Raw genomic sequence first — 144,179 nt, forward strand, 5'->3', positions numbered from 1 at the left:
TGGAATTAAGTGCCTTGCCCAGGTCAGCCGATTTATCCTCATGCTGCTTTTTCAGGAGCTCATACCGGTCAGCGACATTTTTTAACTCGATAGCCATTTTGGCTACCTTTTCCTCGCTTCGGCGATGAGCAGCCTGTTCGGCTCTCAATTCCTCGGCCGCCTTTAGGGCAGCCGCATGGCTCACCCGAGCCTGCTCCTTGGCTAGAGCAAGTTCTGCCCTCAGGGCCTCAACGGCAGCAGCACCATCTGCAGTCTGAACATATTACATTACTATGTGCCACCTTAAATACTTCCCTATGTGGGAAAGACAGGACACATACCTTGTGATTTATCCAGCCGCTCATTCATCAGAGTGATATCGGCATCAATCGAACCAATTTGCCTCGTCAGCTCGGCCACTTCAATGGACGAGCCGGCGGCTGGACCCACAGGTACCTGCACATATTTACAACATAAATCTTCGGTTTATGATCCCCCATTTGCCGCCTAAAGTGGGCAACCAGAGTCTCAGGGGCTACTGACTATATGGAGCACACCTAGCGCGTGCCTCACAATTAAAGAAACAATGGATTCTCCATTACATACCTCAAAGCCTCTGAGCAGGCTTGTGAATGCTTCATTCAAACCACTCGTAGCGGATGAAATCTTCTTAAGCACCGCGCTCATTAATGAGCAGTGCTCCTTTGAGAGCGCAGCTCGCTCCAGCAAGCCCGTTAGTACGTCCGGCCGGACTCTTCCCATCACCCCCCATTGTAGCCAAGTGCTCTGGGTGTAGGGCGGCTGGCGAATTGACTGCCGGATTCGGCAGATCCGGACTCCTCCGTGACGACACCTCGGTGTCGCCTGCTTCATGAGTCAGAGAAGGGGGTGGGGTCTCGCTCTCCATCATCTCCGGAGGAAGGTCCCCCGAAGACGAACCCTGTTGAGAGGAGCTGCTGGCCGGACTGCAAAAATTTGAATCCTGGTTACTGACCGAGAAGAAACGCAGTACCTTCGGATCGTAGATTGACTTACATCTCGATGGAGGGCTGGCCCGTTGGAGGGCATGGTGCGGTGAGGGTGCCTGTCGCGGCAAGGCCCCCTGGGGATGCCTTTTTCCTCAATTTGGGCATCTCTGCCTCCAAATCTTCGGAGGCGGCCCTCTTCTTCCCGCGCAGGGAGGAGGTCTCAACCTCTCCTTCCCGACTATCCTCCTTGGGGGAAGTAGCAACTCCCCCGGTTCGGATGCGTAGCGTGTGGGGTTCGGATTTTTCATCCCTCCCCTCGCCTTTCTCTGAGGTCATCCTGCTGAGTACTCGGTCAAGCATCTTGGCCATGGTGGGAGCGGGCAAGCCTTCGGGAAGTGGCACCGGACATCTGATTCTCTCTGCCTTGCTAAGCCATTCCTGGACGCGGATGATTTTCAGAATAAACAATCATGATAAATACAAAACGGGGTGTTCGGTATCAAGGCTAATTACTCGAGTGTCTAGGCGATTGTAGCTTAGGCCCGCATCCTCGGTGATGTCCGGACACATTACTTTCTGTCCGAAGAATAATTTGCACATCTCTTCGAGCTTTAGGCCGAAGAAGTGCTTGACGGTCCGCAGACCCTCTAGATTGAACTCCCACATCCGCAGAGGCCGGCGTTGACACGGCAACATCCGCTGGATCAACTTGCATTATGCTGACAAGATTAACGTCCCTTGCAAGGAGCTCCCGGATGCGATTCTGCAGTACTGGTATATCACCAGCGGGTCCCCAATTCCGCCCTACGTATATCCAAGACGCCAACTGTGATGGAGGGCCCGAGCGAAACTCGGGGGCAGCCACCCACTTTGTGCCTCTGGGAGCCGTGACATAAAACCACCTCCGTTGCCATACATCGGATACTTCTGGGAAAGAACCCTCCGGCCATGGGGCATCGGCGTTTCTGCTTATTACGGCACCTCCTCACTCCACATGTCGCCCCCCGATCATCTTCGGCTTCACATTAAAGGTCTTGAGCCATAAGCCGAAGTGCGGGGTGATGTGGAGAAAAGCCTCACACACGATAATGAACGACGAGATATGGAGGATAGCGTCCGGAGCCAGATCATGAAAATCCAACCCATAATAGAACATGAGCCCCCTCACGAAAGGATCGAGGGTGAAACCCAAACCGCGGAGGAAGTGTGGGACAAAAACAACACACTCATTGGGCTCCGGCGTGGGGATGACCTGCCCTGGAGCAAGAATCCTGTGCTGGATATCTGCGGTTAGGTATCGGACCTCCCTAAGCTTTGCAATGTCCTTCTCCTCAATCGAGGAGGTGACCCACCGGCCTTGAGGGTCAGATCCGGACATATTGGAGGATTCCGGAGGGGTGGAGCTTAGGTTTTGGGTGTTAGAACTCGAGGTGCGAGAAGACGCGATGAAGGTGAAAAAGAGGCGTAGGTCTCAACCCCTTTATAAAGAGGGTGAATATCAAGAGTCCCCGGTGTGACCGTTTGAGGCTTATCTAAAAACACACAGGGTAATACCAACAGCCATCGTGGGGTCACGCCCACTCATATTGATGGAAAATCCCGTAATAAAAGGGACACGATCTCTGCCTCAACGGGACGTGCCAATAAAATCGCCTCGTAACACGAGTCGTTGTGGTGTAGGAAACATCGGTTCGCGTTGGACCGAGCCACGATGCAAGGGCACGACCCATGAAGATTGCCAGCAAATCAGATCTGTACCATACGAAGATCATCTTGCAGGTCCGGACATGATTTGAGTGTTCGATAATTGCTTTGGAGTATTCGGAGAAGGAACCCGCCTTGCAATGCCGAAGACAATACTGCACGCCGGACTCATCGTCATTGAAGCCTGGTTCAGGGGCTACTGAGGGAGTCCTGGATTAGGGGGTATCCGGACAGCCGGACTGTGTACAACGTCCGGACAATTGAAGCGTGAAGATACAAGACTCGAGACTTCGACCCGTGTCCGGATGGGACTTTCCTTGGCGTGGAAGGCAACCTTGGCGATCCGGATATTATATTTCCTTCCTTGTAACCGACTCCATGTAAACCCTAGCCCTCTCCGGTGTCTATATAAACCGGAGAGGTTGGTCCTTAGAAGGATGATCACAATTACAATCATACCATCATAGGCTAGCTCCTAGGGTTTAGCCTCTACGATCTCGTGGTAGATCTACTCTTGTACTACCCATATCATCAATATTAATCAAGAAGGAAGTAGGGTTTTACCTTCATCGAGAGGACCCGAACCTGGGTAAACATCTGTGTCCCTTACTTCTTGTTACCATCAGCCTTGACGCACAGATCGGGACCCCCTACCCAAGATCCGCCGGTTTTGACACCGACAGCCGTGTTATGTTTACTTGCAACTTAAAATGCCGGGTCATAAAGGCACCATCATGGTGCATGGTAATAGGAAGATTGCTTTGGACTGTGAAGAGGGTGATGCTGCTTATGCTGAGTCGGCTTGTGCCACTGAGGAGTTAAAGTTTTAAAAAGACAATGTTGACCTGGAGGATATGACACCTTTGAAGAAGCCAACTACAGAGAATGACCCCCTGTTGAAGTTTAAATCGGAAGATGAATCTAAGATGGTTGACTTTGTTCCTGGTGGCCCATCCAAGTAGTTCAGAATCAGTGCTAATATGGATCCGAAATAGGAAAACGCGCTCATCGAGTTCATCCATGAGAACCGAGACATCTTTGCATGGAAACCTTCTGACATGCCAGGTGTACCGAGAGAACTCGCTGAGCACACCCTTAATGTGGATCCAAAGTTTAAGCCGGTTAAGAAGTTTCTCCGTCATTTTAATGAAGAGAGGCGCAAGGCAATTGGTAAAGAGGTGGCCCGACTCTTGGTGGCAGGGTTCATCATTGAAGTTTTTCATCCTGAGTGGCTGGCTAACCCGGTGCTAGTACTTCAGAAAAACAGCACTTGGCGTATGTGTGTGAATTATACAGACCTTAATAAGGCCTGTCCGGCTAACCCTTTTGCTCTCCCTCATATTGATCAGATTATTGATGCTACGGCGGGTTGTGAGCGTTTGATCTTTTTGGATGCTTATTCTGGTTATCATCAGATCAAGATGGCAGTTAAGGACCAGGAGAAGACAACTTTCATCACTCCCTTTGGAGCCTTCTTCTATGTGTCTATGCCCTTTGGGCTCAAGAGTGCTCAGGCGACTTACCAGCGGTGTGTTCAGAATTGCCTTCATGGCTAGACTGGGCGCAATGTTCATGCCTATGTGGATGATATTGTTGTGAAGTCCAGGAAGAAGGAGACTTTGATAGACGATTTGAAAAAGACCTTTGACAATCTCTAGGTCTATAAAATGATGCTTAACCCGGCCAAGTGTGTCTTCGGCGTGCCAGCAGGCAAGTTATTGGGTTTCCTGGTTTCTGAGAGGGGCATTGAAGCTAACCCAGAGAAAATCAAAGCTATCACTTCTTTGGCTAAACCGGCGTGTACCAATGACGTCTAGTCTTTGGCGGGTCGTATTGCGGCCTTGAGATGGTTTATAAGCCGCCTAGGAGAGATGGTTATCCCTTTGTATCAAATGATGAAGAAGACAAATGGTTTTGTCTGGAGTGATCTATCTATCTATCTATCTATATCTACCTATACTAATTACAGACTCCCAATAAATTCTCATGTTAATTAGATTTTACGGGCCGTTAATCTGGTGGGGCCGAATTATAATGGTGTAGATCAACCTAAAAACTTCAAAGCCGAAAAAACAGTTGGAAGAAGAAAAAGAAACTAACTTAATCTATCTACAACTCCATGTCTCTTATAACGGTTCTAGAAACAGAAGGATAAAAAGTCCCAGGTCAATCTCAATCTTTCTAATGCTCCACGGCATCTTCTCCCATTAGAAAAAAAACTAATTTAATATATCTACAACTCTATGCCTCTTTTAACGGGTCTAGAAACAGAAGAAAAAAAAAGTCCCAACATGTACGACTCTTCCTATATTTGAAGCCCTCACGTTCATTTGTAGAGAGGTAGCTGGTTTTGCCGTGTCCCCAACGACGTGGAGTCATAGACGCGCACACCTCCTTCCTTTCCTCGAGCCCTTCTCGCCTTCTCCGATCCATTGCCAATTGAATCTAGCAGCCGCCGTGTTTTCCTCTTTTGTTGCCTGCGCAGCACCTAGGGTTTGACATCTACCTTATTTTTCATCTATTCTCTACCTGAGGCCCAACCAATACGCTATCCTACTAACAATCAGGCTCTCCATGCCAGCAAGAATAACGAGGTGTGGCCTCACAGATCGGGCGTCAATGCAATAATTCTTCGTCCCCCCTTGATCCATGGCTGATTCGCCCAAACTTTCACCGTTCTCTGTTTATCAGTCTCCTAAGGACCTATTTGATATGAACTCCAAGAGTTAAAGAGGTTCTTTCTTCTTATAATTGTGTGCCATACAGATCGACTATCAGGGTATCTTGCCATTGGTGTGTATTTTTCTACCTTTCCTTCTCTCTTAATTACTTTCTACTTGCTTTTCGTCAAATATAGTTGCCATCGCATATGCAGATGAACTGGGCGGATCTGTTAAACCAATCCAGTAATACCTTTTAATGCAACAATTTGGTGATACGGAAATTGATTTGCACAAAAGATTCCACAGTTCCCGTGGAGATGAGGTGCCTATGTATCACTAAATTTCTATATGCACCGAGCCTGAACAAAACTCCTTGGTTGATGATGTGTGCGCTTAGCTTATTATTTTCTTGGAACACTTGTGTGCGATGCGCTTCCATTTGATTTTGGTTTGATGCAAACCTATGTATATAATTTAACAAGCTAATAGCAAGTCTATGTGCCATGATATACAATTTATGTTTGTAGCTGCTCTATTTTATGACCTTTATCTAATTAAAAATTTATTGAAATAGAGCCAATTGAGGTGTAACTTATAGATTCTTTTCCTTGTCTGCAGGTTAAATCTAACAAATCATCTTTGGTCAAAAATATAACACGTTATCTATTCATTATGACACTATCCTAACTGCAATGAGGAATCACTTCACAAGATTCATATTTTCATTTTGATGAGCTATACAAATAGGTACATGACAATGGTTGTGTGCTGGAATCAGAAATTCACACACTAGCAAAGATATGGTCTTTGATTCTAAGCTTGCATGTCGTATATTCACAAAAATTAAGTCTACCTCGCTGTCTGCACTTCTATACTGATCCTCGCCCCATGCCTGATGCTTGCTCGCAATAGCCAGATGCCACATATACCCCATATTCCCACACATATCTCACCGTCTACATAGCCTCTGGTCTGGATAACTTGCCTTGCTCAAGAATTGTTTTTGTTTTAACAAGAATTAGCCTGGAAGTTGTTGTTTCCAATGTCTATTTTGTAGGTTAGCATGGATCAAATCAAGATACAATTATTGCATGCCTATCTTAGTTACTTGTGCTGTTATGCTTGGGAACAAATAAAAAACAACTAAATTCCTCAGCACATCAAGGCAGGTATAGCTCCTAAATTTTATCTATATATACTTACTACATTGACAGTAGGAGGCAGCAGGATATTGATCGAGGCGTTACGTTACCTTCTCATATGTGGATACACCGCCCCTAAGTTATTTTTGGTGCGGAGATCTTCCACAAAATCGATGGTCCCATATTGCACTACTTCTTTTCTAACAAAAATTCAGGTGGTCCTTTGATATATATAGGTCTTGGAGCTCCATTATTAAAAGACAATAAAAATCAGTTCTTGAGTGGGGTTAAGTTGGAGCCCAATACTCTTTCGATCAAACGAGGATCAATTGGTCCAGAGAATAAGAGAATTTATACCATGGTCAAATATGGCTAGATAATTTCTGTCAACTTTGTTAAGCCTTCGTGACATCACCACAGCACACATCACCATGGGCGTGCCCCTGTCGCCACCATGATGTGGTGCCAATCTCAATGACATGACTGTCATGTAGCATCGTCTTCACCACCAAGACCCATCATTCTGCATGCGCAAGTTCTCAGAGAAGGAAGGGCACCATGGTCGTGTCATGTATGTCGAGCGAAGCACACCATGGCGTCCAATATCCAGGTTAGCAAACCCACAACATGTTTGGCTCTGCGTTCTATACATCAGCAATGGACAAGAACAGTGCTAGAGTCGCAAGAACACCCCATAAATAAATGTGCGTGCAGACTGTGCTATTCACATTCAAGGGGAAACAGCTTTGCCAAATGAGATTAATTAAAGACTGGTGCTCAAGATGTTACGAGATGTTTCACTTCTCATGCATGTTGATATTCTCCTTTTCCTGAGTTTTCTTTTTTTCGCTGAGTTTTCTTAAAGGTGCAGTATTCTGTTTTATTTGTTAACCTACCACACTATATTTGGTACACAGGCATGTAATTCCTTGGAAACCTACCATTTGTGAATTGGTACAGAGGCAGGGGCGGAGCTGGAGCAAATGTTACCCGATGCACCACTTTAACAAGGCATAAAATTTTCAAGCAAGGATGTATTGACTAACGGTGTGTGGCATAGGTTCTAGCACACATTATTGGATATAATAGAAGGCGATTTGTAAAAATAAAAAGGTAGCCATCAAATGTTTACTATAATGATAAAACAATGGACACAATTACTTGAAAAGGACATGCATTTCCAAATTCCAAAATACAGCGTTGGACTACATGGTTCAGAAGAACATAATAAAATGCCCAAATGAAAGTACTTAGATGGCAATTACCTTTAGTAGGTTCTATTCCTCCAAGCCATGAAATACTCAACCACTTAAGTATTGGTGACCTTTTTCATTTCTTCCTTCTCCACATAAAAATAACATCATCACTCAAACTATCATCATTGAGGTGATTGCCCGGATCATATTGAACCTCCTCTTCCCAATTTATGTCTTCTGGGACATATTGCTGCTTTTCTTTTGAGAGAAACTTAGGCATGGTATTGTATTTGACAAATACAAATTACAAATGAGACATGAAGACTTCTATAGACAAAAAATATAATCTAATTAAAAGTTATAACCCTAGAAAATGCCCCATGTTTTTGCTATAACATAGTCATTTATTGTATTTGCTACAAATTTATACATGATTGTTGCAGTTTGTAAACAAAATTAGGAAAAGCAAGACAAAGGCGCAACCACAATTGTGGCCTTTTGTAATATATCCTATATGGACGCACACAGAGACAAAGATTCAAGATTGGAATTTGGAAAGGATGCGAAAATTACCGAGAGCCGGACCGGCCGATGGCTTGCAGCGTCGCTCGCGTGCCTCGCGTCGTCACCGTGTGAGGACCCAGCCTGTGTGGCGTCTGGCCGCCGGCGCGCTGCCGCTGCCGATCTCCCGCATGTGTACGGGATGGCGATACGCAGGGGGCGTATGGTGTATGGTACGCGTCCACATAAATCCATCATGGATCGATTAGTCTTGTTAGTGGGAAAAAAAAGGTGGATCTATTAGGCTTGCGTAAGTCACTACGTGAAGAGATCTTTTTTTCCAGAGAAAACTACTGGAGTACGTGAGAGAGATGGATCCGCAAGCGAACCGGCGTGCGTACAGGCCCGCACGTGTGTCCTCCTGCGTTGGGCCAGTGCGGCGGCCTGGCTGAAACGGGCTGACCCTGATGCACAGCTCTTGGGCCACCCTGATGCACTGGGCCTTATTACTTAATAGGTACTGCTAGCGATTTTTTCACCCGTATTCCTGTGCATACGGGTCGGCCCACTGGGCTCCGCCCCTGTACAGAGGCATGTAATTCCTTGGAAACCTACCACACTATATTTGGATCCAAATTCAATTGTACTATGTCGATTAATACTCCCTCTGTTCACTTTTATAAGGCCTTGAAGACATTTCAGACAAACTGCAAATTAGCTCATTTTCGGTTGTCTGAAATGACTTATAAAAGTGAACGGAGGGAGTATATTAACTGTATAATATTAATCTCTTTGTCTTAACGTGCGGTGTCACCTTTCAGTTTATTTACTGTAGAGCACTATTGATCTTGATTCAAGTCAAACTAAAATAGTGCAAGCAAAGGATATTGTTTTATGGAAAGCAGTAGGAGAGTGTTCAAATTTTATTAATATATTAAAATAAAGTATAGTACTATATAAGATATTTGTAAGAATAGAAATTAAAGGAAAACATAAGGAAGGAAATAAGCTATAAGTTGATTCCAGAAATTGAACTAATTGAGGTGTTCGTTCTTGAATCGACCTGGTCAGAATGTATTTAAGCCCCCACTTCCACTTCTGTATCTAAGGCCTTTCATCCTCAGAGGTCTTCCCATTCATGTTATACACCATATATTGGAGCACCTCAAATTAATAATCCCCTCTGCAATTGTTTGCCAGATGTTATCACGGGGTAAGACCACTTCGACAAAGACTGATATACATCTATGCCAATCCCGGATGAATTCTTAGCAACATTCTACAGCAAAAGAATTGTCTTATCTGAGCATACAATATATAAGTAGATGAGAAGTGGAAGGATTTCCTCTGCAGCAGATTCCAACGGGCATTTTGAAATATAATTTCTTTTTTTTGCAAGGAGCTTTACATATATTTTAGATGATTGGTTATTAGTCTACGCATTCTGGAGTTCTGTTTTCTATTTAATTTCCGACTCTATTCTCATTTGATGCATTCTTCAATTGCCATCAATCATTGGTGCTGATGACATTGTTGGTGATCTTGATTAATTATATTCTACATGGTTAGTTCCGTGGTTCATTTTAATTTGTTATCTCATAGTTTGTGTCCAATAAGCATTTTCTATTCAAACTATGTCAACAAATCAAACTATTGGATAGGTACGTGACATAGCAAGATTCATATACTAATTTTCACCTAATACTAGCCCGTGCAAGTGCACGGGTTGACGACTAGTGTTGCTAATGAGGCGTTTGAGGCACTCAAGAGACAGCTGGCTGAGCCGCCGGTTCTTGCAGCTCATATTGAGAAGGAGCCCTTGCTCTTATATGTGGCTGCAGACAACAGAGCTGTCAGTGTGGCAGTTGTGGTTGAAAGAAAGGAGTCAGGCAAGGAGTATCCAATTCAAAGCCCGGTTTATTATGTTAGTGAGGTGCTCATTGAGTCTAAACAGAGATATCCACATTGGCAGAAATTGGTGTACAGCGTGTTCATGGCAAGCCGCAAGTTGAAGCAATATTTCCTTGGTTATCCCATCACTGTGGTTAGTTCTACTCCCTTGGGGGATATTATTCAAAATAGAGAAGCCACAGGTCGGGTAGCTAAGTGGGCCATTGAGCTTGGACCCCATGGCTGGAAGTATATGTCTCAAACGGCTATAAAATCTCAGGCACTTGTGGACTTCATCAATGATTGGACAGAGCTGCAGATGCCTGAGGATAAGCCGGATAATACATATTGGACTATTCATTTTGATGGGTCCAGGCAATTGGAAGGCTCGGGGGATGGAGTTATATTGACTTCCCCACGAGGTGATAAATTTTGTTATCTTTTAAGGTTGATGTTCCCTTGTACTAACAATGCAGCTGAGTATGAAGCCTTACTCCATGGTCTTAAGATGGCTAAAGATATGAATCTAAGCCGGGTAAGGTGCTTTGGCGACTAAGATTTGGTGGCTCAACAAGTGTCAGGAACTTGGGATTCAAAGGATCCACTCATGGCGGCTTATCGTCGAGAGGTTGATGCTATTGCTGGTCATTTCAAAGGTTATCAAGTGGAGCATGTTGATCACAGGAAAAATGAAGTTGCTGATGCTTTAAGCCGACTGGGGTCTCAGCGTAAGCCGGTACCTCCTAATGTTTTCCTTGATGTTTTGCATAACCCATCAATTAAGTTGCCTACGGAGGAGGAGTTGGTAGTTCCTGACCCGGAGGCACAGCTAGTGGCGGCTCTCCATGTTATTCTTGATTGGACTGTTCCATATTTTTCTTATATGACCTGGGGCGAGTTACCTGAAGATGAAACTTTGGCCAGGCAAATAACCCGGAGGTCTAAGTCCATGACTATTGTCAATGGTGAGCTACACAGATGCAGTGTTACAAGAGTGTTTCAACGATGCATTTCTCCTAACGAGGGCCGTGAAATTCTAAGGGAGATTCATGAAGGGGATTGCGGTCATCATGCCGGCTCTAAGTTTCTCGTTGCTAAAGCTTTTCATCATGAGTTTTATTGGCTGACGGCGCATCCTGATGCTGAAGATCTAGTTAATAAATGTGATGGTTGTCAGAAATTTTTACGACGAGCTCATGTGTCGGCTCAAGAATTGCAGATGATTCCAATTACTTGGCCATTTGTAGTATGGGGGCTGGATATGGTTGGGCCTTTTAAAAGGTCCAAGGACAAAAAGACTCATCTTCTGGTAGCTGTTGACAAGTTGACAAAGTGGGTTGAAGCTGAGCCAGTCAAGCGGCAGCAAATGTGATGCAGCAACGATGGTTCAGTTCATCAAAAAGGTGATCTTTCATTTTGGATACCCTCATAGTATCATCACTGATAATGGTACTAATCTATCTAAGGGTGCAATGAAAGAGTTCTGTCAACAAGAGCATATCCGGCTTGATGTATTGTTGGTGGCTCACCCCCAGTCTAATGGTCAAGCTGAAAGAGCCAATCAAGAAATCTTGAGAGGTATAAAACCCCGGCTTATGGTCCCTGAGGGTGTCCTGGATTAGGGGGTGTCCGGATGGCCGAACTATGACATTTGGCCGGACTCCCGGACTATGAAGATACAAGATTGAAGATTTCGTCCCGTGTCCGGATAGGGACTTTCCTTGGCGTGGAAGGCAAGCTTGGCGATACGATATGAAGATCTCCTCCCATTGTAACTGACTCTGTGTAACCCTAGCCCTCTCCGGTGTCTATATAAACCGGAGAGTTTTAGTCCGTAGGACGAACAACAATCATACCATAGGCTAGCTCCTAGGGTTTAGCCTCTCTGATCTCGTGGTAGATCAACTCTTGTACTACCCATATCATCAATATTAATCAAGCAGGAGTAGGGTTTTACCTCCACCGAGAGGGCCCGAACCTGGGTAAAAACATTGTGTCCCTTGTCTCCTGTTACCATCCGCCTAGACGCACAGTTCGGGACCCCCTACCCGAGATTCGCCGGTTTTGACACCGATATTGGTGCTTTCATTGAGAGTTCCTCTGTGTCGTCACCTTCAGGCCCGATGGCTTCTTCGATCGTCAACCACGACGCGGTCCAGGGTGAGACTTTTCTCCCCGGACAGATCTTCGTATTCGGCGGCTTCGCACTGCGGGCCAACTTGCTTGGCCATCTGGAGCAGATCGAAAGTTACGCCCCTGGCCGTCAGGTCAGGTTTGGAAGCTTGAACTACACGGCCGACATCCGCGGGGACTTGATCTTCGACGGATTCGAGCCACGACCGAGCGTGCCGCACTGTCTCGATGGGCATGATCTAGCTCTGCCGCCGGACAGCCCCCAGAGTGCCGCTCAGGTGTCCGCTCCGACCATTAGCTCGGATCCGACTGCGCTAGCCAGGGACGGACCGTTGGACGCTGCCCCAGGAGCCGCAATCTCTACGGCGATAGAGCCGAATACCAGCCTAGTCCTTTGTAAGGCCCGTGACTCCAAGGTGCCGGACTCTGTTCCGGACTCTGAATATTCCACACCCCTTCCGATTGAACCCGATTGGGCTCCAATCATGGAGTTCACCGCCACGGACGTCTTTCAGCACTCGCCCTTTGGCGATATCCTGGATTCACTAAAGTCTCTCTCTTTGTCAGGAGAGCCCTGGCCGGACTATGGTCAGCAGGGTTGGGACGCGGACGACGAAGAAATTCGAAACCCACCCACCACCTAGTTGATAGCCACTGTCGATGATCTAACCGACATGCTCGACTACGACTCCGAAGACATCGACGGTATGGACGCCGATGGAGGAGACGACCAAGAACCAGCACCTATAGGGCACTGGAAAGCCACCTCATCATACGATGTATACATGGTGGACACACCTAAAAGAAATGATAACGAGGATCAAAAGGGCGCAACCAGGGATCGCTCCCTCGAAAAACAATCAAAGCGGCGACGTAAGCGCCACGCCAAGCCCCACCTCGACAAAGACCCAGCCATGGAGCAGGGTGAATCAACAGAAGACGAACATGCCATCAAGCAACCGTCCAAACAGGGTGGACAATCCGAACAACCAATCCCCAGGAAAGATAATAGTTTGGATGACCTCACGCCGGACAAATTGCTGGAACATCAGAACCTCCACCAAAGGCTCGTTGCCACTGCACGTAGCCTGAAAAAGCAGAAGCGGAGGCTCGAAATAGCGGAAGATGCACTCAGAATCAGATGGGGCAAAGTACTCAATACCGCACACAAGTACGGCAATAGTCGTCACACAAAGAGCTATCCGAAGCGGAAACTACTACCGGAATTTGATGAAGAGGCCGTAAAGCCCCCACAGTCAAAAAATAAGGAAGCCACCAGGTCGGATAGACGACTCCACGATCAGTCTCAAGCGACAAAGGGCGCCGCACTCAATACAACGCGCGATCCGCCTAAGGATTCACATCAAAAAACTGGCCCAACTAGATCCATATATGGGACAAGAAAGCAAGCTCCAGCGAGCAATGCAATGCAAAAAATATCCGAACATCGTGGCACACCTACATACAGGGTGTCGCACATCCCCTATGTTTTACCGATGAGGTGCTGGATCATGAATTTCCAGCGGGATTCAAGCCCGTGAATATAGAAGCATACGACGGAACAACAGACCCCGGAGTCTGGATCGAGGATTATATCCTCCACATACACATGGCCAGAGGAGATGACCTTCACGTCATAAAATACTTACCCCTTAAGCTCAAAGGGCTAGCCCGGCATTGGCTTAAAAGCCTTCCCGAAAACACCATGGGAAGTTGGGAAGTGCTCGAGGACGCTTTCCGGGCAAACTTTCAAGGGGCCTATGTCCGACCTCCGGATGCAGATGATCTGAGTCATATAACTCAGCAGCCCGGAGAGTCAGCCCGGAAACTCTGGAACATATTACTTACTAAAAAGAATCAGACAGTCGACTGTCCGGACGCCGAGGCCCTAGCAGCTTTCAAACATAGCATCCGAGACGAATGGCTCGCCAGACACCTCGGCCAAGAAAAGCCAAGAACAATGGCCGCAATAACAAGCCTCATGACCCGCTTTTGCGAAGGAGAGGATAGCTGGTTGGCAAGAAGCAACACCAGCTACCCGAGTACATCCGAACTCATAGATGGAAACGGGAAACCGCGCCGTAACAAAGAACAGCGCCGGATCAAGGATAATAGCCTGATGAGCACGGCAGTCAACGCCGAATTCAAAAGCTCTCGGCAAAATCAGAAAAAACCGCCACTCAAAGATGACAGGGACGAGCTGTCTAACCCCAACAAAATCCTGGACAAAACATGTCAATTCCACAGTACCCCCGGGAGACCTGCAAATCATACCCACAGAGATTGTTGGGTCTTCAAACAGTCCGGTAAACTCAACACCGAACACAAGGGGCTCGGCACACCAAGCGAGGATGACGACGCACCCCACAAGCAGAACACTGGAGAACAAAAGAAGTTCCCACAAGAAGTCAAAACAGTAAATGCACTTTAGATGACAAAAGGGAAAACAGAACGGCGCTCGCAAAGACACGCGCCACACGGCCAGCCCCAGAGGAGCACCGCCACTGGTTGTTACAACCAATCACCTTTGATTATCAGGATTACTCCAGAGGGGCCCGGAACGCAGGCTGGACTGCCTTGGTCTTGAATCCGGTTATTGACGGACTACAATTTACACGAGTCCTTATGGACGGCGGCAGTGACTTAAACCTGTTATATCAGGTCACAATCCGCAAACTAGGGGTAAACCCAGCTATAATCCGCCATGGAAACACTTCCTTTCAAGGAGTCACGCCGGGCCCAGATACCCAGAGTATGGGTTCCCTTTCGTTAGAAGTCATGTTCGGCTCACCCGACAACTTCCGAAGCGAAAAGCTGACCTTCCACATCGCCCCATTCGTAAGTCGCTATCAAGCGCTACTGGGACGTGAAGCTTTCGCCCGCTTTAACGCAATACCGCATTATGCATCCCTTACACTTAAAATGCCCGGCCCACGAGGCATCATCTCATTACAGGGGAATATCAATCGACCCCCAAAGTACAGGTAATGGTGCAGCCGCCTGGACAGCCGCACACTAATCCAGCCCTACTATCCCGGACATGGCTCGACGAGTCTGGCGTCAACATACATGGGCTTAATAGTCGCATAACCCTGTACAAGGGGCTCCACATGTTCACGCCAGGAGACAATACGGCTCACTTCTTGCCCCAACTATATTTTGTTTATTCCAATATAGATTTCTCGCACGTTTATTTTTTTTTACTAAAGTTCCTCTTTTTCGCAGACGAACACCGTGCTACGCCTGTCCAGGATACGGCACAACGGAGACACAGGCGCAGACGTGCAGTAGTGACCCGTTTCAAGGATTCTTTTCAGATTAAGACCCTGCGTAAACCTTTTTTACTGTCTCTTGTTGACAACATCCCCCGGTTTTCGCTATAACCAAGGAGGAGGCTGGCGTCTTGGCATGTGGCCTCGCCAGAATTTTGCGCGTACCTGGACACCAGGGGCTTTTTTTACCAAGGGCTCTGTTTCGGCCCGTCTTCATAAAGACCGAATACCTTAGGGAGTGTTCGGCGTCGCGAGTTTGGCCTTATATGCATCAGCTCCGAATCATGTCTTTGGTCAAATGTTGGGTTTGCCCAGCTCCTGTGTTTTGCTGCCTTACGTTCCGTTATATCGGCTAACGCAGCACCAGGAGAACTACTGCGATTGTGCCCCGGTTCGGCCAGGCGAGCACCTCAGTAGAGAAAGCCGAAAACTGACTGTCATGATATAGCGAGAGACTGGTCAACCACTCGATGACTCTCAGAATCTTTAGGATCCCTCCGCATCAACGAAGGACCGCTTCCCGGTCAGGCACACACGCGCCCTGAATTCGGGCGAGCGCGGTGCCTCCAGGGGCTATTAAGTAGCCCCAATGTCAAACTCCTATGGCTAAGTGAAAGTGATAAAGCATTATAGTCCGGTTGCCTAGTTTGCCGTGCTATCTCCTCCTTTCTAGGACCAAGACGTTGGATTAAGTGTGAAAAGGCGCCTTTTTGCGAACACCCCCGCATTATATGCGTGGGGGCTGAAGCCAACGACTGCCATCTTTCAGGTTATATACACATATACATTAACAGCCGCACAGGAGGTATTATAATTCTTGCAAAGCACAAGTATAAAAAGTTTTTATATTCTATCAAAATATTTCTTTTACAATAGCACATGCTATTCGAACACAACATCCTTCGAGCACTGAGCTTCTATTAAACGAGCGCCCGGAAGAACTTCCTCAAAATAGTGCCTGGCAGGTACCCAGCCTTCGTCCAAATCCCGGGATGCGACAACACTGGCCTTCATATCCGCCCAGTATGTCTTGACACGGGCAAGAGCCATTTGTGCACCCTCTATGCACGCTGACCCCTTCATCGCATCAACATGCGGCACAGAACCAAGGAACTGCTGGACCAATCCAAAACAACTCTTTGGCTCTGGCTCCCCCGGCCACAAACGACTTGCAACATACTTCATGGCAAGTCCGGATAACCTGTTCAGCTCCGCAAAGGCGGCCAAACGGTCGGATACCGAAAGTGGGCGCTCTGGATTGTGGAACTGTGACCAAAAAAGTTCTTCCAATTTATGGTCACCTCGACCTCGGAAGTGTTCGGTTACGTCCGCTGCACTCGCTGCCACATCCAGATAAGTGTTTTCCGCACTCCACTACCGGTCTAACGAAGCATACCTAGGATCCCCGAACTTCATCCGCAGCATATAGGGCTTTCCAGCCGTGATATCTCCGGCCTGACGCAGCTCCTCCTTCATAGCTCTCATTGCAGAGCGAGCATCCTTGGCCTCAGCAGTGATCTTCTCAAGGTCCTTCTGAGCCGCCCTTTCTTCTTGTTCGAGAAATTTACAGCGGTCGGCAGCATAGTTCAATTTTATAGCCATCTCGGTTATTACCTTCTTACTCTGGCAGTGAGCAGCCTGTTCGGCTTTCAGCTCTTCAGCCGCCTTAACGGCAGCCGCATCACTTTTCCTTGCTTGCTCCTTGGCTCGGGCAAGTTCCGCCCGCAGGTTCTCCACGGCAGCAGCACTATCTGCAATAAGCACATATATTGTAAGGCACGAGCATCAAACTCCTCTTATCAGATATCTATGGAGCATACCTTGTGCCTTGTCTAGCTGCTTATTTATAAGCGCGATGTCGGCATCCGCCATGTCAAGTTGCCGCTTTAGCTCGGCAGATTCATCAATCCGGCTAGCCACTGAACGCCTCGCCGCCTTCATAAAAAGGTAACATTTTATACCTGGGGTTTTGATCCTCTGTGCGCCATCATTCTTGACGACACACAGAGTCTGAGGGGCTACTATTTATACAGGGCGCATTCTATGCGGCTCTACCAAAAGGTATGCCTTTTCACGTACCTCAAAGCCTGTCAGTAAACTCCTGGTGGCCTCGTACAACCCGCTTTCCGCGGATGAAATCCTTCCTATCACCGTGTTCATCAACATACGGTGTTCTTCTGAGACGGACGCTCGCCCGAGCAGATCCCTCAGCCTCTCCGACCGCGCACCAGAGGGCACCGGACTAGCCCGACGACCTTTTTCGGGATCCGGACTTGGAGAAACCCGCCGGGACGACACCTCGGGGTCGCCTGCCTTGTAAGTCGGTGCAGCTTGGGGAGGCGTTTCGCTCTCCATCATCTCCGGACGAAGATCCCTTAAAGACGAGCTCTGCTAAGAAGGGTTGAGGTCCGAACTGCAAGGTAATATTTTGGTTATCTTCCTCAGAAATAAAATAAGGATGCCACTAATTTTTGAACCCCTCTCTTTACTTACGGCTCGGAGGAAAGCTGATCCCCTTGAGGGCGCAATGCGGCCGGGGCAGTCTCCGGCGCCGGATCCTCTCACAAAGATTTCTTCCCCCGTTTCGAGGTCATCCCCTCCGGGTCTTTAGAGGCACTCCTTTTCTTTCCTAGGTTGGGGGAATTCTCGATTCCTCCCTTCCTGATAGTCTCCTCCGTGGAGGCGGTAGCTCCTTGGTTCCCCTCTTCGCCCTCTGCCGAAAGCGTAATCTCCAGCATCCTAGTTAACACAGGATCCAACGCGGTCTCGGGGAGGGGGGCCGGACACCTGATAAGCTTTGCCTTCACTGTCCACTCCTGTTCAAAGGATAGCTCTGTTAAAGGGCAACTTTATGATGAAAATACAGATGGTGTGTCCAAATACGGGGCTACTTACCTTAGCCTCCTGGCGATTGCAGCTTAGACCTGCGTCCTCGGACAAGTCCGGACACCTTGCTTGTGGTCCGAAGAACAATTTGTACATCTCCACGGGCGTCGCGCTCATAAAGTGTTGGAGGACTCGTGGTCCCTCCAGATTAAATTCCCACAGGCGGAGAGGGCGGCGTTTGCAGGGCAGTGTGCGGCGAATCAGCATAATTTGCGCCACCACGGTCAAGTTAATATCTCTTTCTAGGAGATCTCGAATGCGGTCCTGCAGGAGGGGCACGTCTTTGGACGGCCCCCAGATAAGCCCTTCATTGACCCATGACGCTCGCCGTGGTGGGGGACCCGAGTGAAAAGCAGGCGGCGCCACCCATGTGGTGCCCCTGGGGGCGGTGATGTAAAACCAGTCCCGTTGCCATAAGCCGAACTCTTCTTGGAAAGTGCCCTCGGGCCATGGAGCGCCGGCTATCTTGCTTATGATAGCTCCTCCGTACTCAGCGTGCTGCCCCTCGATCATCTTCGGCTCCACCTTGAAGGTTCTAAGCCACAATCCGAAGTGAGGGGTGATATGGAGGAAGGCTTCACACACAACAATGAATGATGAAATTTGGAGGATGGACTCCGGAGCTAGGTCGTGGAATTCCAGCCCATAATAGAACATCAGCCCTCTCATGAAGGGATCAATCGGGAAGCCTAGCCCCCGAAGGAAGTGAGATATGAACACCACGCTCTCACCGGGCTGGGGAGAAGGAATGGCCTGCCCTTGAGCAGGCAGCCTATGCGAGATTTCGCCGGTTAGATACCTGGCATCTCTCAGCTTTCACACGTCTTCTTCCGTAATGGAGGAAGGCACCCACCGGCCTTGAAGGTCGGAACCAGACATCGTCAAAAGTCCGAAGCACCTAAAACTAGAAGCTTTGGGTGTTGGAACTCAAGGCAAGGGGCGGATTTGATTGGATTGAAAGAGAAGGGAGTCGAGCCTTGGTCTCTTTATAAAGGAGTTGAATACCAAGAGCCCTCCCCATAACCGTTTGGGACTTGCTTTCAATTAGAGAGTCATACCAAAAGGCACGGTTGGGTTACCCATGCCCGTATTGATGAGAATCCCGGAATAAGGGTACACGATCTCTGCTTCGACAAGACGTGCCAAGGAAACCGCCTCGCTAAACGCGCTGAGGTGGAACAGTAAAACAATTCAAATAAAGGCTTGACTGTGGCATGATGTCACATTGCGGAATACGTCAGCAGATTAGATTTGTGCAGATATTATTCTCTCTACGGTGGTACGTGGAACTTATTTTTGCAGAGCCTGACACTATCCTTGTGTTCAACACGTTCTATGAAGTATTCGGAGGAGGAACCCACCTTGCAATGCCGAAGAAAATTTGCACGCCGGACTCGTCGTCATTGAAGCCAGGTTCAGGGGCTACTGAGGGAGTCCTGGATTAGGGGGTGTCCGGATGGCCGGACTATGACCTTTGGCCGGACTCCCAGACTATGAAGATACAAGATTGAAGACTTCGTCCCGTGTCCGGATAGGGACTTTCCTTGGCGTGGAAGGCAAGCTTGGCGATACGATATGAAGATCTCCTCCCATTGTAACCGACTCTGTGTAACCCTAGCCCTCTCCGGTGTCTATATAAACCGGAGAGTTTTAGTCCGTAGGACGAACAACAATCATACCATAGGCTAGCTTCTAGGGTTTAGCCTCTCTGATCTCGTGGTAGATCAACTCTTGTACTACCCATATCATCAATATTAATCAAGCAAGAGTAGGGTTTTACCTCCACCGAGAGGGCCCGAACCTGGGTAAAAACATCATGTCCCTTGTCTCCTGTTACCATCCGCCTAGACGCACAGTTCGGGACCCCCTACCCGAGATCCGCCGGTTTTGACACCGACAGTCCCTTTGTAGAGGACACTGGGTTGTTGGGTGGAAGAGTTTCCCTCAGTGCTTTGGAGTACTTTGGAGTATCAATACCACCCCAACAGATCTACGGGTTACACGCCTTTCTTCATGGTTTATGGAGCAGAGGCGGTTCTCCCTAGTGACATACGTCACGATTCGCCTCGTGTGGCGGCTTATGTTGAAGCAGATAATGATAAAGCATGTTAGGATGCTATTGACCTGTTGGATGAAGAGCGTGACCTTGCGGCGGCTCGTTCAGTGATTTACCAGCAAGATCTGCATCGTTATCACAGCCACCGGGTTAAAACCAGGACCTTTCAAGAAGGAGATTTGGTGCTCCAGCTCATACAAGATCAAACTGACATGCACAAGTTATCCCCACCTTGGGAAGGGCCTTTTGTGGTCAGCAAAAATCTGAACAACGGGTCATACTACCTTATCGATGTTCGAGACCATAAGGACTCACGCACGTCGGAGGAGGAGACCCACCGGCCGTGGAATATTGCTCATCTTCGGCCTTATTACACCTGAGCCACCGGCTCTTCTGATGTACATACTTTGTCATTGTATATATTATGATTAGTTTAATAAAGTTGGCATCCCTGATGATTCATGGCCTCTGTCGTTTCATTTCCGAGAATCTGAGTCTTTATTGTTACTTCATAAGGTCACTTGGGGGCTTCATGCTCATTGAGCATAGCTATGATTACCCTTTTGATCCGGCGTGTATGCCTTGATTGCAAAAAACTTGGGGGCTTGCTGCTCATTGAGCATAGCTATGACTACCCTACTAGTCCGTCTTGTACGCCGGATTGAAATATTACTTGGGGGCTTCTTGTTAAATGAACAAAAGCTTTGTTGTCCCTCGTAATAGGCTTGGACGCCAGTTGTATTCACCAAAAATCCAAATTATCCTACCTTTGTATGCTTGCCACTCCGACCAGGTAATCCTGGAATGACTCGCCGTACTCTTGACAATTAGTCTTTTAAAAGACACTGAACTTGTCAAAGTTAAAACGACGATTGGTCATGTGAGCCTGGCTTACATTTATGAATTAAGGAGTAACTCAGTGGCTGTGCAGCCCTTGAATAACACTTGATGTTGAGGCTTGGCAACCTTTGAACGCCTTGGTCTTCTATTTTCTATTGCCTTTGAGTTTTTTGGTGATTTCTGTTTGTACCATATCGTTATATGGTTAAAATTTGATTCAAGCCATGATGCTTGGATCTTTATTTCATAACATCTGGTGTTTTGTTAACCCGGCCTAGCTTTGGACGTTAAGTCGCCAGTGTATGATGATCATATGTTTGGAGTCCTATACTCTCAAATTTTGGGGGCTGTTACCCTTTGCTATCTAAGGCGTTGTAAGCCGGCAGTATGAATAAATTACACAGAATGTTGCGCTCTGTGTTGGGACTATTGCCCTTATTGCATATGGCCTGGTAAGCCGGCAATACACATAAGTATCACAGGTATGATATTTATTTTGTTATAATTATAGGAGGTTTTGATAAACCGGCCCTGGTTATGGACGTTACAGTCACCAGTGGCTTGTTATATGGGTCTTTTTGACCCGCCTTGGGGTAAATCGCCAAGGCACTTGTGCTCTGTTTATATGCAGGGTTTATGACAATGAGCTTAGGAAAAGTTGATAATGAGTATGAGCATAAAAATTGGATCGTCAAAGAAGATCAAAACAGCTCATTAGTGGTATGCGGATCAACATACGCGATGGCATGACAGATAATTGTTTTAAAGCTAGCCTATTACAAGGCAATAGACGACCCAAAAGAATAAGTGTTTTGCAAAGTATCACAGCTGGCAGATGCTAAGCCGGCCTGTGGCTTACTGGTCTTGGCCTTGGCGAGTTGAGGGTTGTGGGTCATCTAGCACCGGTTCATCCTCCTCCTCTTCACCCATTGGCTGGAAGTCAGAGGTTGCTCAGTTGATCCCAGTCAAAGCCTTGAATACATCCTCGTCACTAATAAGTGTGGATGGGTCAATGTCAGGGGCAAATATGTGCTTACGAATTAGAGGGGTAAGGTCCTGGGATTCATGGATTGGCACCTCGACCTTCTTGTTATCAGCATCATAAACCACCTGATAATGGGACAGGTCGGTATCTTCAGCTAATTTGCTTGCTAAAGGACGCATCTCCTTTGCTATTGAAGCAAAGTCTTCTGCGCTGAAGGGAGACCCGTCCTCTTTCATGCTGGGGCAGCCGTTAGCCAAATCTTCCGGGTCAAGATCTTCTTGCCATGTTTTAGCCCAGGTTAGCGCAATGAGTGCACCGGCTCTTGCAGCTGATTTCTTAAGCTCCTCGGTCCTTTGGGGCAGTGTCGGTGTCAAAACCGGCGGATCTCAGGTAGGGGGTCCCGAACTATGCGTCTAGGCGGATGGTAACAGGAGACAAGGGATACGATGTTTTTACCCAGGTTCGGGCCCTCTCGGTGGAGGTAAAACCCTACTCTTGCTTGATTAATATTGATGGTATGGGTATTACAAGAGTAGATCTACCACGAGATCAGAGAGGCTAAACCCTAGAAGCTAGCCTATGGTATGATTGTTGTTCGTCCTACGGACTAAAACTCTCCGGTTTATATAGACACCGGAGAGGGCTAGGGTTACACAGAGTCGGTTACAATGGGAGGAGATCTTCATATCGTATCGCCAAGCTTGCCTCCCACGCCAAGGAAAGTCCCTATCTGGACACGGGACGAAGTCTTCAATCTTGTATCTTCATAGTCTGGGAGTCCGGCCAAAGGTCATAGTCCGGCCATCCGGACACCCCCTAATCCAGGACTCCCTCAGTAGCCCCTGAACCAGGCTTCAATGACGACGAGTCCGGTGCGCAAATTGTCTTCGGCATTGCAAAGCGGGTTCCTCCTCCGAATACTTCATAGAAGATGTTGAACACCAGGACAGTGTCCGGCTTTGCAAAATAATTTCCACATGCCACTGTAGAGAGAATAATATTTACACAAATCTAATCTGCTGATGTATTCCATGGCGTGACATCATGCCTCGGCCTAGCCTTTATTCATTTTGCCGTTCCACCTCAGCACGCTTAGCGAGGCGGTTTCCTTGGCACGTCTTGTCAAAGCAGAGACCGTGTCCCCTTTTTCCGGGATTCTCATCAATACGGGCGTGGGTAACCCAACCGTGCCATTAACCGCAGCGCTTGGGAGATAAGCGAGTTTTATTAGGCCGGTGGGGGCTCGTAGTTTTGGCCGCCCATATAAGGGGATAAGCATCTACCCTTTCCATTCACGCCTTCTTCCTCCTTTTCTTATTCGTCCTTGTGCACTCGAGCTCCAACGCCCAAGCCCGCACATCTCGCCTCGACCTACTCCGACCATGTCCGGAGCGGGAGGCAAGTGGATGGCCTCCTCCGTCACGGAGGGGCACATCAAAAGGTTGCGGAAAGCCGGATACCTGCACAACGACATTGCGCACCGGCTTCCAGATGAGGGGCAGCTCATCCCCACCCCTGGGCCCCATGAGAGGGTCGTATTTCTTCCCCATTTCCTCCGTGGAGTGGGCTTTCCTCTTCACCCATTCGTCCCGGGGCTCATGTTCTATTACGGCCTGGACTTCCACGATCTGGCCCTGAACTTCATCCTCAACATCTCGGCGTTTATCGTCGTGTGCGAGGCCTTCCTCCGCATCGAGCCCCACTTTGGCCTATGGCTGAAGATTTTCAGCATTAAGCCGAAGGTCCTGGGCGGACGCCAAGCGGAGTGTGGAGGCGCCATGGTGGGCAAGATGCCCAACGTCACATGGCTCGAGGGCGCCTTCGTAGAGACCATTAAAGGGTGGCAATCGGGGTGGTTCTACATCACCGAGCCGCGTGACCCTGAATGGGCAGCGGCCCCCGAATTCCAGTCTGGCATTCCCACAAAGCTCACGTCTTGGAAAGAGACGGGCCTGTCATGGGGTAATTCGGCAGAAGTGACCACACTTCAAACCTGCCTCAAAGACCTGATTAGCAGGAAGGTTAAACTTGTCACCGTAGTCCAGGTCATGCTCTTCCACCGAATTCTCCCGTGTCAACGACGGGCTTTCAACTTGTGGGAGTTCGACCCGGCCCAGCACCAGACTCTGTCCCGGCTCTTTGACACAAAGCACGAGGATGCATGGAAGGTGCTATTCAAGAGCTCCGAGGTCCCGCCTCCTGTCACCGAGGATCACGGATTCTGCGCCAAGCGCCAAGCCAGCGCGGTGAGCTAATTTTCCCATTACGGGGTATCTGTTTTACATAGATTTGATTTTATGCGGGATCTAAACCCCCATCCCTTTGCTAGGACTGGCAGAAGAGGGCCGGACTGATCAGCTGTTCGGCTCCTTTGCCCGAAAACCCAGTGGACGCTCGTTTAACGAAGCTGCTGGTTCTGGCACCTCATGTGGTGCCGGAGAAGAAGGCCAAGAAGAAGGCCACGAGGACTCGAAAGAGCTCCCGGCGCCTGGTGGTGTCGGATTCATCGCCCGACGACCCAGACGCACCCTCCGCCTCGGAAGACGAGGAGGAGGAAGATGAAGAAGAAGCCTCTCCCCCTCCAACGGGGGGAGGAAAGAAAAGGAAGGCTGCCCCAACTGGGGAGGCCGAGGGGGCCAAGAAGGGGAAGACCCTTCTGCCGGACTATGCCTCCAATGCCAAAGACGGCGGGGAGGAATGGCCATCCAGGGTCAAGCCCCTGGCAAAATCGTAAGTGTCCGGCTACCCGAATGACTCATGGCACCCCTCTATTATTTGATAGCTTCTGATGACAAATTTTAATTATGCAGTCCACCCAGAGTTCAGCTCGGCGATTCGTCGAGCGGCTCTCTGAATTCGTCAGATGTGAATAGCGCTTCACTTCCGACGGCTTCCTCCCCGCTCCCTGCGGACGACGCCGAGGCGGAGTCCCAAAAGGGACCGAACCAGGAGGATGTGGTCCTGGAGGCGCCCCAAGGCGACCTCCCGGACTCCAGGCCCAAAGGGGGCAAAGCCCCGGAGGGATCTAAGTCCGGCCCAGGGCCGGACACTGCTCCGGAACCACCAACGGTTCCAGAGTCCGACAGGCGACGCATTCATAAGAAGGGTGAGCCTACGCCGCCGGCGACCTCCATCCACCCGGAGGCGCCGGACAATTTGCTGGAGGCGCTTAACGGCGCCTCCATCGACGAGGAACACCGGACTGTTATGAGTGCGATGATTCAAAAGGTTCAGTCTGCCAAGAGCGGGCTGACAGAAGCCTGCACAATCTGTTAACAGGCTTCGAGGTATGTGTTTAAAACATATAAAAATGTTACCGCATAGACAGTAGCCCCTGATGCTCGGTTCGGCGTTCGGAAAAGAAAAGCCGAGCTGAGGATCTAAAAATATATACGCCTGAGTCTAATACAAATATGTCGATATGGGAATGCAGGCTGCGCTGCTGACCTCTACCGCACTGACTGCGGAGGTCAATGCATTGAAGGGAAGCCTCGAGCGGTCCGAGAGCGAGCTCGGCCGTGCCAAGAAGCAGCTCGAGGACAAGGAGGGTATGTAATACCGTATATAAATGTATATAAAAATACTTGGTTGCAAATAATGACAGGACCAACTTAAATGTTGCAGGGGCGACGGCCGAGGTGGCGGCCCTGAAGGAGTCGGTCTCCAAGGCCAAAAACAGTGCAGCCCTGGAGCGCGCCGAGCGAGAGAATCAGGAGGCACGGGTGGCGGAGGTGCGGCAAGAGCTCCAGGCTCTTGTGGAAAAACACGAGAGTTTGGAGCGCGACTCGAAGACTCGTGAGTCCGAGCTCGCCTTGGCTCTTGAGAGTGCCAAAACCGCTAAGGCCGAAGCCGAGAAGGCCCTCCAGGAGATCGATGCGATGAAGAAGATAGCGGCGGGTAAGGCATTCTTTATGCAAAGCAAGAATATAAAAGTAAATTATCTGTTGCTTACCCGGATCCGGAGCTCTCCAGGAGCGTTCGCCGATCTGCCCCGTAGTGTGTCTGATGCCGCCGCGTACTACCGAGCCGAAGAGGGGAGCTCGACGGAAAAGGTGTTCTGGTCTCAGTATGCTGAGGCCGAACATCTGGTGCCCCTGAGCGACCAGCTGAAGCAGCTGGTCGAGCTCCACAAGGTGGCCGAACAAGCCATGAAGGGCCTCATAGCTCGGCTGTGGCCTGGAGAAGCCATGCCTGGGAGCTACTTCGGTCTGGTGCGGCGGCTGGTGGACGCGTGTCCGTGGATTGAAGTTGTCAAGCGCTCCGTCTGTATCGAAGGTGCCCGTCGGGCTCTTGCCCGTGCTAAAGTGCACTGGGGCAAGCTGGACGCTGAGAAGCTTTTGACGGACGCGCCACCCCCGGGCAAGGAGTATCGCACGCCCGAGATGTATTATAAGGGCGTCCTGAAGGGTGCTCGCCGTATAGCGAACGAGTGCACTAAAGATGTAATTTTTGAGTAGTCTCGCATCTGTTATCCTGTACGCTGAAAACTTTGTTCATATGTGTTAAGCAATGCTTATTAATTTAAAATATTACCTTCTGTGCGGCCGTTTATCAAATCTGAGAGATGCAAGTCGTCGGCTTCGACCCCCATGCCACGAGTGCTGGGGTATACGGGATAAATCTGAGCGCTCTTGTTCCCATTCTTGGGTCCATCTAGGGAGGCGCTCAGCACAACGAACCAGGTCGTCGGACTTATAATGCTTTATCACTCTCACTTAGCCATAGAATTCTATAATTTTAAATTTCGACGAAGCCCCTAGTATTCGGAAGACCGAGTTCCGGGCGCTATCCACGCCTAGGCCGGATAAGTCCAGTTCCTCGCTCTAAGCGGCATAAGTCTTTAAGGACTCGAAAAAACCTCACGAACAGCGACCGATCTCTCGCACTATCATGACGGTCAGTTTTAGCTTTCTCTACTGAGGTGTTAACCCAACTCAACTGGGGCACAATCGCAGTAGTTCTCCCAGCGCTACCTTAGCCAACATTGCGGAACGTAAGGTACCAAAACATGGGAGCCGGGCAAACCCAACTATTGACCAAAGACATGATTCGGAGCCGATGCATATAGTGTTATAAGTTCGGGGTGCCGCACTCGTGAGAGTGTTTGGTCTTCTCACACCATGTTATGGGGTGCTTAAGCCCCTGGTGTATTGGCCGTACCAAAGTGTACGGTTGCATAATGTCATGATTGAACATATTTGTATAAGAATAGATGAATACAATAATAGATAAGAGCTATGTATTGTTTATTAAAAAAGAGCTGCTATGAAAGCGGAATGATACAAATAGTGCGATAAGAAAGGGATGGGATTATTTGACATGTCCCCCTCCAGGGGCAAGCTGCGTAAATTTAAGCAAAACGGGTATTTAGCTCGTTATAGAGACCACCTGGACATATGACGCAGCTTGTTCGCGCCCTGGCTGTTGCATCGTGTGTTCGGCGAGTTTATTGTCGGACAGGCCTTCCGAATAGTTGGGTCCTGAAAGTATACAAAAAGAAAAGAAAACGGCGGAATAGGGAGCCCCTAAGTGCGGTTGAGCCGCATTCTGGGCGTGCCGTAGTTGTGCCCCTCCCCTTATGCCCATGGTGTTTTCAAAGCATAATTATGTACGCGTGGTACCAATATCACCGTCTGGCGAGGGCTGGGGTTGGGGCCGCACTGCTATGCTTGCTCGGAACGTGCCACCCGGCTTTGTTGGACGTTGCTTCGGGCGCGCTTGACGTTGTCCAGATCGATGTTTAACACCCGGATTGAGGAGATGCCTTGAGAGGCTGCTCTGTACTTCCGCCGCCAGGGCCGCTGTGTGCTCCTCCGTTCGGAGGGAGCGTTCAGTGTTTCCATTTACCGTAATGACTCCGCGAGGACCTGTCATCTTGAGCTTGAGATATGCGTAGTGCGGCACCGCATTGAATTTTGCAAATGCGGTTCGTCCGAGCAGGGCGTGATAGCCATTGCGGAATGGGACTATGTCGAAGATTAACTCTTCGCTTAGGAAATTATTCGGGGATTCGAAGACCACTTCGAGTGTAACCGAGCCTGTACAGCTGGCTTCTACACCTGGTATGACACCTTTAAAGGTTGTCTTTGTGGGTTTAATCCGTGGGGGATCTATACCCATTTTTCGCACTGTATCCTGATAAAGCAGGTTCAGGCTGCTGCCGCCATCCATGAGGACTCTAGTGAGGTGAAATCCGTCAATGATTGGGTCTAGGACCAATGCGGCGAATCCACCGTGACAGATGCTAGTGGGGTGGTCCCATCGATCAAAGGTGATCGGGCAGGAGGACCATGGGTTGAACTTTGGGGCGATTGGCTCCAACGCATAGACGTCCTTGAGAGCACGCTTCTGCTCCCTTTTGGGGATGTGGTTGCGTATATCATGTTCACCGTCCGCACTTGCGGGGGGAAGCCCTTCTGTCCTCTGTTGTTCGGCGGCCGGGGCTCCTCCTCGTCATCGCTACGCAGCCCCTTGTCTCTGGTTTAGGCACTTAACTTGCCTGCCTGCTTGAACACCCAACAGTCCCTGTTGGTGTGGTTGGCTGGTTGTTCGGGGGTGTCGTGTATCTGGCACAAGCGATCGAGTATCCGGTCTAAGTTGGATGGGCCCGAAGGCTTTCTTTTGAATGGCTTCTTCCGCTGACCGAGTTTAGAGCCTCTAAATCCGGCATTGACTGCCGTATCCTCAGTATTGTCGCCATTAATGCGGTGCTTGTGCTTGTTGTGACGTGACCTGCCATTGTTGTCCTTGGTATCCGAATTATCAGGGCTCTTGGTTATGTTATTGCTATGAGCTAGCCAGCTGTCTTCGCCCGTGCAGAAGCGGGTCATGAGTGTCGTGAGGGCTGCCATGGAATTCGGCTTTTCCTGTCCTAGGTGCCGGGCAAGCCATTCGTCTCGGATGTTGTGCCTGAAGGCAGCAAGGGCCCCGGCGTCCGGACAGTCGACTATTTGATTTTTCTTGGTTAGGAACCGTGTCCAGAATTGCCTGGCCGATTCCTCTGGCTGCTGGATTATGTGGCTTAGGTCATCTGCGTCAGGTGGTCGCATGTAAGTGCCCTGGAAGTTGTCGAGAAATGCGGATTCCAGGTCCACCCAGCAACTAATTGACTCTGCTGGCAGGCTGTTAAGCCAATGTCGAGCTGGTCCGTTAAGCTTGAGCGGGAGGTATTTGATGGCGTGTAGATCATCACCGCGGGCCATGTGGATATGAAGGAGGTAGTCCTCGATCCATACCGCGGGATCAGTTGTACAGTCATATGATTCAATGTTTACGGGCTTGAAACCCTCGGGGATTTGATGATCCATTACTTCGTCTGTGAAGCATAGTGGGTGTGCGGCGCCCCTGTACTGGGCTATATCGCGGCGTAGCTCGGATGAGCTCGGTCTGTTGTATTCGGCCTGGCCGTATTTATCATATCCCGTGTGACGCTTATCATCACATGATGTGGGTCGCCCACGCGATCCGTAGATCGATCTTGTTTTCCTTGCCTTGTCCTCCAGTATGTCTCGCAGGTCTGTTGCGTCTCCCCGTACTCTGTTATGTTTTGAGCGGTGCCGGGTTGCGGCTTGGGTCGAGGGCCTGAAAGCCTCTCTGTCGCAGCCACGGGGTGGCCGATCGTACGCATCGTACGCTGGTAATGTAGGTCTAGTTTCTTCCTCCTCAAGTTGGGGTAGCAGCCTGCGCTTTGGGTAGCTCTTGGAGGGGCGCTCGAGTTTATACTCTTCGGCCGCCAGGACTTTGGTCCATCTGTCTGCTAGCAAGTCTGGGTCAGCTCTAAGCTGCTACTATTTTTTCTTGAGGCTGCGTGCCGTGGACATAAGCCTGCGTTTGAAAAACGCTCTTGTTCGACGGGATCCTCTGGCGCGACGAATTCGTCATCGTCGAGGCTTGCCTCGTCTTCGGAGGGAGGCATATAGTTGTCGTCCTCAACCTCTCTGTCGGCCGCTCTCTCCTGAGGGCTGGCTCCTTCGTCCTCCTGCACTGAATCCTCCTGGAGGGGGTTATCTTCGGCACTGTCCGGCGTGTTGTTATCTCCGGTGCCGGATTCACCGTTCTTGCTTTGGCGGGATTTAGAGCGGCGCCGCTGACGTCGGCGCTTGGGTTGCTTCCTGGAGGGGTCATCCTCCATTTGTTCCTCGCCATCCCCTGCTTTGGGGGTGTCCACCTTGTATATGTCATATGATGAGGTGGCTTTCCAGTTCCCTATAGGTGCTGGTTCTTGGTCGTCTCCTTCATCGGCGTCCATACCGTCGATGTCTTCGGAGTCAAAGTCGAGCATGTCGGTTAAATCGTCGACAGTGGCTACAAAGTGGGTGGTGGGTGGGTTTTGAATTTCTTCGTCCTCCGTATCCCAACCCTGCTGACCATAGTTCATCCAGGGCTCTCCTGACAAAGAGAGAGACTTTAGGGAGTTCAGGATATCGCCAAAGGGCGAGTGCTGAAAGACGTCCGCGGTGGTGAACTCCATGATCGGATCCCAATCGGGTTCGATCGGAAGGGGTGCGGAAGATTCAGAGTCCGGAGCGGAGTCCGGCACCTTGGAGTCACGAGCCTTGCAAAGGACTAGGCTGGTATTCGGCTCTATCGCCGTAGAGATTGCGGCTCCTGGGGTGGCATCCAACCGTCCATCCCTGGTTAGCGCGGTCGGCTCCGAACTAACGGTCGGAGCGGACTCCTGAGCGGCACTCCGGGCGCTGTCCGGCGGCTGAGCTAGATCATGCCCATCGAGACAGTGCGGCGCGCTCGGTCGTGGCTCGAATCCGTCGAAGATCAAGTCCCCGCGAATGTCGGCCGCGTAGTTTAAGCTTCCAAACCTGACCTGATGGCTAGGGGCGTAGCTTTCGATCTGCTCCAGATGGCCAAACGAGTTGGCCCGCAGTGCAAAGCCGCCGAACACGAAGATCTGTCCGGGGAGAAAAGTCTCGCCCTGGACCGCGTCGTGGTTGATGATCGAAGAAGCCATCGGGCCTAAAGGCGACGACACAGAGGAACTCTCAATGAAAGCACCAATGTCGGTGTCAAAACCGGCGGATCTCTGTTAGGGGGTCCCGAACTGTGCGTCTAGGCGGATGGTAACAGGAGACAAGGGACACGATGTTTTTACCCAGGTTCGGGCCCTCTCGGTGGAGGTAAAACCCTACTCCTGCTTGATTAATATTGATGGTATGGGTATTACAAGAGTTGATCTACCACGAGATCAGAGAGGCTAAACCCTAGAAGCTAGCCTATGGTATGATTGTTGTTCGTCCTACAAACTAGAACTCTCCGGTTTATATAGACACTGGAGAGGGCTAGGGTTACACAGAGTCGGTAACAATGGGAGGAGATCTTCATATGGTATCGCCAAGTTTGCCTCCCACGCCAAGGAAAGTCCCTATCCGGACACGGGACGAAGTCTTCAATCTTGTATCTTCATAGTTTGGGAGTCCGGCCAAAGATCATAGTCCGGCCATCCGGACACCCCCTAATCCAGGACTCCCTCAGGCAGCACAGATAGCTTCTCCAGTGTGTCCTTGATAAGGGTTGGCGGTTTTTTCTTATGCGCAACTGTGGAAATAGCTCGTTGTGCGCCAGTATATAATTGCTCTACAAGGGTGTAGGCGGCTTTCAGCTTCTTGCGCATGTCTAAGCCAAGATGTGAGATTCTGGAGCCTGCATTCACAAGTACATCTATAAGCCGGATGAAAGATTCTTGCAAAGCTTTGGTAATATCAAAGTAAGATGAAATTACTTACCAAAGATGGCAGCAGTCATGGCATTTACTTGATGTTTTAAACCGGCTAGCTCTTTAGCCACTGGTTTAAGAGTTGCTTCTGCATCCTCCGCTCTCTTTAACAGAGCTGATTTCTCTATCTCCCGGCTTGCCTGGTCAGCTTTGAAGTCTTTCTTCAACTTTTCCATCTCTGCTAAGGCAGTGGTCAATTCGGCTTTGGCCTTGGAGGTTTCGGATTGTTGAGATTTTATACTCTCTTGAAGATCAGTAACTTGGGATTCTTTGACAGTGAGTTCAGCTTGCAGGATATAAACAATAGGTGGGTTTAAAATCATCTTATTTAAAAGTCCCAAGCACAATACAAGTATTTTACTTGGCACTTGGGGGCTAATGCATATTGCTCTTTTGAAAGACAATTTTATGATGACCCGGCTACTTTATGGTGACTATAGCCGATTCATGGGGGCTATAGACTTGCATTTTATGGGTAACTATGGTAATGAGTCTCGGTTTATCTTGGCAGATTAAGCTGGCCCTCGGGCGCTACATGTGCGAAATTGAATCATTAACGTTCAAAGTCCCGGCTCATCTTGACAGATTAAGTCGGTCCTTGGGGGCTACATGTGCAAAGTTGAAGTATTATTGGAAGTCTCGGTTTATCTTGAAAGTATAAGATGACCCTTGGGGGCTACTAGATACAAAGCTATTTAAAGTCTACAACACATTCTATTCTATCATTTCCAGTAAACTTGGCGGCTAATGGAAGTGTATTCATATGAAGAGAATTGTAGTGTTTACCTCACATCGCTCTTTCATCAGATTCACTAAGCCGGCTTCAAAATCGCGGCTTGTGTGCATGCGGTTCAAGTACCCAGAGTGGATCTCTTGGGCACTGAAGTGGGCGTAACTCTCCAAGTTGACTAGCCATTTGCCTTGGTTAGCAACAGAAGTTTCTTCCTTAGCGATGTGCTTGGCCAAGACAGTGGGATTGCCTAGTGTTGTAAAGCCAAGCCCAGTGATGACAACATCATCGGCCTTTTCTTGAGTAGGCTTTATGGGGCTTGGCGGTTTAATGGCGCTTGGCGGCTTGGTGCTGGATGGGTCAACATCCATTTGATCCATGGAAATGTTGTGGTCGACCATTGGCGGTTCATCGATTGTAGCTTCAGGGGCATGGTGAGCGGTCTCTGTTGACTGGTGCTCCGGCTCAGAAGGATTGTCAGTGATCTTTGTCACCTTGGATTTTTTTTTGCTGGGCTTTGCCATAGCTCTGCGAGTAGAGCACACAGATGAGATTTGTACAACAGTTGAATACATGATGGAAAGCAGAGATTAAACATTCTTACCCAGGCATAGTCTTGAAGACTGGGACGGGAGTCCCCGTTGAGTCACCAGAGGAGGAATGAGATGTGCCCTGATAATTTGAATCGTAAGAATTAAGAGGTTGTCGGTAAAGACCGGCCTTGGTATAAGTTAAGTCAGAATTCATTGAGACCTCTGGAAGACGCTTGCGGGGAGCTGGAGTGTTTGGTAAGCTGGAGGAAAGGATCCCGCTTCCGTTGTTCCTGGTGTGCGGCGAGCTTCATGTTGCTGCTTCTTCAAAATAAAGTTGGGATCCAAATAAGCCAAAGGATGAGAAAACCTTACTTTCCGCCTTGCTTGTTGAGTTTTCTGTTTTGGCAGAGATTCTGAGCCGTAGGAAAGAACAATTACCTCTTCTTTACCCGCACGGCTGGCTTCCGCTTCCTCCTGATAACAGTCATTGCCAATGAGATGTACAAAAAATTAGCCAAGAGAATCAAGTTCTACCTCCGACTCATCATCATCACCATCGTCATCTAAGTTTGGTAACTCAGAGGGGTCGTTCTTCTTCTTGGCAGGTTTTTTGGTAACCTTGGTCTTGGTCCGGGTCGGCTTGGCCGGCTTATCCTGCGGCTTCTTCTTCCAAAATAGAGAATCGTCCTGTTGAGGTCAGATGATCATAAGTGGATAGTATTAGCGAATACATGATTCAAAATGGCAACATAGTGTGTAACACTTACAACTAGTGGTTGGTTGAAGGTGCAGTAAGGACTAAGTCCGGTTTTACTGTATTATGCCCAGCTTTCATTCAGCAAAGCCTTGGTCGCTTCAGTGACTTTGGCATCAGATAATTGAATTTTGCAGTGGCTTTGGGGATCTTTCAAGTTGATGGTGTACTTGCACATTAAGCCGGGGTGGCGGCTTAAGGGCAGGATCCTCCAGGAGACCCAACATCGAACAAGGTCGATGCCAGTTAAGCCGTTGGCCATGAAGGCTCAGATCTTTGAAAAAGTGGGCGCATACTTGGCCCGTTCCTTCATGCTGATCCGCTGTGGGAGTGGATGTGTGTTGCTAAGCGGTGGTCACGATAACCCGGCAGGGGATTCTCACCCACCAGAGATGTATCTTGGCAATAGAACTAAGTCTGGTTCTAGTCCTTGGGATGACTGGGCGGTTTGGCATATGGGAAGGAGGCCTCTTTTCTCTTCTGAGTTGAAACCCCACCTATTTCCAAACTAGGCCCGTCGGTAAACTCAGTCTACCGGTTTAAGTAATAAAACTCTTTGAATAGTTCATCAGTGGGTTCTTCTTGGAGGTAAGCTTCACAGAAGACTTGGAAATTGCAAATATTGGAGACGGATTTAGGCCCAATGTCTTTCGGGTGAAGTTGGAAAAAGTGTAACACATCTTGAAAGAATTTTGAGCCGGGTGGGGTAAACCCCCGGATCATATGATCGGTGAAAACAATTACTTCTCCTTCCTTGGGCCGAGGAGGATTTTCGAGGCCTGGGACCCTATAGTGGATGTCAGCTTTCTTGGCTAAGACGCCAGTTGCAATGAAATTGTTCAAATCTTCCTCGGTGACCCGGGATGATGCCCAGTTGCATGAAGTGAATGTCTTAGTCATTGTTGATGATGATCTAAAAAGAAAATTTTGCCGGTTTAATATTATGTTGTTATGCCAGCCATTGGTTTAAGGGTAAGAACGATAAGCATTGTGTTAAGATGGAGGATAGCGGTGGAGTTATTGAAGGAAATATGCCCTAGAGGCAATAATAAAGTTATCATTTATTTCCTTATAACATGATAAATGTTTATTATTCATGCTAGAATTGTACTCCCTCCGTCCCAAAACTCTTGTCTTAGATTTGCCTACATGCAGATGTATCTATTCACATTTTAGTGTTAGATACATCTGTATCTAGATAAATCTAAGACAAGAATTTTGGGACGGAGGGAGTATTAACTAGAAACATAATACATGTGTGAATACATAGACAAACATAGTGTCACTAGTATGCCTCTACTTGACTAGCTCATTAATCAAAGATGGTTATGTTTCCTGACCATAGACATGAGTTGTCATTTGATTAACGGGATCACATCATTAGGAGAATGATGTGATTGACTTGACCCATTCCATTAGCTTATCACTTGATCGTTTAGTATGTTGCTATTGCTTTCTTCATGACTTATACATGTTCCTACAACTATGAGATTATGCAACTCCCGTTTACCAGAGGAACACTTTGTGTCCTACCAAACGTCACAACGTAACTGGGTGATTATAAAGGAGCTCTACAGGTGTCTACAAAGGTACATGTTGAGTTGGCGTTGTCGGTGTCAAAACCGGCGGATCTCGGGTAGGGGGTCCCGATCTGTGCGTCTAAGGCTGATGGTAACAGGAGACAAGGGACACAATGTTTACCCAGGTTCAGGCCCTCTCGATGGAGGTAAAACCCTACTTCCTGCTTGATTGATATTGATGATATGAGTAGTACAAGAGTTGGTCTACCACGAGATCGTAGAGGCTAAACACTAGAAGCTAGCCTATGATGATTATGATTCTGCCTCTAAGGACTAGACTCTCCGGTTTATATAGACACCGGAGAGGGCTAGGGTTTACATGGAGTCGGTTACAAAGAAGGAAATATAATATCCGGATTGCCAAGCTTGTCTTCCATGCAAAGGAGAGTCCCACCCGGACACGGGACGAAGTCTTAAGTCTTGTATCTTCACGCTCCAATAGTCCGGACAAAGTATATAGTCCGGCTATCCGGATCCCCCCTAATCTAGGACTCCCTCAGTAGCCTCTGAACCAGGATTCAATGACGATGATTCTGGCGCGCAGTCTTGTCTTCGGCATTGCAAGGCGGGTTCCATCTTCCAATAGTAATTATCAAACACCTGAACCATGTACGGATCTGCAAGATGATCTTCACATACCACCGTAGAGAGCATAGCATAAATCTGATCTGCTGGCAATTTTTGTACGTCATGCCCCTGCATCGTGGCCCGGCCCAACACGAGCCGGTTTTTCTTAGCCCACTTCGGTACGCATTGCGAGGCAGTTTTATTGGCACGCCCTACCAAAGCAGAGATTGTGTCCCCCTTATCGCGGGATCTTCCATCGATATGGGCGTGCGCAACCCCACGACGACTGTTGGTATGATTCCGTGTTTTTAGATAAGTCCCAAGCGGTCACACTGAGGACGATTGATATTCACCCCCTTTATAAAGGGGCCAAGGCCTATACCTCTTTTCCACCACTCTTGCGCCTTTTCGCATCTTGAGTTCTAACACCCAAGACCCAAACTCAAACACCGCAGGTCCTCCAATATGTCCAGATCCAACCCTCAAGGCCGGTGGGTAGCCTAAAGAGGATGACATTGCGAGGCTTATGGAGGTTGGATATCTGACTGCCGACATCTAGCACAGGCTTCCTGCTCCAGGGCAGGTCATCCCTACTCCCGAGCCTAATGAGAGTGTCGTATTTGTTCCTCACTTCCTCCGTGGCTTGGGCCTCACCCTTGATCCCTTTGTGAGGGGGCTCATGTTCTATTATGGGTTAGATTTTCACGATCTAGCTCCGGATGCTATCCTCCTGTAACGCCCCGAGACCAACGCTCCAGAAGACTTCCAGCTATTCCGAGTTTCGTCGTGTGATTTTTTTTATTTGTTGCATTCATCCTTGCATCATGTGCATTGCATCATGTCATCATGCCATCATATCATTAATTTTTAAAACGTCAACTAAATAAATTGTATGGATTTTTCGATCCATTTAAATCGAGGGACTCACATGGTGACTTCTCTTTATAACATATCCTCCAATATTAGGGAGCTATATTAAATATTCCATTCTTTTGGAATTAAGCAAAACACACTTGAAAAATCCCCACTCCCTTTCTACTTCAAGTTTGGTCCCCAAACTTTGCCAACATTTCTTTTCCCATTTATCGAGGCTCCTCCTAAATTCTCAACATTTTTGGACTCTTCTAAATCCTAGTCCTTGTTCAAACCTTTTAAATTAAATTCAAATGACTTTGAATTTAATTCTTGCAATCTTGCCCACTCCATTTTTCTTGGGTCAAACTCATTTTTGCGAGTCCGGGAAAATTATCCCCTTGCGCATTTTCTTTCCCTAACCCTCCTTTTCTTTTCTTCTCTTTTTTTGCCTTTCTGCTAAAGTAAATATAAGAGATTTAGAGAGAGAGAGAGGAGCCCAGCAGCCTGGGCCTCCCAACCTCCCGCGCCGGCCCAAGGCCAAGGCCCAGCCGCCCCCCACTGTAACCCTAGCCCCGAGTTCCCCGATCCAATCTCCCCCCCTCGTTTCCCCTCAGCGCCGTCACCTCCCTCGCTACCGCGGCCGCTCCCCTCGATCCCCATCTCCCTGCGGCCTCCTCCTCGCCCTTCCTTCTCCCGCGCCACCACTGGAGGCCAACTCCGGCGCCCCTGCCTCGTCTCCCATCCCCTCCGTCGTTGCCCCTGCAGCCTTCCCTCCTCCGCGTCGTCGCCTCCCCATGGCGCCGCGCCCGGCCTCCCGCGTCCGCCATCGGCTCCTCTGCTTCACCCGTCCTTTGCTCCGCCTCCATCGCCGACGACCACGACCAGCCACCGCCCTCCTTGGAGCTCCCATGGCCGCCGCGCCATGTTCCGGGTCGCCTCCACCTGGATCCGCCCCAACCACCAGGGAGCAGAGCCCCCGCGCGCTGCTTCTTCGCCTCGCCTCCCTCCGCTCCACCACGCCGGCCTTCGGAGCCGTTGCCGGCGGCCGCATCGTCGTCCGTCCATGGTCGCCAGCGCCGTGTGCTCCGCCGTCCCCGCGCCCTGCTGCCTCCTAGGGTGCCGCACGGTCGCTGTTCATCTTCAACCGCGGGACCGCAATCCTCCTCCAACATCGTCCAGATCCGGATGGCCTCCGCCGCCCTTGCCGTTCCTGGCCGGAACTGACTCCGGTGGCCCGTCCCCGTCGGAGTTGACCTCCACCACAGGCCAGCCCAGCGCCGCATCTTCCTCAGCCTGTTGTTCCATCGCCTCCTTGCTGCTGCCAAACGAGGCCCTGGTGTTCCTTCGTTTTGGACCGACAAGACCCGGACTCCGAACGCCAAGTACCACGACATCCATGTTCGTCTACGGAACGTGTACATCTACACCGCCAAGACCGGACCGACAAGTACCCCAACGTTGCGTGTACCACTACCGTCGACCTGAACATCTACGAAAACGTGTACAACTACCGTCGCCACGTGAACAACGACTTCCACTACGCCGTGTACGACTACTTCCCACGACGGCCCGTGAACGTCTACGAGATGTACCACTACCGTCGACCCGTGAACGTCTACTTCCCTCTACGAACTCGATCCGTCGCGTTTGAACGCTTCGAAGGTATAAGCCCCGAGACGATCAACCGTGGACCGAATGAATGTGTGTTGTATGTTTATGCTCGTGTGCGCCACGTGTCCGAATTGTCACTCGTTTTGCCGTGCCACCATCACGTGGGAACCCGGAAGTCGGGATCACCCCACCATCTTGCATGACTCGCTCACTTCCTTTTGCACCGGTATCTCTGGAAGCTACCGGAACTGATATGTTGCCGTGGCATCATTTTCCGTTTCATCGCCGTGGCACCCTTTTTGTTCCGCCACGGTGACAAATGCTTCATAACATGTTCATGTTATCGTTTTCATAAAATTGCTTAAAACTTGCATAGGTCATCCGCATCATGATAACAACATTTAAAATGTTTAAACTTGTTGTTGCATTAAATTGCTAAATGCATATGGGGATTTACCGGATTTGTTGCTTTTATATCCGGCCCCATTGAAATTGTTTAGATGGTATAGTTTATATTATGCTTCACCTCTTGCCATGTTTAACAACAGTTAATATTGTTGGGTAGCTTAAACGAGAGATAACTAAATAATTGATGTGGTGTTCCGTCAACATGCACCTCGTTGCATATTGAGCTCCACTAATTTGTAGGATTGTTTGTGCCCTTTGCCATGCCATGCTTCATTAAACCGGACATGCATCATACTCGTTTGTGCATCATGCCATGTTGATGTGTTGGTTATTTACTATGTTGTTTGTTTCTTTCCGGGTTGCTTCTCTCGTTAGCTTCGGTTTCGTTCCGGAGTTGTGAGGATTTGTTCGTCTACGACCGTTTGTCTTCTTCTTGGAATCGTTCTTCTTCCTTGCGGGATTTCAGGCAAGATGATCATACCCTCGAAATCACTACTATCTTTGCTATGCTAGTTTGCTCGCTCTTTTGCTATGCCAATGCTACGATGCCTACCATTTTCTTGTCAGCCTCCCAAATTGCCATGTCAAACCTCTAACCCACCATGTCCTAGCAAACCGTTGATTGGCTATGTTACCTCTTTGCTTAGCCCCTCTTATAGCGTTGTTAGTTGCAGGTGAAGATTGAAGTTTGTTCCTTGTTGGAACATGGAGATGTTGTTCCTTGTTGGAACATGTTTACTTGTTGAGATATCACAATATATCTTATTTAATTAATGCATCTATATACTTGGTAAAGGGTGGAAGGCTCGGCCTTATGCCTGGTGTTTTGTTCCACTCTTGCCACCCTAGTTTCCGTCATATCGGTGTTATGTTCCCGGATTTTGCGTTCCTTACGCGGTTGGGCTATAATGGGAACCCCTTGACAGCTCGCCTTAAGTAAAGCTTCTCCAGCAATGCCCAACATTGGTTTTACCATTTGCCACCTAGCCTTTTCTTTCCCTTGGGTTCTGCAGACTCAAGGGTCATCATTTTTTTAACCCCCCCCCGGGCCAGTGCTCCTTTGAGTGTTGGTCCGAACTAGAGTCCTGTGCAGCGCCCCCTCGGGGAAACTCGAGGTTTGGTTTTAGTTGTATGGAGCGCTCATCTGAGTGTGCCCTGAGAAAGAGATATGTGCAGCTCCTATCGGGATTTGTCGGCACATTCGGGCGGTGTTGCTGGTTTAGTTTTACCCTGTCGAAATGTCTTGTTGTACCGGGATACCGAGTCTGATCGGAATGTCTCGGGTGGAGGTCTATTCCTTCGTTGACCGTGAGAGCTTGTGATGGGCTAAGTTGGGACACCCCTGCAGGGATTGAACTTTCGAAAGCCGTGCCCGCGGTTATGGGCAGATGGGAATTTGTTAACGTCCGGTTGTAGAGAACCCGAAGTTGACCTTAATTAAAATACATCAACCGTGTGTGTAACCGTGATGGTCTCTTTCCGGCGGAGTCCGGGAAGTGAACACGGTGTTGGAGTTATGCTTGACGTAGGTTACTATAGGATCACTTCTTGATCATACTTTTATCGACCGTGCTTCGCCTTCTCTTCTCGCTCTCATTTGCGTATGTTATCCACCATATATGCTAGTCGCTTGCTGCAGCTCCACCTCATTACTCCATCCTTCCTATAAGCTTAAATAGTCTTGATCTCGCGGGTGTGAGATTGCTGAGTCCCCGTGGCTCACAGATACTTCCAAAACCAGTTTGCAGGTGCCTATGTTACCGAACAGGTGACGCAACCAAGCTCAAGGAGGAGCTCGATGAAGATCTTGCCCTTTGTGTTGTTTCGTTCTAGTTGATCAGTAGTGGAGCCCAGTTGGGGTCGATCAGGGACCTTTGTCGCATTTGGGGTTCTTCTTTTATTTTGGTTCCGTAGTCGGACCTTGATTGTATCTGGATGATGTAATGCTTTATTCATGTAATTGTGTGAAGTGGTGATTGTAAGCCAACTATGTATCTCTTTCCCTTATGTATTACATGGGTTGTGTGAAGATTACCTCACTTGCGACATTGCTTTCAATGCGGTTATGCCTCTAAGTCGTGCTTCGACACGTGGGAGATATAGCCGCATCGAGGGCGTTACAAGTTGGTAATCAGAGCCTTCCCCGACCTTAGGAGCCCCACTACTTGATCGTTTTTAGCGGCCGAGTTGTGTCTAGAAAAATGTTTTGAGTCATTTAGGAATTATATATCGGAGAGTTTAGGAATTCTTTTTACTTCCCAGTCTCCTCATCGCTCTGGTAAGGCATCCTGACATAGAGTTTCGACTCTTCTCTTCTCAAATTTCACTAAAAAAATTTTAGGATCACGCGGGTATCTTGGAATCGTTCCGATGGTTTTATGATGAGAACATTGTCTTGGTGCCTCCTGTCAGGGGTTTAGTGGAAGTGTCCCGGGGAGTTGAGCTCTGAGGTGTTGTCGTCATAATTTTATCGTTGCAGTTCTGGAATACCTGAGTTTAGTACACCGACATCGAAAATCTCTTTTATGCAGTTGTTGGTGAGATAACCCCGATAACCCAGTACTGAGGTGAGTACGGGAGTATTGCCATGACTTGTATAACGGATGCTTTTCGAAGGTTGAGGTAGACGATTTCCGAAGGTTTCTTGGTTATGTGTTGAAGGATGGATACAGCTAGATGTAGGATTTGTTAGTTTTGGGTGAGGTATTATGCTTCCCCTGTATCCCCAACACCTGATTGCATAACCGGAAAATTTCGGGAGTTTCATAGGTGGGAATTCAAGTAGCTCTTAGGATATCTTTTCGACAGATGTATGATATGAAATTGGGGTTCGACGTCTAGTGGTCCGCCTTTCCACGGTCGTTTTTACAGTGGTCTCGTTGTGTCTTAAAGAACCCTTGGCTATGCTGGTTCGGGGACACTTCGTATGTCATGTGCACTGCCTTGTACATGATGGTGCTGTACACTCGAGCCCGTGTAGGCCCCACCACGAAAACTTCGGACGAAATCTCTATCATATGTTTGCTCCGGCTTATTCTGCAAGCCAACCCTTTGTTTTTGTTTTGAGTTGTGGTATTCGAGTTGCTTCAGTGTCAAGTGTTGATTCCATACCTTTCTTAAATGGTGTTCTCATACTCCGATGTAAATACCAATCCTTCATGATCATTGATGTTGTTATGTTAATCCTTTTCAACCGGCGTGTTTTCTCTCCAAGTGGTTCCGATCATTTCAACATTCACAAGATCAAGTATCAGTTCTTCTCAACGTTGTTTGTGTCATCCATCTCCAAGTTGCCTTTGTTTTTCCCACCCTCCCTCCCTTTTGTTTTTCTTCAAGGACTAAGATTTCTTCTTCAAGTATCCATTTTATTGATGGGAAGTTTCTCCATTCTTTTCCGTCAATGTTCTTATCCGGTGATTCTCATGAAGATTCTAATGGAGCTTCAAGTTCATCATTCCTCGTTCTTTTCTTCTCCGGTGGATTTAATTCAAGCTTTGGTATTAAGCATACTCCTTTTCTTTTTTTCCAATGCTTTTCTTATGCTGGTGCACCTCTTAATCATCCATCTCTCGCTATTAAATTGTTCCGGAGTGCTCAAGATATCTTGAAGATTCGTGTTTCCACTCTGCATTCGTTCAAGCTCTTTCGAGATTGGTATCTCATTCAAGTCATTTAATTCAACCGGTGCAACATCTCTTTTAAATCTTTTCAACGGTGTTCTTTTGAGTGGGCCCTAACCCACAGGTCTTTTCCCAGGATCTTACCTGACTCTTCTATTTTCCCAGAGCTATCCTAAATTCTTCTCCAAGTTTGACGTAAGAATGAGTTATCATTAGTCAAATGCTTTTCTCCAAGATCTTTCAAATTCTTTTCATAGTTGGCTCAACCTCTTCGCTTTTGATTCTTCCGGTGTGCCTCAATAATTCTTGGTGGTGTTTCTCATCGTCATTCTCAGATATTGAAGACCGATGAAGACTTTTCCTCCATATCTATCCGCTCTCTCAGAGATTCGTGATTCTAGCTTGTTGCCATCCTCTCATAATTATTTGCGATTGTGAGATATTCTTTTTATCCATCCGGTGCAAATTCAGGAGTCTTTTCAGTTTGATTCTCTGAAGGCCATTATTTCGGGATTATTCATTCTCAGCTTTCAGTTATCACTCTCCAATTTTACCGGTGCATCAAGTGATCTCTAATCAGCTCGTGATCTCTGCGCTCTCATGTATCTAAATCCTCTCAAGCATCCTCGTTCATTTCCAAATTCTTCCGGTGATTCGTTATCTTTTATTCGTTCCTTTCAATTCTTCCTGTGGTTCGTTCAAGAGTTTTCTTCCTTTGTGTATCATATCTATGTATTTGTTATTTCAATTCTACCGGTGGTTCGTTGAAGACCTTCTCAAGTTTTGATATATCTCTTTTAATCCTTTCTACGAGAATAAGTAGTATGCCAAATCCGTTGATTGTCATCAATTTAATTGGTGAAGGATAAGCATAACATAATTCTTATTCTTGTTCATCCAAGTGATTAATTCTTTATTCCGGAGGCCCTTCAAATTCTCGGTTTCATTTGTTTCATCTTCTCTTTTCCCCGGAATTCCAAGCTCTAATTATCACGGAGATTCATTTAAATCATTGTAAGTCTTCACCTTGTGTTTCCATCTTCTCTTGCCTTCCGTTTGAGCATTCTTTTGTTTAACGGAGTTCTTCGGGAAGGTTCTACATGTTGGTTCATAAAGGATTTAATTTCTTCTTGAAGTGTTCATCAAGATTCTTTTCTAAGAAACTCAAGCTTTCTTCATATGGTAATCCTGAGTGCAATTCTTTCTACCATATTTTGGAGGTGGTATTATGTCATTCTTGATAATTTGAGTTCATGTTCCATGATTCACATGTTATTAAGAATGAGTTATTTTTAAATCCATCAACCTCGTTGTTGGAGTTATCTTGTGTCATATTTCACCTAAAAGCCTTCCATTGGGAATGTTGCTATTTGTGGTGCTTGCCAATGATCCAAGTTATCTCTTTATCATCTTGGTGGAAGAAGTTTTCATCTCTTCGTTGATCTCAAGCAAGCAATTGTTTCCGTTAGTGGCCGGTTGTCACCTCATAATTTTGAGATGTTTTCCATAAGCCCACTACAAGCTTGTGCTTTTTGTTGTTGATTTTCCAACAACTCCGTTCAATTCTTCTTTGCAAGGATGCTTTCCAAACTCATTTGTGGCAGAAGTTGGCATTTTCTTCTCCATTCTGTTATTCCAATGATATATCTTCTATTATTTCTTTCGGAGGCATTGTGACGTTGCTCTTTTCACTCACCATCTCGATTCGTGAGGATCGTGTTCTTTTCTTGCTTATCCATTTAACCGGAGTGTCGTGTTTTCATTCGAGTTCTCTAATTTTATCAAGTTTTCCCTCCTTCCTCAACTGGAGAGCTGTCTGAAATCCTTCTTACCCATTGTGCCATTCTTTCAATAGTTCCGGAGGCAGTGTGTTGTTGATTTCATCAAGTAACATCCCATCTTCTCAAGTTCATGTTCTATTCCTTCCATGTTCAACCGGAGTACTGCCCGAATTCTTCCCCTCTCATCTTGTTTTAACCGGAGTGGTTTCGAATTCTATCTTGTCCATTAAACTCTTGATTCATGTCTTTGCAACCTTCAAGTTCTCGTAATGTTCCTTGTTCCTTTTTTTCTCTAACGGATTGTTTGCAATCTCGTTCTTCTCAGTTGTGCTCTTTCTTTTAAATTGCTCAACCTCTCAAGGTTCTTTGGTTTCACTCATTGGTCGAAGAAGCAACTTAGTTTTATCTCTTCTCTTCCTCTTCTGTTTCTCTCCGGTGCCATCCTAGATCTCGGGACGAGATCCTCTCGTAGTGGTGGAGTGTTGTAACGCCCCGAGACCGACGCTCCAGAAGACTTCCAGCTATTCCGAGTTTCATCGTGTGATTTGTTTTATTTGTTGCATTCATCCTTGCATCATGTGCATTGCATCATGTCATCATGCCATCATATCATTAATTTTTAAAACCTCAACTAAATAAATTGTATGGATTTTTCGATCCATTTAAATCGAGGGACTCACATGGTGACTTCTCTTTATAACATATCCTCCAATATTAGGGAGCTATATTAAATATTCCATTCTTTTGGAATTAACCAAAACACACTTGAAAAATCCCCACTCCCTTTCTACTTCAAGTTTGGTCCCCAAACTTTGCCAACATTTCTTTTCCCATTTATCGAGGCTCCTCCTAAATTCTCAACATTTTTGGACTCTTCTAAATCCTAGTCCTTGTTCAAACCTTTTAAATTAAATTCAAATGACTTTGAATTTAATTCTTGCAATCTTGCCCACTCCATTTTTCTTGGGTCAAACTCATTTTTGCGAGTCTGGGAAAATTATCCCCTTGCGCATTTTCTTTCCCTAACCCTCCTTTTCTTTTCTTCTCTTTTTTTTGCCTTTCTGCTAAAGTAAATATAAGAGATTTAGAGAGAGAGAGAGGAGCCCAGCAGCCTGGGCCTCCCAACCTCCCGCGCCGGCCCAAGGCCAAGGCCCAGCCGCCCCCCACTGTAACCCTAGCCCCGAGTTCCCCGATCCAATCTCCCCCCCTCGTTTCCCCTCAGCGCCGTCACCTCCCTCGCTACCGCGGATGCTCCCCTCGATCCCCATCTCCCTGTGGCCTCCTCCTCGCCCTTCCTTCTCCCGCGCCGCCACTGGAGGCCAACTCCGGCGCCCCTGCCTCGTCTCCCATCCCCTCCGTCGTTGCCCCTGCAGCCTTCCCTCCTCCGCGGCGTCGCCTCCCCATGGCGCCGCGCCCGGCCTCCCGCGTCCGCCATCGGCTCCTCTGCTTCACCCGTCCTTTGCTCCGCCTCCATCGCCGGCGACCACGACCAGCCACCGCCCTCCTTGGAGCTCCCATGGCCGCCGCGCCCTGTTCCGGGTCGCCTCCACCTGGATCTGCCCCAACCACCAGGGAGCAGAGCCCCCGCGCGCTGCTTCTTCGCCTCGCCTCCCTCCGCTCCACCACGCCGGCCTTCGGAGCCGTTGCCGGCGGCCGCATCGTCGCCCGTCCATGGTCGCCAGCGCCGTGTGCTCCGCCGTCCCCGCGCCCTGCTGCCTCCTAGGGTGCCGCACGGTCGCCGTTCATCTTCAACCGCGGGACCGCAGTCCTCCTCCAACATCGTCCAGATCCGGTTGGCCTCCGCCGCCCTTGCCGTTCCTGGCCGGAACTGACTCCGGTGGCCCGTCCCCGTCGAAGTTGACCTCCACCACAGGCCAGCCCAGCGCCGCATCTTCCTCAGCCTGTTGTTCCATCGCCTCCTTGCTGCTGCCAAACGAGGCCCTGGTGTTCCTTCGTTTTGGACCGACAAGACCCGGACTCCGAACGCAAGTACCACGACATCCATGTTCGTCTACGGAACGTGTACATCTACACCGCCAAGACCGGACCGACAAGTACCCCAACGTCGCGTGTACCACTACCGTCGACCTAAACATCTACGAAAACGTGTACAACTACCGTCGCCACGTGAACAACGACTTCCACTACGCCGTGTACGACTACTTCCCACGACGGCCCGTGAACGTCTACGAGATGTACCACTACCGTCGACCTGTGAACGTCTACTTCCCTCTACGAACTCGATCTGTCCCGTTTGAACGCTTCGAAGGTATAAGCCCCAGACGATCAACCGTGGACCGAATGAATGTGTGTTGTATGTTTATGCTCGTGTGCGCCACGTGTCCGAATTGTCACTCGTTTTGCCGTGCCACCGTCACGTGGGAACCCGGAAGTCGGGATCACCCCACCATCTTGCATGACTCGCTCACTTCCTTTTGCACCGGTATCTCTGGAAGCTACCGGAACTGATATGTTGCCGTGGCATCATTTTCCGTTTCATCGCCATGGCACCCTTTTTGTTCCGCCACGGTGACAAATGCTTCATAACATGTTCATGTTATCGTTTTCATAAAATTGCTTAAAACTTGCATAGGTCATCCGCATCATGATAACAACATTTAAAATGTTTAAACTTGTTGTTGCATTAAATTGCTAAATGCATATGGGGATTTACCGGATTTGTTGCTTTTATATCCGGCCCCATTGAAATTGTTTAGATGGTATAGTTTATATTATGCTTCACCTCTTGCCATGTTTAACAACAGTTAATATTGTTGGGTAGCTTAAACGAGAGATAACTAAATAATTGATGTGGTGTTCCGTCAACATGCACCTCGTTGCATATTGAGCTCCACTAATTTGTAGGATTGTTTGTGCCCTTTGCCATGCCATGCTTCATTAAACCGGACATGCATCATACTCGTTTGTGCATCATGCCATGTTGATGTGTTGGTTATTTACTATGTTGTTTGTTTCTTTCCGGGTTGCTTCTCTCGTTAGCTTCGGTTTTGTTCCGGAGTTGTGAGGATTTGTTCGCCTACGACCGTTTGTCTTCTTCTTGGAATCGTTCTTCTTCCTTGCGGGATTTCAGGCAAGATGATCATACCCTCGAAATCACTACTATCTTTGCTATGCTAGTTTGCTCGCTCTTTTGCTATGCCAATGCTATGATGCCTACCATTTTCTTGTCAGCCTCCCAAATTGCCATGTCAAACCTCTAACCCACCATGTCCTAGCAAACCGTTGATTGGCTATGTTACCGCTTTGCTTAGCCCCTCTTATAGCGTTGTTAGTTGCAGGTGAAGATTGAAGTTTGTTCCTTGTTGGAACATGGAGATGTTGTTCCTTGTTGGAACATGTTTACTTGTTGAGATATCACAATATATCTTATTTAATTAATGCATCTATATACTTGGTAAAGGGTGGAAGGCTCGGCCTTATGCCTGGTGTTTTGTTCCACTCTTGCCACCCTAGTTTCTGTCATATCGGTGTTATGTTCCCGGATTTTGCGTTCCTTACGCGGTTGGGCTATAATGGGAACCCCTTGACAGCTCGCCTTAAGTAAAGCTTCTCCAGCAATGCCCAACATTGGTTTTACCATTTGCCACCTAGCCTTTTCTTTCCCTTGGGTTCTGCAGACTCAAGGGTCATCATTTTTTTTAACTCCCCCCCCCCCGGGCCAGTGCTCCTTTGAGTGTTGGTCCGAACTAGAGTCCTGTGCAGCGCCCCCTCGGGGAAACTCGAGGTTTGGTTTTAGTTGTATGGAGCGCTCATCTGAGTGTGCCCTGAGAAAGAGATATGTGCAGCTCCTATCGGGATTTGTCGGCACATTCGGGCGGTGTTGCTGGTTTAGTTTTACCCTGTCGAAATGTCTTGTTGTACCGGGATACCGAGTCTGATCGGAATGTCTCGGGTGGAGGTCTATTCCTTCGTTGACCGTGAGAGCTTGTGATGGGCTAAGTTGGGACACCCCTGCAGGGATTGAACTTTCGAAAGCCGTGCCCGCGGTTATGGGCAGATGGGAATTTGTTAACGTCCGGTTGTAGAGAACCCGAAGTTGACCTTAATTAAAATACATCAACCGTGTGTGTAACCGTGATGGTCTCTTTCCGGCGGAGTCCGGGAAGTGAACACGGTGTTGGAGTTATGCTTGACGTAGGTTACTATAGGATCACTTCTTGATCATACTTTTATCGACCGTGCTTTGCCTTCTCTTCTCGCTCTCATTTGCGTATGTTATCCACCATATATGCTAGTCGCTTGCTGCAGCTCCACCTCATTACTCCATCCTTCCTATAAGCTTAAATAGTCTTGATCTCGCGGGTGCGAGATTGCTGAGTCCCCGTGGCTCACAGATACTTCCAAAACCAGTTTGCAGGTGCCTATGTTACCGAACAGGTGACGCAACCAAGCTCAAGGAGGAGCTCGATGAAGATCTTGCCCTTTGTGTTGTTTCGTTCTAGTTGATCAGTAGTGGAGCCCAGTTGGGGTCGATCAGGGACCTTTGTCGCATTTGGGGTTCTTCTTTTATTTTGGTTCCGTAGTCGGACCTTGATTGTATCTGGATGATGTAATGCTTTATTCATGTAATTGTATGAAGTGGCGATTGTAAGCCAACTATGTATCTCTTTCCCTTATGTATTACATGGGTTGTGTGAAGATTACCTCACTTGCGACATTGCTTTCAATGCGGTTATGCCTCTAAGTCGTGCTTCGACACGTGGGAGATATAGCCGCATCGAGGGCGTTACACCTCCATATCTCGTCGTTCATCATTGTGTGCAAGGCTTTTCTCCACGTCACTCCACACTTCGGCTTATGGCTCAAGACCTTCAATGTGAAGTCGAAGATGATTGAGGGGCGACATGTGGACTGCGTATATGCCGTTATAAGCAGGAACACCGATGCCCCATGGCCAGAGGGTTCTTTCCCAGAGGTATCCGATTTATGGCAGCGGAGGTGGTTTTACGTAACGGCTCCCAGAGGCACAAAGTGGGTGGCTGCCCCCGACTTCCATTCGGGCCCTCCGTCACAACTGGCGTCATGGACCAATGTAGGACGGGATTGGTGGTCTGCTAGCGATGTACCAACACTGCAGAGCCGTATCCGGGAGCTTCTTGAGAGGAACATTAACCTTGTCAGCATAATTCAGGTAATGCTAATCCGACGGATGTTTCCGTGCAAACGCCGGCCTCTCCGGATGTGGGAGTTCAATCCAGAGGGTCCGCGGACTATTCTGCATTTCTTCAGCCTGACGCTTGAAGGGATGTGCAAATTATTCTTCTGACCACAAGTAAAGTGTCCGGACACCACCGAGGATGCAGGCCTAAGCTGCAATCGCCCAGATACAAAAGTAAGTAACCCCAAAACCGAACACTTCGTTTATATTTATCATAATCATTATTCTGAAAATCCTCCATGGCCAGGAATGACTCAGCAAGGCGGAGAGAATCAGGTGTCCGGCGCCACTTCCCGAAGGCTCGCCTAGTCCTACCATATCCAAGATGCTTGGTCGGGTGCTTAGCAAAATGCCCTCAGGGAAAGACGAAGGGAAGAACAGAGAAGCCGAACTTCACACACTGCGCATCTAAACCGGGGGAATTGCTACCTCCCCAAAGGAGGATAGTCGGGGAGGGGAATCTAAGGCCTCCTCCCCGCGCGGGAAGAAGAGGGCCGCCTCCGAAGACTTGGAGACGGAGGTGCCCAAACAGGGGAAGAAAGCGTCACCAGGGGGCCCTGCCCCGAAGGGCGCCCTCACCGTGTCATGCCTGCCAACGGGCCAGCCCTCAACCGAGCTGTAAGTTAATCGTAAATTTGAAGGTACTGCTTTTCTACGAGAACAATAACCAGGATCCGTTCTTTGTAGTCCGGCTAGCAGCTCTTCTCGACAAAGTTCGTCTTTGGGGGATCTCCCTATAGAGATGATGGAGAGTGAGACCCCACCAACCTCTCCGCCTCATGAGGCGGGCGACCCCGACGTGTCGTCACAAAGGAGTCTGGATCTGCCGAAGCCAGAAGCTAATCCTTCGGCCGCCCTGAGCCCAGAGCGTTCGGCTCCCACGGGGGGCGATGAGAAGGGTCCGACACAGTTCGTGTCTGGGCGGACACACTGACGGGCCTTCTGGAGCGAGCTGCTCTCTCGGAGGAGAACCGTTCATTAATGAGCATGGTGCTCGGGAAGATTTCCTCCGCCACAAGCGGGTTGAATGAAGCCTTTACGAGCCTGCTCAGAGGCTTTGAGGTATGTAATGAAAAAATATGTAATTTTTGGCTGTGACGCACGCGCTAGGTGTGCTCCATATGGATAGTAGCCCCTGAGACTCTGGTTGCCCGCCCTAGGCGGCAAATGAAGGATCATATTGTGTAAGTAATGATTGTGTTGTATATATGCGGAGGTGTCTAAGGATCCGACAACCTACCGATCCCTTGAAGTTGCCAAACTAAGGAGGCAGATTGGAGCTATTGATGCCGGTATCACGCTGCTGAACGAGCGGCTTAACGAGTCACAAGGTATGTGTTATGCTTTCCTTATTATGTTGTATAGGAAAAATTGAGAGGAGCATAATATTAATGCGATATGCTTGGACTGCATATGGTGCTGCTGCCGTGGAAGCCATGAGGGCAGAACTTGCCCAGGCCAAGGAACAAGCTCGGGCTAGCAATGCGGCTGACCTAAAGGTGGCCGAAGAGTTGAGAGCCAAATAGGTTGCTCATCGCCGAAGCGAAGACAAAATAGCCGAGATGGCTGTGGAGCTGAAAAATGCCGCCAACTGGTATGAACTCCTTGAGAAGGAGAATCAGGTGAACTTAGCTGACCTGAAGAAGGCACTTGATGCGGCCAAGGAGACGCGGTCTGAAAGCAGGGATGCACGGGAGGAGCTTCGACAGGCCGAAGAAATCGCGGCTGGAAACCCCTACTTATTGCGGATGAAGTTTTTAGATCCGAAGTATGCTCCCCTGGATCGACGCTGGAGTCCTGCAGACGCGTATGCGGACTTGGCGAAGAGTACAGCTGATGCGGCCAAGTTTTTCGAGGATCAAGGTGATAAAGAAGTGGAGAAGCTGTTCTGGTCGCAATTCAATGCTCCCACGTGCCCATTGCCGTTGAGTGAGAAGATGGCTGCTATGGCTGAGCTTCATAGGCTTTCCGGTCTTGCAATGCGGTCTGTAATAGACCATCTTTGGCAGGAGGAGCATAAGCCGGACAGTTATTTTGGTTTAGTGCAACAATTCCTTTGTGTCGTATCACGGATCGATGCCATGAGGAGGTCGGTGTGTATAGAGGGTGCACGGATGGCTCTTGCCCGCGTTAAAGCATATTGGACAGATATGGAGGCCACCATCGTTCCGACCCAGAATCTGGCGGGAGGCCAGGATCCGGCCGAGCACTATTTGGAGTAGGTAACAGAAGGTGCTTGCTTAATAGAGGCTCAGTGCTCGAAGAATATCATGTTCGAGTGACAAATCATGTTTATTGTAAAAACAATGTTATTTTGATTATGAGGCTATATTTATACTTTTTGCCCTAAAGTATTATTGTGCCTCCTGTGCGACCATTTGTATGTATATGTGTAATCTGAAAGCTAGTAGTCGTTGGCTTCAGCTCCCACACATATAATGCGGGGGTGTTTGCGAAAAATATGCGTAATCACACTTGATCCAACGTCTTGGTCCATTAAGGAGGTGATCGCACGTCGAAATAGGCAACCGGACTATATTGCTGTAACACTTTCACTTAGCCATAGGAGTTTGACGGTGGGGCTACTATCTAGCCCCTCGTACCTTCGCGTGCATCCAAATACGGGCACGTGTGTACATGACCGGGAAACGGTCCTTCGTTAATGTGGAGGAATCCTAAAGATTCCGATAAGTCTTCGAGTGGTTGAACAGTCTCTCGCTATATCATGACAGTCAGTTTTTGGCTTTCTCTACTAAGGTGCTCATTCGGAATAACCAGGGCACAATCACAGTAGTTCTCCTTTGTCTGCCTTAGTCGACAAGAATGGAACGTAAGGCGGCAAACCCAGGAGCCGGGCAACCCCAACATTTTACCAAAGACATGATTCGGAGCTGATGCATATAAGGCCAAACTCGCGACGCCGAACACTCCCAAAGGTATTCGGACTTTGTAACATATACTGGGCTAAGTAACGCCCTTCATTTTGAACCCTGTATTTCCAGGTATGTGCATTAGTCTGTCGTGGAGAAATGCCAATAACGGCAGTATCCTCTGTGGGTGTAGTACCCATGGGATGTATAAACAACAAGAGGCAATAAAAAGGTTTACACAGGGGCTTAATCTGAAGAGAAACCTTTGAGCGGGCCCTGCTGCACGTCTACTCCTTTTTCTCTGTTGTGTCGTGTCCTGGAAGGGTATCACAAAAATGGTGTCTGTAAAAAGAATAACTCATGTAGAAGAGCATAACGTGAGCGTGCGATGGATAGTAAAAGTGTAAGACATTGCCCTATTAATGAGGTCAAGCCAACAGTGGGGCTTTATTCAATATCTATAGCCCCTGGTGTCCTCTATGGGATTACATATATGGCGCCCTAGCTCAGGTTTATCCGGGCTGCTGGACTCTTCTAACCGTGTTCGTGGTCTTAACAACCAGTCTTGCTTTCTGGTATTAGAGGCCTCTTAGAGTCCGGCCGCTTGGGCCGTCGCGTATTCCTCCACGCGTGAAGAGCGCTCTGTGTTTCCGTTAACGGTGAGGACGCCACATGGACCGGGCATCTTGAGTGTAAGGTAGGCGTAATGCGGTACTGCGTTGAAGCGGGCGAAGGCCATTCTCCCAAGCAATGCGTGATAGCCGCTTTGGAAGGGGCCGATGGTGAAGAGTAGTTCTTCGCTTCTGGAGTTGCCTGGGGAACCGAATGTTACCTCCAGTACAACGGAGCCCCTGCCATAGGCTTCAACGCCTGGTATCACCCCTTCGAAGGTGGTGTTACTTTGGCTGATTCTGGACGGGTCTATCCCCATCCTGCGGACAATATCCTGGTATATTAAATTAAGACTACAGCCGCCGTCCATGAGGACGCGAGTGGGATGGTGTTTGTCGATTATTGGGTCGAGCACCAAAGGTAGCTGATCCTCCATGCCGCATACTAGTTGGGCAGTCCCTGTGATCGAAGGTGATCGGGCAGGCCGACCAGTGGTTAAGTTTGGGGGCGACGGGCCTTACAGCGTATGCGTCTCTGAGTGCACTTTCGTGCCTTCTCGTGGGTGTATGAGTCGCGTGGATCATGTTTACTATTTTTACCTCTGGTGGGAATTTTTTCTGTCCCCCAGTGTTCGGCTGGCGAGGTTCATCCTCGTCTTCACTTGGTGTTTCCCTTCCCTTGTGTTCGGCATTTAATTTGCCGGCCTGCTTGAAGACCCAGCACTCTCTGTGAGTGTGGTTCGCAGGTTTGTTGGGGGTGCCATGAATTTGGCACAGTCTGTCCAGGACCTTGTTCAGGCCGGATGGTCCCTCTTTATTGCCTTTAAATGGCTTCTTTTCTTGACCGGGTCGAGAGCCCCTGAATCCGGCATTGACCATTGTGTTGTCGGGACTCTCTTCCTTGTTTTGCCGTTTGTTTTTATTGCGTCGTGGCTTCCCGTTGCCATCCCTGATTTCGGATGTACTTGGGTCGTTGGTGCCTTTACGGGCCAACCAGCTATCTTCACCTGCGCAAAAGCGGGTCATAAGGCTTGTTAAGGCTGTCATTGTTCTTGGCTTTTCTTGGCCGAGGTGTCTGGTGAGCCACTCGTCCCGGATGCTGTGTTTGAAGGCTGCTTCGGCATCCGGACAATCAACAATTTGATTCTTCTTAGTGAGGAATCTGTTCCAGAGCTTGTGGGCGGACTCTCCGGGCTGTTGAATTATGTGACTTAAATCGTCCGCATCCGGAGGCCGAACATAGGTCCCTTGAAAATTGGCCCTGAAAGCGTCCTCGAGTTCCTCCCAACTTCCAATTGAATTTTCGGGGAGGCTTTTCAACCAGTGTCGAGCTGGTCCCTTCAACTTGAGGGGAAGGTATTTGATGGCGTGGAGGTCGTCCCCACGAGCCATGTGTATATGCAGGATAAAATCCTCGATCCAGACCCCTGGGTCTGTCATTCCGTCGTATGCCTCTATGTTCACAGGTTTAAAACCCTGTGGAAATTCATGGTCCAGTACCTCTTCGATGAAGCACAGGGGGTGAGCAGCCCCTCTGTATCTGGACGTGTTGTGGCATGCCGTCGGCTATTGTTGTGTCTGGTGCTGATTCCGAACTGGTATCCGATCGGTATGATCGTTTTGGTGACCATAGTCCTGTGCCGGGGTGTGTCCTTTAGATCCATAGATGGACCTAGCCGCGCCGGCTTTTTATCCAGGAGCTCGCGTAGACCATGTGCAGCGTCGGTAGCCGTTCTGTTACGGTTATGAAGTGGTTTGTCCGGCCTCCTGGCCATGTTGTTCTTTGGTGGAACGGCCTCGTCGTCGAATTCTGGCAGCAGCTTGCATTTTGGATAGCTCTTTGTATGGCGACCGTCGCCGTACTTTTCTTCAGTGTCTAGCACTTTATTCCATCTGCGATTGAGCGTTTCCTGTGCGGCCTTTAGCTGTTGCTTCTGCTTCTTTAGACTTCTCGCAGTGACCATAAGCCTTATGTGGAGGTTATCTCGTTCCAAGCGTGTTTCCGGGATGACGAATGCATCGTCATCCGGACTGTGTTCTTGTCCCGGGGCGGTTTGCTGAATTCGTCCCTCGGGATCATTGTGATCGGGTGTCTGCTTCGAGCTGTGTTCAGCGTGACCTGGCTCATACTGCTCCATTGCCGGGTCATATGGTTGTTGTTGCCATCAAAGTTGACTGGGGTGTCGATCTTTCTAGCGCTCTTATCGCTATTTTTACTGTTGCTGGACTTGGAGCGGCGTCTGCGCCATTGTTTTGTCTTTTGCCCAGGGGTTTTATCTTCCGGATTGTCGCTGTCGTCCTTGTCGGTGTCAAAACCGGCGGATCTTAGGAAGGGGCGATATCCCGAGCATTATCCGCCAGCAGGTCTAGGCCGTGCTCGTCGTGACTGTCCGGCGTTCCTGGCACAGGCCCGAATCCGTTGAAGATCAAGTCTCCGCGGATATCGGTCGTGTAGTTCAAGTTTCCGAGCCTGTCCTGGTGGCCAGGGGTGTAGCTGTCGATCTGCTCCAGATGGCCACGCGGATTGGCCCGCAGTGCGAAGCCGCCGAACACGAAGATCTGCCCAGGGAGAAAAGTCTCACCCTGGACCGTGTCATTTTTGATGATTGGGGGAGCCATTAAGCTTTGCAGCGACGACACAGAGGAACTCTCAATGAAAGCACCAATGTCGGTGTCAAAACCGGCGGATCTCGGGTAGGGGTCCCGATCTGTGTGTCAAAGGCTGATGGTAACAGGAGGTAAGGGACACAATGTTTACCCAGGTTCGGGCCCTCTCGATGGAGGGAAAACCCTACTTCCTGCTTGATTGATATTGATGATATGAGTAGTACAAGAGTTGATCTACCACGAGATCGTAGAGGCTAAACCCTAGAAGCTAGCCTATGATGATTATGATTCTGATCGTCCCTCTAAGGACTAAACCCTCCGGTTTATATAGACACTGGAGGGGGCTAGGGTTTACACGGAGTCGGTTTCAAAGTAGGAAATGTAATATCCGGATCGCCAAGCTTGTCTTCCACGCAAAGGAGAGTCCCACCCGGACACGAGATGAAGTCTTGAGCCTTGTATCTTCACGCTCCAATAGTCCGGACAAAGTATATAGTCCGGCTATCCGGATACCCCCTAATCCAGGACTCCCTCAGTAGCCCATGTACCAGGCTTCAATGACGATGAGTCTGGCACGTAGTTTTGTCTTCGGCATTGCAAGGAGGGTTCCATCTCTGAATGGTAATCATCAAACACCTGAACCGTGTCCAGATCTACAAGATGATCTTCACATACCACCGTAGAGAGCATAGCATAAATCTGATCTGCTGGCAATTTTTGTATGTCGTGCCCCTGCATCATGGTCCGGCCCAACACGAACCGGTTTTTCTTAGCCCACTTCGATATGCGTTGCGAGGCGGTTTTATTAGCACGCCCTGCCAAAGAAGAGATCGTGTTCCCCTTATCGCGGGATCTTCCATCAATACGGGTGTGCGCAACCCCACGATGAATGTTGGTATGACTCCGTGTTTTTAGATAAGTCTCAAGCGGTCACGCTGAGGACTCTCGATATTCACCCCCTTTATAAAGGGCCCGAGGCCTATACCTCTTTTCCACCACCCTTGCACCTTTTCGCATCTCGAGTTCTAACACCCGAGACCCAAATTCAAACACCCCAGGCCATCCAATATGTCCAGATCCAACCCTCAAGGCCAGTGGGTGGCCTCCTCGGTCAAAGAGGAGGACATTGCGAGGCTTAGGGAGGTCGGATATCTGACTGCCGACATCCAGCACAGGCTTCCTGCTCCATGGCAGGTCATCCCTACTCCCGAGCCTAATGAGAGTGTCGTATTTGTTTCTCACTTCCTCCGTGGCTTGGGCATCACCCTTGATCCCTTTGTGAGGGGGCTCATGTTCTATTATGGGTTAGATTTTCATGATCTAGCTCCGGACGCTATCCTCCATATCTCATCATTCATCATTGTGTGCGAGGCTTTTCTCCACGTCACCCCACACTTCGGCTTATGGCTCAAGACCTTCAATGTGAAGCCGAAAATGATTGAGGGGCGACATGCAGAGTGCGGAGGTGTCGTAATAAGCAAGAACACTGATGCCCCATGGCCGGAGGGTTCTTTCCCAGAGGTATCCGATTTATGGCAGCGGAGGTGGTTTTACGTCATGGCTCCCAGAGGCACAAAGTGGGTGGCTGCCCCTGACTTCCGTTTGGGCCCTCCGTCACAACTGGCGTCATGGACCAATGTAGGACGGGATTGGGGGTCTCCTAGTGATGTACCAACACTGCAGAGCCGTATCGGGGAGCATCTTGAGAGGGACATTAACCTCGTCAGCATAATTCAGGTAATGCTAATCCGACGGATGTTACCGTGCAAACGTCGGGCCCTCCGGATGTGGGAATTCAATCCAGAGGGTCCACGGACTATTATGCACTTCTTCGGCCTGACGCTCGAAAGGATGTGTAAATTATTCTTCGGACCACAAGTAAAGTCTCTGAACACCACCGAGGATGTGGGCCTAAGCTGCAATCACCCATATAACCAAGTAAGTAACCCTGAAACCGAACACTTCGTTTATATTTATCATAATCATTATTCTGAAAATCCTTCGTGGCTAGGAATGGCTCAGGAAGGCGGAGAGAATCAGGTGTCCGGCGCCACTTCCCGAAGGCTCGCCTAGTCCTACCATAGCCAAGATGCTTGGCCGGGTGCTTAGCAATATGCCCTTAGGGAAAGACGAAGGGAAGAACAGAGAAGCCGAACTTCACACACTGCGCATCCAAACCGGGGGAATTTCTACCTCCCCAAAGGAGGATAGTCGGGGAGGGGAGCCTAAGGCCTCCTCCCCGCGCGGGAAGAAGAGGGCCGCCTCTGAAGACTTGAAGACGGAGGTGCCCAAACAGGGGAAGAAAGCGTCACCAGGGGGGCCTTCCCCGAAGGGCGCCCTCACCGCTTCATGCCCGCCAACGGGCCAGCCATCAACCGAGCTGTAAGTTAATCATAAACTCGAAGGTACTGCTTTTCTCCAAGAACAATAAACGGGATCCATTCTTTGCAGTCCGGCTAGCAGCTCTTCTCTACAGAGTTCTTCTTTGGGGGATCTCCCTCTGGAGATGATGGAGAGTGAGACCCCACCAACCTCTCCGCCTCATGAGGCGGGCGACCCCGAGGTGCCGTCACGGAGGAGTCCGGATCTGCCGAAGCCCGAAGCTAATCCTTCAGCCGCCCTGAGCCCGGAGCATTCGGCTCCCACGGGGGCGGTGAGAAGGGTCCAGCACAGTTCGGTGTCCGGCCAGACATAGTGACGGGCCTTCTGGAGCGAGCTGCTCTCTTGGAGGAGCACCGCTCATTAATGAGCATGATGCTCAAGAAGATTTCATCCGCCACAAGCGGTTTGAATGAAGCATTTACGAGCCTGCTCAGAGGCTTTGAGGTATGTAATGAAAAATACATAATTTTTTGGTTGTGACGCACGCTCTAGGTGTGCTCCATATGGATAGTAGCCCCTGAGACTCTGGTTACCAGCCCTAGGCGGCAAACTGAGGATCATATTTTGAAGTAATGATCGCGATGTGCTTATGCGCAGGTATCTAAGGATCCGGCAGCTGACCAGTCCGTTGAGGTTTTCAAACTAAGGAGGCAGATTGGAGTTATTGATGCCGACATCACGCTTGTGAACGAGCGGCTTAACGAGTCACAAGGTATGTGCTCTGCTTTCCTTATTATTTATAGGAAAAATTGAAATGAGCATAACATTGATGTGATATGTGTGGACTGCAGATGGTGCTGCTGCCGTGGGGGCCTTGAGGGCGGAACTTGCCAGGGCCAAGGAACAAGCTCGGGATAGCAATGCGGCTACCCTAAAGGTGGTTGTCGGTGTCAAAACCGGCGGATCTCGGGTAGGGGGTCCCGAACTGTGCATCGAGGCGGATGGTAACAGGAGACAAGGGACACGATGTTTTTACCCAGGTTCGGGCCCTCTCGATGGAGGTAAAACCCTACTCCTGCTTGATTAATATTGATGATATGGGTAGTACAAGAGTAGATCTACCACAAGATCAAAGAGGCTAAACCCTAGAAGCTAGCCTATGGTATGATTGTTGTTCGTCCTACGGACTAAAACCCTCCGGTTTATATAGGCACCGAAGAGGGTTAGGGTTACACAGAGTCGGTTACAATGATAGGAGATCTACATATCCGTACCGCCAAGCTTGCCTTCCACGCCAAGGAAAGTCCCATCCGGACACGGGACGAAGTCTTCAATCTTGTATCTTCATAGTCCAGGAGTCCAGCCAAAGGTGATAGTTCGTCTATCCGGACACCCCCTAATCCGGGACTCCCTCAGTAGCCCCCGAACCAGGCTTCAATGACGATGAGTCCGACGCGTAGATTGTCTTCAGCATTGCAAGGCGGGTTCTTCTCCAAATCCTGTGTACCTGTTTGAATAGCATCCGGCTTCTCGTAAATATTGTGCTCCTTGGCCTCCACGCCCAATAATGGCCATCTTCCACGTGTCGAACGAATGCGAAAAGCCAGGCTATTTTTACATTTTACCCCCCTAGCTGCGCAAATGAGCTGCCTATAAAAGAGACGAGGATCTAGATCCGAATCACACCATCCTCCCTTTGTGAGCATTCATGAGAGCGCATCTGACAGAAACCCATTCCATCATGGACAGTCGACGCGGCTCCTCCTCTCGGCCTCCCAGCCCCCAGCCTAGAGATTGGGAGAGATGCTCCATCCCGCACAGCAAGTTAGTGACGCTCCAAACCTAGGGATTTCTTCCCCCAGCCTTCATGGTTCCGGTTCGAGCCGGACTCACCACCTATAAGGGCGGAAAGCAAGCGGAGAGTGTCCCCAGCCCCTCCAAACGAGAGCGGGTATGCCTTGTCTCTTATTTCATAAGAGGGCTCGGATTTCCAATTCATCCGTTTCTCTGGGGGCTCCTGGAGTTCTATGGCCTCCAGTTGCACAACCTTACGCCTGCCTCCATTTTGCAGATTGCGGGCTTCATGGCCCTTTGCGAGCTGTTTTTGGGCATCGAGGCTCATTTTGCGTTGTGGAAGAAGCTGTTCTGCCTTGTGCCCCGTTCTCAAGAGGGGTCAATATATCAAGTGGGCGGAGCCGAACTATGGCGCATCGCCGGGACCGGATATCTATCCGGAACCCCGAAGAAGGCATCCAAAGACTGGCCTTCGGAGTGGTTTTATATAGAAGATGTCCCCCTGTCGTACCCTGTTCGGATTGGCCTCCCTTAGTTCAATAATGCTCCTTTGAAGAAACGCCTAAGCTGGCGTCCACAGAGCCCTCAGAAGGAAAATGACAGGGACGTCCTTTACCTGATGAGCCGGATAAGGTTGTTGGCTCATTCCGGACTGACCATGATCAGGGTCATGGACACATGCATTATGCGGGGAGTGCAGCCACTCCAGTATAGAGGCCACCCCATGTGGGATTTCAACAGGGAGGATGATGCCACCCGCTACGGCCGTAAGGGGCCGGGATCGGTCGCCGATCTGACGAAGATCTTGTCCGCGTTGTACAAGGGAGAAGAGGAGGAATTTCTCCGCGTCAATCCACAGGACAGATTTTCTATGTACAATCCTCCAAGCTGGGTAAGCGGACATTTATTTTTGCCTATCCGATCCATACTCCCATAGTCAAGTATCTCATTTTGTGATTTCGGCGCAGGAATTGCGCCAGGCCGTAAAGGACATAAACAGCCCGCCTCCACAACCCGAGGATCCAGAACGGTTCCTCGATCCGACCTCCCAAGAGGATCCGGACATATCAGTGGAGCTGATTGATGGGGTATTTCACCAACTGAGCATTGATAATGCCTTGGTCGCCATTACTGCTGATTACCCCGGAATACTTCCAGCCTCACAGGTAATTGAGATCAAAGTCCCAATACTTTGGAAATGACCCATCCGTGCTAATTTTTGATCACCGTATACCGATGACGTTTCGCAGGGGGCGCCCTTGAGGCGGAAGGACGAGCCCGCGGCGGCTAGCCAACAAGGGGCAGCACGGCCCAGCAGGCTAAAAAGAAGTGTGGTCCGGATTGAAACTCCGGCACAACGGTATGGCGTGCCACCTTACTCTCAGGCTTTATTCTTGGGAGACATACTGACGCTCATGCTTTTTCAGGAAAAAGAGCGCTCGCCGGACTGTATCCGGAGAGGTTGCCAATCAATCCTTCGCTCGCCAGGCTCCAAAGCCAGGTCTAGAAGCGGAGGCGAACACGAGGCATGCGTCGGATGCTCCTCCGACAGAGGATGCCGACAGGTTATCTGCCACCAATTCCGAGGTGGAGAGTGCCATGAATCATAGGCGTCGCCGGATAGTTCTTCGTGACGCGTGTTTCTCCCCAGAGGCATTGGATGCCTTTAATTCGGGAGATGCGCACCTCTGTGCCGTTCAAAATGGTCTAGCCAGAGCCACGGAGTAGTATGTAAAAGACATATGGGTGAGAAAATTTGACAGTTATATATGCCAATAGCCCCCGAGACTTGAAATAGTTAGGATAACTGATTTAAGGATCATTTATTATGCAGGATCTTACAGAAAATAATACCCAACTGTCCCAGGAGCTGGAGGAGTGCAAGGCCCAACTTGAGGCCGCACTAGGTGCTGCGGGGGAAGCCAAAGAGACCCCCTCTGGTTATATATGCTTCAAAAGATAAGTAACTTGTGAAGTGCGGCGTGTGTAGAGGTCTGACAATAATATTGCAGATGGCGCCGGGATAGATCCGGAGAAGCAACATCTCATGCGCCGGTTAAAGGCCGGCAAGAATGTGCTTACAAGGGTGAGGCAAGAGAAAAATAATCTCCAAGATGCCAACACCCAGCTGGGTGAGGAACTAAAGGATGTTTGTGCCCAGCTGTCTGACTCCGTTAAGGAGAATCGGCGGCTTCGACGTGACATTTCTAGTAAGTGCTTAAACGGACTTTTGAAAAAAAGTTCGGCGAGGAAGTCGACTAACAGAGTTATATCTGTAGGTATGCTCACAGGCCGTCCTGCAGAGGAAATGCCCGGTTCTACGGGTGACCTTCTTCCCGAGCTCTTACAACTGCATGAACAAGTTCGGCAGGTGATGAAAGGCATCGCCCAGGCCTTGTGGCCATCTCTCTCCCCGCCCGAAGGCCTTGGAGAGCTTGCAGAGAGGCTTCTGGGAGCGCGGTGGCGCTTTCGATTATGGAAGATATCGGCCTGCCGTCAGGGCGCCGGGGAAGCCTGTGCCATGGTGAAGACGCGGTACACGAAGGCTGACCCAAACCACATGGCCAAGGTCAGACCTACGGGGCCCGATGGGAAGGAGATCCCTGTGAGCTTAGTGTACGGCCAAGTAGAGTTGGCCGCAAAGTATTCCCAGCAGGACTGTAAACTAGACAGCCTATTAGATGGCATTGAAGAGGAATAAAATCAGTCGGATTGACTATGTAATTAAAGATGACATGTAAGATGCCTTCTAGCCGGATTGTAGATCATTTGTCATAGCAGACCTTTTCGCTTCAACCTCGGGACCCAATAGTCCGGAGTGTGTCCGAATACCCTCACGGTTATGTAAGAACCGGGGCATGCGTGGAGACCAGGCGTAGGGGTCATTAGTTCTTTATCAGACAAGTGCCCAACTAGTTATGTTATATTACATGGTTAGTAAGAAACATCTTCCAGGGAGAATAGTTCCGTTAGGGGTTCCTTTCCCTGGTAGGCATGCCCTAAAGTGCATGTCTGGACTGCGAAAAGAGCAGAAAAACATCTGGGGGCAGATAAATAAATAGGTAAAAAATTGTCTTTTAGTTCACCGACCGAATATTCTCTTACAAATGCTAGCTTTCGGCTTCACCCAGTCTGAGGTACACATCCGGCTGACCCGGCAGTAACAATCGCAGGGGTGCTCCCTTTACCGCCTAGCCGAACAATCGGGAATGTAGGGGTAAGCACAGGAGCCAGGCAACCCAGCTTGGCCAAAACTTAGGTCATATCGATGCATATAATGGTGAATAAAAGGTACATGCGGAAGTGTGACACATGTGTTGGGCATGAAGCCCGTATAAATAAACTTCTGTTACAGAAGCCCCCAGGTATAATGAGCGCGGATAGCGCGCCAATTGTTTGTGAACGATGCGCGAACAAGCTTTCAAAGGCTGCAATAGAAAAGGAGGGAGAAGGAGAGAAACAAAAGACAGCTAATATGTAAAATGTAGACGGAGGAAGGAGACGAACTCAGAATCCGGCGCTAGGCGTAGAATCTTTGGAGACGGGCTATGTTCCATGGGTTCGGCTCGAGTCGGTTATCCGACGCATCTCGCAGACGGTACGCACCACCGGTCAGGACTTGGTCGATGATAAAGGGACCTTCCCATTTGGGCTTGAGTTTGTCCTTTTTCTTGTCCGGCAGGCGTAGAACTAACTCGCCAACGTTGTAAGATTTGGCCCGTACTTCTCTGCTTTGATATCTTCGAGCTTGTTGTTGATAAAATGCGGAACGGGCTTTTGCCACGTCCCGCTCCTCCTCCAATGCGTCCAAACTGTCCTGCCGATCGAGCTCGGCTTCTTCTTTCTTCGTACATGCGCACGTGAGGTGAGTCATGAATTATGTCACAGGGCAGAACTGCCTCTGCGCCGTATACCATAAAGAATGGTGTAAATCTGGTGGTGCGATTTGGAGTGGTCCGCATGTTGGAAATATGCCCTAGAGGCAATAATAAAAGGATTATTTTTATATTTCCTTGTTCATGATAATTGTCTTTTATTCATGCTATAATTGTATTATCCGGAAATCGTAATACACGTGTGAATACATAGACCACAATACGTCCCTAGTAAGCCTCTAGTTGACTAGCTCGTTGGTCAACAGATAGTCATGGTTTACTGACTATGGACATTGGATGTCGTTAACAACGGTATCACATCATTAGGAGAATGATGTGATGGACCAAGACCCAATCCTAAGCATAGCACAAGATCGTGTAGTTCGTTTTGCTAGAGCTTTTCCAATGTCAAGTATCTCTTCCTTAGACCATGAGATCGTGTAACTCCCGGATACCGTAGGAGTGCTTTGGGTGTACCAAACGTCACAACGTAACTGGGTGACTATAAAGGTGCACTACAGGTATCTTCGAAAGTGTCTGTTGGGTTGACACGGATCGAGACTGGGATTTGTCACTCCATGTTACAGAGAGGTATCACTGGGCCCACTCGGTAGTGCATCATCATAATGAGCTCAAAGTGACCAAGTGTCTGGTCATGGGATCATGCATTACGGTACAAGTAAAGTGACTTGCCGGTAACGAAACTGAACGAGGTATTGGGATACCGATGATCGAGTCTCGGGCAAGTAACATACCGTCTGACAAAGGGAATAGTATACGGGGTTGCTTGAACCCTCGACATCGTGGTTCATCCGATGAGATCATCGAGGAGTATGTGGGAGCCAACATGGGTATCCAGATCCCGCTGTTGGTTATTGACCGGAGAACCATCTCGGTCATGTCTGCATGTCTCCCGAACCCGTAGGGTCTACACACTTAAGGTTCGGTGACGCTAGGGTTGTATGAATATGAGTATGCAGCAAACCGAATGTTGTTCGGAGTCCTGAATGAGATCCCGGACGTCACGAGGAGTTCCGGAATGGTCCGGAGGTAAAGAAAACTATATAGGAAGTGATGTTTCGGCCATCGGGAAAGTTTCGGGGTCACCCGGTATTGTACCGGGACCACCGGAAGGGTCCCGGGGGTCCACCGGGTGGGGCCACCTATCCCGGAGGGCCCCGTGGGCTGAAGTGGGAGGGGAACCAGCCCCTAGTGGGCTGGTGCACCCCCCTTGGGCCCCTCTATGCCTAGGGTTGGAAACCCTAGGTGGGAGGGCGCACCACTTGCCTTGGGGGGCACTCCACCCCCCTTGGCCGCCGCCCCCCTTGGGAGATTGATCTCCCAGGGCCGGCGCCCCCATGGGGGCCTATATAAAGGAGGGCAGGGGGGAGGGCAGCCGCACCCATGTCTTGGCGGCTCCCTCCCCCTGCTACACCTCGTCCTCCTCTCGCAGCAGCTTGGCGAAGCCCTGCCGGAGTTCTGCTGCATCCACCACCACGCCGTCGTGCTGCTGGATCATCATCAACCTCTCCTTCCCCCTTGCTGGATCAAGACAGAGGAGACGTCACACTGACCGTACGTATGTTGAACACGGAGGTGCCGTCCGTTCGGCGCTAGGATCTCCGGTGATAGGATCACGACGAGAACGACTACTTCAACCCCGTTCTTTTGAATGCTTCCGCTCGCGATCTACAAAGTGGTATGTAGATGCATCTCCCCTTTCACTCATTGCTTAGATGAACTCAGAGATGGATCTTGGTGAAACCGTAGGAAAATTTTTATTTTCCGCAACGTTCCCCAATAGTGGCATCATGAGCTAGGTCTATGCGTAGTTCTCTATTGCACGAGTAGAACACAATTTTGTTGTGGGCGTAGATCTTGTCAACTTGCTTGCCGCTACTAGTCTTTTCTTGCTTCAGCGGTATTGTGGGATGAAGCGGCCCGGACCGACCTTACACGTACGCTTACGTGAGACAGGTTCCACCGACTGACATGCACTAGTTTCATAAGGTGGCTAGCGGGTGTCTGTCTCTCCTACTTTAGTTGGAGCGGATTAGATGAAAAGGGTCCTTATGAAGGGTAAATAGAAGTTGACAAAATCACGTTGTGGTTATTCATAGGTAAGAAAACATTCTTGCTAGAACCCAATTGCAGCCACATAAAAGATGCAACAACAATTAGAGGACGTCTAACTTGTTTTTGCAGCAATTGTCATGTGATGTGATATGGCCAGAAGTTGTGATGAATGATGAATGATATATTGTGATGTATGAGATCATGTTCTTATAATAGGAATCACGACTTGCATGTCGATGAGTATGACAACCGGCAGGAGCCATAGGAGTTGTCTTTATTTTTGTATGACCTGCGTGTCATTGAAGAACGCCATGTAAATTACTTTACTTTATTGCTAAACGCGTTAGCCATAGAAGTAGAAGTAGTCGTTGGCGTGACAACTTCATGAAGACACAATGATGGAGATCATGATGATGGAGATCATGGTGTCATGCCGGTGACGAAGATGATCATGGAGCCCCGAAGATGGAGTCGAAGGAGCTATATGATAGTGGCCATATCATGTCACTACTATATAATTGCATGTGATGTTTATTATGTTTTATGCATCTTGTTTACTTAGAACGGAGATAGTAAATAAGATGATCCCTTATAATAATTTCAAGAAAGTGTTCCCCCTAACTGTGCACCGTTGCTAAAGTTCGTCGTTTCGAAGCACCACGTGATGATTGGGTGTGATAGATCCTTACGTTCACATACAACGGGTGTAAGACAGATTTACACATGCAGAACACTTAGGGTTAACTTGACGAGCCTAGCATGTACAGACATGGCCTCGGAACACAGAGACCGAAAGGTCAAACATGAGTCGTATGGAAGATACGATCAACATGGAGATGTTCACCGATGATGACTAGTCCGTCTCACGTGATGATCGGACACGGCCTAGTCGACTCGGATCGTGTAACACTTAGATGACTAGAGGGATGTCTAATCTGAGTGGGAGTTCATTAAATAATTTGATTAGATGAACTTAATTATCATTAACTTAGTCTAAAACTTTTGCAAAATATGTCTTGTAGATCAAATGGCCAACGCTCATGTCAACATGAACTTCAACGCGTTCCTAGAGAAAACCAAGCTGAAAGATGATGGCAGCAACTATTCGGACTGGGTCCGGAACCTAAGGATCATCCTCATAGCTGCCAGGAAACAATATGTCCTAGAAGGACCGCTAGGTGACGCTCCCGTCCCAGAGAACCAAGACATTATGAATGCTTGGCAGTCTCGCGCTGATGATTACTCCCTCGTTCAGTGCGGCATGCTTTACAGCTTAGAACTGGGGCTCCAAAAGCGTTTTGAGAAACACGGAGCATATGAGATGTTCGAGGAGCTGAAACTAGTTTTCCAAGCTCATGCCCGGGTCGAGAGATATGAAGTCTCCGACAAGTTCTATAGTTGTAAGATGGAGGAAAATAGTTCTGTCAGTGAGCACATACTCAAAATGTCTGGGTTGCACAACCACCTGTCCCAGCTGGAGATCAACCTCCCGGAAGAGGCGGTCATTGACAGAATCCTTCAGTCGCTCCCACCGAGCTACAAGAGCTTTGTGTTGAACTATAATATGCAGGGGATGGTGAAGACCATACCTGAAGTATTTTCAATGCTGAAGTCAGCAGAGGTTGAAATCAAGAAAGAACATCAAGTGTTGATGGTCAATAAGACCACTAAGTTCAAGAAGGGCAAGGGTAAGAAGAACTTCAAGAAGGACGGCAAAGATGTTGCCGCGCCCGATAAGGAAGAAGTCAAAGAATGGACCCAAGCGTGAGACTGAGTGCTTTTATTGCAAGGGGAAGGGTCACTGGAAGCGGAACTTCCCCAAATACTTAGCGGACAAGAAGGCCGGCAACACTAAAGGTATATTTGATATACATGTAATTGATGTATACCTTACCAGTACTCGTAGTAACTCCTGGGTATTTGATACTGGTGTCGTTGCTCACATTTGTAACTCACAGCAGGAGCTGCAGAATAAGCGGAGACTCGCGAAGGACGAGGTGACGATGCGCGTCGGGAATGGTTCCAAGGTCGATGTGATCGCCGACGGCACGCTACCTCTACATTTACCTACGGGATTAGTTTTAAACCTCAATAATTGTTATTTAGTGCCAAGTTTGAGCATGAACATTGTATCTGGATCTCGTTTGATACGAGATGGCTACTCATTTAAATTCGAGAATAATGGTTGTTCTATTTATATGAGAGATATGTTTTATGGTCATGCCCCGATGGTCAATGGTTTATTCTTAATGAATCTCGAACGTAATGTTACACATATTCATAGCATGAATACTAAAAGATGTAAAGTTGATAATGATAGTCCCACATACTTGTGGCACTGCCGCCTTGGTCATATTGGTGTCAAGCGCATGAAGAAGCTCCATGTTGATGGACTTTTAGAGTCTCTCGACTATGAATCATTTGACACATGCGAACCATGCCTCATGGGCAAAATGACCAAGACTCTGTTCTCTGGAACAATGGAGCAAGCAACCAACTTGTTGGAAATCATACATACCGATGTGTGCGGTCCAATGAGCGTTGAGGCTCGCGGAGGATATCGTTATGTTCTCACTCTCACTGATGACTTGAGTAGATATGGGTATGTCTACTTGATCAAACACAAGTCTGAGACCTTTGAAAAGTTCAAGGAATTTCAGAATGAAGTAGAGAATCAACGTGACCGAAAGATAAAATTCTTATGATCGGATCGTGGAGGAGAATATTTAAGTCACGAATTTGGTACACACTTAAGAAAATGTGGAATCGTTTCACAACTCACGCCGCCTGGAACACCTCAGCGTAACGGTGTGTCCGAACGTCGTAATCGCACTCTATTGGATATGGTGCGATCTATGATGTCTCTTACTGATTTACCGCTATCATTTTGGGGATATGCTCTAGAGACAGCTACATTCACTTTAAATAGGGCACCGTCTAAATCCGTTGAGACGACACCGTATGAATTATGGTTTGGGAAGAAACCTAAGCTGTCGTTTCTAAAAGTTTGGGGATGCGATGCTTATGTCAAGAAACTTCAACCTGAAAAGCTCGAACCCAAGTCAGAAAAATGCGTCTTCATAGGATACCCTAAGGAAACCATTGGGTATACCTTCTAATTAAGATCCGAGGGCAAGATCTTTGTTGCCAAGAATGGGTCCTTTCTGGAAAAAGAGTTTCTCTCGAAAGGAGTAAGTGGGAGGAAAGTAGAACTCGATGAAGTACTACCTCTTGAACCGGAAAGTAGTGCAGCTCAGGAAAACGTTCCTGTGGTGCTTACACCGACTGGAGAGGAAATTAATGATGATGATCAAGGTACTTCTGATCAAGTTGCTACTGAACTTTGTAGGTCCACAAGGACACGTTCCACACCAGAGTGGTATGGCAACCCTGTCCTGGAAATCATGTTATTAGACAACGGTGAACCTTCGAACTATGAAGAAGCGATGGCGGGCCCAGATTCCAACAAATGGCTAGAAGCATGCAATCCGAGATAGAATCCATGTATGAAAACAAAGTATGGACTTTGACTGACTTGCCCGATGATCGGCGAGTGATAGAAAACAAATGGATCTTTAAGAAGAAGACGGACGTGGATGGTAATGTCACCATCTATAAAGCTCGACTTGTCGCTAAGGGTTATCGGCAAGTTCAAGGGATTGACTACGATGAGACTTTCTCTCCCGTAGCGAAGCTTAAGTCCGTCCGAATTATGTTAGCAATTGCCGCATACTATGATTATGAGATATGGCAGATGGACATCAAAACGGCATTCCTTAACGGTTATCTTAAGGAAGAGCTGTATATGATGCAGCCGGAAGGTTTTGTCGATCCTAAGAATGCTAACAAAGTGTGCAAGCTCCAGCGATCCATTTATGGGCTGGTGCAAGCATCTCGGAGTTGGAACATTCGCTTTGATGAGATGATCAAAGCGTTTGGGTTTATGCAGACTTATGGAGAAGCCTGTGTTTACAACAAAGTGAGTGGGAGCTCTATAGCATTTCTCATATTATATGTAGATGACATACTTTTGATGGGAAATGATATAGAATTCTTGGACAGCATTAAGGCCTACCTGAATAAGTGTTTTTCAATGAAGGACCTTGGAGAAGCTGCTTACATATTAGGCATCAAGATCTATAGGGATAGATCGAGACGCCTCATAGGTCTTTCACAAAGCACATACCTTGATAAGATTTTGAAGAAGTTCAAAATGGATCAGTCCAAGAAAGGGTTCTTGCCTGTACTGCAAGGTGTGAGATTGAGCTCGGCTCAATGCCCGACCACGGCAAAAGATAAAGAAGAGATGAGTGTCATCCCCTATGCCTCAGCCATAGGATCTATTATGTATGCCATGATGTGTACCAGACCTGATGTAAACCTTGCCGTAAGTTTGCTAGGAAGGTACCAAAGTAATCCCGGCAAGGAACACTGGACAGCGGTGAAGAATATCCTGATGTACCTGAAAAGGACAAAGGACATGTTTCTCGTTTATGGAGGTGACGAAGAGCTCATCATAAAGGGTTACGTCGACGCTAGCTTCGACACGGATCTGGATGACTCTAAGTCAAAAACCGGATACGTGTATATGTTGAATGGTGGAGCAGTAAGTTGGTGCAGCTGCAAGCAGAGCGTCGTGGCGGGATCTACATGTGAAGCGGAGTACACGGCAGCCTCGGAGGCAGCGCATGAAGCAATTTGGGTGAAGGAGTTCATCACCAACCTAGGAGTCATACCCAATGCGTCGGGGCCGATCAAACTCTTCTGTGACAACACTGGAGCTATTGCCCTTTCCAAGGAGCCCAGGTTTCACAAGAAGACCAGGCACATCAAGCGTCGCTTCAACTCCATCCGTGAAAATGTTCAAGATGGAGACATAGATATTTGCAAAGTACATACGGATCTGAATGTTGCAGATCCGTTGACTAAACCTCTCTCGCGAGCAAAACATGATCAACACCAGAACTCTATGGGTGTTCGATTCATCACAATGTAACTAGATTATTGACTCTAGTGCAAGTGGGAGACTGTTGGAAATATGCCCTAGAGGCAATAATAAAAGGATTATTATTATATTTCCTTGTTCATGATAATTGTCTTTTATTCATGCTATAATTGTATTATCCGGAAATCGTAATACATGTGTGAATACATAGACCACAACACGTCCCTAGTAAGCCTCTAGTTGACTAGCTCGTTGGTCAACAGATATTCATGGTTTCCTGACTATGGACATTGGATGTCGTTAACAACGGGATCACATCATTAGGAGAATGATGTGATGGACAAGACCCAATCCTAAGCATAACACAAGATCGTGTAGTTCGTTTTGCTAGAGCTTTTCCAATGTCAAGTATCTCTTCCTTAGACCATGAGATCATGTAACTCTCGGATACTGTAGGAGTGCTTTGGGTGTACCAAACGTCACAACGTAACTGGGTGACTATAAAGGTGCACTACAGGTATCTCCGAAAGTGTCTGTTGGGTTGACACGGATCGAGACTGGGATTTGTCACTCCGTGTTACGGAGAGGTATCACTTGGCCCACTCGGTAGTGCATCATCATAATGAGCTCAAAGTGACCAAGTGCCTGGTCACGGGATCATGCATTACAGTACGAGTAAAGTGACTTGCCGGTAACGAGACTGAATGAGGTATTGGGATAACGACGATCGAGTCTCGGGCTAGTAACATACCGTCTGACAAAGGGAATAGTATACGGGGTTGCTTGAACCCTCGACATCGTGGTTCATCCGATGAGATCATCGAGGAGTATGTGGGAGCCAACATGGGTATCCAGGTCCCGCTGTTGGTTATTGACCGGAGAACCGTCTCGGTCATGTCTGCATGTCTCCCGAACCCGCAGGGTCTACACACTTAAGGTTCGGTGACGCTAGGGTTGTATGAATATGAGTATGCAGCAAACCGAATGTTGTTCGGAGTCCCGGATGAGATCCCAGACGTCACGAGGAGTTCCGTAATGGTCCGGAGGTAAATAAAACTATATAGGAAGTGCTGTTTCGGCCATCGGGAAAGTTTCGGGGTCACCCGGTATTGTACCGGGACCACCGGAAGGGTCTCGGGGGTCCACCGGGTGGGGCCACCTATCCCGGAGGGCCCCGTGGGCTGAAGTGGGAGGGGAACCAGCCCCTAGTGGGCTGGTGCGCCCACCCTTGGGCCCCCCCTGTGCCTAGGGTTGGAAACCCTAGGTGGGGGGGTGGGCGCACCACTTGCCTTGGGGGGCACTCCACCCCCCTTGGCCGCTGCCCCCCTTGGGAGATTGATCTCCCAGGGCCGGCGCCCCCCCTGGGGCCTATATAAAGGAGGGCAGGGGGAGGGCAGCCGCACCCAAGTCTTGGCGCCTCCCTCCCCCTGCTACACCTCGTCCTCCTCCCACAGCAGCTTGGCGAAGCCCTGCCGGAGTTCTGCTGCATCCACCACCACGCCGTCGTGCTGCTGGATCATCATCAACCTCTCCTTCCCCCTTGCTCGATCAAGACGGAGGAGACGTCACGCTGACCGTACGTGTGTTGAACGCGGAGGTGCCGTCCGTTCGGCGCTAGGATCTCCGGTGATAGGATCACGACGAGAACGACTACTTCAACCCCGTTCTTTTGAACGCTTCCGCTCGCGATCTACAAAGTGGTATGTAGATGCATCTCCCCTTTCACTCGTTGCTTAGATGAACTGATAGATGGATCTTGGTGAAACCGTAGGAAAATTTTTATTTTCTGCAACATTCCCGAACACCGCAGCCCCCAGAGTACGGAGTCGAGCTCCTCTACCCAGTGCGTGTTAGATTCCTTGAGGGACCGCACTAATTTGGGTTTGATGCCGCTCATGATTAGACCATTTGCTCGCTCGACTTGACCGTTAGTTTGACGGTGATAGACTGAAGCATAGTCGAGCTTGATGCCCATGTTTTTGCACCAGAGTTTGACCTCGTCGGCCGTAAAGTTCGTGCCATTATCAGTGATGATGCTATGGGGGACGCCGTAATGGTGTACGACTCCTGATATGAAGTCTATCACCGGTCCGGATTCGGCCGTCTTAACAGGTTTGGCCTCTATCCATTTGGTGAATTTATCCACCATGACCAGTAGGTATTTTTGCTTGTGGGTTCCTCCTTTAAGGGGTCTAACCATGTCAAGCCCCCAGACCGCGAAGGGCCAGGTGATGGGTATAGTTTTGAAGGCGGTGGGTGGCATGTGGCTTTGATTAGCAAAGAGCGGGCAACCGACGCATCGTTGGACTAAGTCCTGAGCATCTGCCCGGGCCGTCGGCCAATAAAATCCTGTACGGAAGGCCTTGCCTACAAGGGCCCGGGCTGCAGCGTGGTGCCCGCCGAATCCGGCATGAATTTCAGCCAGAAGGTTCCGCCCTTCCTCTTCGGAGATACACCTTTGAAGGACTCCGGTTGTGCTTTTCTTGTAAAGCTCTCCCTCATGGACCTTATAGGCTTTAGATCGCCGCACTATGCAGCGGGCCTCGTTTTGGTCCTCGGGAAGTTCCTACCTGGTTAGGTAGGCTAGGAATGGTTTCGTCAACGGGGCAATGACTGCCATTATTACGTGGGCTGAAGATGTTACTTCGTTCGCAAAACCACCAATTGTGTCAGAATGTTCGGCGTCGGGCAGTGCGGTTGGGTCCGGGTTGTTATTTCTGGATTCTCCCTCCCATAGTACGGATGGCTTGAACAGCCTCTCTAGGAAGATGTTGGGAGGGACGGCATCGCGCTTTGCGCCAATGCGCGCCAATACGTCTGCTGCCTGGTTGTTATCCCGGGCTATATGGTGAAATTCGAGCCCTTCAAACCGAGCTGACATTTTTAGGACGGCGTTGCGATAAGCTGCCATTTTCGGATCCTTGGCATCGAAGTCTCCGTTTATTTGGGATATCGCGAGGTTCGAATCCCCGCGCACCTCTAGGCGTTGAATGCCCATGGAGACTGCCATCCGGAGGCCGTGTAGAAGGGCCTCGTATTCGGCTGCGTTGTTGGAGTCTGTATACATTATCTGGAGTACGTATTGAACCGTATCTCCAGTTGGGGACGTCAAAACGACGCCAGCCCCCAGACCAGCCAACATTTTGGAGCCGTCGAAGTGCATTATCCAGTTGGAATATGCGCCGTACTCTTTAGGGAGTTCGGCTTCAGTCCATTCGGCGACGAAGTCGGCCAAAACTTGCGACTTAATAGCTCGCCGTGGCTTATAGGTTATGTCGAACGGGAGGAGCTCAATGGCCCATTTGGCAATCCGGCTTGTCGCGTCGCGCTTGTTTATAATGTCGTTAAGAGGTACTTCAGAGGCTACTGCTATCGAACACACTTGAAAGTAGTGTCGCAGCTTCCGGGATGCCATGAACACCGCGTACACTATCTTTTGATAATGCGGGTACCATGACTTGCATTCAGTTAGGACAGTGGACACGTAGTAAACTGGTTTTGAAGGGGGGACTTATGTCCGTATGTTTCTCGTTCGACAACGAGCACTGCGCTCACAACTTGATGAGTTGTCGCGATATATAATAGCATTGGTTCGCCCATGTTGGGCGCGGCCAGGACCGGGTTTGTTGCCAATATGGCTTTTATTTCTTTGAGTCCGGCCGTGGTGGCATCCGTCCACTCGAAGTGTTTGGTGCGTCGGAGGAGGCGATAAAGAGGTAACGCATTTTCTCCTAAACGGGAGATAAAGAGGCTTGGAGCCGCCACACATCCCGTCAATTTTTGTATTTGTTTGAGGTCCTTTGGGATATCCAATTGTGACAGAGCTCGGATCTTGGCTGGGTTTGCTTGAATTCCTCTACCGGATACAATGAAGCCCAAGAGCTTTCCGGCTGGTACGCCGAAAACGCATTTTTCCGGGTTAAGCTTAATGTCATATGTTCGGAGATTATCGAACGTGATCCTCAAATCGTCTACTAGAGTTTCGACGTGCTTGGTTTTGACGACCACATCGTCTACGTATGCCTCCACTGTTTTGCCGATCTGGTTTGCCAGACATGTCTGAATCATGCGCTGATATGTTGCGCCGGCGTTTTTGAGCCCAAAGGGCATTGTGTTGAAGCATAATGGGCCGTATGGGGTGATGAATGCCGTTGCGGCCTGGTCGGGCTCTACCATCTTAATTTGGTGGTAGCCGGAGTATGCGTCGAGGAAACACAATGAATCGTGTCCTGCGGTAGCGTCGATAATTTGATTGATGCGGGGGAGTGGGAAGAGATCCTTTGGGCAAGCCTTGTTGAGGTCCTTAAAATCGACGCATAGGCGCCAGGATTTGTCCTTCTTTGGTACCATCACCAGGTTTGCTAGCCAGTCCGGATGTTTTATATCTTTGATGAATCCGGCCTCCAATAATTTGGCTAGCTCCTCTCCCGTGGCCTGTCTCTTGGGTTCGGAGAAATGCCGAAGAGCCTGTTTGACTGGCTTGAATCCTTTTAGGATGTTTAGGCTGTGCTCGGCCAGCCGGCGTGGGATTCCTGGCATGTCTGAAGGGTGCCAGGCAAAAATGTCCCAATTTTTGCGTAGGAATTCTCGTAGTGCGGCGTCTACATCAGGGTTTAATTGTGCCCCGATGGAGGCCATTTTTGTAGGGTTCGTTGGATGGACTTGGAATTTGACTATTTCGTCCGCTGGTTTAAAGGAGGTGGACTTGGATCTCTTATCGAGTATCACATCATCCCTATTCACCATGGAGCGCAGCAGTGAGTTCTTCGGCCGCTAGGACTTTGAATAGTGCCTCAAGGGCCAGTGCGGCTGTGTTATTTTCGGCGCGGAGTGCTATGTCCGGGTCACTAGCAAGAGTGATGATTCCATTGGGCATGGGCATTTTGAGCTTCATGTACCCGTAATGGGGTATAGCTTGAAAAATTGTGAATGCCTCTCGCCCTAATAGAGCGTGATATCCGCTGCTGAACGGGGCCACTTGAAACGTGACCTCCTCGGACCTGTAATTATCCGGCGTGCCGAATACCACATCCAGTGTGATTTTTCCTGTACAGCATGCTTCCCGATTGGGGATTATTCCTCTAAAGGTTGTGCTGCTTTGCTCAATGCGGCTCCAGTCTATTTCCATTTTTCGGAGGGTTTCCTTGTAGATGAGGTTCAATCCGCTGCCACCGTCCATGAGTACCTTTGCGAGGCGAAAGCCGTCCACTATTGGACTGAGGACCAGTGCGGTTGGTGCTCGGGCTGTTCGGAATTTAGGTTCGTCACTAGCATTAAAGGTAATAGCCGTTGCTACTTGGTAGACTTCGGCAAGGCTGCGGAGTGTTCGTTTCCGCATATTATTTGATGTGAACGTCTCGAAGACTGCTACTACCGTACTGGTATCCTTGGGCTGATGCTCTGGAGCTAGAAGCTCTTCGCCACTTTTGGGCACCTGTCGTAGTATCCAACATGCTCTAAGGCTATGAGTTGGTGTGGCGCCCTCTGTACTATGAAATTTGCAGGGTCCATTGAGCCATCCCTCCAGTACGGTTCCATGCCCTCTAGAGGGTTTTTGCTTTTTGGTATTTAACCCAGGTGCCTGGCGATGATGCACCCTTTTATTTCGGACTAGGGTTGTATTCAGGGCCAGATTGTCCAAAAAATTGATTTCGGTTTTCCAGGCGCTTTCCATCTCACAGTACTTCCGTACTATGGACGCCAAGTCAGTGAAGCGTGTAATTCCACGACGACTTACGATGGTGAGGATTCCCTTGTCCGTGCAATTGTTGCGAAAGAATGTAATCGCGTCCTCCTCACGACAGTCCTTTATTCTGTTCATAACGAGGAGGAATCTGGCCCAGTAATGGTGTACTATTTCTGCGGGCTCTTGCCAGATTTGGGATAGATCACTTATGTTTGGGTGGGCGGGTGGAATTAAATCCGGAACCCCGTCCAATCTCAGGCTCAGGGGCCAAGAAGTTTCCGAACTCGGAAGCTTGGGTTCTTGGATGTTGTCCAATGCACCTAGCCTGCCGCCTGACTTTAGGTTCAGGGCTTGAGTTACGTCCTGCCCTCCGCGGGAATCCGGTATGGAGGGATCAGGAATCCGGACATAGCTAGTCCTTAAAATCGAGGAAGGGTCGCCGTATTGCTCCTCAACCACGGCAACATGGTGGGTAACCTGGGGAGAATTGATCTCTCTCAGATCGGTTTTAGGCCCAATCTGATCATAGTCTGTAGCGACTCCCGGGGCGGCGATGCGGTCCAAGAGCTCATTTACGGAAGAGAGCTCCATCGGATCTAACTGCTCGGCGAGTTCCTAGCTAACGTGAAGATTGCTTTCGATGACCCGAGAAGTCATCGTCGGCGCGGTGGCCGGACAGGCGGTCATAAGGAAACCGCCTAGCCAGAGAGTTTGGCTGATAGCCAAAGCTCCTTTAGCAACAGTGTCGTCTTTAAAGACGGGATGAGGCATCCTTCCTTATGGCGACGGCACAGAGGAACTCTCAATGAAAGCACCAATGTCGGTGTCAAAACCGGCGGATCTCGGGTAGGGGGTCCCGAACTGTGCTTCTAGGCGGATGGTAACATGAGACAAGGGACACGATGTTTTTACCCAGGTTCGGGCCCTCTTGATGGAGGTAAAACCCTACTCCTGCTTGATTAATATTGATGATATGGGTAGTATAAGAGTAGATCTACCACGAGATCAGAGAGGCTAAACCCTAGAAGCTAGCCTATGGTATGATTGTTGTTCGTCCTACGGACTAAAACCCTCCGGTTTATATAGGCACCGAAGAGGGTTAGGGTTACATAGAGTCGGTTACAATGGTAGGAGATCTACATATCCGTATCGCCAAGCTTGCCTTCCACGACAAGGAAAGTCCCATCCGGACACGGGACGAAGTCTTCAATCTTGTATCTTCAAAGTCCAGGAGTCCGGCCAAAGGTGATAGTTCGGCTATTCGGACACCCCCTAATCTGGGACTCCCTCAACGGCCGAAGAGTTGAAAGCCGAATAGGCTGCTCATCACCGAAGCAAAGACAAAATAGCTGAAATGGCTGTGGAGCTGAAAAATGTTGCCAGCCGGTATGAGCTCCTTGAGAAGGAGAATTAGGTGAACTTGGCTGACCTGAAGAAAGCACTTGATATGGCCAAGGAGACGCAGTCTGAAAGCAGGGATGCATGGGAGGAGCTTCGTCTGGCGGAGAAATCGCGGCTGGAAACCCCTACTTATTGTGGATGAAGTTTTTAGATCCAAAGTATGCTCCCCTGGATCGACGCTGGAGCCCTGCGGACGCGTATGCGGACTTTGCGAAGAGTACGGCTTATGCGGCCAAGTTTTTCGAGGATCAAGGTGATAAAGAAGTGGAGAAGCTGTTCTGGTCTCAATTCAATGCTCCCACGCGCCCATTGCCATTGAGTGAGAAGATGGCTGCTGTGGCTAAGCTTCATAGGTTGTCCGGGCTTGCAATGCGGTCTGTAATAGACCATCTTTGGCCGAAGGGGCCTAAGCCGGACAGGTATTTTGGTTTGGTGCAACAATTCCTCGGTGCCGTATCTCAGATCGATGCCATGAGGAGGTCGGCGTGTATAGAGGGTGCACGGATGGCATTTGCCCGTGTTAAAGCATATTGGGCAGATATGGAGGCCACCATCATTGCGACCCAGAATCCGACGGGAGGCCAGGATCCGGCCAAGCACTACTTGGAGCAGGTAACAGAAGGTGCTCACTTAATAGAGGCTCAGTGCTCGAAGAATGTCATGTTCGAGTGACAAATCATTTCATTGTAAAAACAATGTTATTTTGATTATGAGGCTATATTTATACTTTGTGCCTGAAAGTATTATTGTGCCTCCTGTGCGGCCGTTTTTATGTATATGTGTAATCTGAAAGTTAGCAGTCGTTGGCTTCAGCCCCCATGCATACAATGCGGGGGTGTTCGTGAAAAATATGCGTAATCACACTTGATCCAACGTCTTGGTCCGTTAAGGAGGTGATCACACGTCGAACTAGGCAACCGGACTATATAGTTGTAATACTTTCACTTGGCCATAGGAGTTTGACAGTGGGGCTACTATGTAGCCCCTGGTACCTTCGCGTGCATCCGAATACGGGCGCGTGTGTACATGACCGGGAAACGGTCCTTCGTTAATGTGGAGGAATCCTAAAGATTCCAGTAAGTCTTCGAGTGGTTGAACAGTCTCTCGCTGAATCATGACAGTTAGTTTTCGGCTTTCTCTACTGAGGTGCTCATCCGGAATAACCAGGGTACAATCGCAGTAGTTCTCCTTTGGCCGCCTTAGCCGATAAGAACGGAACGTAAGGTGGCAAACCCAGGAGCCGGGCAAACCCAACATTTGACCAAAGACATGATTCGGAGCTGATGCATATAAGGCCAAACTCGTGACGCCGAACACTCCCGAAGGTATTCGGACTTTGCAACATAAAATGGGCTAAAGAATGCCCTTTCATTATGAACCCTGTAGTTCCAGGTACGTGCATTAGTCTGTCGTGGCGAAATGCCAATAATGGCAGTACCCTCTATGGGTATAGTACCCATGGGATGTGGAAACAACAAGAGACAATAAAAAAGGTTTACACAGGGGCTTAATCTAAAGAGAAACCTTTGAGCGGGGCACTGCTGCACGTCTACGCCTTTGTCTCCATTGTGGCGTTTCCTGGAAGGGTATCGCACAAATTGTGTCTGTAAAAAAGAAAAACTCGTGTAGAAGAGTATAACGTAAGCGTGCGATGGATAGTAAAAGTGTAAGACATTGGCCTGTTAATAAGGTCAAGCCAACAGTGGGGCTGTATTAAATATCTATAGCCCCTGGTGTACTCTATGGGATTACGTACATGGTGCCCTAGCTCAGGTTTATCCGGGCTGCCGGACTCGTCTAACCGTGTTCGTGGTCTTAACGACCAGTCATGCTTTCTGGTATTAGAGGCTGCTTAGAGTCCGGCTGCTAGAGCCATCGCGTATTCCTCCGCGCATGAGGAGTGCTCTTTGTTTCCGTTAACGGTGATGACGCCGCGTGGACCGGGCATCTTGAGTGTGAGGTAGGCGTAATGCAGTACTGCATTGAAGCGGGCGAATGCCATTCTACCGAGCAATGCGTGATAGCCGCTTTGGAGGGGGGCGATGGTGAATAGTAGTTCTTCGCTTCTGGAGTTGCCGGGGGAGCCGAATGTTACTTCCAGTATGATGGAGCCCCTGCCATGGGCTTCAACGCCTGGTATCACCCCGTCAAAGGTGGTGTTGCTTTGGCTGATTCTGGATGGGTCTATCCCCATCCCGTGGACGGTGTCCTGGTATATTAAATTAAGACCACTGCCTCCGTCCATGAGGACGCAAGTGAGATGGTATCCGTCGATTATTGGGTTGAGCACCAAGGCAGCTGATCCTCCGTGCCGCGTACTAGTCGGGTAGTCCCTGTGATCGAAGGTGATCTGGAAGGCCGACCAGTGGTTAAGTTTGGGGGCGACGGGCTCTACAGCGTATGCGTCTCTGAGTGGGCACTCGCGCCTTCTCGTGGGTGTGTGAGTCGCGTGGATCATGTTTACTGTTTTTACCTCTGGTGGGAATTTCTTCTATCCCCCAGTGTTCGGCTGGTGAGGCTCATCCTCGTCTTCACTTGGTGTTTCCCTTCCCTTGTGTTCGGCATTTAATTTGGCGGCTTGCTTGAAGACCCAGCATTCTCTGTGAGTGTGGTTTGCAGGTTTGTCGGGGGTGCCATGAATTTGGCACAGTCTGTCCAAGACTTTGTTCAAACCGGACGGTCCCTCTTTGTTGCCTTTAAATGGCTTCCTTTGTTGACCGGGTCGAGATCCCCTGAATGCGGCGCTGACCGTTGTGTTGTCCGGGCTCTCTTCCTTCTTTTGACGTTTGTTTTTATTGCGTCGTGGCTTCCCGTTGCCATCCCTTATTTCGGATGTACTTGGGTCGCTGGTGCCGTTATGGGCCAACCAGCTATCTTCACCCGTGCAAAAGCGGGTCATAAGGCTTGTTAAGGCTGCCATTGTCCTCGGCTTTTCTTGGCCGAGGTGTCTGGCGAGCCACTCGTCCCGGATGCTGTGTTTGAAGGCCGCTAAGGCTTCGGCATCCGGACAATTGACAATTTGATTCTTCTTAGTGAGGAATCTGTTCCAAAGCTTGTGGGTGGACTCTCCGGGCTGTTGGATTATGTGACTTAAATCGTCCGCATCCGGAGGCCGGACATAAGTCCCTTGAAAAATTGGCCCTGAAAGTGTCCTCGAGTTCCTCCCAACTTCTAGTTGAATTTTCGGGGAGGCTTTTCAACCAGTGTCGAGCTGGCCCCTTCAACTTGAGGGGAAGGTATTTGATGGCGTGGAGGTCGTCCCCACGAGCCATGTGTATATGCAGGATAAAATCCTCGATCCAGACCCCTGGGTCTGTTGTTCCATCGTATGGCTCTATGTTCACAGGTTTAAAACCCTATGGAAATTCATGGTCTAGTACCTCTTCGGTGAAGCACAGGGGGTGAGCAGCCCCTCTGTACCTAGACGTGATGTGGCATGCCGCGGGCTGTTGTTGTGTCATGTGCTGATTCCGAACTGGTATCCGATCGGTATGATCATTTTGGTGACCATAGTCCTGCGTCGGGGTGTGTCCTTTAGATCCATAGATGGACCTAGCCGCGCCGGCTTTTTTATCCAGGAGCTCGCATAGATCGTGTGCGGCGTCGGTAGCTGCTCTGTTGCGGTTATGAAGTGGTTTGTCCGGCCTCCTGGCCGTGTTGTTCTCTGGTGGAACTGCCTCGTCGTCGAATTCTGGCAGCAGCTTGCGTTTTGGATAGCTCTTTGTATGGCGATCGTCGCCATACTTTTCTTAGGTGTCTAGAACTTTATTCCATCTGCGATTGAGTGTTTCATGTGCGGCCTTTAGCCGTTGCTTCTGCTTCTTTAGACTTCTCGCAGTGGCCATAAGCCTTCGGTGGAGGCTATCTCGTTCCAAGCGTGTTTCCGGGATGATGAATGCATTGTCATCCGGACTGTGTTCTTGTCCCAGGGTGGTTTGATGAATTCGTCCCTCGAGATCATTGTGATCGGGCGTCTGCTCCGAGCTGTGTTCGGCGTGACCTGGCTCATCCTGCTCCATTGCTGGGTCCATATGGTCGTTGTTGCCTTTGGAGTTGACTGTGTCGATCTTTCTGGCACTCTTATCGCTATTTTTACTGTTGCTGGACTTGGAGCGGCGTCTGCGCCGTCGTTTTGGCTTTTGCCCAGGGGTTTTATCCTCCGGATTGTCGCCGTCGTCCTCCTTAGGCGTATCCACCATGTATATATCGTATGAAGAGGTGGCAGTCCAGTGCCCCGTTGATTCTGAATCGTCTCCTGTGCTGACATCCATACCGTCGGTATCATCAGAGTCGAAGTGAAGCATGTCTAATACATCGTCGACAATGGCTATGAAGTGGGTGGTGGGTGGGCAACGAATTCCTTCGTCGCCTGCTTCCCATTCGAGCCGGACATAGTTTGGCCGAGAGTCTCCTAACAAAGAGAGGTACTTTAAAGAGTTCAGCATGTCGCCAAAGGGCGAGTGCTGGAAGATATCCGCAACGATGAACTCCATTACCAAAGCCCAACCCAATTCAGCGTTCTTGGAGGCGCGTGGACTGGAACCTACAACCGGATACGTGTCCGGTCGTCCGATGTCACAGGCTTCCTTGGGAGTAAAGTCTGTGTTCGGCTCTACAACCGATGAGTGTGCGGCCTCTGGGCGGGGTCCATCCACCCGTCCTTGGACGACGCAATCTGCTCCGGATTTAGGTCCGGGGCTCCTGAAGGGGCGATATCCCGAGCATTATCCGCCAACAGGTCTAGGCCGTGCTCGTCGTGACTGTCCGGCGTTCCTGGCACAGGCCCGAATCCGTTGAAGATCAAGTCTCCGCGGATATCGGTCGTGTAGTTCAAGTTTCCGAGCCTGTCCTGGTGGCCAGGGGTGTAGCTGTCGATCTGCTCCAGATGGCCACGCGGATTGGCCCGCAGTGCGAAGCCGCCGAACACGAAGATCTGCCCAGGGAGAAAAGTCTCACCCTGGACCGTGTCATTTTTGATGATTGGAGGAGCCATTAAGCTTTGCAGCGACGACACAGAGGAACTCTCAATGAAAGCACCAATGTCGGTGTCAAAACCGGCGGATCTCGGGTAGGGGGTCCCGATCTGTGCGTCTAAGGCTGATGGTAACAGGAGGTAAGGGACACAATGTTTACCCAGGTTCGGGCCCTCTCGATGGAGGTAAAACCCTACTTCCTGCTTGATTGATATTGATGATATGAGGTGTACAAGAGTTGATCTACCACGAGATCGTAGAGGCTAAACCCTAGAAGCTAGCCTATGATGATTATGATTCTGATCGTCCCTCTAAGGACTAAACCCTCCATTTTATATAGACACCGGAGGGGGCTAGGGTTTACACGGAGTCGGTTACAAAGAAGGAAATATAATATCCGGATCGCCAAGCTTGTCTTCCAAGCAAAGGAGAGTCCCACCCAGACATGGGACGAAGTCTTGAGCCTTGTATCTTCACGCTCCAATAGTCCGAACAAAGTATATAGTCTGGCTGTCCGGATACCCCCTAATCCAGGACTCCCTCAGTCCTCCTTAGGCGTATCCACCATGTATATATCGTATGACAAGGTGGCAGTCCAGCGCCCCGTTGATTCTGAATCGTCTCCTGCGCCGACGTCCATACCGTCGGTATCATCAGAGTCGATGTCAAGCATGTCTGATACATCGTCGACAGTGGCTATGAAGTGGGTGGTGGATGGGCAACAAATTCCTTCGTCGCCTACTTCCCATTCGAGCCGGACATAGTTCGGCCGAGAGTCTCCTGACAAAGAGAGGGACTTTGAAGAGTTCAGCATGTCGCCAAAGGGCGAGTGCTGGAAGATATCCGCAACGGTGAACTCCATTACCGAAGCCCAACCAGATTCGGCGGGCTTGGAGGCGCGCGGACTGGAACCTTCAACCGGATACGAGTCCGGGGGTCCGGTGTCAAAGGCTTCCTTGGGGGTGAAGTCTGTGTTCGGATCTACCGCCGATGAGTGTGCGGCCTCTGGGGAGGGGTGTTGGAAATATGCCCTAGAGGCAATAATAAAAGCATTATTATTATATTTCCTTGTTCATGATAATTGTCTTTTATTCATGCTATAATTGTATTATCCGGAAATCGTAATACATGTGTGAATACATAGACCACAATACATCCCTAGTAAGCCTCTAGTTGACTAGCTCGTTGGTCAACAGATAGTCATGGTTTCCTGACTATGGACATTAGATGTCGTTGACAACGGGATCACATCATTAGGAGAATGATGTGATGGACAAGACCCAATCCTAAGCATAGCACAAGATCGTGTAGTTCATTTTGCTAAAGCTTTTCCAATGTCAAGTATCTCTTCCTTAGACCATGAGATCGTGTAACTCCCGGATACCGTAGGAGTGCTTTGGGTGTACCAAACGTCACAACGTAACTGGGTGACTATAAAGGTGCACTAAAGGTATCTCCGAAAGTGTCTGTTGGGTTGACACGGATCGAGACTGGGATTTGTCACTCCGTATGACGGAGAGGTATCTCTGGGCCCACTTGGTAATGCATCATCATAATGAGCTCAAAGTGACCAAGTGTTTGCTCACGGGATCATGCATTACGGTACAAGTAAAGTGACTTGCCGGTAACGAGACTGAACGAGGTATTGGGATACCGACGATCGAGTCTCGGGCTTGTAATGTACCGATTGACAAAGGGAATAGTATACGGGTTTGCTTGAATCCTCGACATCGTGGTTCATCCGATGACATCATCGAGGAGCATGTGGGAGCCAACATGGCTATCCAGATCCCGCTGTTGGTTATTGACCGGAGAGCCGTCTTGGTCATGTCTGCATGTCTCCCAAACCCGTAGGGTCTACACACTTAAGGTTCGGTGACGCTAGGGTTATTAGGAAGACTTGTATGTGATTACCGAATGTTGTTCGGAGTCCCGGATGAGATCCCGGACGTCACGAGGAGTTCCGGAAGGGTCCGGAGGTAAAGATTTATATATGGGAAGTTGTCATGCGGACACCGGACAGTTTCGGGGGCATATCGGTATTGTACCGGCGCCACCGGAAGGGTTCCGGGGGTCCACCGGGAGGGGCCACCCCTCTTGGTGGGCCACATGGGCCGCGTGGAGGCAGGGAACCAGCCCCTGGAGGTCTGGGCACGCCCCCCCCCTTGGGCCCATGCGCCTAGGGTTGGGGGGGGGCAACCCTAGAGGGGGCGCCCCCCTTTGCTTGGGGGGCAAGTCCCCCCTCCCTGGCCGCCGCCCCCCTCTAGATCCCATCTAGAGGGGCCGGCCCCCCTTGCCCCCTTCCCCTATAAATAGAGGGGTGAGGGGAGGGCTGCAACACACAACCCAAGGCGCAGCCCCTCCCCTCCCCAACAGCTCTCCTCCTCCGTCACGAGCTTGGCGAAGCCCTGCCGGAGTGCTGCTTCTCCACCAACACCACACCGTCGTGCTGCCGTTGGAGCTGTCTTCCTCAACCTCTCCTTCTTCCTTGCTGGATCAAGACAGAGGAGATGTCGTCCGTACCGTACGTGTGTTGAACGCGGAGGCGCTGTCCGTTCGACACTTGGTCATCGGTGATCTGAATCACGTCGAGTACGACTCCATCATCACCGTTCCCTCGAACGCTTCCGCACGCGATCTACAAGTGGTATGTAGGGATGGCAATGGGTACCCATTACCCGCATACCCGGCGGGTAAAAACCCTATTAGGGCAAGGGTATGGGTCAGAAAAATACCCACGGGTATACAAATAGGAAAATTTAAAACCCATTGGGTATAGCGGGTACGGGTATGGTTTAGTATAACCCATACCCATGTACCCATAGACCCGCATATAATCTGATTAATAGGCAATAAATATTAGTATTTAGCAACATATTAAACGATCTTTACATAAATACCGCAGCTAGCCCACAACGAAGCCACAAGCCCACGTTCAGAATCCCATACATGATACATATCTAGGTGATTGATTCTAAAAAAGCGTATCTAGGTGATTTATTGATGTCCAGAATTGCCTCCTTCCTTATATGGCTATATGATCGTGATTGACTTCCAAAATTACCTTGAAGGCTCGTAACAGCCAACAGATTGATCTCATCTTCTCGCCGCCGCCTACCACCGCTAGCGCCTCTGGCCGCTTGCTGCCTCGCACCACCACCTCGTTCATGTCCTCCAGAGTTTGCACGTGGACGGGAACCGCGAGGTAGAGCTGTAGCTCGGCGACCACCATGGTCAGGAGCATGGCACGCCTACCCTACGTAGCGCCTACCTCCAGCCCAACCCTATCGGTCAGATGGTGCCTTCCACGTCCGCACGCCAGAAACGAATCAACTCCCTGGCCGACGTCAAGGTCTACCACCTCGTGCTCCAGGGTCTAAGGAGTAGCACCGTCACAGCACTACGTCTGAGACATCCGTGAACCAGCGACGTCCTAGCCTGCTTAGCAATGGTCGATCTGCCACTGTCGCCAAGCACAAGAACACGAGCAAGGCTATTTTTGCTTAGTGAGTTTTGATTTTGTTTATGATTTTATGATAACGAGCACTTATCTTACAATTTAAATATATTAGTTGAAACTACACGCACGCCTAGCTCGGCACGCAAGCGACCGATTAAGTTTGGAATATTTTGTTTCCAACAGCAATTACTTCTGTATGTATGTTCCGTGATATATTCATGTACATCAGTACACATTACCCTTGATTTCTACATAGAGATGCATGATATACATGATAAATATGAAATTTTGTGTGTGATCATTGAGTACAACGCAGAAATATGTTTTTCGTATATAGATGATGTGAACTATTCATGTACGTGAACATTAATTTTTGCTGTGATACAAGCACCAACATCCAAGTAGATGTTCCTTTTGAATGGGTCGATGATACATCTGCCCCAATGTATGAAGATGATACCGTGTTGTTATTATAAGTTGTTGTTTATGACTATGTAGTGCTCAATTTGATGTGTTGTAAATCTGAGTAATTTTACCCGCGGGTACCCATTTACCCTGTCGGGTGATGGGTATGGGAAAAAGTTGTACCCGTCGACGGGTATGGGTACGGGTCATGGGTAAAGTTTCGGGCGACGGGTAAGGGTATGGGGTGGCTCCACCCGTACCCAAACCCGGCGGGTGCCATCCCTAGTGGTATGTAGATGCAAACTCACTCCATTGACTCGTCGCTTAGATGAACTCATAGATGGATCTTCGTGAAACCATAGGAAAATTTTTAATTTTCTGCAATGTTCTCCAACAGTGGCATCATGAGCCAGGTTTATGCGTAGTTCTCTATTGCACAAGTAGAACACAATTTTGTTGTGGGCGTAGATCTTGTCAACTTGCTTGCCGCTACTAGTCTTATCTTGCTTCAGCGGTATTGTGGGATGAAGCGGCCCGGACCAACCTTACACGTACGCTTACGTGAGACCGGTTCCACCGACTGACATGCACTAGTTGCATAAGGTGGCTGGCGGGTGTCTGTCTCTCCCACTTTAGTTGGAGCGGATTCGATGAAAAGGGTCCTTATGAAGGGTAAATAGAAGTTGACAAAATCACGTTGTGGTTATTCGTAGGTAAGAAAATGTTCTTGCTAGAACCCAATTACAGCCACGTAAAAGATGCAACAACAATTAGAGGACATCTAACTTGTTTTTGCAGCAATTGTCATGTGATGTGATATGGCCAGAAGTTGTGATGAATGATGAATGATATATTGTGATGTATGAGATCATGTTCTTGTAATAGGAATCACGACTTGCATGTCGATGAGTATGACAACCGGTAGGAGCCATAGGAGTTGTCTTTATTTTTTGTATGACCTGCGAGTCATTGAAGAACGCCATGTAAATTACTTTACTTTATTGCTAAACGCGTTAGCCATAGAAGTAGAAGTAGTCGTTGGCGTGACAACTTCATGAAGGCACGATGATGGAGATCATGATGATGGAGATCATGGTGTCATGCCGGTGACAAGATTATCATGGAGCCCCGAAGATGGAGATCAATGGAGCTATATGATATTGGCCATATCATGTCACCACTATATAATTGCATGTGATGTTTATTATGTTTGTGCATCTTGTTTACTTAAGAACGACGGTAGTAAATTAGATGATCCCTTACAAGAATTTCAAGAAGTGTTCTCCCCTAACTGTGCACCGTTGCTAAAGTTCGTCGTTTCGAAGCACCACGTGATGATCGGGTGTGATAGATCCTTACGTTCACATACAATGGGTGTAAGACAGTTTTACACATGCAAAACACTCAGGGTTAACTTGACGAGCCTAGCATGTATAGACATGGCCTCGGAACACGGAGACCGAAAGGTCGAACATGAGTCGTATGGAAGATACGATCAACATGAAGATGTTCACCGACGATGACTAGTCCGTCTCACGTGATGATCGGACACGGCCTAGTCGACTCAGATCGTGTAACACTTAGATGACTAGAGGGATGTCTAATCTGAGTGGGAGTTCATTACAATAATTTGATTAAGATGAACTTAATTATCATGAACTTGGTCTAAAACCTTTGCAAATATGTCTTGTAGATCAAATGGCCAACGCTCATGTCAACATGAACTTCAACGCGTTCCTAGAAAAAACCAAGCTGGAAGATGATGGCAGCAACTATACGGACTGGGTCCGGAACCTGAGGATCATCCTCATAGCTGCCAGGAAACAATATGTCCTAGAAGGACCGCTAGGTGACGCTCCCGTCCCACAGAACCAAGACATTATGAATGCTTGGCAGTCTCGCGCTGATGATTACTCCCTCGTTCAGTGCGGCATGCTTTACAGCTTAGAACCGGGGCTCCAAAAGCGTTTTGAGCAACACGGAGCATATGAGATGTTCGAGGAGATGAAACTAGTTTTCCAAGCTCATGCCCGGGTCGAGAGATATGAAGTCTCCGACAAGTTCTATAGTTGTAAGATGGAGGAAAATAGTTCTGTCAGTGAGCATATACTCAAAATGTCTGGGTTGCACAACCGCCTGTCCCAGCTGGACATTAACCTCCTGGAAGCGGTCATTGACAGAATCCTTCAGTCGCTCCCACCCAGCTACAAGAGCTTTGTGATGAACTAAATATGCAGGGGATGGTGAAGACCATTCCTGAAGTATTTTCAATGCTAAAGTCAGCAGAGGTTGAAATCAAGAAAGAACGTCAAGTGTTGATGGTCAATAAGACCACTAAGTTCAAGAAGGGCAAGGGTAAGAAGAACTTCAAGAAGGACGGCAAAGATGTTGCCGCGCCCAGTAAGCTAGTTGCCGGGAAGAATTCAAAGAATGGACCCAAGCCTGAAACTGAGTGCTTTGATTGCAAGGGGAAGTGTCACTGGAAGCGGAACTGCCCCAAATACTTAGCGGACAAGAAGGCCGGCAACACTAAAGGTATATTTGATATACATGTAATTGATGTGTACCTTACCAGTACTCGTAGTAACTCCTGGGTATTTGATACCGGTGCCATTGCTCACATTTGTAACTCACAGCAGGGGCTACGGAATAAGCGGAGACTGGCGAAGGATGAGGTGACGATGCGCGTCGGGAATGGTTCCAAGGTCGATGTGATCGCCGTCGGCACGCTACCTCTACATTTACCTACGGGATTAGTTATGAACCTCAATAATTGTTATTTAGTGCCAAGTTTGAGCATGAACATTGTATCTGGATCTCGTTTAATACGAAATGGCTACTCATTTAAATCTGAGAATAATGGTTGTTCTATTTATATGAGAGATATGTTTTACGGTCATGCCCCGATGGTCAATGGTTTATTCTTAATGAATCTTGAACGTAATGTTACACATATTCATAGCGTGAATACCAAAAGATGTAAAGTTGATAACGATAGTCCCACATACTTGTGGCACTGCCGCCTTGGTCACATTGGTGTCAAGCGCATGAAGAAGCTCCATGCTGATGGACTTTTAGAGTCTCTCGATTATGAATCATTTGACACATGGGAACCATGCCTCATGGGCAAAATGACCAAGACCCCGTTCTCCGGAACAATGGAGCGAGCAACCAACTTGTTGGAAATCATACATACCGATGTGTGCGGTCCAATGAGCATTGAGGCTCGCGGAGGATATCGTTATGTTCTCACTCTCACTAATGACTTGAGTAGATATGGGTATGTCTACTTGATGAAACACAAGTCTGAGACCTTTGAAAAGTTCAAGGAATTTCATAATGAAGTAGAGAATCAACGTGACCGAAAGATAAAATTCTTACGATCGGATCATGGAGGAGAATATTTAAGTCACGAATTTGGTACACACTTAAGAAAATGTGGAATCGTTTCACAACTCACGCCGCCTGGAACACCTCGGCGTAACGGTGTGTCCGAACATCGTAATCGCACTCTATTGGATATGGTGCGATCTATGATGTCTCTTACCGATTTACCGCTATCATTTTGGGGATACGCTCTAGAGACAGCTACATTCACTTTAAATAGGGCACCATCTAAATCCGTTGAGACGACATCGTATGAATTATGGTTTGGGAAGAAACCTAAGCTGTCGTTTCTAAAAGTTTGGGGATGCGATGCTTATGTCAAGAAACTTCAACCTGAAAAGCTCGAACCCAAGTCGGAAAAATGCGTCTTCATAGGATACCCTAAAGAAACCATTGGGTATACCTTATACTTAAGATCCGAGGGCAAGATCTTTGTTGCCAAGAACGGATCCTTTCTAGAAAAAGAGTTTCTCTCGAAAGATGTAAGTGGGAGGAAAGTAGAACTCGACGAAGTACTACCTCTTGAACGGGATAGTAGTGCAGCTCAGAAAAATGTTCCTATGATGCCTACACCAACTGAAGAGGAAAATAATGATGATGATCAAGGTACTTCGGATCAAGTTGCTACTGAAATTCGTAGGTCCACAAGGACACGTTCCGCACCAGAGTGGTACGGCAACCCTGTCCTGGAAATCATGTTGTTGGACAACGGTGAACCTTCGAACTATGAAGAAGCAATGGCGGGCCCAGATTCCAACAAATGGCTAGAAGCCATGAAATCCGAGATAGAATCCATGTATGAAAACAAAGTATGGACTTTGACTGACTTGCCCGATGATCGGCGAGCGATAGAAAACAAATGGATCTTTAAGAAGAAGACGGACGCGGATGGTAATATTACCATCTATAAAGCTCGACTTGTCGCTAAGGGTTATCGACAAGTTCAAGGGATTGACTACGACGAGACATTCTCTCCCTTAGCGAAGCTGAAATCCGTCCGAATCATGTTAGCAATTGCCGCATACTATGATTATGAGATATGGCAGATGGACGTCAAAACGGCATTCCTTAACGGACATCTTAAGGAAGAACTATATATGATGCAGCCGGAGGGTTTTGTCGATCCTAAGAATGCTAACAAAGCATGCAAGCTCCAGCGATCCATTTATGGGCTGGTGCAAGCATCTCGGAGTTGGAACATTCGCTTTGATGAGATGATCAAAGCGTTTGGATTTATGCAAACTTATGGAGAAGCCTGCATTTACAAGAAAGTGAGTGGGAGCTCTGTAGCATTTCTCATATTATATGTAGATGACATACTTTTGATGGGAAATGATATAGAACTTTTGGACAGCATTAAGGCCTACTTGAATAAGTGTTTTTCAATGAAGGACCTTGGAGAAGCTGCTTATACATTAGGCATCAAAATCTATAGAGATAGATCGAGACGCCTCATAGGTCTTTCACAAAGCACATACCTTGATAAGATTTTGAAGAAGTTCAAAATGGATCAGTCCAAGAAGGGGTTCTTGCCTGTATTGCAAGGTGTGAGATTGAGCTCGGCTCAATGCCCGACCACGGCAAAAGATAAAGAAGAGATGAGTGTCATCCCCTATGCTTCAGCCATAGGATCTATTATGTATGCCATGCTGTGTACCAGACCTGATGTAGACCTTGCCGTAAGTTTGGTAGGTAGGTACCAAAGTAATCCCGGTAAGGAACACTGGACAGCGGTCAAGAATATCCTGAAGTACCTGAAAAGGATGAAGGGCATGTTTCTCGTTTATGGAGGTGACGAAGAGCTCGTCGTAAAGGGTTACGTCGACGCTAGCTTCAACACAGATCTGGATGACTCTAAGTCACAAACCGGATACGTGTATATGTTGAATGGTGGAGCAGTAAGCTGGTGCAGCTGCAACCAGAGCGTCGTGGCGGGATCTACATGTGAAGCGGAGTACATGGCAGCCTCGGAGGCAGTGCATGAAGCAATTTGGGTGAAGGAGTTCATCACCGACCTAGGAGTCATACCCAATGCGTCGGGGCCGATCAAACTCTTCTGCGACAACACTGGAGCTATTGCCCTTGCCAAGGAGCCCAGGTTTCACAAGAAGACCAGGCACATCAAGCGTCGTTTCAACTCCATCCGTGAAAATGTTCAAGATGGAGACATAGATATTTGCAAAGTACATACGGATCTGAATGTAGCAGATCCGCTGACTAAACCTCTCTCGCGAGCAAAACATGATCAACACCAGAACTCTATGGGTGTTCGATTCATCACAATGTAACTAGATTATTGACTCTAGTGCAAGTGGGAGACTGTTGGAAATATGCCCTTGAGGCAATAATAAAAGCATTCTTATTATATTTCCTTGTTCATGATAATTGTCTTTTATTCATGCTATAATTGTATTATCCTGAAATCGTAATACACGTGTGAATACATAGACCACAATACGTCCCTAGTAAGCCTCTAGTTGACTAGCTCGTTGGTCAACAGATAGTCATGGTTTCCTGACTATGAAGATTAGATGTCGTTGACAACGGGATCACATCATTAGGAGAATGATGTGATGGACAAGACCCAATCCTAAGCATAGCACAAGATCGTGTAGTTCGTTTTGCTAGAGCTTTTCCAATGTCAAGTATCTCTTCCTTAGACCATGAGATCGTGTAACTCCCAGATACCATAGGAGTGCTTTGGGTGTACCAAATGTCACAACGTAACTAGGTGACTATAAAGGTGCACTACAGGTATCTCCGAAAGTGTCTGTTGGGTTGACACGGATCGAGACTGGGATTTGTCACTCCGTATGATGGAGAGGTATCTCTGGGCCCACTCGGTAATGCATCATCATAATGAGCTCAAAGTGACCAAGTGTTTGGTCATGGGATCATGCATTACGGTACGAGTAAAGTGACTTGCCGGTAACGAGACTGGACGAGGTATTGGGATACCGACGATCGAGTCTCGGGCTTGTAACGTACCGATTGACAAAGGGAATAGTATACGGGGTTGCTTGAATCCTCGACATCGTGGTTCATCCGATGACATCATCAAGGAGCATGTGGGAGCCAACATGGGTATCCAGATCCCGCTGTTGGTTATTGACCGGAGAGCCGTCTTGGTCATGTCTGCGTGTCTCCCGAACCCGTAGGGTCTACACACTTAAGGTTCGGTGATGCTAGGGTTATTAGGAAGACTTGTATGTGATTACTGAATGTTGTTCGGAGTCCCGGATGAGATCCCGGATGTCACGAGGAGTTCCGGAAGGGTCCGGAGGTAAAGATTTATATATGGGAAGTTGTCATGCGGACACCAGAAAGTTTCGGGGGCATATCGGTATTGTACCGGGGCCACCGGAAGGGTTCTGGGGGTCCACCGGGAGGGGCCACCCCTCTTGGTGGGCCACATGGGCCGCGTGGGGGCAGGGAACCAGCCCCTGGAGGGCTGGGCCCCCCCCTTTGGGCCCATGCGCCTAGGGTTGGGGGGGAACCCTAGAGGGGGCGCCCTCCTTTGCTTGGGGGGCAAGTCTCCCCTCCCTGGCCGCCGCCCCCCCTCTAGATCCCATCTAGAGGGGCCGGCCCCCCTTGCCCCCTTCCCCTATAAATAGAGGGGTGAGGGGAGGGCTGCAACACACAACCCAAGGCGCAGCCCCTCCCCTCCCCAACACCTCTCCTCCTCCGTCACGAGCTTGGCGAAGCCCTGCCGGAGTGCTTCTTCTCCACCAACACCACGCCGTCGTGCTGCCGTTGGAGCTGTCTTCCTCAACCTCTCCTTCTTCCTTGCTGGATCAAGACGGGGGAGACGTCGTCTGTACTGTACGTGTGTTGAACGCGGAGGTGTTGTCCGTTCGGCACTTGGTCATCGGTGATCTGAATCACGTCGAGTACGACTCCATCATCACCGTTCCCTCGAACGCTTCCGCACGCGATCTACAAGTGGTATGTAGATGCAAACTCACTCCCTTGACTCGTTGCTTAGATGAACTCATAGATGGATCTTGGTGAAACCGTAGGAAAAATTTTAATTTTCTGCAACGTTCTCCAACAAGGGGTCCATCCACCCGTCCTCGGACAACGCAATCTGCTCCGGATTTAGGTCCGGGGCTCCTGCAGGGGCGATATCCCAAGCATTGTCTGCGAGCAGGTCTAGGTCGTGCTCATCGTAACTGTTCGGCGCTCCTGGCACATGCCCGAATCCATTCAAGATCAAGTCTCCGCAGATATCGGCTGTGTAGTTCAAGTTTTCGAACCTGTCCTGGTGGCCAGGGGCGTAGCTGTCGATCTGCTCCAGATGGCCAAGCGAATTGGCCCGCAATGCGAAGCCGCCGAACACGAAGATCTGTCCGGGGAGAAAAGTCTCACCCTGGACCGTGTTGTTGTTGATGATTGGAGGAGCCATCAAGCCTTGTAGTGACGACACAGAGGAACTCTCAATGAAAGCACCAATGTCTGTGTCAAAACCGGCGGATCTCGGGTAGGGGGTCCCGATCTGTGCGTCTAAGGCTGATGGTAACAGGAGACAAGGGACACAATGTTTACCCAGGTTCGGGCCCTCTCGATGGAGGTAAAACACTACTTCCTACTTGATTGATATTGATGATATGAGTAGTACAAGAGTTGATCTACCACGAGATCGTAGAGGCTAAACCCTAGAAGCTAGCCTATGATGATTATGATTCTGCCTCTAAGGACTAGACTCTCCGGTTTATATAGACACCGGAGAGGGCTAGGGTTTACATGGAGTCGGTTACAAAGAAGGAAATATAATATCCGGATCACCAAGCTTGTCTTCCACGCAAAGGAGAGTCCCACCCGGACACGGGACGAAGTCTTAAGTCTTGTATCTTCACGCTCAAATAGTCCGGACAAAGTATATAGTCCAGCTGTCCGGATACCCCCTAATCCAGGACTCCCTCAGGCGTATTTCGAGATTAGGTTTTGTCACTCCGATTGTCGGAGAGGTATCTCTAGGCCCTCTCGATAATGCACATCACTATAAGCCTTGCAAGCAATGTAGCTAATGAGTTAGTTACAGAATGATGCATTACATAACGAGTAAAGAGACTTGCCAGTAACGAGATTGAACTAGGTATTGAGATACCGACGATCGAATCTCGGGCAAGTAACATACCGATGACAAAGGGAACAACGTATGTTGTTATGCGGTTTGACCGACAAAGATCTTCGTAGAATATGTAGGAGCCAATATGAGCAACCAGGTTCCGCTATTGGTTATTGACCGGAGACGTGTCTCGGTCATGTCTACATAGTTCTCGAACCCGTAGGGTCCGCACGCTTAAAGTTTCGATGACGGTTATATTATGAGTTTATGAGTTTTGATGTACTGAAGGTTGTTCGGAGTCCCAGATGTGATCACGGGCATGACGAGGAGTCTCGAAATGGTCGAGACATGAAGATTGATATATTGGACGACTATATTCGGACATCAGAATGGTTCCGGGGGTTATCAGATATATACCGGAGCACCGGGGGTTACCGGAACCCCCCGGGGGGTTAATGGGCCTCATGGGCCCAAAGTGGAGAAGAGGAGGGGCGGCCAGGGAGGGCCGCGCGCCCCCTCCCCCTCTAGTCCGAATAGGACAAGGAGGGGGGCGGCGCCCCCCTTTCCTTCCTCCCCTCTCTCCCTTCCTTCCCCCTCTCCTAGTTGGACAAGGAAAGGAGGGAGTCCTACTCCCAGTAGAACTCCTCCTGGCGCACCCCTCCTGGCCGGCCGCCCCCTCCCCCCTTGCTCCTTTATATACGGGGGCAGGGGGCACCTCTAGAAAAAAACAACAATTGATCCTTGAGATCTATTAGCCGTGTGCGGTGGCCCCCTCCACTATATTCCACCTCGATAATATCATAGCGGTGCTTAGGCGAAGCCCTGCGTCGGTACAACATCATAATCGCCACCACGCCGTCGTGCTGACGGAACTCTCCCTCGACACTCGGCTGGATCGGAGTTCGAGGGACATCATCAAATTGAGCGTGTGCTAGAACTCGGAGGCGCCATGCTTTCGGTGCTTGATCGGTCGGGCCGTGAAGACGTACGACTACATCAACCGCATTGTTCTAACGCTTCCGCTTTCAGTCTACGAGGGTACGTGGACAACACTCTCACCTCTCGTTTATATGCATCACCATGATCTTGCGTGTGCGTAGGAATTTTTTTGAAATTACTACTTTCCCCAATAGTGGTATCAGAGCCAGGTTTTATGCGTAGATGTTATATGCACGAGTAGAACACAAGTGAGTTGTGGGCGATACAAGTCATACTGCTTACCAGCATGTCATACTTTGGTTCGGCCGTATTGTTGGATGAAGTGGCTGATGTCTACTACACTACCTTCTTCTTGTAGACGTTATTGGGCCTGCAAGTGCACAGATTTGTAGGACAGTGGCAAATTTCCCTCAAGTGGATGACCTAAGGTTTATCAATCCGTAGGAGGCGTAGGATGAAGATAGTCTCTCTCAAACAACCCTGCAACCAAATAACAAAGAGTCTCTTGTGTCCCCAACACACCTAATACAATGGTAAATTGTATAGGTGCACTAGTTCGGCAAGAGATAGTGATACAAGTGCAATATGGATGGTAGATATAGGTATTTATAATCTAAAAATATAAAAACTGCAAGGTAACAAATGATAAAAGTGAGCACAAACGGTATTGCAATGGTAGGAAACAAGGCCTGGGGTTCATACTTTCACTAGTGCAAGTTCTCTCAACAATAATAACATAGATAGATCATATAAAAATCCCTCAACATGCAACAAAGAGTCACTCCAAAGCCACTAATAGCGGAGAACAAATGAAGAGATTATGGTAGGGTACGAAACCACCTCAAAGTTATTCTTCTGGATCAATCTATTCAAGAGTTCATACTAGAATAAGACCTTAAGACATAAATCAACCAAAACCCTAATGTCACCTAGATACTCCATTGTCACCTCAAGTATCCGTGGGCATGATTATACGATATGCGTCACACAATCTCAAATTCATCCAACCAACACAAAGTACTTCAAAGAGTGCCCCAAAGTTTCTACCGGAGAGTCAAGAAAACGTGTGCCAACCCCTATGCATAGGTTCATGGGCGGAACCCGCAAGTTGGTCACCAAAACATACATCAAGTGGCACATGATATCCATTGTCACCACAGATAAACACGGCAAGACATACATCAAGTGTTCTCATCATAAAGACTCAATCTGATAAGATAACTTCAAGAGGGAAACTCAATTCATCACAAGAGAGTAGAGGGGGAGAAACATCGTAAGATCCAACTATAATAGCAAAGCTCGCGATACATCAAGATCGTGCCATAGAGAGAACACGAGAGAGAGAGAGAGAGAGATCAAACACATAGCTACTGGTACATACCCTCAGCCCCGAGGGTGAACTACTCCCTCCTCGTCATGGATAGCGTCGGGATGATGAAGATGGCCACCGGTGATGGATTCCCCCTCCGGCAGGGTGCCAGAACGGGCTCCTGAGAGGTTTTTGGTGGCTACAGAGGCTTGTGGCGGCGGAACTCCCGATCTATCTTCTCCGTGGATGTTTTTAGGGTACGTGGGACTATATAGGTGAAGGAAGTCGGTCGGGGGGTGCTCGAGGGGCCCACGAGACAGGGGGGCACACCCAGTAGGGGGGGCGCCCCCTATCTCCTGGCCTCCTCAAGGATCTTCTGACGTGAACACCAAGTCTCCAGGATCATATTCTTCCAAAAAATCACGCTGCCGAAGGTTTCATTCCGTTTGGACTCCATTTGATATTCCTTTTGCTCGAAATACTGAAACAGGCAATAAAACAGCAATATGGGCTGGGCCTCCAGTTAATAGGTTAGTCCCAAAAGTAATATAGAAGTGTATAACAAAGCCCATAATCATTCAAAACAGATAATAAAATAGCATGAATGCTTCATAAATTATAGATACGTTGGAGACGTATCAGCATCCCCAAGCTTAATTCCTACTCGTCCTCGAGTAGGCAAATGATAAAAGAAAGAATTTATGAAGTGTGAATGCTAGAAGGTGCACAAGTTTGATCAACGATAATTTCAATCACCTTTTATAGCATGATAATATGTCATAACAGTAGTTCAACTCATAAAACTTCTCATGATAAAGTAACAAGCAATTCACATGTTAAAGCATAGACCATAAACTTTCTTGAAAACTAGCAAACTTCATTCTTAGTCATCAAACAATTGCAATTCATCTTATTTTTAGGAATAGCAAACTCCACATATTCAACTATCATATAGTCTTCTATAATTGCTAACACTCACGCAATACTAATGGTTATGAAGTTTCAATCAGACACTGAGAAAGATAGGGGCTTATAGTGTTGCCTCCCAACGTATTCACCTTTGGGTGATGTCAACAATAATAGTTCATGCTAACTTACATCCAATTGGATATATATATATATATATATATATATATATATATATATATATATGGTGAAGATCACCTTGACTCTTGCATAAAGTAAAAGACATAAAGTAAAATATAGGCCCTTCGCAGAGGGAAGTAGAGGTTGTCATGCGCTTTTAGGGTTGGATACACAAAATCTTAATGCGAAAGAATGTCACTTTATATTGCCCCTTGTATATGGACCTTTATTCTGTAGTTCGTCGCTTTTATTGCTTCCATAACAAGATCGTACAAAGCTTATTTTCTCCGCACTAATAAGTCATGCATATTTAGAGAGCAATTTTTATTGCTTGCACCGATGACAACTTACTTGAAGGATCTTACTCAATCCATAGGTAGGTATGGTGGACTGGCAAAACTGGGTCTAAGGATATTTGGAAGCACAAGTAGTATCTCTACTTGGTGCAAGGAATTTTGGCTAGCATGAGGGGGAAAGGCAAGCTCAACATGTTTAAATGATCCATGACAATATACTTTAACTGAGATGTCGGAAAACATAAACCATTACGTTGTCTTCCTTGTCCAACATAAACTCTTTAGCATGTCATACTTAATGAGTGCTCCCAATTATAAAAGATGTCTAGGATAGTGTATTTATATGTGAAATCTCTCTTCCTTCAATATTCTTTCATGAATTGTTCAAATGACCAATACAATGCTTGCTAACCTTCAATAAATTTATAACATCTACTTTTTAGATGTGAAGTCGTTACTCCCCATGGGATAAGAAAATGAGGCATATATAATTTCAGATTTATGAAAATCAACTCATTCAACAAATTACTCATAGGATATAAGTGAAGCACACGAGTAAAAGACAAACTACTCCAAAAAGATATAAGTGAAGATCAATGAGTAGCTAAATAATTATGTAACTATGTGAAGACTCTCTCTCATTAAAGAATTTCAGATCTTGGTATTGTATTCAAACAGAAAACAAAGCAAAATAAAATTACAATGCAAGGATAGAACAACTCATGTGAAGAAGCAAAAACTTAGGCTCAACCGATACTAACCGATAGTTGTTGAAGAAGAAAGGTGGGATGCCTACCGGGGCATCCCCAAGCTTAGATGCTTGAGATTTCTTGAAATATTATCTTGGGGTGCCTTGGTCATCTCCAAGCTTTAACTTTTGTGTCTCCTTAATTCCTCTCATATCATGGGTTCTCTTTTTATCAAAAGCTTCATTCACACCAAACTCAACAAGAACTCGTGAGATAGGTTAGTATAAACTAATGCAAAACCTTATCATTTTCTACTGTAACAAATCATTAAAATTATTATTCCACATTGCATACTAAATGCCTCTGCATATTTAATACTCATATCCTCAAATAGAATCATTAAACAAGCAAACATATGCAAACAATGCAAACATAACAGCAATCTGCCAAAACAGTATGAAAGAAATGCAAGAGTATCAATACTTCCCTAACTCCAAAAATTATGAAAGAAAATTCCCACTGTAATAAATTTATCAGAGCTCAATATGCAAAAGTTTCAACATTATACCATTATCTGACTTTTCTAGGGAATTCTTGCAACAGCGGTAAACTTTCTGTTTTCAAACAACAACATGTATACTAGCAAAATAAGCATGGTAAAGGCTATCCTTGACATTATTATTTAAAATAAAGATGCAAAACATTATTCTAAATAACATCAAGCAAATACTAAAAAAATAAAATGATGCTCCAAACAAAACACATATCATGTGGCGAATAGAAATATAGCTCCAAGTAAGGTTACCGATGGACGAAGACGAAAGAGGGGATGCCATCCGGGGCATCCCTAAGCTTAGGCTCTTGGTTGTCCTTGAATATTACCTTGGGGTGCCTTGGGCATCCCCAAGCTTAGGCTCTTGCCACTACTTATTCCATAGTCCATCGAATCTTTACCCAAAACTTGAAAACTTCACAACACAAAACTCAACAGAAAACTCGTAAGCTCCGTTAGTATAAGAAAATAAAACCACCACTTAGGTGCTGTAATGAACTCATTCTAAATTCATATTTGTGTAATATATACTGTACTCCAACTTATCTATGGTTCATACCCTTCGATACTACTCATAGATTCATCAAAATAAGCAAACAACACATAGAAAATAGAATCAGTTAAAAACAGAACAGTCTGCAGTAATCTGTATCAAATGTATACTTATGGAACTCCCAAAATCCTACCAAATTAGGAAGTACTAAGAAATTTGCGTACCAATCCAGATCAAAAATAATCATATCAGAATCACGTTTATGTGAATTAACAAAACTAATTTACTGGGTGCAAAAGTTTCTGATTCTTAGCAGGATCAACACAACTATCACCGTAAGCTATCCTAAAGGTCTTACTTGGCACTTTATTGAAACAAAAGCTATAAAACATGATTACTACAGTAGCATAATCATGTGGACACACAAAAACAGTAAGGATAAATATTGGTTTGTCTCCCAACAAACGCTTTTCTTTAATGCCTTTCTAGCTAGGCATGATGATGACAATGTTGCTCACATAAAAGATAAGAATTGAAACATAACGGGAGCATCATGAAGCATATGACTAGCACATTTAAGTCTAACCCACTTCCTATGCATAGGGATTTTGTGAGCAAACAACTTATGGGAACAATAATCAACTAGCATAGGAAGGTAAAACAAGCATAACTTCAAGATTTTAAGCACATAGAGAGGAAACTTGATATATTTGCAATTCCTACAAGCATAAGTTCCTCCCTCATAATAATTTTCAGTAGCATCATGAATGAATTCAACAATATAACCAGCACCTAAAGCATTCTTTTCATGATCTACTTGCATAGAAATTTGCTACTCTCCACATAAGCACAATTCTTCTCATGAATAGTAGTGGGAGCAAACTCAACAAAATAATTATCATGTGAGGCATAATCCAATTGAAAACTAAAATCATGATGGCAAGTTTCATGGTTATCATTATTCCTAATAGCATACAAGTCATCACAATAATCATCATAGATAGCAACTTTGTTCTCATAATCAATTGGAACCTCTTCCGAAATAGTGGAATCATCACTAAATAAAGTTGACACTCTTCCAAATCCACTTTCATATTCATCACAATAAGATTCAACATCCTCCAAAATAGTGGGATAACTACTTCCTAAAGTTGACACTCTTCAAAACCCACTTTCATCAATATAATCATCATAAGTAGGAGGCATGCTATCATCATACTAAATATTCTCATAAAAACTTGGGGGACTAAAAATATCATATTCATCAAACATAGCTTCCCCAAGCTTGTGGCTTTGCATATCATTAGCATCATGGATATTCAAGGAATTCATACTAACAACATTGCAATCATGCTCATCATTCAAAGATTTAGTACCAAGCATTTTAATGCATTCTTCTTCTAGCACTTGAGCACAATTTTCCTTTCCATCATACTCACGAAAGATATTAAAAAGATGAAGCGTATGAGACAAACTTAACTCCATTTTTTGGAAGTTTTCTTTTATAAACTAAACTAGTGATAAAACAAGAAACAAAAAGATTCGATTGCAAGATTTAAAGATATACCTTCAAGCACTCACCTCCCTAGCAACGGCGCCAGAAAAGAGCTTAGTTGACGGGGTGTGAGTGCCACTTACCTAGCCTCCCCGGCAACGGAGCCAGAAAAGAGCTTGATGTCTACTACACAACCTTCTTCTTGTAGACGTTGTTGGGCCTGCAAGTGCACAGGTTTGTAGGACAGTAGCAAATTTCCCTCAAGTGAATGACCTAAGGTTTATCAATCTGTAGGAGGCATAGGATGAAGATAGTCTCCCTCAAACAACCCTGCAACCAAATAACAAAGAGTCTCTTGTGTCCCCAACACACCCAATACATTGGTAAATTGTATAGGTGCACTAGTTCGGCGAAGAGATAGTGATACAAGTGCAATATGGATGGTAGATATAGGTATTTATAATCTAAAAATATAAAAACAGCAAGGTAACTAATGATAAAAGTGATCACAAACGGTATTGCAATGGTAGGAAACAAGGCCTAGGGTTCATACTTTCACTAGTGCAAGTTCTCTCAACAATAATAACATAGATAGATCATATAACACTCCCTCAACATGCAACAATAGAGTCACTCCAAAGCCACTAATAGAGGAGAACAAACAAAGAGATTATGGTAGGGTACGAAACCACCTCAAAGTTATTCTTTTGGATCAATCTATTCAATTGTTCGTACTAGAATAACACCTTAAGACACAAATCAACCAAAACCCTAATGTCACCTAGATACTCCATTGTCACCTCAAGTATCTGTGGGCATGATTATCCGATATGCGTCACACAATCTCAAATTCATCCAACCAACACAAAGTACTTCAAAGAGTGCCCCAAACTTTCTACCGGAGAGTCAAGAAAACGTGTGCCAAACCCTATGCATAGGTTCATGGGCCGAACCCGCAAGTTGGTCACCAAAACATACATCAAGTGGCACGTGATATCCCATTGTCACCATAGATAAACACGGCAAGACATACATCAAGTGTTCTCATCATAAAGACTCAATCCGATAAGATAACTTCAAGAGGGAAACTCAATTCATCACAAGAGAGTAGAGGGGGAGAAACATCATAAGATCCAACTATAATAGCAAAGCTCGCGATACATCAAGATCGTGCCATAGAGAGAACACGAGAGAGAGAGAGATCAAACACATAGCTATTGGTACATACCCTTAGCCCTGAGGGTGAACTACTCCCTCCTCGTCATGGATAGCGTCGGGATAATGAAGATGGCCACCGGTGATGGATTCCCCCTCCGACAGGGTGCCGGAACGGGCTCCCGAGAGGTTTTTGGTGTCTACAGAGGCTTACGGCGGCGGAACTCCCGATCTATCTTCTCTGTGGATGTTTTTAGGGTATGTGCGACTATATAGGCGAAAGAAGTCGGTCGGGGGGGTGCTCGAGGGGCCCACGAGACAGGGGGCACACCCCTATCTCCTGGCCTCCTCGAGGAACTTCTGACGTGAACTCCAAGTCTCCAAGATCATATTCTTCCAAAAAATCACGCTGCCGAAGGTTTCATTCCGTTTGGACTCCGTTTGATATTCCTTTTCCTCGAAATACTGAAACAGGCAATAAAACAAGAATATGGGCTGGGCCTCCGGTTAATAGGTTAGTCCCAAAAGTAATATAAAAGTGTATAATAAAGCCCATAATCATTCAAAATAGATAATAAAATAGCATGAATGCTTTATAAATTATAGATACGTTGGAGACGTATCAGCGGCCCGGACCAACATTACGCGTACGCTTACGCGAGACTGATTCTACCGACGTACTTTGCACACAGGTGGCTGGCGGGTGTCAGTTTCTCCAACTTTAGTTGAACCTTGCAACAACAAAGTAGAGGATGTCTAACTTGTTTTTGCAGGGCATGTTGTGTTGTGATATGGCCAAAACGTGATGCTATATTTTATTGTATGAGATGATCATGTTTTGTAACCGAGTTATCGGCAACTGGCAGGAGCCATATGGTTGTCGCTTTATTGTATGCAATGCAATCGCCCTGTAATTGCTTTACTTTATCACTAAGCGGTAGCGATAGTCGTAGAAGCAATAGGTGGCGAAATGACAACGATGCTACGATGAAGATCAAGGTGTCGCGCCGGTGACGATGGTGATCATGATGGTGCTTCGGAGATGGTGATCACAAGCACAAGATGATGATGGCCATATCATATCACTTATATTGATTGCATGTGATGTTTATCCTTTATGCATCTTATTTTGATTGATGGTAGCATTATAAGATGATCTCTCACTAAATTTCAAGGTATAAGTGTTCTCCCTGAGTATGCACCATTGCGAAAGTTCTTCGTGCTGAGACACCACATGATGATCGGGTGTGATAGGCTCTACGTTCAAATACAATGTTGCACACGCAGAATACTTAGGTTAAACTTGACGAGCCTAGCATATACAGATATGGCCTCGGAACACTGAGACCGAAAGGTCGAGCGTGAATCATATAGTAGATATGATCAACATAGTGATGTTCACCATTGAAAACTACTCCATCTCACGTGATGATCGGACATGGTTTAGTTGATTTGGATCACGTGATCACTTAGATGATTAGAGGGATGTCTATCTAAGTGGGAGTTCTTTAGTAATATGATTAATTGAACTTAAATTTATCATGAACTTAGTACCTGATAGTAATTTGCTTGTCTATATTTGTTGTAGATAGATGGCTCGTGCTATTATTCCGTTGAATTTTAATGCGTTCCTTGAGAAAGCTAGGTTGAAAAATGATGGTAGCAATTACACACACTGGGTCCGTAACCTGAGGATTATTCTCATTGATGCACAGAAGAATTGTGTCCTGGAAGCACCGCTGGTGCCAGGCCTGCTGCAGATGCAACTGACGACGTTAAGAACGTCTGGCAGAGCAAAGCTGATGACTACTCGATAGTTTAGTGTGCCATGCTTTTCGGCTTAGAATCGGGACTTCAACGATGTTTTGAACGTCATGGAGCATATGAGATGTTCCAGGAGTTGAAATTAATATTTCAAGCAAATGCCCGGATTGAGAGATATGAAGTCTCCAATAAGTTCTATAGCTGCAAGATGGAAGAGAATAGTTCTGTCAGTGAACATATACTCAAAATGTCTGGGTATAATAATCACTTGATTCAACTGGGAGTTAATCTTCCTGATGATAGTGTCATTGACAGAATTCTTCAATCACTGCCACCAAGCTACAAGAGCTTCATAATGAACTATAATATGCAAGGGATGGACAAGACTATTCCTGAGCTCTTCGCAATGCTAAAAGTTGCGGAGGTAGAAATCAAGAAGGAGCATCAAGTGTTGATGGTCAATAAGACCACCAGTTTCAAGAAAAAGGGTAAAGGGAAGAAGAAGGGGAACTTCAAGAAGAACAGCAAACAAGTTGCTGCTCAAGAGAAGAAACCCAAATCTGGACCTAAGCCTGAGACTGAGTGCTTCTACTGCAAGCAGACTGGTCACTAGAAGCGGAACTGCCCCAAGTATTTGGCGGATAAGAAGGATGGCAAGGTGAAAAAAGGTATATGTGATATACATGTTATTGATGTGTACCTTACTAATGCTCGTAGTAGCACCTGAGTATTTGATACTGGTTCTATTGCTAATATTTGCAACTCGAAACAGGGACTACGGATTAAGCGAAGATTGGCTAAGGACGAGGTGACGATGCGCGTGGGAAATGGTTCCAAAGTCGATGTGATCGCGGTCGGCACGCTACCTCTACATCTACCTTCGGGATTAGTTTTAGACCTAAATAATTGTTATTTGGTGCCAGCGTTGAGCATGAACATTATATCTGGATCTTGTTTGATGCGAGACGGTTATTCATTTAAATCAGAGAATAATGGTTGTTCTATTTATATGAGTAATATCTTTTATGGTCATGCACCCTTGAAGAATGGTCTGTTTTTATTAAATCTCGATAGTAGTGATACACATATTCATAATGTTGAAGCCAAAAGATGCAGAGTTGATAATGATAGTGCAACTTATTTGTGGCACTGCCATTTGGGTCATATTGGTATAAAACGCATGAAGAAACTCCATACTGATGGACTTCTGGAATCACTTGATTATGAATCACTTGGTACTTGCGAACCATGCCTCATGGGCATGATGACTAAAACGCCGTTCTCCGGAACTGTGGAGTGAGCAACAGATTTGTTGGAAATCATACATACTGATGTATGTGGTCCAATGAACCTTGAGGCTCGCGGCGGGTATCGTTATTTTCTCACCTTCATAGATGATTTAAGCAGATATGGGTATATCTACTTACTGAAGCATAAGTCTGAAACATTTGAAAAGTTCAAAGAATTTCAGAGTGAAGTGGAAAATCATCGTAACAAGAAAATAAAGTTTCTACGATCTGATCGTGGAGGAAAATATTTGAGTTACGAGTTTGGTTTACATTTGAAACAATGCGGAATCGTTTCGTAACTCACGCCACCCGGAACACCACAACGTAATGGTGTGTCCGAACGTCGTAATCGTACTTTACTAGATATGGTGCGATCTATGATGTCTCTTACTGATTTGCCGCTATCATTCTGGGGTTATGCTTTAGAGACGGCCGCATTCACGTTAAATAGGGCACCATCAAAATCTATTGAGACGACGCCTTATGAATTGTGGTTTGGCAAGAAACCAAAGTTGTCGTTTCTTAAAGTTTGGGGCTGCGATGCTTATGTGAAGAAACTTCAACCAGATAAGCTCGAACCTAAGTCGGAGAAATGTGTCTTCATAGGGTACCCAAAGGAGACTATTGGGTACACCTTCTATCACAGATCTGAAGGCAAGACTTTTGTTGCTAGGATCCTTTCTAGAGAAGGAATTTCTCTCGAAAGAAGTGAGTGGGAGAAAAGTAGAACTTGATGAGGTAACTGTACCTGCTCCCTTATTGGAAAGTAGTTCATCACAGAAACTGGTTCCTGTGACGACTACACCAATCAGTGAGGAAGCTAATGATATTGATCATGAAACTTCAGATCAAGTTACTACCGAACCTCGTAGGTCAACCAGAGTAAGATCCGCACCAGAGTGGTATGGTAATCCGATTCTGAAAGTCATGTTACTTGACCATGGCGAACCTACGAACTATGAGGAAGCGATGATGAGCCCAGATTCCATAAAATGGCTTGAGGCCATGAAATCTGAGATGGGATCCATGTATGAGAACAAAGTATGGACTTTGGTTAACTTGCTTGATGATCGGCAAGCCATCGATAATAAATGGATCTTCAAGAATAAGACTGACGCTGATGGTAATGTAACTGTCTACAAAGCTCGACTTGTTACGAAAGGTTTTCGACAAGTTCAGGGAGTTGACTACGATGAGACTTTCTCACCTGTAGTGATGCTTAAGTCTGTCTCAATCATGTTGGCAGTTGCCGCATTTTATGATTATGAAATATGGCAAATGGATGTCAAAACTACATTCCTGAATGGATTTCTAGAAGAAGAGTTGTATATGATGCAACCAGAAGGTTTTGTCGATCCAAAAAGTGCTAACAAAGTGTGCAAGCTCCAGCGATCCATTTATGGACTGGTGCATGCCTCTCGGAGTTGGAATAAACGCTTTGATAGTGTGATCAAAGCATATGGTTTTATACAGACTTTTGGAGAAGCCTGTATTTACAAGAGAGTGAGTGGGAGCTCTGTAGCATTTCTGATATTATATGTAGACGACATATTGTTGATTGGAAATGATATAAATAGAATTTCTGGATAGCATAAAAGGATACTTGAATAAAAGTGTTTCAATGAAAGACCTCGGTGAAGCTGCTTACATATTAGGCATCAAGATCTATAGAGATAGATCAAGACACTTAATTGGACTTTCACAAAGCACATACCTTGATAAAGTTTTAAAAAAGTTCAAAATGGATCAAGCAAAGAAAGGATTCTTGCCTGTATTACAAGGTGTGAAGTTGAGTCAGACTCAATGCCCGACCACAGTAGAAGATAGAGAGAAAATGAAAGATGTTCCCTATGCTTCAGCCATAGGCTCTATCATGTATGCAATGTTGTGTACTAGACCTGATGTATGCTTAGCAATAATTTTAGCAGGGAGGTACCAAACTAATCCAGGAGTGGATCACTGGACAGCGGTCAAGAATATCCTGAAATACCTGAAAAGTACTAAGGATATGTTTCTCGTTTATGGAGGTGACAAAGAGCTAGTCATAAATGGTCACGTCGATGTAAGCTTTGACACTCATCCGGACGATTCTAAATCGCAAACCAGATATGTGTTTATATTGAACGGTGGAGCTGTCAGTTGGTGCAGTTCTAAACAAAGCGTCGTGCCAGGATCTACATGCGAAGCGGAGTACATAGCTGCTTCGGAAGCAGCAAATGAAGGAGTCTGGATGAAGGAGTTCATATCCGATCTAGGTGTCATACCTAGTGCATCGGGACCAATGAAGATCTTCTTTGACAATACTGGTGCAATTGCCTTGGCAAAGGAATCCAAATTTCACAAGAGGACCAAGCACATCAAGAGACGCTTCAATTCCATCCGGGACCAAGTCCAGGTGGGAGACATAGAGATTTGCAAGATACCTACGGATCTGAATGTTGCAGACCCGTTGACTAAGCCTCTTCCACGAGCAAAACAAGATCAGCACCAAGGCTCCATGGGTGTTAGAATCATTACTGTGTAATCTAGATTATTGACTCTAGTGCAAGTGGGAGACTGAAGGAAATATGCCCTAGAGGCAATAATAAAGTTATTATTTATTTCCTTCTATCATGATAAATGTTTATTATTCATGCTAGAATTGTATTAACCGGAAACATAATACATGTGTGAATACATAGACAAACATAGTGTCACTAGTATGCCTCTACTTGACTAGCTCATTAATCAAAGATGGTTATGTTTCCTGACCATAGACATGTGTTGTCATTTGATTAACGAGATCACATCATTAGGAGAATGATGTGATTGACTTGACCCATTCCATTAGCTTAGCACTTGATCGTTTAGTATGTTTTTATTGCTTTCTTCATGACTTATACATGTTCCTACAACTATGAGATTATGCAACTCCCATTTACCGGAGGAACACTTTGTGTGCTACCAAACGTCACAACATAACTGGGTGATTATAAAGGAGCTCTACAGGTGTCTCCAAAGGTACATGTTGAGTTGGTGTATTTCGAGATTAGGTTTTGTCACTCCGATTGTCGGAGAGGTATCTATGGGCCCTCTCGGTAATGCACATCACTATAAGCCTTGCAAGCAATGTAGCCAATGAGTTAGTTACGGAATGATGCATTACATAACGAGTAAAGAGACTTGCCGGTAACGAGATTGAACTAGGTATTGAGATACCGACGATCAAATCTCGGGCAAGTAACATACCGATGACAAAGGGAACAACGTATTTTGTTATGCGGTTTGACCGATAAAGATCTTCGTAGAATATGTAGGAGCCAATATGAGCATCCAGGTTCCTCTATTGGTTATTGACCGGAGACATGTCTCGGTCATGTCTACATAGTTCTCGAACCCGTAGGGTCCGCACGCTTAAAGTTTCGATGACGGTTATATTATGAATTTATGAGTTTTGATGAAGCGAAGGTTGTTCGGAGTCCCGGATGTGATCACGGACATGACGAGGAGTCTCGAAATGGTCGAGACATGAAGATTGATATATTGGACGACTATATTCAGACACCGGAATGGTTCCGGGGGTTATCGGATATATACCGGAGGACCGGGGGGTTACCGGAACCCCCCGGGGGGGTTAATGGGCCTCATGGGCCCAAAGTGGAGAAGAGGAGGGGCAGCCAGGGAGGGCCGCGTGCCCCCTCCCCCTCTAGTCCGAATAGGACAAGGAGGGGGCGCCCCCCTTTCCTTCCTCCCCTCTCTCCCTTCCTTCCCCCTCTCCAAGTTGGACAAGGAAAGGAGGGAGTCCTACTCCCGGTGGGAGTAGGACACCTCCTGGCGCGCCCCTCCTGGCCGGCCGCCCCCTCCCCCCTTGCTCCTTTATATACGGGGGTAGGGGGCACCTCTAGAAAAAAACAACAATTGATCCTTGAGATCTATTAGCCGTGTGCGGTGCCCCCCTCCACTATATTCCACCTCAATAATATTGTAGCGGTGCTTAGGCGAAGCCCTGCATCGGTAGAACATCATAATCGTCACCACGCCGTCGTGCTGACGGAACTCTCCCTCGACACTCGCCTGGATCGGAGTTCGAGGGACGTCATCAAGCTGAACGTGTGCTAGAACTCGGAGGTGCCGTGCTTTCGGTGCTTGATCGGTCGGGCCGTGAAGACGTACAACTACATCAACCGTGTTGTTCTAACGCTTCCGCTTTCGGTCTACGAGGGTACGTGGACAACACTCTTCCCTCTCGTTGCTATGCATCACCATGATCTTGCGTGTGTGTAGGATTTTTTTTTTGAAATTACTACATTCCCCAACAGTTATGCAAGGCAAACTATTGGCGGCTTAAGAGGGGACTAATGGTACCTGGCGGGTTATGGTTTATAAGTTAAGCCGCCCACACAGCTATCAATTTTCAGATCTATGAGTGGAAAAATTGCTAAGTGTTGCAAAAACAGCTTTCACAGATCGATGCTATAATTTTGGATCTACAGCAGTTCAAATAATGAAGAAAATTCCAAACCTAAGTTGCGGCAGCGGAGCAGTTCATGTGCTCAGATGGGATCTCTCATGGAGGGGGGCGTTCAAGTATCAAAAATGAGTGATGCCACGCAAGATGAGCGCTTAACCTCACATCAAAACTACAAAGACAGGGAGGAACAAAGAGGAACGGAGATGAACTCCGAAGAACTTTAAGAAAACCCTAATGCAGATCTATGGTGAGGGAAGAGGAAGGCTTACCGAGGCTGTTGAACAGCGGAGGTGCGCAAACGAGCTCTGGTGCATTCAGGTCGATGCAGCGGCCGAGGTTGACAAAGCGGATGAAGGTCGACGGCGGCGGCGGAGCTCGGGCGATGGAGGTGTTGTGAGGAAGAGGACGAAGACGAGGAGGCAAGGAAAAAAATGAAAGGGGCCCCTAGCCCTATTTATAAGGCAGAAGGATAAGTGGCATGCACGAGAATCGAGGAGGCCAAAAAAGATTGTGACAGCAAAGATGCCTTGATTTTCACAGATTCATTAAAAGTGAAGGCATATTGAGATTTGAGCTTCATATGATATTAATGTGAGATGACGTCATGGCGGCTTACCGCGATTCTGTGAGCTGATGTCACGGCGGGTCATAAGATTTCATAAGGACTGACAAGGAAGGATTTTTTCTAAGTGTTGAAGATTGATATGAACAAGTTCACATCAACATGGGGCCTAATGTTGGGGATATGACTATTGGGTATGACCCGCCCAGGAGGGGCCGAGTCATGCCACTGGCGGTTCATAATGAGGAGGCCCAAGAAGATGTTGAAGATGGCGGTTCATGAAGCAAGCTTACTGAAGGCCCAAGACCCGGAGGAGGCTTGAGGCCCACCGGTGTAAACCGCCATATGTTTCACTTGTATGATAAGGAAAGTTTAGTTCAGTCATCAAGCCGGACACGTTGTGTATGAGCCGACCGAGACTCTGTAAGCCACCGGGCATCAGCCTGTGTATATAAAGGGGTGACCTGGCGGCGGGTAAAGGCAAGAAACAATGAGAACTAGGTCAAACATATTCGCTCCCTGGTAATCGAAACCCAAGCAATACAACCTAATGCAGGAGTAGGCCTTTACCTCGTTGCGAGGGGCCGAACCTGGGTAAACTCTCTGTGTCCCTTGTCCCGTTTTAACCCCTTCAAGCTAACTACATTGCGATGGCTCCACACCTAAGTCCTTATGCTAGGGCATCTGCCGTGACAATTCCACGACAGGGAGTGATTAGCCTAGCGGCGATTGCTGTCTAATTAGGACTCTAATTTTATTTGACCAATTCAAGAGAGAGAGAGAGAGAGAGAGAGAGAGAGAGAGAGAGTAGCTATGCGTGAGGACTCCTCCTTGGATTTGATTTGCTCTTGATAGAACTTTCCATAAATAGACCGAAACAACTGTGGACGTTAATTATACCTTTCCAGGATTTTTGAAATGCTTCCGAGACCATTCAGAATAGTTCGATCCATTTGAAATACTTTCGGAGCTCATTCTCTTTGGTCCCCAAGTTCTCATAAATATTACTAATCGTTAAGTGTGACCCTGCAGGTTGAGAAATAAATGGACATGACTTGAAACACTTTCCAGTTAATTAATAGTTAAGAGCAGGATTTTGACACCCCTGTTAACACCCAATATTTAGGAAGCTCTCAAGTGACCCTTTTGTTCCTACATATCATTCTATTTTCTTTGCTATACGTTACAAAACGCAAGGCTGGATCGTGATCAACACTTTAATCACTGCACTTGTTATCCTCGTTGCCGGTTAGTTCTCTTTACTCATATTCGTACTCTCGTATCCAAGTTATCTCAATCACCTGTGTCTAACCAGATGATGTTTGCGTACTTGTTATCATTGACTTTTGAAAGAGTTCAATTATTTTAAAACAAAAAATCATAAATTTGAAAAGGAATCACCAAAAAATAAAAATAAACATGAATATGGAAATTTTCACAGATTTTTAAAAGTTTACAAAAAATTGAAAAAGGTACACAAAAATGGGAAAAGTTCCTGAACTTGAGAAAAGTTAACAAAATCAAAAAATAATTCACAAATTTGAAAAGAACATCGCAAAATTTGGAAAGATCCTGAAATTTGAAATTTTTTAGGATTTTGAAAATGTTCACAAATTTGGAAAAAGTTCCCAAAATTTGAAAAAAAAAGATCACGACTTGAGAAAGGTTCACGCATTTGACAAAGTTCATGAATTCATGAAAAGTTCATGAATTTGAGAAAAGACCATGAATTGAAAAAATGTACATGAATTTGAAAGAAGTTCACAAATTTTTTAAAAGTTTGCAAATTAAAAAAATATGAAAAAGAGAGGAGGGAAAAAAATTTAACATGCGGTCCAAAAAAACAGAAAAAAGATAAACCACCGTTGAAGCTTCTCAAAACCGGGGTGGAAGCTTCCCCAAACTGGGAGAGGTTAAAGGATAAAACACGTGGTTTATGGGCCGCCAGCCAGATAAGATCGAAGGCAGATGTGCATCCTATACAGATATAACTATAAGTAGTGTGGGATCCTATTTATTTCATAGGTTGGAGAATAGCCGCGAATGCTATTCTCGCATTAAGCGAGCCCGTAGAAACTCTCGCTGCGAGCTTCAGCAGTAACGAGCCGGCCCACTTCAAAAGAAAACATAGGAAAAGAAAGGACACTGGGAGGGGCAGCAATGCTACATTCACGAAGTGTTTACATGACTTTTACGGGCGAAGACTGAGGTAGATTATTTTAATTGGTTAGTAGATGAGGCGGGCCCCACCCTAAAAATCAGGGGGGGGGGGGAGATTTGTGAGGGGAGGAAGGGTCAGTCCGTAAAGCCTGTAAAAGCTCCCCCGTGAGTCTAGCGTTTTTTGGGGAGGGAGGTGGGGCTCGAACCGTGGCCTCCTCAATAGAGTTCAACGGTGCTAGCCATGTGGCCCCCGTGAGTCTAGCATTTTTGCGAGGAGGGAGGTGGGGCTTGAACCGTGGCCTCCTCAATAGAGTTCAACGGTGCTAGCCATGTGGCGGGGCTTCTCTGGTTTTGCTTTTTTACTCTTTCTCTCGAGATGTATCTTTTTTCTTCCTTTCTCCTTTTTTGTTTTTCCATTCTTTTTCCATTTTATTTTCATGTTTTTGTTTTTTTGGGGTTTTCTTCTTCATTTTTGGTTTGGTTTTCTTTCCTCTTCTCCATTATTTTGTTTTTTGTTTTTATTTTTTCTTATGTTGGTTTTCGTTTTCACTCTACATTTTTGCATATGTCAAAAACATTTTTAATAAGTGATCAACATTCTTTGTATACACATTCAACATTTTTCCAACGCTCATTCAACAATTTTCAAATACTTTTTCAACATTTTAATACTTATTGAACATTTTCAAATACTCGCTCAACATTAATACTTATTCAACATTTTTAAAATACTCGTTTAATATTTTTAATACTTATTCAACATTTTTAAATAGTTGTTCAAAATTTTCAGACACTCGTTCCATATTTTTTTAATTTTTATTTAAAAATTCAAATACTTGTTCAATATTTGAATATTTATTCAACATTTTAAAATACTCATTCAACATTTTTAAAATACTTGTTCAAGATTTTTTAATATTTTTTCAATATATATATATGTAAAAAAATAAAGTATGAAGAAAATACAAAAAAAACAAAAAACGAGAAAAAAAAATAGAAGAAACAACAAATAAACAGGTCGTGGCCTCTCGCGTGGCTGGCCCTGCCCATCTGGGGCTCCCCCCTGTCTCACTTAAAGCTAGGAATAGGTGGGGGGAGGGTACAGAGAATAGGGTCGGATCCTATCTGGCGCCATTTGCACCCGATACAGCTCTTTCCACAAACAGGCGCACAACGCTGCAAGGAGAATCAAACCCGAGACCTCCCCGCTTAGTGAGACGTTGCAACAACGACCGCGCCACCTAGCCAGCTGTGATAACTTACATCTTTTCTTTCCTTTCCTCTTTCATCTTACCTTTTTTCATTTCCTTTTTCTCTTTTTTCAAATTTTCTTTTTTCATATTCGAGAAATTTTCTTTCTTCACTTTTTGTTTTGTGAAAATGGATGAATTTTTTTTACAAATTCAATGAACTTTTTCCATAATCAATGACCTTTTTTCAAATCTGGCGAACCTTTTTCAACTCCGATGAACGTTTTTTGAATTTGATGATTTTTTTTCTGAATTTTAACGATCTTTTTCATATTTGGTGATTTTTTTTCATTCGGTGAACTTTTTTTTCAAATTCAATGAACTTTTTTTGAATCCGATGAACTTTTTTTCAAATTTGTTGAACTTTTTCAATTTTGTGTTCAAATTTGATTAACTTTTTTTAGAATTGATGAACTTTTTCTAAAATTTTTGTACTGTTTTTAAATTCGTTTTTTCTTCAGATCCATGTATTATTTCAGTTCTGTGAACGATGGGACGAACAAAAAAAAATTACAACGAACGAACGAAACATGCTCATTGGGAAGGAGTGAGCGAGCGAAGAAGGGAAGGAGCGTGCTAGCTGGGCTGGTCCACACGAGGCTGCTTCGTGAGCGCCCGCTAAGCGAACGGGCGCCAGAGGCGCCGAAGAGCAGGTCTCGGGTCGTATCCAAGCTTCAATTGGGCCAGCACATTCCCGGTTTTTTGACCCCACCGGTTTTGGGAAGATTCTAGAACCATCACTGAACCGGATTTTCCCTTTTTTGTTCTTTCTTTTTCTTTTCCTTTTTATATTTGTTTTACTTTTTTGGGTTTTTCTTTTATTTTATGTTGAATTTTGTGAATAAGTTTTTGAATAGCTGGCAACATTTTTTGAAATTCATGAAAATTTCTTAGTCTGGGAACCATGTTTTGAATCCTCGAACATATTTTTAAATTTGTTAACATTCTTTGCATCAGTGAACATTTTTCTGAACCGATGAACATTTTTTGAATTTTGGAAACAATTTTTAAAATTTGAGAACAGTTTTGTGTATTTCATGAACACTTTTCAAGTTCATAATATTTTTTGTATCGATGAATATTTTTTGAAATCTGAGGAAAAAATGAAATTCACTAGCATTTTTTTATTGACATACGTTTTTGGAGTTAATGAACCTGTTTTTAATATTCAAACATATTTTGGTTGGAGGATCATTTTTTGGTGTGCATGAACATTTTTGAATTTGAAATATTTTTAAGAAAATTCATGAAAATTTTATGAAATCCCTAATTTTTGAAAATTCGTGAATTTTCAGAAAATTGGAACATTTTTTGAAATTAGTGAACGATTTTTGAAATTATGAACTTTTTTTCTTGAATTCGATATTCGTGACTAGTTCTCAAAGTGAAAAATAACAAAAAGGAACAATGAAGAAAAACAAGAACCATTGGATCTTTTGCAAGTACTACCTCTTCTTGGTGCCTGCGGCCCACATAAAGCTTCTCCCAGTTAGCCCGTATGAAAACGGTACTTTTGCGCCGATACGCGGCCCATCCAAGCCCGACTTGACTGCCGGCCGGCGACGGGAAATCGGCCTCGCCAATCTCTCGCCGGCTTCCCTCCGCCCCTGCCCAACGGCGTCTGCGGCGGCGCTCGCGTCAGATCGCAACCAAGAAGAGGTGATCTGCCCGCGCTGCTCTGCTCGTCCCGGTGGAGGCGGACCTGCGGCAGCGGCGGCGATGGAGAAGGGAGGGGAGGCGGGAGGCGGCAGGCCGGAGTACAGCATCATCGTGCCCACCTACAACGAGCGCCTCAACATCGCCCTCATCGTCTACCTCATCTTCAAGCACCTCCCGTAATCTCCCATCAATCACCCACCTCCGTGCATCCTCTTTTAGTTCTTTCGGTAGTTGAGATCTTTGTTGACGGAGGTCGTTTGTGATCCGGATAGGTTCCAAGCCTGCTCAGATTTTCTGCTGTGTAGATAAACCTGGGGCGGGGTGCGTGATTGAAGCTTTCGTTTAAAGGCTAGTACTGCTAATGGCTCTGGGGCTCTCCAATTCCCCACTCACGTAGTGCAACTGTATAAGACCCCTTTGGAACTAACTAGTATTGCATTCGATTCAGGCCATGAGATATGGTTGTGATCGCTGTCGCATCTCATCATGTGTAGCTGGCAAATGCTAGTGATCCTGTGATCCAGAAAGATTCCAAGCCGGCTCAGATTTTCTCTTCTGTAGAATAAACCTTGGGCGGGGTGCGCCCACATCAACTGAAAATTTTGTTGCTAATTGCTATGAGGTTTGCAGCCCAGGTTAAGCAGAAAATTCAGTAGCTATTAGTTCATTCTGTACTCACATGTCGCAACTTTACAACACCTCTGCAATTGCCTATTGTGTTTGATTCGGACCTGGACCATGAGATATGCTCATTGTCGCTTTTTAGAGGTATGTAGATGCTAAATGCTAGTGGTGCCGTGTTCAGAGGAATTGAGTCTCTGTTGTCCACTTTATCTTGTGAGAAGAACTCTCAAAGAACATCAGAGCAAGGTGAAAGTGTCATAAGACGATTTCAAAAATAGTTTCTACGGTTTTCGGCCCGGTTTCCCTTATAAACGGGGTCAATTTGTTTAGGTTTTCGATCCTGTTTCCCTTATAAACGGGATCAGCCAAAGTTAAGGGGTGACTCTTGGCTTTGGCAGCTTTTTGAGCAATATATTCAGGTGGGGATCCTCTCCCCCCCGGTGACCGTTCAAAAAAAAAAAAATAGTTTCTGCTTCTTGTTATTTTGTCGAAGACTAGGAAGTTATTCAGAGTTATCCAAAGTATATCTGGTCCTGTCAATGTGCTTAGCTGGTTTCAGTTAGCACTTAACAGTGTTCATACCCTAGATTGTAGTGCTGGTGTCAACTGGTTAGCTCTGAATAACTTCCTAGTTGGTATGACTACACCATCTTATTTTTAGATTTGATAAAACCAGATTTCTCTGAATCTTACAAGCGCTGGCTCTTTTTGTATTCACATTATCTGTAGCGGTTTTTTAGAATCCATCACGCAGCACATTTATTTGTAGCATCCAACATGTTTTCTGTTGCTGTTGTATACACATAGTATTTGGTCAGTATTACAACATGTTCTGTTGGTTCTGTATACTCTTATTATATTTAGCATGATGTTGGTGTATTTCAAATCACAAGGCTGTTGCATTTATTTACTTAACTTTAACTGATGATGTAACTTTCTACTGTAGGGATGCCAAGTTCGAAATCATTATTGTGGATGATGGAAGCCCCGATGGAACTCAAGACATTGTAAAGCAGCTGCAGCAAGTATATGGCGAAGATCGTGTTGTAAGTAATTTAACAAACATGTTGATGTATGAGTTTATGTATATATTTGTGGTCCAAGTTTTGGTTATTAATGACTTACTGCAATGTTTTTTACCTGATATAATTCCAGCTACTGCGAGCTAGACCAAGGAAGCTAGGACTTGGTGAGCTTAGCTGCCCATTTCTACCTATGGTGATTGTTATGCTTGATGTTTGTGTTAATGAACTACTGTAAACATTCAGGTACTGCATATATGCATGGATTAAAGCATGCTTCAGGGGAGTTCGTTGTTATAATGGATGCAGATCTATCTCATCATGTATGTTTCTTCTCATTTTCTTCTCTATGTTATTTGGCATAGTTGAGTATTTAAATAGTTCTGTTCCTTTTAGTTACTGATTCCTTTTTCTGTTCTGAACAGCCGAAGTATTTGCCAAGCTTCATCAGGTGAGAATCATATACTGAAAGATGCTTTTAACTTTATCCGGCAAGAATGATTGGATTAGTATGCTTTGTATTTTATGTTATTGAGGAAACTGGCAGGACTGGTGAGTCTCTAGTAGCAGAAGAGAGAAACATAATTACAGTGGCTGTTTTCAACAGTAACATCACAGAGTTCACATGTAGAGTGGCTCCTGTCGGTGTCAATCAAGGCCACATTAAGCACTTCCACATATTGTGGGTGGCGTAGGAGACATCCCTATTTTCACTGGGGGTCTTAATTACCCGTGCTTAGCAATTTGCCTGATCATCAAATTAAATGTGAATAAACCACTCCACAGACCAAAAAATATCACCAAGATGGACAGAGGCACTCCTTCCGGCCACCGAGAGAATCCAATTCTGACCTTCTAATACCTTCTTTTTTCTATTCTTCCTGGCTGCCAATTAGTACAGGACCAGGGTGCAGTCGCAAATAGGGATTCCTCCAACCCAATTGCTCTGCATAAGATGCAAGGGTAGCGCCACAGTCATGGTGGCGCCTCCACTTGATTGCTCGCTCTCACTCTGCCGCTGCATCCCTTCTTTCTTGGTTCCTCTATGGACATGTGTTCTTGATTGCTCGCTCTCACTCTGCCGCTGCATCCCTTCTTTCTTGGATCCTCTATGGACATGTGTTCTTGTGCGCTTTGTTTCTAGATAGATACAGATATAATTGTGTGGCAGTGAGGAGAAATTGAAAGGCCGGTCTTACAGCTGCCTCCAAACACGGATGATCGATATCCTCTCGTCGTCGTTCTGGGATGGTAGTAGCATGATGTGATGTGATTCGGCGAAAGGTTTTCTCTGAGCCATTCTCCCCAGCTGTTTATATAGGCTGGCATGGGCACTGACACTGCCCTACTGTATGCTTTGTAAATATTAAGTGCACATTTATACTCCCTCTGTTCCTAAATATAAGTCTTTTTAGAGATTTCAATAAGAACAACATACGGATGTATGTAGACATATTTTAGAGTCCGCATTTTGCTCCATATGTAGTCCGCATTGGAATCTCTAAAAAGACTTATATTTACGAACGGAGGGAGTAAAATATAAATTTTTCTATTTACTCTGTTCTGTTTTGACTGGTCTCTTCTCTTCGGCAAAATATGTCTTAATTAGCCAGTTTGCTCTTGTCAGGCCTAGAAATGGAATTTTGGCTAACAAAGACATAGATATGTACCTTGTTGAGTGTTAGTTGTTTGATTTAATGGCTGAAACAACTTCAGCGAAGTTTGGTATAGCTGACTATCCAAGCTCACAAAAACAGTTACTTGGAAGAACCTATATAGCTTTGTAAATCATGTTCATCATTGGCCAGGAAGCAAAAGGAAACCGGTGCTGACATTGTAACTGGCACCCGTTATGTTAGCAACGGCGGTGTCCATGGTTGGAATCTTATGCGGAAGTTGACCAGCAGGGGAGCAAATGTTCTGGCACAGACGTTGCTACAGCCTGGAGCTTCTGATCTGACTGGATCATTTAGGTGTGTCTCATTTTATTTAATAAATATGGAATAAGATCCCAATAATTACTTTTATTTGATGCTTCGCCCGATTTCCTAGGCTATATAAGCGAAGTGTTTTGAAGGATGTCATCTCCTCCTGCGTCAGCAAGGGCTATGTATTCCAAATGGAGATGATTGTCAGGGCTACTAGGAAAGGTTATCACATTGAAGAGGTAAGCCATTTCGCGCTCACCCATTTTCATTTGTGTAAGGCTGGATTATAATCTCTTGGCTTTGATAGTTGTAACTTTGCTTCTCATGTCCAGGTCCCAATCACTTTCGTTGACAGGGTCTTCGGAATCTCAAAGCTCGGTGGCTCCGAAATTGTTGGATATTTGAAAGGCCTTGTGTATCTGTTGCTCACAACATAGGTCGAGAAGACACCGCATGCATGATTGTTATAGGACAAACTCTTGTTAGAGTGATTTTTCTTATGTTTTCACAGCTTGAACTGCATAATTGTACTAATGTTTTCAGACCTACAATTGAATTATATACACTAGTTTTGGTCTGTGAGTATCCATATATGAATTGTGTCCTGTGACTAATGTATCATGGCATAGTGGTTGGCCATCTGGTTGCGCTGAAACTGCCGGCTTAGCTGCTTACTGTGTAGTTGCATGGGTTGATCATCCATGGGATTGCTGATTCAACTGCTACCTTGAAGAACTATATGCCTGTATATCAATGAACATTCCTCTTGCAGTTATCATGCAAGTTTAATGGATGGACGGCACATAAACAAGAAGACAGGAAACACATGAGCAGTTTTCATATGTTTCATTCAACTGATCCTAAGTGTGTAATAATGCCCGAAGGAAAAGATTCACAGAACACACATATCTTGTCTTCCATCTCAGAGCACCCTTATTTAGTGCAACGCAGAAATATGTAAAAACTGAGAGCACTTAAAGAGGTATGATCATCCAAATCCTGAATCTATATTACATCAAAGGAACCGCCTGGAAATCAGTCCCAGAAAACATAACCACAAACAACCACTCTCATCACAAGTCGAGATTTTTTGTAGGTCCTTTTGGTTGGTAATAATCCCCGACACTAACTTGCCGTCCTTCCTTCTCAATCTTCATTCTTCTCCTTTTCTTTTTCTAGCTTCTGTAACACACCCAAAAGAAGTTAGAATGCATTTCAGAACAGGTTGCACAATGACATTGAATGCAGCAAATATCAGAGAACAAAATGACTTAGAAACACGAGTTGCTGCTTCGTAGAACAGGTTGCACAATGACATTGAATGCAGCAAATATCAGAGAACAAAATGACTTAGAAACACGAGTTGCTGCTGCGTCAGTTTTGTGTATGTACCAAAAAAGATGACTAAGTTAAGCCCACAACTATTGCCTATAATTCCTCACTATCTAAGCTGCATTTTATCATCAGCGGGTGCTGCAATCATTTCCTTTCAGCAAATAATGAATGATTTACTGAACCAGATCAAATTTACATATAACAACATGGTGTCACAAATATAGGTTTCCATTTTTAAGCTTAGGCTAGATACATCGAGAAGAGCCAACAGGTTTACTACTCGTCCCGTCATCCTTCATTCTGTACCCTAAGAAACACCGATCCGTCCTGGGCATGGTGAATCCATATCAGATACCATCCCTCCCTGATATGTGGCTGATACATATCAGTAAAGTATCCACGGCTAAAGCAACAAAAACAAAGAAGTTAATTCCCAAATGCGTGCTGGATACTTCCCATGATACTTCCCCCGGATACGACCCAGCCCAGTAAGACTCGACCCTACTTATCCCGATACCCTGTCCAGCGCAATCCCTCCCTGATTCCTTTCCCTCCCGAGCTAAACGGCAGCTGCGGCAGGCCGGAGGCGAGCATGCAGAGGGCTCCTGCGGTCCTGCTCCAGTCCTACTAGTTCCCTCCTCACCTCCTCCCTGTCATCCCCGACTCCCCCTCTCGGTCACTCACGCAGCAGCAGCTGGCTGCAGCAGCAAGGTATGCTCCTGCTCTTGCTCCCTTTCTCTCTAATGCTACTGATGTTGATGTACCAGTACCATAGACCGTGTCTCACAAGGTCACTTCTCAAGGCTGACTAGCTCTTTGTTATCTAAATGCAGCAGCCAGCGGCGAGGCAGTGGTGGGCTCAGGGCTCCTGCAACAGCTCACTGGCAGCAAGCCATTGTCAGCTCCTCGCCTCATCCCCCTCTCAGTCTCTAGCAGCAGAGGCAGCAGGGCATGCTTTCTGCTCTCCGGTGCTCGCTTCATCTTCCTCCCTCTCCAGTAGAGTAGTCCTGTTGCTCTCTTGACCAATATTAAACTTTTAAGTTTGCTAACTTGTTGTTTGACTGTTGGTTCTTGGCTTTCGTTAGAATCATGCATAAGAAGATAAAAGAGAATGGACTGCAGTAACTGCACTGAGTAAAAACATGCTAAATGGTTGAATGCTTAATTAATAACATATACTCCCTCCGTTCCTAAATGTAAGTCTTTGTAGAGATTCCACTAGATGGACTACATACGGAGCAAAATGAATGAATCGATACTTAAAATGCATCTATATACATCCGTATCTAGTTCATAGTGAAATCTCTACAAAGACTTACATTTAGGAACGGAGGGAGTATTTATTAGTAATATTTTCTAAAAGTCAAACGTATCCCTGTATTGGCGCTTTTAAAAAATGACGTATTTACGTATCCGCATCGCCCCGTTACTATACCCATATCCATATCGCCCTGATACTGATACTGAACCCATATTCATATCGGTGCATTTTTGTCTGTAGCTCACATAAAAAACAAAATGACCTTTATAGAACACCTGATTGTTCAGTCACATTGAAGGTTAAGAATATTGTGATGATACTGACCAGCTCAATTTAAATATATTAAAGCTCACAATTTGATGAACACGGTTCCATTACGGCCATACGCCTCACATAAAACTGCACCAAATTCTCAGTCTACACAAGAACCCAGATAATCTGTGGCCATGATATTCTAAATACAATGAGCATGGTCGCGGCACTAGACACTAAAGGAGTATCTAAAAGAAGTTCCCATTTGCTGCCCAAGTAAAAGCAGGCGTGCATGGGATTCAGCCTAAAAAATACAGATCCCTCTTTCAAGAGCAGAATATATTGTTACTCAACCAACATTGTGAATATATGTGATCCTCCATTACTGCAATTAACACCAATAACCACAGGGATCCCTGACTTAGGTACAAAATGACATGAGCAAAACAGCAAAACACACGGGACGATATGGCTAGGAAATCTCAGGTTTCCCCCACTGTAAACATGGAAGAAGCGCATAGCCACACACACACACACATGGACAGAGATCCATGGATCATGCCCTGCCAGCAACGCGGCACCTAATCACACGCCTGCGTCCACCCTCTCACGCGCCAACACACCCGTCCCCGCATCTCCCGTCAGAGCGCAACCACGCATTCAACCAGTACACAAACGGTATAAATCTGCTCCGATTTCGCAGGCCAAAGGAGGGGATGTATTCGGCACGACTAAAGCAGCAGGGCGAGTCGGGAGAGGAATCTGCCCCCCACCAAGGGCTCATACATAACGGGTCGAGAATACGGGGGCAGGATTGGGGCGGGCGGCGCTTACGGATTGCTCGGAGTGCCAGGCGAGGCCGCGGTAGACGTTGAAGGAGAAGGAGCCGGCCAGGTAGAGCGTCGCGACGCCCAGCCCCGCCGTCAGCACCTTGAACGCCGTGTCCATCACCGCCATCTCCGCCGCCTTCTCTTCCTCGCCGCCGGGATGTTGGAGCGCAGAAACCCTCGTCGCCCGATTCCGTTGGTCTGCGTGCGTGCCACGAGAGGAGAAACCTCGAGTTGGCCTACTAGTTCGGGCTGTGGGCTGTGGGCCTCTGGGTGGGTGAATGCTGGGCATGTGTGCGGCCTGGCCCAACATATAGCGCCTGTCCCAGAACTAGTTTAGAAGCCTCAACAAATTTAGTAGGCTTCCCTAAAAAAAACAAATTTAGTAGGCGGCTTATCTTTTATTCTGTGGAGGGGTAGCTTATTTTTTTAAGACGCCCAAAAGAATTGGCCCGAATCAGCTTAAATTCGTAGTACTTGTGAAGTTTTATAGGCTAATTAGTTTGATGCTAATATTTGGCATTGCCAATACTTGGCAATATCAAAAAGTTACCAAATATTGACAACTTCTTATGATGTTGACAAGTAAAATTGGTAATCAACCAAACACTAGTCAATATTTGGCATTTGTCAAATGTTGGCACACCAATTATGCTCATCAAACCAATCATGCTCTTAAGTTCGGAATCTAACTATGTTTCTCGTTTTCAAACTCAAGAAAACATACATTTCCAAAATGAACTCAGGACAAGAGTAGTGTCGCTGTGGAACTACAGGAGAACCATCCCCACAAAAATAAAATTACAACAAAGTCTTTGACAGGGGCGATTGTTGAACTAATGCCAAGCATGTTGTCGTCTTCCTTCAACGTTGTCGTCAGAGGTAGACCAAAAGACTGTCGGTGCCTAATCGCATCGAAGCTTTCAGAACTGAATAAAGGACCTCCACGAACAGTGGAGCACTTATATTTGTGGAACATTAGTTAGGGGACAACCGTGAACATCGTTGGCCCTGTAACAACCATCTTTGCTCGATTTTGTCGAAGAAGAAAGGCAAAACTGCCAACCAACAAACCGGAGCCCTGCCCTGCATTGGAGAGGTTGTCGTCCAGAACGCTAGATCCTATTGAAAGTGCGTTATGTCGACTAGAGGGGGGCTGAATAGGCGATTTTTATGAATTCTTCACTGAGGATTTCAGTGTGAGGAAATTGAAGGAAATATGCCCTAGAGGCAATAATAAAGTTGTTATTTATATTTCCTTATATCGTGATAAATGTTTATTATTCATGCTAGAATTGTATTAACCGGAAACTTAGTACAGGTGTGAATACATAGACAAACATAATGTCACTAGTATGCCTCTACTTGACTAGCTCGTTGAATCAAAAATGGTTGTGTTTCCTAACCATAGACATGAGTTGTCATTTGATTAACGGGGTCACATCATTGGAGAATGATGTGATTGACTTGACCCATTCTGTTAGCTTAGCACTCGATCGTTTAGTATGTTGCTATTGCTTTCTTCATGACTTATACATGTTCCTATGACTATGAGATTATGCAACTCCCGAATACCGGAGGAACACTTTGTGTGCTACCAAATGTCACAACGTAACTGGGTGATTATAAAGGTGCTCTACAGGTGTCTCCGATGGTACTTGTTGAGTTGGCATAGATTGAGATTAGGATTTGTCACTTCGATTGTCGGAGAGGTATCTCTGGGCCCTCTCGGTAATGTACATCACTATAAGCCTTGCAAGCAATGTAACTAATGAGTTAGTTGCGGGATGATGCATTACAGAACGAGTAAAGAGACTTACCGGTAACAAGATTGAACTAGGTATTGAGATACCGACGATCGAATCTCAGGCAAGTAACATATCGATAACAAAAGGAACAACGTATCTTGTTATATGGTTTGACCGATAAAGATCTTCGTAGAATATGTGGGAGCCAATATGAGCATCCAGGTTCCGCTATTGGTTATTGACCGGAGACGTGTCTCGGTCATGTCTACATAGTTCTCGAACCCGTAGGGTCCGCACGCTTAAAGTTCGGTGACGATTTATATTATGAGTTATGTGTTTTGATGTACCGAAGGTAGTTCGCAGTCCCGGATGAGATCGGGGACATGACGAGGAGTCTCAAAATGGCCGAGACGTAAAGATCGATATATTGGACAACTATATTCGGACATCGGAAAGGTTCCGAGTGATTCGGGTATTTATCGGAGTACCGGAGAGTTACGGGAATTCGCCGGGGAGTATATGGGCCTTATTGGGCTTTAAGGGAGAGAGAGAGAGAGGTAGGCCGCGCGCCCCCCAAGGCCTAGTCCGAATTGGACTAGGGGGAGGGGCGGTGCCCCCTCCTTCCTTCTCTTCTCTCTTCCCTTTCCTTGACTCCTACTCCTACTACATGGAAGGGGAGGATCCTACACCCGGTAGGACTAGGACTCCCCAGGGCGCGCCATAGAGAGGGCCGGCCCCTCCCCTCCTCCACTCCTTTATATACGGGCAGGGGGGCACCCCACAGAGACAAGTTGATCATTGATCTTTAGCCGTGTGTGGTGCCCTCCTCCACCATAATCCACCTCGATCATATCGTAGCTGTGCTTAGGCGAAGCCCTGCGTCGATAGCTTCATCAACACCGTCATCACGCCGTCGTGCTGATGGAACTCTCCCTCGAAGCTCTACTGGATCGTGAGTTCGTGGGACGTCACTGAGCTGAACGTGTGCAGACCGCGGAGGTGCCGTACGTTCGGTACTTGGATCGGTCCATCGTGAAGACGTACGACTACATCAACCGCATTGTCATAACGCTTCCGCTTACGGTCTACGAGGATACGTGGAAGACACTCTTCCCTCTCGTTGCTATGCATCACCATGATCTTGCGTGTGCGTAGGAATTTTTTTGAAATTACTACGTTTCCCAACAGTGGCATCCGAGCCAGGTTTATGCGTAGATGTTATATGCACGAGTAGAACACAAGTGAGTTGTGGGCGATACAAGTCATACTGCTTATCAGCATGTCATACTTTGGTTCGGCGGTATTGTTGGATGAAGCGGCCCGGACCGACATTACGCGTACGCTTACGTGAGACTGGTTCTACCGACGTGCTTTGCACACAGGTGGCTGGTGGATGTCAGTTTCTCCAACTTTAGTTGAATCGAGTGTGGCTACGCCCGATCCTTGTTGAAGGTTAAAACATCACTAACTTGATGAAATATCATTGTGGTTTTGATGCATAGGTAAGAACTGTTCTTGCTCAGCCCCTAGCAACCACGTAAAAATTTGCAACAACAAAGTAGAAGACGTCTAACTTGTTTTGCAGGGCATGTTGTGATGTGATATGGTCAAGACATGATGCTAAATTTTATTGTATGAGATGATCATATTTTGTAACAGAATTATCGGCAACTCGCAGGAGCCATACGATTGTCTTTTTATTGTTGGCAATGCAACCGCCCTGTACTTGCTTTACTTTATCACTAAGCAGTAGCGATAGTCGTAGAAGCAATAGTTGGCGAGATGACAACGATGCTACGATGGAGATCAAGGTGTCGCGCCGGTGACGATGGTGATCATGACGGTGCTGAAAGTGCGTTATATCGACTAGAGGGGGCTGAATAGGCGATTTTTATGACTTCTTCACTGAGGAATTTGCCGGTGAGGAAATTCCTTAGCGAATAACTACTTGCAGCGAAATAAGTACTCAAGAGTAAGCATAACAAAATACAGGCATGGTCATCATGATGAAATGAAGACAAGCACAGAGTACAGAAAGCGTAATCACAGGATAACACAAGATGAAGACAAACAGACTGAAGAAATTGAACTGAGGAAATTGAGAAAGTCTTCAGTCAAAGTCTTCAAACACAGATATGAACAATCACTCAAGACAGTAATGAGGAAATGAAAGAGTTGAGGAAATAGAACCAGTAGGGTTGGTGAAGACAATGATTTGGTAGACCAGTTCCAACTGCTGTCTCAGTTGTACATCTGGTTGGAGCGGCTGAATATTTAAAATCGAGGACACACAGTCCCGGACACCCAGTTGCTGAGCACGCAGCTCAGGACACCAAGTCCTCACCGTATTCTCCTTGAACTAAGGTCACACAGACCTCGTCCAATCACTCGTGGTAAGTCTTCAGGCGACTTCCAAACCTTCACAGACTTTGGTCACTCGGCGATCCACAATTCCTCTTGGATGCTCTAGACCATGACGCCTAACCGTCTGGAAGAAGCACAGTCTTCAAAGGTAACAAGCGTCGGATCCACGTAGGATCAATCTCTTCAGTGATGCTCAATCACTTTGGGTTTGTGGGTGTTTGGGTTTGGATTTTCCTCACTCGATGATTCGCTCAAAGTCCTCAGAGGATGGGTTGCTCTCAAATGACAAGTGTCAGTTTCTCTCGGAGCAGCCAACCAGCTAGTGGTTGTAGGGGGCGGCTATTTATAGCCTAGGGAGCAGCCCGGCATGATAAGACATAAATGCGCTTCATTGATATGACCGTTATGTGGATAAGATATTTTGGGATAGCTGGCGCGTAGCACAGCAACGGTCGGAAATTTGACTCTCAAATTCCTCAGGGCTATCATGTTCCTCACTGTGTAGGCAATCTGCACTGGCGAATTCCTAACTCCTCAGTCAGAACAAATTCCTCAGCGACCAGAAGAACTTCGTCTCTGTCTCTGAAGAAATTGACTGAACTGTATGAGATTTCCAATGGCTTCACTCGAAGGGATTGGTAGGTGTAGGATTTTGAGTTGAGCATCACATGGAAATTTTTCCTTAGTATTTCCTCGACCCCCTTTAATAGTACGGTGTTTCCTATGACTCAAGAAAGAGAAAAACAAAACTATGAAAACGAAAGTCTTCAAGCTTCATATTCCTCGCATGAATATCAAGTCTTCACGGACACACCAATTTCTTCACTTTCAAAGTCTTCATGAAAGTCTTCAGAAATACCAGAATCTTCAGTCGAAGATATTCATTTTTAGGGGTCGACTTTCTCTGTAAATATCAAACTCCTCATAGACTTATAGACCTGTGTACACTCATAAACACATTAGATCCTTAACCTATAAGTCTTCAATACACCAAAATCACTAAGGGGCACTAGATGCACTTACAATCTCCCCCTTTTTGGTGATTGATGACAATATAGGTTAAGTTTTCAACGGGGATAAACATATGAAGTGTAAGTACTGATATTGAGGAATTTGATAGCAAGATATAGAAGAAATCCCCCTGAAGATGTGCATAGTGAGGAATTTGCTTTTGAAGCAATGCACACTTGAAGAGTTGAATCATGGAGATCTCCCCCTATATCTTGTAATTCATACATGCATTTGCCATATAATATGAAGAATTTGAAATGCCTGATGAAATATGGTGCCTAAGGAGATTTAGCATGCGATTAATAATATTAACGAGGAGTAAGCATGCAAAATCAGAGCACAGTGCATCAAAAGTATCAGAGCACCATCGGGTTTAAGATTACAACTCGATCCAATAAAAGTTTCAGAAGAACGAGAGTTGTAACTTAGCAAAAAAAACGCCCATATAATAGACCCGCTTGAAGACTAACTCATATTTCTCCCCCTTTGTCATCGAATGACCAAAATGATCGAAACTGAGGACTAACGCCCCTGAAGAATATCAAGTTGATGGAGGAGCACCAGCGTTGCCGGGGTCGGTTGTCGTAGTAGGGCCTGCCGCAGTGTCGTCCAAATCTTCATTTTCATCAGTGTCGCGCGATGAAGAGTAGAAGCTGGCCACCAAGGAAGGAACCTTGACCTTCTTGAATTTATTCGGTGGAGGTGCAGACCAGTCAAATTCTTCCTTGAGACCCATGTTCTTCAGATCTTCGACGCTGTAGATATGAGATAGAACAGCCTAGGTACGGTTGAAGGTTTCATGGAGGTAGTACTGGTTTTTCTTCACATCATTGTGGGTTGAGGTCATGTTGTAAAGAATGGAACCAAACTGACACTTGACCCATTTATGGTTGCGATCAACTTTCTGATGAAGACTGAGGAGTAACTCACGATCAGTCATCACCCTGGGTGCTGTGGCTCGAGGAATTTGCTTGGCAGAGGTATTGGCGGCAGAATCATGTGTGGCAGAGTCATCATTGGTGGAGTAAGATGCAGCCTTGCGAAATTGACCATCCAATGGACAAATGCCTTCATCTATCACAATAGTTGCCTTGCCTTTGTCATCAGCTGAGGAAAATGTCCGTTTGAGGACTTCAATTGGAGGCAAGAAACTGCCATGGTTCAGAGTATCAGCTTTGCAGTTGAGTGAAGACCTTGTCCTGATGAATTTCATAATCCATGGTGCATAAGGCTTCAGCTCAAACGGTGACATAGCAATGTTTGCCAGAGTCCTCATGAAGAAATCATGGAAGTTGACGGGGACGCCATGAACGATGTTGAAAAGCATATTCTTCATGATGCCAACGACTTCTTCATCATTTGAGTCGTGACCTTTGATAGGACTCATTGTCTTTGTTAGAATGCGATAGACAATTCGTGGCACATATAGTAATTCCTTGACGAGGAATTTGGTTCGAGGAGCTTGCCCTGGCTTCAAAGGCTTCATCAGCACTTGCATGTAATGATCTGTAAGCACAGGCTCATTGTAGATGCAACGAGCACCATCAAGGGGAGGACTAAGTGGGAGGACACGAAACAATTCAGTGGCTGGTGCCTTGTAGTGAGTATTTTCAGACATCCAATCCAACACCCATGAATTCACATCTTCAGAATTTCCTGTGATGTGCAGCATCACATAGAATTGAAGAATGAGTTCTTCATTCCAATCACAGATGTCAATACAGAAATTCAGTAATCCAGCGTCGTGAAGAACACCAAGGACTGGCTGGAAGCACGGCAGAGATTCCATGTCCACGTGAGGAATGTGTGCATGCTCGAAGACTTTGTCTTTGTCAAATAGCACAGAGGAATAAAAGTTTGCTTGACTATCAGTCCAGAAATGCCTCTTCCTTATGCGAGCAGAATCATATGGATTATAAGCAGTGAAGAACACATGCTCGTTGAAGAAATCAGCAGCCTTGAACTTTTGCTTCTTTGAGAATGGATCCTTTGGCTTGGGCACAGGAGTGTCAGTGAGTTTCATCACAACCTCAGGAATCACAATCTCAGGTTCTACAGGCTGAGGAATTTCTGGTTCTTCAGGCTGAGGAATTTCTGGTTCCTCTTCAGTGGCAGTTTGCATGTGCAACGTATCAGTAGCAGCAGTTTCTTCAGCACTAGTGGCTGGAATTTCTTCATGCACAGACGAGGTGGGATGAGTTTCTTCAGAGCCCAGCTGAACGGTTGGTGCGAGGGACTGAGGTATCTGCTGTAGTGGGGTGAAGAGTGGAGTATTGGGATGCTGACTTTCCCAAAAGTCATCAGTCATCACAGGCGTGGAGCATCCACTGTCCACGTCTTCATCTTCAAGTTCTTTAACGCCGGCCTCTTCAGCTGTGAACTGAGGCATGGGCGAGGAAGCAGCAGGAGTTGAAGGGATTGCATCCACTTCAATTTCTTCATCAATCTGCTCTGATGAAGCAGCAAAATGATGTTCTTCAACAGATCCACTAGGAATCGCATATTCTTCACCATAAGGAACAAGGTCCTTTGATGGTATGGTGGAAATTGGAACAGCATCAATAGGGTTCTCAAAAGAGCTGGTCATGGTCTTCATTTTCTTCGGAGCTGAAGAATCTGAAGCAGATGATGCTTTCCTTTTCTTCACTACAGTTCTCTCTACAACCTTGGTCTTCCTCACATCTGATGCAGATGGAAGGGTAGGAGTTGGTGTAGGTGCAGGAGGAGCTGAGGAATCTGGTTGAATTTCTTCAGGCGCAACTGATGCAGTAGCCCTGACATCTTCATTTTCTTCAGGCACACCACTAGTGGATGCCCTGGCAGTTTCATCAGCGGCTGGAATGGAATCATCAGCCCTGGAGCTAGCATTGTCTTCAGCAGGCTAAAAATCATCAGCGATGCTGGCATGTTCTTCATTTTGCTGAGCAGAGGCTGCAACATGAGGACTTTCTTGTTTCGATGGGGCTGCAACATTGGTGAACTTCTCAGTCAGTTTAACAAACCTGACTTTGGCTCCTTGCCAATCAGCATAATAGGAATTGAAATTGTCGCTGAGGGTTTTGATCTCAGACTGGATCTTGAGGAGTTCATCAGGTGTCATTTTGACAACATTGTTCTTCAGGAACTTCTCTTCCTGAACTGAGCCTTCTTGATTTGTCTGGCCTTCTCAAATTTCCATTTCTCTTCAGAGATGAAATGGGTCAGCATGTGACTTTGGCCAGGTGTCAAATGAAAATCAGGCATAGGAGTGTTTGGGTCCTTGTGCCAGAGATCAATGTAGTCAAGGATCAACTTAGGATCCAAAAGCAGTGGCACATTTTTGCCTTTGGCTCTAGCGGCCTTTTCTTGCCTGTCTCTGATGATTTCTGCAAGTTCATCATCATCAGCATCATCATCAGATGGCACATGGAAGGCAACTTGTTTCTTCTTCGGACTAGGCCGAGGACCTCGTCCAGCAGTGGCCTTTGTCTTCAGCATAGTGGGGCCTGATGAAGAGTTTGGTGCAACTGAGGAACTTACTGAGACACCAGAGGCAATAGAGATGCCTGTAGTCCTTTGGCATGTGGCCAGGTGAACAGGTGTTGAGGACTTTGCCAGAGCAACTGAGGACTTTGGAGGAGCAGGAACAGCGTGAGGAATTGGCCGTGAGGGCTTTGAAGATTCTGGCCATGAGGGCATTGCTGAGGAACTTGGCCGTGAGGGCACAGTTGTTGAAGCACTTGGCTTGTGAGCGGGCTTCTTTGCCATTGATTTCCTAGGCTTGTCAGAGGCCTTTGTGGCAGCAGGAGCAATAGAGTCTTCATTAAATTTCCTCACTGCTTCTTTGGCGTGTCTAGCCAACTTGGCTTGGCGCTTGGCCCATTCATCAGGAAAATCCTCACCGCGCTTGAGGCTGGTGGGATCAGCTCTTTGACCAGGTGCCAATGGAGCTCTTGGGCATGGAGGATTTAGAGCGAATTTCTTCATATACTTTGGAGTTACATATCTGTAATCCCTCCATTCTCTTGCCCATCTCCTTTCAATTCTTTGTATGCGCACCTTGCACTGAGTTTTGCTTTCTTTTCCGAACTCGGCCTCATCAGGTGTGCAATAGTCAGCATAGATGTCCTCAGGAATTTCAAATGCAGTCATGACCTCAGGCTTCTTTCCTCCTTTCTGTGGTTTCTTCCCTTCAGCCATATTCTTCAGATGAGGAATTTGAACAATTGAACACTCTGAAGAAGTATGCAACTTTTCTTCAAGGAACGCTGCAAATGAGTTAAGTTGATGAGAACCTAGTGATTCAGCAGCGGACATGAGTACCTGTGAATAGAGTATAGTTGCGAGGAATTTGAAGGGGTCATGCGTTCTCAGAAGATTTTCAAAATGAACAAGTTTGAGGAATTTGACCAGATGAGTCTTGAAGAATTTCACTAAGCGTACTTTGTCTTAGGTTCCAGAGTTGTATAGATCGACAATCCACACAATTGAGGAATCTTGAAGAAAATGATGCTTAGGGAAACGAATCAAGAATAGATGACTAGTGAGGTGTTATGTGTGTGAAGAGTTGAAGAATAAAACACCTTTGAAGATTTTGTAGAGAAAATTAGAATCAAGGAGGGTAGTAAAAGTAACTTTTAATTACCCTTGATGACGAACACACCAAACTGAGAAGTGTAGATTTGAAGCTCGTCAGTTCAGATCTTCCACGCCCCTAACTTGGCGGAGGAAGACAGCTACGGTAGCGGTGGAGTGAAGATTTCCGCAGCCGGCGCTAGTACGATGGCGAAGAGGTCGAGGCAGTGAAGCTCTTCCTCACCGGCGACGATGAAGTAGCGGCGGCACTAGGGTTTGAGAAGCTCGAGCGAGAGAGAGCGGTCGAGCGGAGTAAAGGAAGTGAGGAAGGGTGAGGGGGTATTTATAGTGACGGTGAAAAACTGTTTGCCCGAAGATTTAGGACGAATGTGCCCCTGGCCCTTCTCATTCGCTTGACGTGTGTCACCCACGTACTGAAGGTGTGGATCGTGTTAGATCGTGGGTGAATAGATAAGTCTATTGTGGGATACGGGACGGTTTGAGCGGCAAAACCAAAAATTTGGATAAGATAGGTTTTAAAATTTCGTTCGCAATTTCTTCAGCTGACAAGGACACAGTGAAGATTTTGAACGAGTTTCAAATAGAACGCACATGAAGAATTTATGAACAGATTGGGTTGAGTATAGCATAGAGGGGGAAGGGTCCGATCACATTCACTTAGCATAAAATGCAACTTGAAGAAATAGCCATAAGTGAATGCTGTAGAGGACATAAACCCATATATGTATATGTAGCCAATGAAGAAAAACGACGGAAACAATGAAGATTTTGCAAAGTTGAAGAATTTGAAAAACTGAGGAATTTCAAAAACTGAGGAAAAACTCAAATTTGAAGATTTTCAACTTTTGTGGTGGCATGTCCCACCGTATAAGAATGATGATTTCAAACACAGCGTACAATTGTCGTAGGTTTCTGAGAATCAAATTCTTCATTAATTTCTTCACACTTAGAGTGTTATTCTTCATTGATTGAAGAAAAACATTTCTTCATGTGTTGCATATCTAAGTCATCAATTTTGCATAAGTGTTAGGATGTGTGTCCTTTTCAAAGAACATTCGAAGACTCTAAGATATTTAGCTCACACCGCAACTTGCTAAATCTCTTCTCATCCAAGGGCTTTGTGAAGATATCGGCTAGCTGTTCTTCAGTCTTCACATGCTCAATAGAAATGCCGCCCTTCAACACATGATCACGAAGAAAATGATGACGAATCTGAATGTGCTTTGTCTTCGAGTGCTGAACTGGGTTGTGAGCAATCTTGATGGCACTCTCATTGTCATAGTAGAGAGGCACATTCTTCATGTTGATGCCGTAGTCCTTGAGAGTTTGCTTCATCCACAGCAGTTGAGCACAACAAGAACCAGCAGCAATGTACTCAGCTTCAGCAGTAGACAGTGATACGCAGTTCTGTTTCTTCGAGGACCAACAGACCAAAGATCGTCCGAGGAAATGACAAGTACCAGATGTTTACTTGCGGACCACACAATCACCAGCATAGTCAGAGTCAGAATATCCAATGAGATAAAAAGTAGAGCCCTTGGGGTACCATAGTCGTAGTGTTGGTGTGTGAGCCAGATATCAAAGAATATGCTTCACAGCCTTATGGTGTGATTCCTTCGGTGTAGCTTGAAATCGGGCACACATGCAAACACTAAGCATTATATCTGGCCTAGATGCACATAAGTACAATAAAGAACCAATCATGGAGCGGTATACCTTGTGATCGAAGTCAATACCATTTTCATCAGTGCATAGATGGCCATTTGTGGGCATAGGAATTTTGACTCCTTTGCAATCTTGCATGCCGAATTTCCTCAGAACTTCCTTGAGGTATTTCTCCTGAGATATGAATATCCCATTGTGTTGTTGACGAATTGGAAGACCTAAAAAGAATTTCAACTCTCCCATCATAGACATTTGATATTGTTCACTCATTATATAGGCAAATTCATCACTATAACGTTGGTCAGTACAGCCAAAGATAATATCATCAACGTATATTTGGCACACAAACAGTTCACCATCATAAGATTTAGTAAAGAGAGTAGGATTGAGTGAACTGGGTGTGAAGCCATTCTTCACGAAGAATTCCTTCAAAGTGTCATACCACGCCCGAGGGCCCTGCTTGAGGCCATAGAGGGCCTTGTTTAGTCTGAAGACTTTGTCAGGATTCTTTGGATCTTCAAAACCTGGGGGTTGAGCAACATATACTTCTTCCTCAAGCTTACCATTGAGGAATGCACTTTTCACATCCATTTGTTGTAAGATAATATTATTATGGTTAGCATAAGCAAGTAATATGCGAATAGCCTCAAGTCTAGCAACAGGTGCAAAAGTTTCATCAAAATCAATTCCTTCAACCTGTGTGTAGCCTTGAGCTACAAGTCATGCCTTATTCCTCACCACAAGGCCATTTTCATCTTGCTTGTTGCGGTAGATCCACTTTGTGCCGATGATATTATGCTTGCGAGGATCTGGACGTTTGACCAGTTCCCAAACATTATTGAGCTCGAACTGATGTAATTCTTCTTGCATAGCCTGAATCCACTCAGGCTCCAGAAATGCTTCATCTACCTTGGTGGGCTCTGTGATAGAGACAAAAGCATAGTGCCCACAAAAGTTAGATAAATGTGAAGCTTTTGAGCGTGTGAGAGGACCTGGTGCTTCAATGTCATTGATGATCTTTTCAACTTGCACTTCTTTCGCAATGCGAGGATGAGCTGGTTGTCGTTGAGGAATTTGATCAGCATTTTCTTCAGCATTTTCCTCAGGTACATCAGCTCGACGATCTTCGCTTTCTGGAATGAATTCTTCAGTAGATTCTTCGGTAGGAATGATATCCTCAGTAGCCTTGAACCTGATAGAATCCTTAGGTGCTGGTTCATCTATCACATAAGGGAGGTGCTCTCTTTGCGAGCCATTAGTTTCATCGAACCGCACATCTACAGTTTCAACAATCTTGTGAAGAGTGATGTTGAAGACCCTGTAGGTGTGCGAGTCCTTTCCGTAACCAAGCATAAAACCTTCATGTGCTTTCGGTGCAAATTTAGCATTGTGATGAGGATCTCTAATCCAACATTTAGCACCGAAGACTTTGAAATAACTTACATTGGGTTTCTTGTCAGTGAGGAGTTCATAGGCAGTCTTCTTGAAGAATTTGTGAAGATATACTCTGTTGATGATGTGGCATGCGGTATCAATTGCATCAATCCAAAAACGATGAGGCGTTTTGTATTCATCAAGCATAGTGCGAGCCATCTCAACGAGAGTTCTATTCTTGCGCTCCACGACGCCATTTTGCTGAGGAGTATAAGGAGCAGATAACTCATGAGTAATACCGAGTTCATCAAGATAGCCATCAAGACCGGAATTCTTGAACTCAGTTCCATTGTCACTCCTTATGTGCTTGATCTTCACACCAAAGTTGGTTGAAGCCCTCGAGGAAAACTGTTTGAAGACTTCCTGCACTTCATGTTTGTAAGTAACAATGTGTACCCATGTGTAATGAGAGTAATCATCAACAATAATGAAGCCATATAGAGATGCATCATTAGTCACAGCAGAATAATGATTAGGACCGAAGAGATCCATGTGAAGCAATTCAAATGGTCGAGTGGTGGTCATGATAGTCTTCGCTGGATGCTTGGCCTTGGTCATTTTTCCAGCTTCACAGGCACCACACAAGTGATCCTTGAGGAATTTGACATTCTCAATGCCAATGACATGCCTCTTCTTCGCAAGCATGTGCAAATTCCTCATGCCTGCGTGACCAAGTCGTCGATGCCATAGCCATCCTTCTGAAGCTTTTGCAAGTAAGCACACGGCAGGTTGTGGTCCTGTAGAGAAATCAACAATGTACAAGTCTCCTCTCCTAAAGCCTTCGAAGACTTTGGAATTGTCAGTTCCATGATCACAACACAACGATACTTGCCAAAGACAACAACCATATCAAGATCACAAAGCATTGAGACAGACATTAGGTTGTATCCTAAGGACTCGACAAGCATGACTTTGTCCATGTGTCGATCCTTAGAGATCACAACCTTACCTAGACCCAATACCTGACTTTTGCCTTTGTCAGCAAAGATGATATGCTTCAGATGTGACGGAGTTAATGGAGCATCCATCAATAGATTCTTGTCACCAGTCATGTGATTTGTACAACCACTATCGAGGACCCACTCGTTTGCTTTGGGTTGATCATCCTGCAGATGAATTAGTGCAGCTTACAAACTCATATACTTCATCAATGAAGAATATGACATCAGTATCATCAGTTCAATTTCATCAAGTAATTTGATCAGATAATCAGTAGAAGGACGTGTGAAATGAAAGTTCATTTCATCATGATTCGCATGCGTCCTTTCAGGCATTGTTCAGGTCTCCAGAAAGTTCTTCAGCCGTTTTGAGCACGACTGGAGACCTGACCCTGCATAAGAAATTAGTTCTTTTTCTTCACCACCCACATCTGGAGGGGTGGCAAAGAGTTCATCACTCTGCGAGCACCATATGAGAAAGGTGGCAAAGATGCCAAACCATTTTGTTTCACATAAGATGGGTTAGGGTAAGCATATGAATAAGCAGAGAAATTCTTCAAGGACTTATGAACATAATGATTTGAAGAATAATGCTCATATTCATAGCCCTTAGCTCTACCCTGTGAAACAGAGTTATTAGCACAATGATGTTCATATGAGGATTTTGATCCTTTTGAGGAATTTGATCCACGTGAGGAATTTGGTCCGTATGAGGACTTGGTTCCATATGAAGAATTTGGTCCATATGAAGAGTTTGATCTGGGGTTCCTATTCTTCATAGGTGGTGTCATGAGGACATTCACCTGAAGACTTTCAACATGGCTTTTGGGAACCAAGATTTTCTTCATAGGAGAACCGTTCCTGCAGTTAGTGCCAACATATCTAGCAAATACTTCACCATTCTGATTTTTGAACAGTTTATAGTTGGAGTCAAATGACTCATCAGAAGAATGAGGAGAATCACATGTAAAGCCAGATAAGTTAGATGGATCAACTGGAGGTCCCTTTGCAGCAACCCATGAGGTTTTGGGGTACTGCTCAGGCTTCCAATATGTTCCATCAGCATTGAGTTTCCTCTCAAAGGCAATACCCTCTTTCCTAGGGTTTCTGTTTAGGATCTGCTTTTTAAGCACATCACAAAGAATCTGATGCCCTTTGAGACTTTTGTACATGCCTGTCATATACAATTCCTTCAGCCCTGCGTCGTTAGTGATACTAGCAATGTCCTCAGATGAGGAATTAGTGATAGCAGAGGTAGGTGAAGAATTTGTAACATTTGAACATTCAGGTGAAGAATTAGCAGATTTACGTTTAATGCACTTTAAGCATGGAGGATCAAATTCTTCCCGAGTAGCGCTGATTTGTTGAGAAAGTAATGAATCGCACTCCTTCTGAAGATCTTCATAACTCACTCTTAGCTTCTCAAGATCTTGCTTTCTTTGAAGAAATTCATAAGAAAGCTTTTCATGATCAGTTAAGAGGGTTTTATGATGACTTTGAAGGTTGTCATACTTAGACTGAAGTCTCTGAAGATTTTCAGTTAAGTCTTTAGTGCGGTCCATTTCTTCACCCAACATATCATCACCATTGTCTAGCATGTTTTGAAGTTTTTCAATAGCCTTTTGTTGTTTCACAGAAATCTTAGCAAGTTTAGAGTAGCTAGGCTTAAGATTTTCATCAGATTCATCCTCACTTGATTCAGAGGAGGGGTATTTAGTTACCTTAGCAGCCTTTGCCATGAAGCAGTAGGTGGGGGCATAGTCATCATTTCCTTCATCAGCGTTGTTGGTGTTGCCATTTTCTTCAGAGTTGAAGATTGACTTGCTGACGAATGCGGTAGCAAGAGCTAGACTTGCCACACCTGACTCAGACTCCTCGGATGCCTCCTCTTCCTCATTATCCTCAAATTCAGCCTCGGAATCCATTTCCTTGCCAATGAATGCCCGAGCCTTCTTAGAGCTGCTCTTCTTGTGAGATGAAGACTTCGAGGATTTTGATGATGAAGACTTTGAAGATTTCTTCTTCTTCTTGGCATCATCAGAACTGTAATCCCTGTATTTCTTCTTCTTTAGTTCCTTGTCCCACTGAGGACAATCTTGAATGTAGTGACCAGGCTTCTTGCATTTGTGGCATAGCCTTCTCTTATAGTCACTTGATGAGGAATCACTGCTCCTTGAAGATTTTCCAAAGCGACCACGTCTTGAGAATTTCTGGAATTTCTTCACTAGTAGTGTTAGCTCCTGGCTCAATTCTTCAGGGTCACCAAGGCTACTACCAGAATCTTCACACTCAGATTCAGACACTGCCTTGGCCTTCAGGGCACGTGGTTTGCCATAGCTTGAACCATAGAGATCTCTCTTTTCAGCAAGCTGGAACTCATGAGTATTTAGCCTCTTGAGGATATCAGCGGGATCTAGTGACTTGTAGTCAGCACGCTCTTGAATCATCAGTGCCAGAGTGTCAAATGATGAATCGAGTGATCTCAGCAATTTCTTCACCACCTCATGATCGGTGATGTCAGTGGCACCGAGCGCTTGAAGCTCATTTGAGATATCAGTGAGGCGATCGAAGGTTTGCTGAACATTTTCATTATCGAGTCTTTTGAAGCGGTTGAAGAGATTGCGAAGAACGTCAACACGAGAGTCACATTGAGTTGAGACTCCTTCATTTACTTTGGAGAGCCTATCCCAGATAAGCTTAGCAGTTTCCAAAGCACTCACTCTGCCATACTGCCTTTTACTCAGATGACCACATATGATATTCTTCGCTTGAGAATCGAGTTGCTTGAATCTCTTCTCATCATCAGCATTCAGGGAAGGTGTGACTGAGGGAACACCATTTTCCACAACGTACCAGAGATCGTTGTCAATTGCTTCAAGATGCATTCACATCTTATTCTTCCAGTAGGGGTAGTCCGTGCCATCGAAGGTAGGACACCCAGCAGAGACCTTGATCATACCTGCGGTCGACATAACTAGAACTCCAGGTGGTTAAACCAAAATCACACAGAACAAGGGAGTACCTTGCTCTGATACCAATTGAAAGTGAGTTATATCGACTAGAGGGGGGTGAATAGGCGATTTTTATGACTTCTTCACTGAGGAATTTGCCGGTGAGGAAATTCCTTAGCAAAGAACTACTTGCAGCGGAATAAGTACTCAAGAGTAAGCATAATAGAATACAGGCATGGTCATCATGATGAAATGAAGACAAGCACAGAGTACAGAAAGCGCAATCAAAGGATAACACAAGATGAAGACAAACATACTGAAGAAATTGAACTGAGGAAATTGAGAAAGTCTTCAGTCAAAATCTTCAAACACAAATATGAACAATCACTCAACACAGTAATGAGGAAATGAAAGAGTTGAGGAAATAGAACCAATAGGGTTGGTGAAGACAATGATTTGGTAGACCTGTTCCAACTGCTGTCTTAGTTGTACATCTGGTTGGAGCGGCTGAGTATTTAAACTCGAGGACAATAGTCCCGGACACCCAGTCGCTAAGCACGCAGCTCAGGACACCAAGTCCTCACCATATTCTCCTTGAACAAAGGTCACACAGACCTCGTCCAATCACTCGTGGTAAGTCTTCAGGCGACTTCCAAACCTTCACAGACTTCGGTCGCTCGGCGATCCACAATTCCTCTTGGATGCTCTAGACCATGACGCCTAACCGTCTGGAAGAAGCATAGTCTTCAAAGGTAACAAGCGTCGGATCCACGCAGGATCAATCTCTTCAGTGATGCTCAATCACTTTGGGTTTGTGGGTGTTTGGGTTTGGATTTTCCTCACTCGATGATTTTCGCTCAGTCCTCGGAGGATGGGTTGCTCTCAAATGACAAGTGTCAGTTTCTCTTGGAGCAGCCAACCAGCTAGTGGTTGTAGGGGGCGGCTATTTATAGCCTAGGGAGCAGCCCGACATGATAAGACATAAATGCGCTTCATTGATATGACCGTTATGTGGATAAGATATTTTGGGATAGCTGGCGCGTAGCACAGCAACGGTCGGAAATTTGACTCTCAAATTCCTCAGGGCTATCATGTTCCTCACTGTGTAGGCAATCCGCACTGGCGAATTCCTAACTCCTCAGTCAAAACAAATTCCTCAGCAACCAGAAGAACTTCGTCTCTGTCTCTGAAGAAATTGACGGAACTGTATGAGATTTCCAATGGCTTCACTCGAAGGGATTGGTAGGTGTAGGATTTTGAGTTGAGCATCACATGGAATTTTTTCCTTAGTATTTCCTCAACCCCCTTTAACAGTACGGTGTTTCCTATGACTCAAGAAAGAGAAAAACAAAACTATGAAAACGAAAGTCTTCAAGCTTCATATTCCTTGCATGAATATCAAGTCTTCACGGACACACCAATTTCTTCACTTTCAAAGTCTTCATGAAAGTCTTCAGAAATACCAGAATCTTCAGTCGAAGATATTCATTTTTAGGGGTCGACTTTCTCTGTAAATATCATACTCCTCATAGACTTATAGACCTGTGTACACTCATAAACACATTAGATCCTTAACCTACAAGTCTTCAATACACCAAAATCACTAAGGGGCACTAGATGCACTTACAGGTGCTTTGGAGATGGAGATCAAAGGCACAAGTTGATGATGGCCATATCATATCACTTATATTGATTGCATGTGATGTTTATCTTTTATGCATCTTATTCTGCTTTGATTGACGGTAGCATTATAAGATGATCTCTCGCTAAATTTCAAGATATAAGTGTTCTCCCTGAGTATGCACCTTGCGAAAGTTCTTCGTGCCGAGACACCATGTGATGATCGAGTGTAATAAGCTCTATGTTCAAATACAACGGGTGTAAGACAGTTTTGCACACGCAGAATACTCAGGTTAAACTTGACGAGCCTAGCATATGCAGATATGGCCTCGGAACACTGAGACCGAAAGGTCGAGCATGAATCATATAGTAGATATGATCAACATAGTGATGTTCACAATTGAAAACTACTCCATCTCACATGATGATCGGTTATGGTTTAGTTGATTTGGATCACGTGATCACTTAGATGATAAGAGGGATGTCTATCTAAGTGGGAGTTCTTAAGTAATATGATTAATTGAACTTTAATTTATCATGAACTTAGTCCTGATAGTATTTTGCAAATAACGTTGTAGATCGATAGCTCGTGTTGTTGCTTCCTTATGTTTTATATGTGTTCCTAGAGAAAACTAATTTGAAAGATGATAGTAGCAATGATGCGGACTGGGTCCGTGATCTGAGGTTTGTTCTCATTGCTGCACAGTAGAATTATGTCCTTGATGCACCGCTAGGTGACAGACCTATTGCAGGAGAAGATGTAGACATTATGAATGTTTGGCTAGCTCAATATGATGACTACTTGATAGTTTAGTGCACCATGCTTAACGGCTTAGAATCGGAACTTCAAAGACGTTTTGAACGTCATGGACCATATGAGATGTTCCAGGAGTTGAAGTTAATATTTCAAGAAAATACCCGAGTTGAGAGATATGAAGTATCCAACAAGTTCTATAGCTAAAAGATGGAGGAGAATAGCTCAAGCAGTGAGCATATGCTTAGATTGTCTGGGTACTACAATCTCTTGAATCAAGTGGGAGTTAATCTTCTAGATAAGATAGTGATTGACAGAGTTCTCTAGTCACCATCACCAAGTTAGTAGAACTTCGTGATGAACTATAGTATGCAAGGGATGACGAAAATGATTCCCGAGCTTTTCATGATGATGAAATCGATGAAGGTAGAAATCAAGAAAGAGCATCAAGTGTTGATGATTGACAAGACCACTAGTTTCAAGAAAAGGGCAAAGGAAAAGAAATGGAACTTCAAGTAGAATGACAAGCAAGTTGTCACTCCTGTCGTGGTTCTAAGTCTGACAGTAGAAAGGGGGGTAGGTATGGAGAGGCAAGATCTCAGCTATGGCGAAGGTGTACATGCGAGGTTTACCAGTTCAGGCCCTTCTCGGAGGAAGTAACAGCCCTATGTCTTGGTGCCCCGGAGGCGGTTGATTGGATTATGCGTGTAATATTACAGGGGGTGCGAACCCTTGTGTCAGAGGAGGAGGGTGGCTTATATAGAGTTCGCCAAGACCTCTCCCGCCCTCCATTACAAGGGAGTAAATGTACATAAAGTGTTGGCGTTACTGGTAACGCCAGCCTTAAGTGCTCTTAATGGCTTTAAAGACTACGGAGTGAATGCGTGTCCGTTGTACGCTGAGCGACTCCTGGTCTTCGGGAGGTCGAGTGATTCTCTTGTTAGTCGAGTGACAGTAGGTAGGGAGACTCCCGAGTGACATGATGTCGAGTGGATTGCACTCGACAACTTTGACCGGGGGTCTCACGGAGTCTCCCGACCTTCTTGCCTTCTTGGGTAGTGACCTTGGGTAGGACATATAGGTCATGCCTATGACCCTACCCCAGGTCTGTACCCTCATCAGTAGCCCCCGAATGGATTAAGGTATGAGTGAAAAGTAGGTTGAAGTTGAATCCGCTCCGAGCTTCGTGTCTTCACGAGTATCTTCTGCGAGACTAAACACCGATGTCGATTCAGTCGCCTTGATCCATTCAGTGAGCTATCGATTGAACTGGTGACCTCATGTGTCGAGTGCTGTGCTGGGGCGCGGGATCTCGGGCGCGATTGTCTGCAGTGTATCCCGGATTTCGCGGGATACGAAATTTCAGGGGAGCGCGCGGGGTGGAGAGCGCTGAAAAGTAGCGATGCCTCGATTACCGCGCCGCCTTTTTTGCCACGTACGCTGTGCGCAACTGTTCCGGGATTTGCCGGGATTTCCTGGTCCCACGCGTCAGTCACTCAGAGATGGCCCTTTATAAGGCGACGGGTCTGAGGCGCTAGTACTGTGCACGCCTGTTCCTTCTTCTTTCTCCTCTGCTTCTCCACCGCGCTCAGCTCCTTCGCTCTCAACGCCGCTGCTCTCCAGCCATGGCGAAGAACAAGACGGCGGCGCTAGAGCGCGCTAAGAAGGCGACGGGGGCAAC

At 46.7% G+C, this 144,179-nt stretch overlaps 1 protein-coding gene and 1 non-coding gene across 2 annotated transcripts; both read left to right on the top strand.

The window, feature by feature from the left end:
* The first annotated feature begins 116,055 nt into the window (after positions 1-116,055).
* Positions 116,056-120,354, top strand: LOC119312580 (dolichol-phosphate mannosyltransferase subunit 1-like). Its single transcript, XM_037588314.1, has 8 exons — positions 116,056-116,365; positions 117,760-117,859; positions 117,969-118,002; positions 118,082-118,158; positions 118,261-118,286; positions 119,644-119,808; positions 119,888-120,002; positions 120,096-120,354. Exons 1-8 carry the CDS (start codon positions 116,250-116,252, stop codon positions 120,198-120,200), a joined length of 738 nt encoding a protein of 245 aa, XP_037444211.1. The 5' UTR covers positions 116,056-116,249; the 3' UTR covers positions 120,201-120,354.
* LOC119313483 lies at positions 119,001-119,135 on the top strand. Its single transcript, XR_005151763.1, has one exon. It is a non-coding gene; the product is annotated as a small nucleolar RNA snoR113 (small nucleolar RNA).
* Positions 120,355-144,179: the final 23,825 nt, after the last annotated feature.

This window comes from Triticum dicoccoides, chromosome 5B, assembly GCF_002162155.2.
Source record: "Triticum dicoccoides isolate Atlit2015 ecotype Zavitan chromosome 5B, WEW_v2.0, whole genome shotgun sequence".
Classification (NCBI taxonomy): domain Eukaryota; kingdom Viridiplantae; phylum Streptophyta; class Magnoliopsida; order Poales; family Poaceae; genus Triticum; species Triticum dicoccoides.

Coding starts and splice junctions, on each gene's coding strand:
- LOC119312580 (XM_037588314.1), top strand. CDS start 116,250: ATGGAGAAGGGAGGGGAGGCGGGAGGCGGCAGGCCGGAGTACAGCATC. Junction 116,366..117,759: donor CTCATCTTCAAGCACCTCCC/GTAATCTCCCAT, acceptor TTTCTACTGTAG/GGATGCCAAGTTCGAAATCA. Junction 119,809..119,887: donor GATCTGACTGGATCATTTAG/GTGTGTCTCATT, acceptor CCGATTTCCTAG/GCTATATAAGCGAAGTGTTT.